The sequence below is a fragment of the Vulpes vulpes genome, chromosome 5, assembly GCF_048418805.1.
Source record: "Vulpes vulpes isolate BD-2025 chromosome 5, VulVul3, whole genome shotgun sequence".
NCBI classification, from domain to species: domain Eukaryota; kingdom Metazoa; phylum Chordata; class Mammalia; order Carnivora; family Canidae; genus Vulpes; species Vulpes vulpes.
Genome location: NC_132784.1, coordinates 114,380,831 through 114,525,009, shown reverse-complemented (window position 1 = coordinate 114,525,009; position 144,179 = coordinate 114,380,831). Strand labels below are relative to the sequence as shown.

The following is a 144,179-nucleotide window of genomic DNA, read 5'->3' as shown; positions in this document are numbered from 1 at the left end:
AGAATAAGGATACCTAAAGTAGGGATATAAAATGACTAGGATATACCAAATATGTAGCTATAAAATATATAAGGATATAATATAATCAATGTAATATAATATATAAGGATAAAATAAAAATGTGGAAGATTTTAGCAATACTCTTAACCAATATGATCTAATTGATATTTTTGGCGTGTTCCATCCCAAAAAACAATGCACATTCTTTTAAAATGTGCAAGGAATAGTTACCAAGATAGACCACATACATAGCCATGAACAAGTCTCGGAATATTTTGTAAGATTTAATTAGTATGTAAAGATATGTTCTCTGGTTACAATTAAGTTAAAACTAAAAAACACAAAGATATCTAGAACATATCAATCAGATTATTTACACTTAAATTACTCCTAAATAGCTGATAGGCCAAAGAGGGGAAAATCACAAAAGAAATTAGAATTATTTTAAACTGAATAAAATGAAAACATGACATATCGAAATTATTTTGGGGCAATTAGAACAGGGTTTAGGGGGAAATGTATAGCATTAAATGCTTATAATACAAAAGAAGAGATCCAAATATATAGGCTAAACTTCTGTCTTAAGAAACAAGAAAAAAGAACTAATTCTAGTAAGTCAAGCAAAAGAAAGGATATTATGTATGTTCTTCACATGATAAAATAGTAAATAGAAAATCAACAAAACCAATAAAATCAAAGAAATTTAATTGAAAAAAAAATTAAAAATTGATAAATCTCTAGGGAAACTGATTAAGATAAAAGAGAGAAGACACAAATTATCAATATTAAGCAATAAGCAAAAGCTACCTTACATGCACTGTAGATATTTATTTATTTATATTTTTATTTATTTATTCATGAGAGACACAGAGAGACAGAGACACGGACAGAGGGAGAAGCAGGCTCCCTGCAGGGAGCTCGATGTGGTACTCGATCCCAGGACCTCAGGGTCATGCCCTGGGCTGAAGGCAGAGGCTCAACCACTGAGCCCCCCAGGCCTCCCTACTGTAGACATTTAAAGAAATATCATGGATAACTTTATGCTAATAAATCTGACAAAATAAATGTCATATTACATGAAAAACATAGTTTCAAAGCTCAGTCAAGAATAAACCAATAACCTGAATATTCCTAAATCTTATTAATAACAGGTTTTATAGTTTAAAACTTTTTACAAATGAATGTCCCAGTCGAGATTAGTTCAGCAGTTAATTTTAACTAAATATTTAAGGAGAAAGTGGTATGAATACACACTTTCTGCACACTTTCTTATGGACTGTTTGTGGTCCCTCAAACTCCTATGTGGAAGCCCCTGACATGTATCTGGACATGGCCCTTCATGCAGATCAGTAAGGCTGAAGGTGGTTATGTTCTCTCTCCACCATGTGAGCACACAAGAGGGAGCCCATCTGCAAACCTGGATGAGTCCTCATCAGGAACTGGATTAGCAGGGATCTGGATCTGGGGCTTTGAGCCTCCAAAACGATGAAAAACCAAAAGGCTCTTCAAAACACCCTTTTAAGAAAATGAAAGGCCAGCCACCAAGTGGGAAAATGTATTAGCAAAACATGTATCTGAGAAATAGTTGCATCTGAGTATAAGAAATAATTGCATCAGGGGATCCCTGGGTGGCTCAGTAGTTTAGTGCCTGCCTTTGGCCCAGGGCATGATCCCAGAGTCCCGGGATCGAATCCCAGTTGGGCTCCCAGCATGGAGCCTGCTTCTCCCTCTGCCTGTGTCTCTGCCTCTCTCTCCTCTCTCTCTGACTGTCATGAATAAATAATAAAAAATAAAAATAAAAAAATAAAAATAAAAATAAAGAAATAATTGCATCTTAAAGGTTATATATAATAACAAGACAAAAAAAAAAAAACCCACCTAGTTTAAAAGTTGAGGGAACTATTTGATCAGACACTTCCACAAGGAAGTTTTCAAAATTTCAAATAATTAAATGAAAAGGTGTTCAACATTAAGGCAATAGAAGTTATAGCCCACGTGAGACCATCATATACCCTCCTAGATGACCACGTGAAAAGTTTGGCATTACCAACCATCGAAGAGGCTGTGAACATCTAGAATTCTCACACATTATGTAGGAATATAGAAGAGTTGGGGTACTTTGGGATATTTGACAATCTTCGTGAACTTAAGCAGAAACTTGTCCTACTGTGTGGTGACAATACCGTAACAACCTCATCTCCTGAAGAGACATTAAAGTCGACGGTCAGAACAAAACTGATTTTAAACAAGCACAGTAGCTTTATTGATAATAGATTAGAAACAGCCTAAATGCCCATCAACTGGTGCATAGAGAAACAAAGTGTGCTCTGTCCATACAGTAGACTAGCACTCACCAGGGCCAGGTAACCCATATGCACAACAACATGGAAGGATCTTCAAGGCATGGGTGGGCTTGTAGCTGGGTGGGTCAGCAGTGGGGCCAGATGCCTGTCCTCAGGCCCTCTATGGGGCTGCAGTCTCACAGATGGCAGGGGGCTCTCTTGGCGCTGCCCCAAGGGTTTTTTTTGGTGGGTTTTGATGGTGGGGGTGCCCTGAGGGGTTTTTGTTGGTGGGTTTTGTTGGTGGCAACAGCACGGGTGGAGCTAGAGGGTACACTGCTACACGGAATAAGCCAGACAGAGAGAGACAGATAACATCTGTGGGGTTGAGGGTCATAGAGAAAGGGGATTAAGAGTCCACTTATTATGATGAGCACTGAGAAATGTAGATAATATGTTAAATAATTATGTTGTGCACCTGAAAATGACATAACACTGAATGTTAATTATACTTCAATAAAAAAAATTTGGGGATCCCTGGGATCGAATCCCACGTCGGGCTCCCGGTGCATGGGGCCTGCTTCTCCCTCTGCCTGTGTCTCTGCCTCTCTCTCTCTCTCTGTATGACTATCATAAAAAAAATTAAAATAAAAAAATAAAAAATAAAAAAAATTTTAAGAAACTTAAAGGCATTATGATAAATGAGCCTGACACAAGACTACAGATTGTGTGATTCTGTTTATATGAATTTCTAGAAAAGGCAAAGCTACAGTGACAAAAAGCCTATCTCTAGCCAGTGGCTAGGTCTAGGGGTATGAGTAAGAGATTTAATGAAAAAAGGCACAAAGAAACTTTTGAGGTTGATGGAAATGTTCTACGTAGTGTTGGTTGTTGTTTGACAACTATACACTTCACTTTTCCAAAATTCAGTACACTTTAAAAAGGTGAAAGTTGTTGAATGGAATTATACTTTACAAAGCTAATTTTAAAAAGCCTAACTGCAATATAAGAAGTGAAAAGTAATTGTTAATAAAATCTATGGTAGGGAAATATAGAAAAGCTTCTTTTTTCATGCTTAACATTTTGAAAACACACGATATGCTTGGGCCACTCATTGGCTTTGAACTTTTGAATCCACAAACAAGTCACTTAAGATAAGGTGATGAGTTTATTTGGATGAACACATGCCAGTGTCTCTGGAAAAATAGACAGATGGAAGTGAGGAGGGAAGGAGGGGGGCAGGGAGAGAGCGAGCAAATCTCCAAGTCTGTAAGAGGAAAGATGAAACCGAGTTAGCAGAGAAGAAGGAAAAAGAGGTAGAACAGAAACAGAAGGGAGAGAGAGAAGAACTGGAAGGGCCAAAATGTCAAAATGGGTTCACAATTGCCATCTTCATCTTCTGTGTTCAAAACGTGTATTTAGTCAACCATCCTTTCAACAAATGTGTATTAAGCACCTACTGTGTGACAGACACAGCTGAATGCACAGATGACACGTTGGTAAAACAGACACAAATCTGTGCTCTCATGGACTTTGTATTTTAGTGGAAGAAAAAAAATCTGTCCTCATTTCAAATAATTTTTGGAAAATGTTTAGAACTTATCTGCTGAGCTAGAAGAGGCTGCCTCTTGGGGATATGGTTCTATAGCTGCGTTCATGCATGCATGCACACACAGGGGATCGGTACTGGAGGCCGATAGATAAGCAAAGGGCTGAGTGTGGACTGTGGGGCATAGAGTCATCTCCGCACCCAGGCCTGAAGGGACTCTATAAAGTTTTTAATTCCTCAAAGCCACGTCTTCCCCGGGCCCACCTCCTTTGCAAAGTATGGTCTTCTTGAGGGCTGCCTTTACTTCACGGTTCCTCAGACAGTAGATAATGGGGTTGAGCAGGGGGACGATGACAGTGTAGAGCACAGACACCGCTTTGTTGGAGTTATAGGCGTACATGAGCTTGGGGCGGGCATAGGTGAAAAGGGTTGTAGAGTAGAAGAGGATTACAACCGTCAGGTGAGAGGCACAGGTGGAAAACGCCTTTTGGCGGCCCTGTGTAGAATGGATCCTGAGGATGGCGCTGAGAATGGTGGCGTAAGATGCCACCACTACACAAAGGGGGACGGCAATGACCATGAGGGCCAAGAAGAAGTCCACTAGCTCAGCCTGTGAGGAGTCCTCACAGGAGACATTGAGGAGCGGAGAAATATCACAAAAGTAGTGATTGATGTGGGGGGTGCCACAGTAGTGGAGTCGGGCTATGAAAACCATCTTAATCATGGCAGTCACGAGCCCACAGAGCCAGCATCCCGCAGCCAATGTACCACACAGCTGGTTGGTCATGATGACTGGATAGCGTAGAGGATTACAAATGGCTACATGGCGGTCAAAGGCCATAACAGCAAGGAGGATGTACTCCGTGCAGACAAAGGTCACAAAGAAGTACAGTTGAGTCATGCAGCCATTGAAAGAGATGGTCTTGTCATGGCTGAGGAAGTCGACCAGCATTTTGGGGCTGATGACCGTGACATACCACATCTCCAGGAAGGAGAGATTGCTCAGGAAGAAGTACATGGGTTTGTGCAACTGTCCATCACTGCGAATGGCCAGGATGATGAGAGCGTTCTCCAGCAGGGTCAGCAGGTAAGCTGCCAGGAACACAAAAAAGAGGAACAGCTGGAAGGCTGGCCGTGTTGGAAATCCCAGGAGAATGAAACGGATGGTCGCTGTATCGTTATCCACTTCCAGAACCTTGGTGATCGTCACTGGCTGTGGGCACAGACAAAATCAGTTTTGTCCAGGGCCTGAGCACCAGCCCGTGGTTACTGACATCGATAGAGCACGTGCCCAGAAAACTCAGCACAATAGAAGTTCTCCTGCCTTTTGACCTTACTTCCTTCGTTGGTGATCAGAACCATAGCTTTTGAGCAAAAAATGTACTTTAGGGAGGTTATATTTTAATTTTGTTTTTTTTTTTTTTCAAATTAAGCCAAGAGAGAGAGAACACATTCAAGGTCCTACAGAAGTGAAATTGGAAACTTGTGACTCCCAGTTAGTTCTGTGCCTTTCTAGAACATCTCTGTCGGGCATAGGAGGATGGCCTTCAAACCACCCTTTCGCTATAAGCAAGAAACCCAATCTACTACATAGGGAAAGGAGGCAGGCGATTCAGGTGTCCATCCCCCAGGGATAATCTGTATGATTCTGGAGAAGTCTTATAAGCCCACTTACCTTTAAGGAAAGAATTCTGCTATTTTGCTTTGTTTCTTTTTTTTTTTTTCCTATGTAATAAGATCAGAAAGCTTGAATGAGACAATATTTGAGCAAACACACAGGGTTCATAGCACATTTGATATGAATATTCACCAGGTTCTTGGAAAGCAAAACCAAACAGATAACTTAAAAGGTAATGTTTTCTTTGATCCAATCCATTGTATGGAGTCTTGATTAGGAGTTTGGAAAAAAAACACATCAAATCACACCTTGGTCTCATTCCAACAAAATGAGCATATAATTTCATTTTCAGAATACTAGTTCTTCTATTTTCAAGGTGGGTATAATATAATTTCATTACATCTGTAAACATCAAATGAGCTTTCGAGTTTAAATAATAGTGAAAGGGAATATAAGGGAAGGGAGAAGAAATGGGTAGGAAATATCAGAAAGGGAGACAGAACATAAAGACTCCTAACTCTGGAAAACGAACTAGGGGTGGTGGAAGGGGAGGAGGGGGGGGTGGGGGTGAATGGGTGACGGGCACTGAGGAGGGCACTTGACGGGATGAGCACCGGGTATTATTCTGTATGTCAGCAAATTGAACACCAATAAAAAATGAATTTATTATTAAAATAAATAAATAAATAAATAAATAAATAAATAAATAAATAAAATCCTGTAGACATTTGCTGTGGCCTTTCCAGGATACCCGGCTAATTCTCCCAACAGTCTGCTCCCCCCAAAAACAAAACAAAACAAAACAAAACCCAGAAAAACAAAAAAACCAACGCAGGTCTACGTGGTGGAAACCACAGCCATGGTTAATGAGAAGGGAGGGGACTGTAGGTCCTTCCCAGGGGTATTAGATTAAAGGACACACAAGTTGCTTGAAAATAGTATCAGAAAAAAACGGAGAACTCCAGTGCCTTACGCGTTCAGTGCATTCAGTCCTGCATTCCCCTCGCCCCCCGCCCCAGGGTACAGTCTCCTTCCAGGCCAGCTGAGCATCACCCTGCACCTCCCATGCTGCATGTTTCACCCTCCCCAGACTCTCCCTGGGTCCTCTGGCCTGATTCCCCCCTCCCACACTTCTCCAGAACTGGCCTCTCTTGTTCTCTGTTTCCCAACAACCCTGCTGTGTGCAGGACACGTGGGGCACACCGGGGAAAGCGGTCTGTTTTTCCTGACCTGGACAATGGCTTCCCATGCCATGCTCTGGCCTCTTGCTACGGACACCTCGCACTAGGACCCTACAGAAAGGCATAACGGTCACCTAGTAGTTATCCATGTTCGAGAGGAAAACAGACATGGATAAACCAAAACCACACAATGTCTAATAGTGCAAATTCAACTAATTTGTTTTCTGTTGGAACTCAGCCTTTAATTCACACCCCCCCACACACACCCCAGAATGGCCCCTGCTTGCCATGGCCTAGCATTCACGAGGCAGAGTGGGGATGGTGGAGCTCACAAACAAGGCAAGGTCTGTGAACCCCGAGCTTCTCTCAGCTATTTTCTTGTCTTCTCTGAGTCCGAGAGTCCAACCAGCCTGAAGCCTATTAATGAATAGTTGAGGCCCACCCTCCAGCCAGGCTTTTCCTCAGCACACCTCTGTCCTGGAAAATAAACACTTGGAATCAACCTGTTTCCAGCTACTGGGGGTGGGGGACAGGGGGGCGACATTTCTGTTTGGGAGGCACGTCTTTGATTCACCATAATAGGACACCGGTCTCCAGAACCATGTCCCTGGGCTCCTTCCCACTTGCATTTTTATATTCCAGCTAAGGGTAGGGAGGGCATTATACCCAGAAGTCCTGTCTCCCTGGAACCCATCCCAGTGTCCCCTGCAAATGGGACAATGCAATGTACTATTGTCAGGACTTTAGCAACAGGCACTGTCATTCTCAGAGGAGATGCCTCAGACCTGAAGCTGGAAATGAAGGCAGCGCATGGAATTTAAGACTAAGAATTAGCACATACAGTGAGCGGGGGATGTTCTTACAGCTGCTGTGATCTCCTTCTTGTACTCCCCACAGGAATGTAAGTGTCCAGAGGCAGTACTGCTGGGTACATGAGCACAAGATGAGGATAGGGGGAAAAGGGAAAAGAGGAAGTATATCGAATCATATCAAAACCATTGGACCGAGCAAGTTTTATCATTTAAGCATGAATTAGCTTTGTTTTCCAACAGTCAAATAAAAGAGGAAAGGTCAAATTAAGTCCAATAAAAGAGGAAAAGTCAGGGCAGCCCCGGTGGCTCAGCAGTTTAGCGCTGCCTTCTGCCGGGGGTGTGATCCTGGAGACCCGGGATCGAGTCGCGCGTCGGGCTCCCTGCATGGAGCCTGCTTCTCCCTCAGTTTCTCTCTCTCTGTCTCTCTCTCTCTCTCTCTGTCTCTCATGAGTAAATAAATAAAATCTTTAAAAAAGAGGAAAAGTCAAACAAAAGAGGGAAAGAATTTGAGGTACAGTATGATCATATTTGAGCCTCGAAACCCTCCATATACATAACACGTATATATGTGTATGTATATATACGTAGACATATAGAGGTGAATATGTAGTATGCTTTGCCAATAGTCCCACGCAATGTAAATGTAGTGAGGGGTCTAGGCCTCAAATCTCCAGAACTAGGTCATCTTAGTCTCCCATCTTGTGGCTTCCAAGGTCCTTTATTGGGTCTGTCTGACAGATAGAGGAGGAAGAGAGCAAGGCTCAGAGAGTTACAGCCTTTGCTCCAGCAGAAGTTAGGCAGCAGGTGCATCCCTGAGGATAATGTGCTGACTCTATGGCAGCATTTTCACAGCCAGTTGAGGCCTCACGTTTGCATATCACTGTACAGTATCTGAAGGAGCATTGATCCGCACGTGATCCGCACCATAGGGCATTAGCCAGGACAAACATCATGGTGCCCAGTTAACCCGGAGATGACTGTCACCAACTTCCTCTTATGGAACCACGCATGAAGAGAAGTGAAATCTTCTAAGGAGTTGTAAGTCACCAAACCTGCAGGCACCATCACCTTTGCCAGACCCTGTCCTCATTTAATGGAGAAACACACACACATACTCACATACCTGTCTTCCACTCCCCACCCCTCCACAACACACATACTTTTTCATGTTCTCTCATTATCATTCTATTTTCTCTCTGTCTGTTCCCTAGGTCACAGTACACGTGAACTCTGCACTTTGCAAGGCATACAGGTAGGCTGATGCATTAAAGGGAGGTATCTTCAGGAGCACACATCCCTGGACAACTGTTCAGACTCAGGCTTATTTTATCTAGCGTGGGTTATTACAGTAGAGTCTTAAAATGACACGACAACCTCTATTACACAATACCTCTTCCTGTGGCTTAGTATACACAGGCGATAGACAGATATTGTTGAAGTGGAATGAATGCAGATGTGTACTAAGTTCATTCCCCAGCTATACCCTGTAGCTACGTCCCGCGATAAGCTCAAAGAAGACAACTAGTTTTAAATATCAATAAAACGAAAGCTCCTGAGAATCAGTGATTGACATAAAAATGATTGTCTGTCATCCCCTGGAAATACCTGAGAGTCTTTTTTCAACCCACCATTTTCCCAGGGATGTAACTTAGGGCTCTTCTCCCAGCCTCGTCAGGCATGGCCACTTTGGACTGAGAAAAGAGGAGAGACCATGTAGGACCAAGAGGAAGAAGACAATATCCCCAAGCTCAAGAGGTGCTGGTTGTGTCTCTGCTCAGCTTGAAGAAGGCACAGAATGAGCTATTTGTGCTCTGCCTGCCTCCAAGCTACTGGAGGAGCACACACCAACCCCCTCCCACCCACAGGGGACCTCTCTGCAGACATAGCCCTCAGGAAAGTATTTGGCCTTTCGCCTCGCCTCCCCGAGGGGACCTGGGTGGAATACTAAGGGAAGAGTTGGCAAGCTAAATGGCTCAAGAGAGATCTTAGGCTTGACGCACATGGCCTTCCTCCCCGCCAGACTCTGGGGCAGAGGAAGGTAAGGGGAAGCCTGTGTGTGCATGTGTGTGCATGTGTGTGCACGTGTATTCTCTTTCCGGAGAATGGACTCACAAGTAACAGGATCCTTTATACTTACACATTCTTATACTAGCAGATAGCGCTATAACCAAAGTCATTCAGCAGAAAGTCAGAATGGCATCCATGGACTCTTATTTGGGGGCCCAAGTATACACACACACACATACAAACTCCAAACACCTTAGGTGTTATGCACACGAGTATCAGCTCTACACACCTACGCGACTCTCATGCATCAGGAACTCAATAGCTAAAGGGACACGTACACATTTCAAAGAGACATACGCATCCCCACGTTCATTATTACAGCATTATTCACAGTAGCCAAGACGCGTAGCCAAGAAATCAACCTAAATGCCCATCAGTGGATGAATAGATGAAAAAAGACGTGCCATGAGAATTTGGCCATGAGAAAGGAGAGAATCCTGCCTTTTGAGACAACACGGATGAACCTTGAGAACATTATGCTCAGTGAGTTAAGTCAGATAAAGACAAGTACTAAACGGTATCGCTAACGTGTGGAACCTTGAAAGAAAAAGTCAAACTCATACAAAACAGATGTCAGGATGCGATTACCGGGGAGCGGGGGTGTGGAGGTAGTAAGACTCACAGTGTTTAGGGTACACGCTTGAACGGAGAGCAAACAAGCCATAGTTTTCAATGCACAGTATAAGTATAGACAACAATGTGGGACTATAATTATGTAATGTGATGAATATAGCTACGAAGACAATCATATTACAATATGTAAACATTATCAAATTTTAACACGTTGTACACACTTAAATCCACACAATGTCATGTCAAATCAAATGTAGTCAATAAAAAAAGAAAAACATGAGTTTTCATTGCTCTCTGTTAGCTCTGTGAGGCAAATTCCCAAGCCTCTCCAAGCACCACGTTCCTCATCTTTAAAAGGCAGTGCTAACATTAACCCAAAAGTTAATAAAACAAAATAGCATCTTTTCTTGTTATGACTGTTTACAGTCATTCGTTGGTACAAAGAAAAAAGCTGCAGTTAGAACTCTGAGTGCTTAAGGCAAAAAAGGAATTCTAAGTAGCTCTTTATTGTTTCTTGTCACAGAAGAAAAAAGTTAATTATCATATTTAAAAATATAGAGACTAAGCTTTCAGTTGAGCAAGAAAAAGCACAGAGGTTATATATTGTGATATGTCTGACTCTGGAAGCATATTCAGGATCAATAAGGCATTTAGCTTTGGAAAGGAGAAATAGAGGGATTTTTAAATGTAAAAGTTGAAGTTTACTGGAAAAATCCATATTTTTCCTTGCATTTTATCATCTTTTCTGAAAATCGTATGTTTTCTATTTCCTCTCATTATAAAAATTTTGAGGCAAATAACCACATTTTGTGTTTTCTATGCATTGTTTTAAGAATGAAAAATCACGCAGCTTATGGTTTCTTCTTAAGTGTATGAGCATTTTTAGTTAATTGTGATGAATAGTGCCCCTGTTGTAAAATAAATTACATTTATTTAAAGATTCATAATGAACACAACGCCCTCCCTTGTTCCGTTTCTGTTATCCCTCTCCCGTGGAAAGTCGGCTCCAGTGAGCACGTTCATAACCTAAAGAGAAAGAAATAGATCTTGGAAACTAGCTCTTTCTCTGATACGTCATTTGCAGGCAAAGTGAACACCAATAAAAAATAAATTTATTATAAAAAAAAAGAAAGAAAGAAAACAAAATGAAATAAAATAAAGTGTGGTAAAATAAAAGAATATAAAACTGACTTGTAGTAGCGCCTGGGACTGTGGGTGTAGCGTCGGGGAAATGGCCAACCTCTCTCAGGCTAACCTGTGAATTACAACTTTGAAGAGACAGTAAATCTCACGTTTCATGGAATGATGAGAGAGGAGGTGTGGGGGGAGACATCATGAGCTTAATCTGGCAACTTAGAAAAATACATTTCATTTGAATTTTTTTAAAAAACCCTAAAACAAAAAATCAATTGAAAAATTCTAAAAGAACACAAGGCAAAAATTAGATGAATATGTTATATCTGGTATATTAGGGTGAAAATAAAAGAAAGCACACATTACAGTGACTCCAACAAATGAGAATTAATTTTTATCATTTAATTAAAAAAAAATACTTGAGGGGCTCCTGGGTGGCTCTGTCAGTTAAGTGTCCAACTCTTGATTTCATCTCAGGTCATGATCTCGGGGCCTTGGGATCAAGCCCCGCCTCGGGCTCTGGGTTCAGCAAGATTCCCTCTCCCTCTCCCCCGGCCCCTCTGCCCACTTGCACGCACGCTCTCTCGGCATCAGCTTCCCTTAAAATAAAACAGGACAGTGACACAGCAGGCAGGCAGGGCGACACCCGGGATTTCTTTTCCGGGGAAGGAGTGCTGGAATCCGACTCGGGAAGTAGTCTCTGGAATTCAAAGTCACAGGGCAGGGGTGAGGCCATGAGGTTCTCACACAGGGACACCTGATCCACCTTGACTTAGAGCCCTCAAGGCCCAAAGAGCCGTCGTCTCTCCTAACAGTTCTGTGATGTCCCCGGTGTCCAGGGCTCCCAACGAAAGGCACCCCAAGTCTCAAAAGTAGCCTGAAGCTGTGACTGACCCCAGAAGCTTTTAATACTGTCATTATTTTCCCAGTCCAGAGGACTTTTACTCATCGGGGCTCATTTGTACCCTAGACAATGCTGCTTAGTAGCATTTACCAGGCTTCCAAGGGCCCTGAGCTAGAAAGGTAATGGAAGGTGAATTTTTTCGCAGTGTGTATGAATGTCAAGTCGTCGCATTATACGCTTTCAATTTTATTTGTCAGCTGTGTTTCGATAAAGCTGGGGGAAGAAAAGAAAGCTAATTCAAGGTGAAATTTACCTACAGAGAGAAGAGATTTTTAACACTTCACTCCCACATACATTATTTGATATTTGCAGCAAGCGTATGAGGTAGGTGATAATATTTTGATTGTAACAGGGACTTATCAGAAGTAAAACTAGGATCAAAGCGACATTTCTTGGTTTTAGGAGCAGAATTCTTCCATAAAACGCCGTGCCTTCCATAACTCTATGAAAGGAAAAGAGAACATAATGAGGGGAAGGTACACGGAGCCAATCCCAGAGATGATTCTTTAAAAGGCTATTTAGAAATTTCATGGAAATAAAGCAACTTACACTTTTAAAAGTGTCAGATTTCTTTGTTTCTGTTGTTGTTATTTCATTTTAGATTCTGGAAAACCTAAAATGATTGTTGAGCAAGTAGATTCTTTAATAAACAATCATCTTTTTCTCCCCCCAAGCCTAGTGCAGAATGAGCAGAGCATCAATTAGGACAATTTGTATTTATGAATATTTGTTCAATATTGCTATTTTTTTTACTCTTCTACATATCCCACAACTAAAGAAACATTGGCTATGGTTCAAATGTACAGAATGTAACTCTGAGTCAGGATGTGAAAATCTCTGTAAGCAATTCAAGCAAGTTTCCAAAAATCAAAGGGACTTGGAAGAATGCCTATAATTCAGGCTTTGAGTTTGAGGCATGTCACTCACTCTACAGATGGATATCTGCATCCCGCCCCTCACTCCTTCATTCTGTCTCTTATTAAGACATTTTCTGTTATTTTGCCCCAGGAGAAAAACTTAAAATATTTAGCAAATGCTATAATCCAGGTCCCAACTAATTAAGGCAAAAGCTGCCCATATTGCTGGAGAAGATTCTGAGACCAACCTACATAAAAGCTTTCTACTGCATTTTACCTACTACTGAATCAACACTCATTATTAGGTCAACCAGCTTGGTGTCCCACTGGGAGTCAAAGAAGGAAGATGCAGATGGATATTTATCCATGTTCATTGGTAGACACACCGTTGAATATCAACACTACATCTTCTTCCTCCTTGACTTGCAGTGGGTGTGAGACTTGTACAGAATATCGATTAGGTGACATGAGTTTCAGTTCTTGGGGTATAATAATTGTGCTTCTGTGATTTCTCATGGAAATGGGATTTGAGAATTTGGACCTTGAAAACTGCTGCAATAAAGCCTATATCACTTTGACATATCGACCAGTAAATCCCCTTTCTTATATTTTCTCATTTATGAAATAAGAAGTTGGTCTAGAGTAGGGAATTTCAAACGGGCTATGAAACGAGAGTTGCTAAGACGTTGGAATTGTACATGGTGGAGTTGCAACCTAGAGGTTCTCTACCAGACTCTCTACAATTTGAGGGCAGCAGGGTGGGGGGTTGAATTTGTGTCTTACTAAACCCCCAGGAGAGTCTTATGCAGCTAATTCAACCATAGTTGGAAACCCTGTACAAGACTAATGATTCGTAAACTTTTGTATCAGGAGATTCCCAGATACTATCTAACAAAACTGCATACTAATTGATCAGTGTTCTCTCTGAGCCTATTTTATGATTCCTCGAGGTGGCACTATTAGGACCCTGTTCCTTCCTTAAGACCCTGAACCCTGCTAGGTTCTGCTGTACATCAGTCTGGGACATCACTAGGATAGTGGCATCTGCCCAGAACCAACTTCCTGAGAGCATCCTTCACCTCCTTGTTCCTCAGGCAGTAGATGGCTGGATTGAGGAATGGTACAATGACCGTATAGAGCACAGAAATGATCTTGTTGTGGTTGAAGGTGTACATGGCCCGGGGCCTTGCGTAGGTGAAGAGGGTGGAGGAGTAATAGATGACAACCACTGCCAGGTGAGAGGTACAGGTGGAAAAGGCTTTGTGACGTCCCTGGGCAGTAGGGATCCTCAGGATGGTGGCAATGATGGCAGCATATGATGAAGCCACAGCCAGTAGAGGAAGCAGGATCATCACCAGGGCCAACAGGAAGTCTACTAGTTCTGCTTGCTCCTTGTCAGAGCAGGTAAGGTTGAGTAGCGGGGAGATATCACAGAAAAAATGGTTGATGATGTTGGGCCCACAGTAGGACAGTCGGGAAATGAAAAGAAGCTTCATCATGGAGCTGAAGAAGCCACCACCCCAAGAGGAAGCAGCAAGGCGAATGGCCAGGCTGGACGGCATGAGACTAGGATAACGGAGGGGCTCACAGATGGCCAGGTAGCGGTCATAGGCCATGACTGCCAGCAGGACACATTCGGTGCAGGCTAGGGCAATGAAGAAGTAGAGCTGGGTCATGCAGCCTACATAGGAGACTCTACGGTCCTGGGTAAGAAATGCTCCCAAAAGACGAGGAACTGTGACATTGATGTACCACAGCTCCAGGAAGGACAGATGGCCAAGGAAAAAGTACATCGGGCGGTGAAGGCTTGGAGTGAGCCAGATTGTAGAAACGATGAGCGCATTCTCCAACAGTGTCAACAGGTAAATTGCAAAGAAGAGGACAAAGAGAAGTAACTGGAGGGGTGGAGAGGTTGGGAAGCCCACCAAAATAAACTCTGCTATGTGGCCTCCACTCAAATTTCCCATCATCTCCGTCCACCTGCCTACCTGAAAGGAAAGGAAGAACAAGATGCTGAGAGACAGGGGGTCCAAACTGCTAACCTCCCCACAACCCCAGGTTACAACCCTCTGAAGATGCTCCATAGTATGCTATTGATTATTAGTACATCATTTAGCTCCTTCACTTTGCCGTTTCATCTCCCACCTCAAGGGAAGAGACTTGAGGATTGTGCTCAACGATTTAGTGATCTTAACTACAGTGGACATTTGGTAAGTGCTTGCTGGGTGACTTCAGAACAGGTCTTAATATTTCAGTTCTTGTTTTCTTAACCATAACATGCTCTTCCTTCATTTCCTGCAAAGCCGTAACCCCATAGTACCTGGATTCAATATTTGTTGAGTGAATGAATAAAAGAATGAGGGATAGCAAGCTGGAGCCTGAGGGCTTTTCTCTCCAGGGAACGGGGAAGTAGTAGCTCAAAGACATAACTGAGCTGTAGGCTAGGAGCATGGGATAAAGAAGGGTTGGTTTGGGAAATATCCACTCACAGTTGGAGAGATAATTCAGTACAGATGAGCTAAAAAAGTTATTTTAAAAAAAATTATTATTATTTTTAGAACGAGTGAGGGAGAGTGCAAGTAGGGGAGTAGGGGAGAGGAAGAGAGAGAGAGAGAGAATCCTAAGCAGGCCCCACACTCAGTTTGGAGCCCCAGTGTGGGGCTGATCTCACAACGCTGAGATCATGAACTGAACTGAAATCAAGAGTCAGATGTTCAACCTACTGAGTCACCCAGGTGCCCTATTTTTAAATGAATTAATCGATTAATTAATTATTTTGAGAGAGGCAGGATGTGTGAGGGCTAAAAGAGTCCTGCTCCAAAAAAAAAAAAAAAAAGAATTATTTTCCCATTCATTTTATAGCTGTTTTGGAGCACATTTTCTGTGCCAGGATTGTCTCATGCCAGGGTTGGTGCTGTAGGTTGAAACATGGACCCCTAAACGCGCCCACACCCTGATCTCCAGAACCTGTACACTTTACATCGTCTGACAAAGTCTTTGCGGGTGTGATTAAGTTAAGGCTATGGAGATGGTAGTCTATCCTGTGTTATTCAGTTGGACCTTAAGTGTGATTGCTTGTAATTTCCTTACAAGAAAGAGGCAGAGAGCAACGTGAAGTAGACACACAGAGAAGAAGGCCCCATGGAGGTGGCACAGAGGTTGGAAGACGCCGGCCTTGAGGACTGGAAGTGGTGTGACTCTAATCTGAAGAAAGCCCGCAGCCCCCAGAGACGAGGAGCGGGTTCTCCCCAGGAGCCTCCAGAGGACGTGCAGCCTGGCGACGTCTTCACGTTGATTCCACACTGCTGCCCTCCAGAACCCACAGACAGAGTAGATCTCAACTGCTGTGCCACCAAGTGTGTGGAATTTGTGTGCAACGGTAACAGAAAGCTGATACGCCATTGAGGCACCAGCTTGGAAGAGAGCATCGCACGCCTCCCGACCTCCCTTCTGAGCCTGGCCAGCCTCCTCCTCTCACTACTGCCAGCGAGGGGCCCCTGACAAACACGGACATCTGACTTGAGATCGGGTCACGTGCCACGTATCATCAAGCTTTCTCATTTTTGGCGAAACTTAACATTTGTTTTTCTTTATGCAAACATGAAAAAACAATACACCATCGTAATGGCTGTGTGGTGACAGATGGCAGGTGCATTCGGGGTGGCCCGGCACGACCTGTAGAGAAGCTGAATCAGGGTGTTGTGCACCCAGAACTCATGCAACCCTGTGGCTCAACTCTATTCAGGTTGAAAAAAAAAATTAAGACAAAAACAACCACAACAAACCCATTCCCAATCACAAACACAAAATAAGATGATAATATATCAGCTTGCATATTGTGAACTAGACATCAATTTTTTTTGGTCATACATTTAAATAATTGCACAAAACCTAATGTCCACCACATGTGAGTAATCATATTTTAAGTGAAATTATTATTTTTTAATTTTTATTTGTATTTATTTATTTTTAAGTGAAATTATTATGTTGGTCCTTTATCGGTCAGTGAAATCCTTTTTTCTTTAAATTTTTTTTTTTTTTGGTCAGTGAAATCTTAACATTGGTGCCACGAATACTTGTTTCAAAAATTACATGAGTGCATGAGTCATTTTAAGAAATTTTACATTATTTTTCTCACTGAACTCATAATTCAGGATATTGTAATATATTTTTATAATTACAAGCCTTTTGTCGATTTCTCTATATCCATCTGCATGTTGTTGGTTTGTTTGTTTCTTGTACTCCGGAGGCTATAAATGTTTTGAAAAGATTTACTATTAGCTTTTATTCTGTAATCAGCATACATTTCACCAAAACAATAAAAATATATGACATACTTCAAAAATGTTTTTTTTTTTTTTACTGGCGTATCATTTTATAATAACGCGGACTGCACTTTTTCTCAGTTCTCGTGCGCATCCGTGAAGACGACTTATCATCAGAATGAGAGCAGTTTCCCAATCCATTCCATTCTTATTTTTCATTTTGGAGATATAAACACTGAGGAAAGCAGTTCGCGGAAATAAATGACATTGATACACCACAGCTCGGGGAATGGAAGTCGTTTTGTTATAGTAATAACACTAAATTATTTGAACTTTCTATTAGTTATGTGCCAGAAATTGCAGAGTCATCTATCATGAAAATGGCTTTTATTGATCTATTAGCTGACAACTCCATCAGCTTCCCTTCAATTGTGTTGAAAGAAATAGACTGGAAACGGCAGACTTGAGAAAGGACGGGCTGCCGGCATTGGTCCTTCTGTCCCCCAGCGCCCAGCTGGCACCGCACCGACGTCCCCCCGCGTCCCTTGCGCACACTGGGTCGGTTGTGCCTTCCCTTGCCCGAGGGACAACAGGTTTTGAAAAGCAAAGGGGGAAGGAGAAGGGATACTTCGTCTAGCGGATCAGTTCTAAGAAGAGCTGATCAGACATTTGCAGCCCAGCAAATGATTCCCTGGGGTGCCCCATCCCTGCATCTCTGAGAGCCCTTTGCACCCACCAAGAGCCCTTTTGCACCCGCCAGGACCTCTTTTGCACCCCCCAGGACCCCTTTTGCACCCACCAAGAGCCCTTTTGCACCCACCAGCAGCCCTTTTGCACCCACCAGGAACCCTTTTGCACCCGCCAGGAACACTTTTGCATCCACCAGGAGCCCTTTTGCACCTGCCAAGAGCCCTTTGCACCCACCAAGAGCCCTTTTGCAGCCACCAAGAGCCCTTTGCACCCTCCAAGAGCCCTTTGCACCTTCCAAGAGCCCTTTGCACTGATCCAAGCCCTTTTGCACCTGCCAAGAGCCCTTTTGCACCCACCAGGAGCCCTTTTGCAGGTGCCAGGAGCCCTTTTGCACCCACCAAGAGCCTTGTGCACCCACCAGGAGCCCTTTTGCAGCCTCCAGGAGCACTTTTGCAGCCGCCAGGAGCACTTTTGCATCTGCCAAGAGCTCTTTTGCACCTGCCAAGAGCCCTTTTGCAGCCGCCAGGAGCACTTTTGCAGCCGCCAGGAGCACTTTTGCATCTGCCAAGAGCTCTTTTGCACCCGCCAAGAGCCCTTTTGCACCTGCCAGGAGCCCTTTTGCACCCTCCAGGAGCCCTTTTGCACACGCCAAGAGCCCTTTGCACCTGCCAAGAGCCCTTTGTACCCTCCAAGAGCCCTTTGCACCGATCAAGAGCCCTTTTGCACCTGCCAAGAGCCCTTTTGCACCCACCAGGAGCCCTTTTGCAGCTGCCAGGAGCCCTTTTGCAGCCGCCAGGAGCACTTTTACATCTGCCAAGAGCTCTTTTACATCTGCCAAGAGCCCTTTTGCACCCACCAGGAGCCCTTTTGCAGCCGCCAGGAGCACTTTGGCAGGCACCAGGAGCCCTTTTGCACCCACCAAGAGCCTTTTGCACCCACCAAGAGCCCTTTTGCACACACCAGGAGCCCTTTTGCAGGCGCCAGGAGCCCTTTTGCACCCACCAAGAGCCTTTTGCACCCACCAGGAGCCCTTTTGCACCCGCCAGCGCCCGTAAGCCTGGGTCCGGGAAGTGGATTTAAGGCATCAGATGCTCTGCAGAGAGCAGGGCTGGAGGTGAGGGCCGGGGGGCCCGGGCGCTGCAAGGCCCGGCACCCGGGCACAGCCTGGGTCTGCGTAGCCCCGATCCTACCCTTTCGGATGCTCAGCTTGTCACTGAGCACAACCAGAGAGGTTTGCGGCTGCGGCACCACGAGGTTGGCTCGGGAGATAGGACATGGGTCATGCACCGGGGTGGGGCGGGTGCGGATCCCGAGGTGCTGAGACAGGTCCCCACGCGCCCCCACCACCTCTGCTTGCACAGGCCCTTCCACACGCGGTCTCCTGTCCTCCCCGACACACACGTCCAGCCCAGGCTCGGGTGCAGCTGAGCACGTGCCTCATGCTTGCGAGCCCGCTGATGTGCTGCTCAGCATCTGCTCCCGGCCATACACATGTGACTGCCAGTAAAATAGCTGGGCTCTCAGGATGAGACGTCGGCATCACTGAGCTTTTTCTTTTTTATTTATTTATTTTTTATGTCAAGCCAATTGAACATCTGGAGAAATTCAAGAGATCTTCAGGATTATGAGCGCTCTGGGCTCCGTAGTGGGTGAGCGAGGCCCTCGCACCTGACCTGAGTGAGGCGAGAGCTTCTCGGGCAGGTTTGCTTACCTCTTGGCTTGCCTCACCTCTGCGCTCACCACCCACTCACCCTGCCTTTGGGCTTTGTCCCCGGGCTGCTTTCCTCTCCTTCTGGGCAGGTGCAGTCAGACCCAGCGGCTCTTCAAGAAAGCTGATTCTTCATGATTTTTCAAGCTGAGTCGTCCGTCCGTGGCGTGATGGCACAGAGGTGCAGCAGGTGAACCGTGAAGCAGACAGGGGCAGCAGTAGCCGGCTCTTATGCCTTCATCCTCAGGGACAGGGCCCCTCAGGACACATTGTCATGGTGACCCACCTTCCCCCCACTAGGCTGGGCCAAGCCACACGGGCCATGCTCGGCCCGGTACAACGGAAAGGCCAAGCCTGGGGGGACACGGCCCTGGAGGGAAGCAAACTGACGTCGTCGACTCCACCGCCCGAGTCTTCCCACTCCGTGTCTACGTCCACAGACATAATGATGATTCAAGTTTAAGGTCCCTTTGGGGAAGGAGAACAAGAAAATAAGAAAGTTACAGATGAATTAATTGGTGTTTCAGATCGTTAAATTTTTTTGAGAAAATACTCATCAAACCTGGACCGTCTGTATTATTTGTCTGCTTCCAGGTGAGAAGAGGTGCTTCCTCTCCTGTCCATACATCAGGGGGATCCAACAGGGGAGGCGTCTTTCCCCGCTCACCCCTTTTCATGTCCCTTTGTGAATAGCCCTGGGCTAGGAGGGGGCGCAGGGGAGGCCGGGGACCAAGGGTGGGCAAGGGGGTCATTTCAGACTCCAGATTCCTGGCTCAGATCGGAGTCTGCTTCTGAAAATGAGGGGTTTTCCTCGTCGCACGGCTCTGGGTTCCTGCCTGCCTTGCAGGCCCAGGGAGCTCCCAGGGCTCTCGGCCTCCTGGAGCTGCCACAGATGGGTCAGTTACCTCCCGTGCTAGGTGGTGATGTCCCCATCCCTGGCAGTGTCCAAGCAGAGGTCAGGTTGATGCAGGAAGCTAAGGTAGAAGGAAGTGTAGACGCAGTTAAAGGTCCTTATAACCTGCAGCCCTCTGACACATACTTGAGGAGGGCGGAGTACGAGTCCCTCCAGGAAACTCCCAGCTGCCTTTTTTTTTTTTTTTACATTTTTAAATTTAAATTCAATTTACCAACATATAGAATAACACCCAGTGCTCATCCCGCCAAGTGCCCCCCTCAGTGCCCATCATCCAGTCACCCCCACCACCTGCCCACCTCCCCTTCCACCACACTTAGTTCATTTCCCAGAGTCAGGAGTCTCTCATGTTCTGTCTCCCTCTCTGATATTTCCCACTCATTTTTTCTCCTTTCCCCTTTATTCCCTTTCACTATTTTTTATATTCCCCAAATAAATGAGACCATACAATGTTTGTCCTTCTCCGATTGACTTACTTCACTCAGCATCATACCCTCCAGGTTCATCCATGTCGAAGCAAATGGTGGGTATTTGTCGTTTCTAAGGGCTAAGTATTCTTTAGCACATGAAAGTCCTATTGGAAACCCCTCTTTGTCTTTACTTCCTCCAACTCCCAGGTATGTCCTCCCTCCACATCCCCTCACCACCCCCGCAGCAGCTCTCTGCCCACAGGTCCTGTCCCTTGGCTTTCATAAAACCACCATTTTGCACCAAAGACACCTCAAGAATTCTTTCTCGGCCGTGGCTCTGGACCGAATGACCCCCTGTTTACGATGCGATACTGGGAAGGGGGCGCACTGCCCGAGGAATAATTCCCCGCTCCTCCCTGCGCAACAGTAGGGCTGCAAACAAGAGTATTTTGCAAAAGATGGGATGAAGCTACAAGGATCGGGAGAAGTCCAGCTACGTCTGCATGTGTCCAGCCTGAGCTGGGATCTTAGGTCTGTGTCCAGGCTGTAACTGTGGAAGTAATAAAGAGCAACCACAGGCGTGGCAGACATAGATGTGACAGACCTACCTGTGGACTGGAATCCAGGGGGACAGAGAAGATGAACGGGCTCAGTTGGGGAATGACCCTTGGCCTTTCCAAAGAAGGAAAAAGACCAGAAATCAGCCAAGAAAGGAATCGCGAGAGCACAGTTCTGGAGGGTGAGTTGGCCAGAGGGTTTCAGGAAGGGGAGGGAGGTGGGTGAGGTGGTATTTCCGTGTCACACGTGTGCCCCGAGCACCTGGCTTCGCAGGGTCCAGGCCGCACATGGGTGCACGGCCCTGTCACCCTCACAATGAGGCTCCCTCGGGGTCCAGGACCCCTCGCCGGGCCCTTTCCAGCTTCTGGCCTGCAGATGGTTCTGTTGTTTTCCACCTGCTGGGAGGCACACGGAGTCATCAGCACACATGCAGGTCCTCTGAGGGGGGGGTCCTGAAGGCAATAGCTCAGATTTGTTCTGACCCCCACGGCTCCGCCTGAGGTGCTTCTTATTCTTTTCTTTTCTTTTTCGTTTTAGATTTTATTTATTTATTTGAGAGGAAGCACGAGGAGGAGGGTCAGAGGGGGGAGAAGCAGACTCCCCAGTGAGTGGGGAGCCCACACAGGGCTGCATGGGGCTGTGGATCATGACCTGAGCCCAAGGCGGCGCTGCACCCAATGAGCCCCCCAGGCGCCCCTCTCCTGGGCTTCTTCCGAGATGTGGACACTGAGGCAGAGCAGTCTGGTCCGTGGACAAGGGCCCCGGGACGGAGGAACCATCTGGTCATCTCGCGTGGGTCTGTACTGGGTGCTCCCGTAGATCCCCAGGAAGCTCCGGTCCATGTGACTGCATCGTTGTCCGCATTCACCTGTTGTACCCCAAGTGAGAAGTCGATTGTCCATCCTCGAGGCTGTGTAGACCTGTGTCAGCGGGACCCGGGCACACACAAGAAGTTGGAGAGCCTCCGGAGTTTAAGGAACTTTCTTTTTTTTTTTTTTTTAAGATTTTATGTATTTGTTCATGAGACAGAGAGAGAGACAGAGGGAGGCAGAGACACAGACAGAGAGAGAAGCAGGCTCCCTGCAGGGAGCCCAACATGGGACTCGATCCTGGGACCCCAGGGTCACGCCTTGGGCCGGAGGCGGTGGCTGAACCGCTGAGCCCCCCAGGTATCCCTGGAACTTTCTTTTAATTCTTATTATACTAAAAGGTTTTATTCATTCCCTGAATGGATATTAGATTTTATCCAAAAATTTTTCTTCATCAATTAAAACAATTAACATAATTAATATCCTTTATTTTGATAACATGGTAAATTATATGGATGGACTTCGAATGTGTCAATCTTGCATTTCTGGACTAAATCCAGCTCGAGTTTTACTTAAGATTTCTGCTCCTGTGCTCCTGAGTGATATTTCAAGATCTAGTGTCTACGTCGTACTGGCCCAAAAAATGAGTTGGGAAGTAATTATCCTTTTCGGTCCCATGGGAGGTTTGGGGCAAGTTTGGCATAACTTCCACTTTGAAAGTCTGACAAAATCTACTAGTGAACCTTAAGGGACCCAGAGAGTTTTGTTTGTTTGTTTGTTTATAATGTGGACTATATTAATTAAAATGCAATTTATTGAGAATTACATATCTGTTTTCCCTGTGTCAGCTTTCATATGTGCTCTATAGAAATTTTCCTACTTCATGCAAGTTCTCAAATTTATGTTCATGAAGTCTCTCACAACATTCTTTCATCTTCTATGTGGGTGTGACCTGAGAAACGCCCCAATTTTCATTCCCATCATTGTTCATTTTTTTCGATTTTTAATTTTTTAAAAATATTTTTACTTACTTATTCATGAGAGACACAGTGAGAGAGGCAGAGACCCAGGCAGAGGGAGAAGCAGGCTCCATGCAGGGAGCCAGATGTGGGATTCGATCCCGGGACCCCAGGATCATGCCCTGAGCTGAAGGCAGATGCTCAACCATTGAGCCACCAGGCGCCCCCCATCATTGTCTATTTATATGTCCTGCCTTTATTCATCAATCCCACCAGGGAATAATAATATATTTCTAATATCAATAAATCATATTGATTTGACTTTTTAATATAAATTATAAATATATACATATATATTTATATTCATATAAGTCATATAAATTTTGACTTTTTAAGCCACTGTATTGTATATTTATCTAATTAATTTCTGCTCTTACCTACTCATTATTTTCTTTATAATTTTTTTTGTGTTCATATAGTTATTCCCTTCCCAAATTCTTTTTTTTTTTTTAAGATTTTATTTATTTATTCATGAGAGACACAGAGAGAGAAGCAGAGACACAAGCAGAAGGAGAAGCAGGCTCCATGCAGCGAGCCCGATGCGGGATTTGATCCGGGGACTCCAGGATTACGCCCTGGGCCAAAGGCAGGCACTAAACCATTGAGCCACCCAGGGATCCCCTCTCTTCCCAAATTATTTTTTTTTCCTTCCCAAATTCTTGAGATGAATGCTTATGCTATTAATCTTCAGCCTGTGACCCTTTTAAATATGCATTTTGTAGGCCATATATTTCCATCTGAACACTGGAAAGCTGTATCCCATGAACTTGTTGACCCGCAGTATTTCCATTTTCTCCAATTCAAATAATTTCTCTCGTATTCATAAGTTGTTTTTATTTGACTCATGATGTATTTAGAAGTGTGTTTCTTGACTTTTAAACATCTAAGTATTTTTCCAGTTCCCATTTAGTTACTTATTTCTATCTCAACACAGAATATTGAGCAGCAACTAGCGCTATCTGTCCCAGTCACTACCTTAGATATATGCAAGTTAATTAGTCCAAATTCAAGTTCAGGAACTTGAGCCTAGACTTCATCATATTATCTATACCTAGCAAGGGTGGGTAAATGGTTAGCATCGGTTTGCAAGATTTTCTGCCTTCCTTAGATTGGATAATCTGTTCTCAAGGGCAAAAGTAGAAGAAGCTCCAGTCACTGTGCCACCAGAATGGCCCCAGGGAAGAGAAGGGAGTCGCGGCAACAGGTAACCACAATGGTGCGTGTTTGTAAAATACCTCATCTGTTCTCTCATTTTCTTTATAACATCCCTGTGAGCAATATGTTCGATGTACATCAAACCCTAATACATGTCATGAGACATGTCATGTCTGTCAGTCATGAGAGGGCACAGATTTGGTTAACAATAGATGAACTTTGAGCAACGGATTCAGAAAATCCCCGAGGCTCCTGTGTTTGAATATTCCCTAAGATCACTTGCTACTTTTGTGTGAAATAACCTCCACAGTACTTCCAGCTTTTCCAGGTGATGTAAGGATTTGATGCTCTGTTTATCTGGCTTCTTTCTGCGTACATCATATGTCTGCAGAAATTATTCCAAAACACCTGTCATGGTGAAAACCTTCAATATCATGACTTTTTTTTTCTTTTTTAACATTGGCTTTGGAATTCCTTCATTGTAAAGACAACGGGGGTTATTTCCAGCCCTCATCCATGGATTTTTCCAGTCCTGGGATGTACAGGAGGTTGTACTGTTGTGTTTGTTTGTTGGATCAATGTTCCAAGATATTTAATATATTCAGAAGTGAGCATCTGTTACTTCTGACAATCATGAAGAGTGTTTTTAAATACGTTCAGTAATGAGGGGCTTCTAGGTGGCTCCGTCAGTTAAGCATCTGACTCTTGTTTTCAGCTCATGTCCTGATCTCAGGGTCATGAGGTTGAGCCTCAAATGGAGCTCTGTGCCCAGTGGGGAGTCTGCTTCAGATTCTCTCTCTGTCCCTCCCCAATTTGTGCTCATACTCTCTCTCTCTCTCTCTAATAAATAAATAAAATCTTAAAAAAAAACCCTTCAGTAATCAATATGTCATGGCACTTACCAAATACAGGTATCAATCCAGATATGCACAAATAGACAGTTGATGATTTCTACATTGTGTATCACCAATTAGAAAAGATTTATCTCATGGGAGGCACAGCCCAATGCCTCACATCTTGACCTAGAAAAATTCCTCAGCCATCTTATCTTTAGATATTTTTTAAGTGCCTCTCAGTGTTGTGGTCACAAGAGTTGTTTTCCCCTTCCACAGTGTTGCTTTTCCCCTTCCATGATGCAGGATGCCCAGAGCCTGACTACTGGCAGCCTAGTGTCTTCAGGAGCAGCCAGTAGAAGTACAAGTAGTTCAACAACTTTTTTAACAAACTGAGTAAATGTTTGTGATGGTTGAGTTCCCAGGCTCAGTCTCTGGATTCCTCTGTCCAACTTTGGAAAATGCAAATGGCACAGGCTTCTCCTGGCATCACAGGAGCAATGCCTACTGACATCAGGAGACAGTCAGTCATGCAGCAATAATCCAAAATTATTTATTCAAGAAACTTCTCTTTCCAAGCACCTTCCTAAAGGCATTCTTCATGTCCTTATTCCTGAGGCTGAAAATGAGGGGGCTGAGGAAAGGAGTAATGACTGTATAAGGGACAGACATGAGGGTATCATCTCCCCCCGAAGTTTCTGGCTTCATATAGACAATAGCGGCAAACCCAAAGTGGATAATGACCACTGTGAGATGCGAGGCGCAGGTAGAGAAGGCCTTCTGCTTGCCCTTGGCTGATGGGATCCTGAATACAGTGGAGAGAATGAACACGTAAGTGATGATGATGAGCAGGAAGGTGCCCATCAAGCCTGACACTGAGATCATCGTCACAATGGATTCAGTGAGGTCGCTGTCTATACAGGCCAGCCTCGCCACTGTCCGCATGTGGCAGAAGAAGTGTTTGACAAGGTTGGGGCTGCAGAAGGAGCCCCTGAATATCAGTGCAGTCTCTATCAGAGAGACGAGAAAGCCTCCCCCCCAAGCAGAGGCCACAAGCTGTCCACACACCCCATTGGTCATAAGCAGTGGATATCTGAGAGGGTTGCAGATGGCCAGAAAGCGATCATATCCCATCAAGGTGAGGATGATGCAATTTGTGCCACCGAGTCCCAAGAAGAAACACATCTGCAAGCCACACCCCATGACTGAGATGCTCTTGTTTTCAGTCAGCAGATCGGCCAGCATCTTGGGGATGATGGTCAGTGTGTAGCAGGTCTCGGAGAAAGAGAGGGCACCAAGGAAGAGGTACATAGGGGTATGGAGAGATCTGTCCACCCAAGTTAGACCCATGATAGCCAGGTTACCTGTGAGGGTGAGAAGGTAGAGGCAAAGGAAGACCACGAAGAGGAAAGCCTGCACATGGGGGTACACGGAAAAGCCAACAAGAATGAATTCCTTCAGGACTGTCTGGTTGACCTTCATTGTTTGCATGTCTGAAATTTGGAAGAAACAACAAATAATTATTCCATTCTCCGTTATTATTTGAAAATTACGGTGTGAATAAGACAGATGACCAGAGTTATAATTACTGACTGATTTTTCATTTGCTTTAGCAAAACACCAGCCATATGTAGGTTATGTGCTTTCTTAACTTTTAAGTTCTCTTGTTACCCCCTTATTGAGCAACCGCTGATCACTGATCACTTATTGGATGACAGAAGATGCTTTCTGGCTTATTTTTTAAGAAGACTTTATTGGCTGGTAATATAATGGTGGAAAAAAGATTCTGACTAATATCCAGATAAAGGAAATTAAGGTGCATTAGCTGAGCTAGATTTGGTCAAACTCTGAATACTAGAAACAACAACAACAACAACAACAAAACTACCAAGTAGTTCATACACAGAGTCAGGGTCTGACAAAGCAACTTCCATGTAAAATATTGTCTGTAAATATCTAATGAGTGAAGATTGATAATTGGTTTGTTAGTCAATTAGGGACCAAATTTGGACAATGGCCTATGATTGCAAAGAAGCCCAAAGTCACTATCTCTTCTTGGAGAAGACTGTTAGATCCTGAAATATTAAAAGAAAGTAAAGAATATGCTCCCTTCCCTCTATTCTCAGGAGAGTGAAAATAGGCTACTCCAGGACACTTCAGATTAATAGTGATTAATTAGAGTAAGTCGATGGTATTGATAAGCAGACTTTTTATGCAAACACAGTGCAGGTTGCAGGTGAAACTTTGCCCATTTTGTCAATGCCAAGCCTAGCATCTGAAAAAGATAAAATAACTAGAGATTCTGTGAATTCTTTGATAATTCTGCTTCTGATTTAATCTCAGCCTCCTCTAACTTCTACAACACCCTGCCTTTCCTTATATTTAACACATTCCCTCGGCTTTGTGCTATAGTGAGCTATGGTTATTCCTCTCCAACACGTCAACATATTTAATAACTAGCATTGACAGGATCTACATTTGGGCAAATTCCTTCTAAAGATTATTGGTTTTATTCTTGACAATGAAGATGTGAAGTGCATAGGACAGCCGTGGGATGCGTATGGCAGCTGTGATTGTTTTACTGATTTTAGAAATAAGATAGCTGTGTCTATGAAGTGGCATATTTGTAGCTGGAATCCAAGTGTTTTGACTTTAATTGTATATTCTTCCCATTTATCAATGTTTCTTGCCTCAAGGAAAGAGGCCGCCGGTCATAGATTTCTGCATTTCTCACAGTGCTAATACAGAGCGTATTAAGAAAGTAATGATTCCCTATACATGCTGCATGGATAGGTTGGTTATCAAAAAAGAGTGCTGAATCTATAAAGTTTCTCCTTTACTTTGTTATTCAGCGTTGCAGAGTGTGCTGAGCATGAAGAGAAATAGACTTTCCACTCTTAATTGGATTTGGTTCAGGCTGAGATTCAGGCTTCTGTCCGCCCAATTGAGCTGCTCACTGACAGTCAAGAGGCACTAGGAAAATGATCTAAATTATAATTATATAATTTTATCATATGTACATAAATGTAAATAAAATAAATATAGTTATATAATTATAAACCTTTTTTTATGAACGGCTGCCGAAATCACCCACGGCCATATGGGCTCTCCTTAGAGATCTCCTTGATTCTTTTGTCCTCTTCTTAGACCTGGCGAGACTCGTTCTTTCTTGGCCACACACAAAGCATGTGACTCCACTTCCCCACCACACCTTCTCCCTTCCCGTTCTCACTCTGTCTCAATGTTTGCACACCTGCTGTGTCTGATTGATTATCTCTCCAAAAGAAGAATTGAGCAGCTTTTGTCATCCTGCCTCCTGCTGTGTTAGGAGGGGCGGCGTCTGAACCATCCTGGGGCTCCCTTAGGAGGCATTTTAAGCGAGCCTCCTTCACGTCTAAATTTAGGTACCCACACCCACACTGGCAGCTCGTCCTTACGCTTCCCCCTGCAAACAGGCTTTGGAAGCACTCCGACCGTCTCAGACGACTTTCTCCCCTCCCAGAAATACTAGGTCCCAGATGCCCTCCTGCTTATTCCGGAGCCACCGTGAACAGTTCTTGCCTCAGGAAAGGACCTCACATGCTGAAGTTTTCTAGTTCTCTTGACTCTTCACAATAACTCTGTGGGAAGAGCAATTCAATGGGGTGCAGAACTAAAAGATGAACCAAATACCACAAAGCGAGGTGAAGGGGAGAGTAGACTGGCAACACAAGTTGTTTTTAGTACCTGGTGTCCTGCGTACAGAACTCAAGCTCGCTCTTTCTTTCTCTTTATCTATCTTTCTATCATCTATCTATCTATCATCTATTATCTATTATCTATCTATCTATCTATCTATCTATCTATCTATCTATCTATCTTCTATCTATTTATGTATTTATAGAATGGAAGACAGGGGTAAAGTCAGAAGGAGAGAAAAAGCCCTAAGCAGGCATCATGCTGAGTCTAGAGCCCAAGGTTGGGGGGGGGGGGGTTTGCTTGATCTCCTGACCCTGAGCTCAGGAGCTGAACCTGAGACTGTTGTAGGAATGAGCCAGGGGCAGATGGGGCTAGGCAGGGAAAGAGAAGGGAAAGGCCCAGGGTCAGGCTCCCATAAATCTGTGGGCTTCCCTAAATCCCAAGGACACCAAATGGCTCCGACTCAGGCTCCTACCCATCCCAAGGAAACAGAGATAAGACAGGAAAAACAGAGAAAAAAAGGAAATTAGGTTCTCTGGCTCCCAAGTGTTTGGGAGTATCTCCCTTTGATGGTTACCAGGCGATCCCAGAGACTCACCAGACCCCAAAACGGCCAAATGCCAATCCCCTGAGACAGCACAAGGAAATCTCCAGGCCGCGGGCTCCCTGGTTAGGTTCTCAATGAAAGGCCAGCCCAAAAGCCCTCGGTGGCAGTCCTGTCGGGACCCCTCTCACTTCTTCACTTAATACGCTTCTCTCGCTTCACTCGCTGTCTGGTGCCCGCGAGGCCCCAGGAGCAGGAACCACGCTGTCCTGTATCATCCGGTGTGGAAACCTGCGATCACGCCCAGAGAAGAGTAAGGCGGACTCTTGTCTTGTCGTTCCTGGGAGACCTCTTCTCGTAACAGACTGCAAAGTGGGGCACCTGTCGGCCAGTTAAAGGCAACTAGTGGGGCCGCGGGTCTTGACTCAGGGGACAGGCTTCTGGAGGAAGGGCTGCCCCCCCCACCCCCCCGCAAGGGACGGGACGCCGGCCTAACCCTGGTGGGCTCCGCTCTCAGTCTTTCCACTTTCCTGGTTGGCTTCTCTGCGCCCGGGGGCTTTACCGGTGGTGGCCTGTGCCTGCCCAAAGGGAACGCTCAGGGGACCTCAGGTGTTTGAACAGAAACGCTCGAAGATCCGACGAGGACGCTTAACTGAAACTGCGCTGGGCCGGCGGCTGCGGGCCACCGGCCTGGGATGCACCAGGGGCTGTGGCTCAGGCTGGGGCCCAGGCTCAGGTGGGGACAGGCAACCCCGTCTCTGGGCCTGCCCCTGGCTTGCAGCTGGTGGCCCTGGGGTGTTGCAGACGCGGGAAGGACAAGACGGCCGAGGGGTCCCAGCCCAGGGAGTCTCCCGGAGGCAGCACAGCCTCCCGCCAAGGCCCCGGTGACCCGCTTGCTTCCTTTGGCTTCTAAGGGGAGGATCACAGTGTAACTATTAACCTCACTAAACCCTATGAGGGGAGCCAGCTTCATGGGGAAACCCAAGGGGACAAGCAGGATTAGGGGCAGCTGGGCAAGAGTGGCCGCTCCCCTGGGGACGGCGAACCCGGGTCGCCTTGGTTTACAGGACAGAGCTGAGTGGCAGGGACACCTTCGCAGTCACCTCTGCGTAGCAGGTATGGGGTAAGTGGGTCCGACCCGGGTCGCAAGCCGGGAGACAGACCAGCCTCGGCAGAGACACCTTGGATGGCATTCTGCAAAATTGGGGAAACCTGGCCGGCTGACGCTTGAGGGAAAACATCTGAAGGTTTTCTGTTCCCGGGCGTGGCCTCAGCATCACCTGGAGGCTGCAGAGGCCTGGCCTCCGGAAGGCCCTACTCCCCTAGTTGGATCTGGACTGAAAGGGGGGGCTGATGGTCCGGGGCCCCTGTGCCCGAGCCTCCGAGCCTCAGGACAGCAGGCTGACTCCGTAGGTCTCATGAGCCCCTCCCTCGGGGCTCCGCAAACTATCACAAGGAGCAGGTGCCCAATGACCCGCCCCCGAAGCTTCTTCCCAGGAAACACCACCTGTTAAACCCTCTTGCCCACCTCATTCAGGGTTGCCTCACACCGAGAATCTCCCCCGTGAGAAAAAGGTGCACCTGCCGTACCCGTAGCTGAAATGCCCAGTGAACGTGGCCCAAGCAAGGTACACGTGCCACTGTCTCTCCAAGACTTCCAACACATCAACAGTGACCTGGGCAGGACGCAGGGAACCCTGACCAACATATCGGAGTCTTTCAAAGTATAACCCAAATGTTTGAATCAGGTTGGAGGGATGTAACGTTGATTCTTGATCAGACTTTGCTGCAGAAAGGCAAGCTGCCTTGCAGGCTGCCAAGAGCTCTGGGGACGAGCACGTGATGGCCTTGGAGGAACGACTACAGGTTGGGGAAGGGGCGTTCCCCACTGGTAACAGGCGGTCCTCCGGGCACCCCCAGATGGGACTATGCTTGTTCCTTGGGGGTCTGGAAACAGAAACATTTCCAGGCATGTGTTCTGGAAGGATTGAGGAGAACCAGGGCCAAGGCTTTCAACTATTCTAAGGTGGCCCAGGTAATTCAGGGGCCCCTAGAGCCCCCTTCTACCTTAGAGAGACTTCAATATTGCAGACCTGTCTGACCCCACATACTCCAGAGGAGGAAATAATATTAAAGGATAAGCTTGTAACTCAATCGGCTCCTGATATTTGGAGGAAATTACAAAAGATGGCGATAGGTCCCGACAACTCCCTGGATACCGCCCCCCACCCCCGAAGACGGCTTTTTCAGTAGAGATCAACAGGAGGGCCAGAGATATGAGAAGGAGAGATCAAATGAAAGCCATTTTTCTGGTGGCAGCCATCAAAAGGCCAAGACTTGTAGCCAACCCAAAAAACTCCTGACGCCTGTTGTAAATGTGGGCAGATTGGCCACTTCGAGGGAGAATGCCCCAAAGGCCAGCTTGGCGCTGTCCTCCATGCAAAGGAGACCACAGGGAGAGTGTCTGTCCTCACAGACGTAGGTCCAGGGCCCGCCCCCTTCTCAAGGGATCCAGCAGGATCCATGGGGCCCGGGGATCTATCTCTCTGCCCCCGTCGCACAGAAGATCATCACTACACAGGAGCCTCGGGTTATACTGGAGATAGAGGGAAACAAAATCAATTTCCTGGGTATGGGGCTGCGTGCTCTGTCCTCCCTTCCTATCCCGGTCGCCTCACTACTCCTAAGGTCACTGTCGGGGCGTCTCGGGAGAAGCCCTGACCAAATACTTTTCAGAGCCCCTCTGCTGTGTCTGGGGAGAGACAAGGTCCACACATTCCCTTCTAATCATGCCTGAGAGTCCAACTGCTTTGTTAGGAAGGGACATCTTAGCTCAAACGATGACCACGGCATTAGTGGCCCCGGGACAACCTTCCTGTCTCCCTCTAACAGAGAGGAGGGGCCACCCTCAGGTACAGCCTCTGAAGGAAAAATAGGACACTGTTAGACCGCCTCCCCAGTGGTGATCCGCCTAAAGGATCCCTCCACCTTTCCCTACCAAAAGCAATATCTTCTAAAATCTGGGACTAAAAAAAGATTAGAAAGTATCATAAATAATTTAAAGGCACAGGGACTTCTAAAGCCCTGCGACAGTCCCTGCAACTCCCCTATTTTGGGAATACAAAACCCAACGGTGAATGGAGGTTAGCTCAAGACCTCCGCCTGATGAAGGGAGCAGCCACCCCACTCCAGCCTGGGGTCCCCAACCCTTATACCCTGTGGGCACAGATACCCAGTGACACTCAGTGGTTTTCAGTCCTAGAGCTTAAGGATGCCTGTTTCTGTATCCCCGTACACCCTGACTTGCAGGATCTCTTTGCTTTCAAAGCTCCAACAGGACAAAATATACAGTTAACTTGGACTGGTTTGCCCCAGGGATTTCGGGATGGTCCACATTTATCTGGTCAGGCCTTAGCAAAAGATCTTTTTGGAGTTTATCCTCCCATTAAGGTTTTGCAATATATGGACATTCTTATTGGTGGTCCCACCAACCCAATCTCTCAAGAGGAAACAAGTGCTTTACTTAACGTTTTGGCCTCTCTTTTTTGTTGTTGTTGTGGTTTATTTTTTATTTTATTTTTTTTATAAATTTATTTTTTATTGGTGTTCAATTTACCAACATATAGACTAACACCCAGTGCTCATCCCATCAAGTGCCCCCCTCAGTGCCCATCACCCAGTCACCCCCACTCCCCACCCACCTCCCTTTCCACCACCCCTAATTCGTTTCCCAGAGTTAGGAGTCTCTCAAGTTCTGTCTCCCTTTCTGATATTTCCCACTCATTTTTTCTCCTTTCCCCTTTATTCCCTTTCACTATTTTTTATATTCCCCAAATGAATGAGAACATATAATGTTTGTCCTTCTCCGATTGACTTACTTCACTCAGCATAATACCCTCCAGTTCCATCCACGTTGAAGCAAATGGTGGGTATTTGTCATTTCTAATGGCTGAGGAATATTCCATTGTATACATAGACCACATCTTCTTTATCCATTCATCTGAAGGATAGAAGGTGTTAAGGAAAAAGACCCAACTGTGCCAACCTCTGTAAAATACTTATGCCTGATATTATCAGAAGGCACTAGGGCACTAGGAGAAAAAAGGACTAAGCCTATCTCGTCTCGTCTCTCCCTTTACCTCCACACCCTGAAACAGCTAGGTGGGTTTTGGGAATTGCAGGATACTGTAGGTTATTGATACCTGGGTTTGGAGAAATAGCTCGCCCGTTATATCACTTAATAAAGGAGTCTCAGTCTAGTGGAACCTCTATCCTACGACGGGAGCCAGAGGCCCAACAGGCCTTTTGTAAACTTAAATGAGTGTTATTAAAAGCTCCAGCTCTACATCTTCCGGTGGGAAAAGATTTTAACTTGTAAGTCACAGAAAGAAAAGGAATAGCTCTTGGAGTTGTGACCCAGACTAGGGGATCACAGCAACCGAGAGGATGCCTAAGCACGGGATTAGACATCGTGGCAAGGAGGCGGCTGGCATGTTTACGGGCTGCAGCAGCTGCTGCACATCTAATACCCGAAGCCACTAAGATAACCTTGGGGGCAGATATAACTGTTTACGCCCCTCACAATATAACAGGACAATTGGAATCGAAAGGAGGCTTCTGGCTAACTGATAGTCGCCTCTTAAAATTGGATTGGATTCTGTATACTGATGGCAGCTCCTTTGCAAAAGAGGGACCAAGGAAGGCCGGATATGCTGTAGTTATTTCTTCTGCAGTGATTGAAAGCAAGCCCCTGTCTCCAGGCTCTCGTGCTCAACTAGCTGAATGAATAGCCTCAGCCCGAGCATTCGAACTAAGCAAAAATAAGCGGTTAATATCTATACAGACTCTAGGGATCCCTGGGTGGCACAGCGGTTTGGCACCTGCCTTTGGCCCAGGGCACGATCCTGGAGACCCAGGATCGAATCCCACATCAGGCTCCCAGTGCATGGAGCCTGCTTCTCCCTCTGCCTATGTCTCTGCCTCTCTCTCTCTCTCTCTCTGTGACTATCATAAATAAATAAAAAATTTTAAAAAAAGATTTTAATATCTATACAGACTCTAAATATGCCTTCTTGGTCTTACAGGTCCAGGCTGCAATATGGAAAGGACGACATTTCCTGACAGCACATGGGTCCCCTAGAGATTATCACAAGGAGACAGATGACCTTTTAAAGTCTGTCTTGCTGCCCCTAGAGGTAGCAGTTGTACATTGTACGGGACATGAGAAAGGGACTAATCAAGCAGCTATGGGTGATGATTTTGCTGATATCACAGCTAAAGCTGCTGCAAAGCAACCCTTTCAAAAGGAGCCGCTACTGGACGGTCCCTTATCTGGGACAGTTCTCTTACTCCGTTTAGACCTACTTATTCTCCTGAAGAAATGGAAGGGGGAGTCTCCCATGGGCACAGTCTCCAGCCCTCAGGATGGTTACAGACCAATCTGGGGCAACTACTATCACCTGGCTCACAAGGTTGGAAGGTCATTAAATTGTTACATCAAGGTTTTCATTTGGGTAGGGACAAAACGTATCTGTTGGTCAAGAAAATGCTGGGGAAAAATGATCAAAAACAGTTCAACAAGTAACATCTGCCTGTGAAATTTGTCTCAAAAACAACCCCCTTGGCAGATGACTTGCACCTCCAGGGAACCAAAGGACTGGAGGCTAGCCTGGAAAGGATTGGCGATTAGACTTTATCCATATGCCAGAGTCAAAAGTTTTCTGGTATTTGTTGGTAGGAGTCGATACTTTTACCAACTGAGTAGAGGCCTACCCATACAAGACTGAAAAGGCTCAGGAAATAATAAGGGGTTTGCTTCATGAGCTAATATCTAGATTTGGCTTGCCCCAAAGTCTGCAGAGTCCAGATAATGGTCCCTCCATTAAGGCCACTATCACCCAGGGGATGTCATCCAGGGGAATAGATTACCACTTACATTGTGCTTAGAGGCCTCAGTCCTCAGGAAAGGTGGAAAAAATAAATGATATCCTTAAACAAAACAAAACAAAACAAAAAAAACCTAAGGTAAAAATCTCAAGAGACCCAGCTCTCCTGGACTTTGGCCCTTCCCATAGCATTAATTAGAATAAGAAACACTCCAGAAGTTCAAGGACTTAGTCCATTTGAGCTGCTATGTGGATGAGCTTTCCTAACCAATGATTTTCTATTTGACCCGGAGACAGATGCCCAGATTAAACATATAACATCTTTAGCTCAACTCCAACAACAACTCCAACAACTATCCAATAAGCAGCCACAGGAAAAAGGACCTCCTATATATCAACTGGGGGATCTGGTGTTGGTTAAAACTTTACACACTAATTCCCTGTCAATGAATGAAAGATGGGAAGGACCATATCCTGTCTTTCTCTCTATTCCAACTGCTGTTAAAGATTCAGGTCTTTTTTTGTTTAAGTATTTTATTTATTTATTCATGAGAGACACAGAAAGAGAGGCAGAGATGCAGGCAGAGGGAGGAGAAGCAGGCTCCAGGCAAGGAGACCCATGTGGGACTCGAGGCCAGGACTCTGGGATCAGGCCCTGAGCTGAACGCAGACACTCAATCACTGAGCCACCCAGGCGTCCCAAGATTCAGGTCTTGAATCCTGGATTCATCAGTCCCATATTAACGAGTGAACATCAGACCTCAATAGTCCTACAAGTGACCCTCCAGCCTATTCTTGTGAGCCCATAGAAGCCCTCCATTTACTACTCAAAAAACAAGGCAAGTAAACCTAAGAGCCATGATTTTGGAGTTACTTTTACTATGGAATAATATACATTTTAACATCCTGGGCTGTCAATATAACTATGGGGGGAAACTTAATTCTCCAAAGCTGGTCCAACTGTTCTTTGCCTTTTAGCCCCATAGTGTGGAAAGAAGAAAATACTGTTATTTATGAACAGAAAATGGCCAACACTTCCTGTTTCACCAACTTAACAGATCAGTCCCACAAAGAAAATAAAAATTATACCGTACAACTGGCTGCCAAGACATTAATGGATGCAGGAAAATACACCTGTGTAAAAATGCAAAAAAAAAAAAAAAAAAAAAAAAAAAAAAAGACCTCCCAATATTGACTATAAAAGTTCCTTTCCAACTAAGGTCACTATAAACCCTGACCCCAGGACACTGTTGGCTGCATCCAATTTTTGGATACATATGGCTCTTGGTGTCATGAATCAACCTTGTTTTTGTATTGCCAACAGTTACTCCCCACAAAGTTGGCTTTTCAATAGCCCAGTAGGTGTGGGGGCCTCCCAGGCTGAAATATTATGACTCAACAAGCATCTTACTACTCAGCTTCAAGCTTCCTCTCTGCAATTCAGGCCTCCAATATGTCTAAAACATATAGTTCAAGCCAATTTCATATGCATAGCCTGCAGTAAGCCTACTAATCAATGCAACTTTACCCTACACCTCCCATCCTCAACTAGTGACTTACACCTACCAAGAGGATGGGCCTTATTTTGTGTTGATATGGCCTATTATGTCATTCCTAAATGATTCTTGGGATTGTATACTGTAGGCATACTAGGACTATTATTTTTCCTACCTCCAGCATCCCTTTACCAATGAGGACTGCCTCATCTACTTCCCAATTGCAATGATAATGTGGTTCTTATATCGGATGGGGAAGGAGCAGCCTTAGCCCTCTCATTAGTAGGCCTCCCAGCACTAGGAAAAGTCATACATCATGAGATAAAGCAAACTGTTTGCTCAACAGAACCTTAAATGACACATCCCAAGCACTGGATGCTCTAAATTAAGAACTGAGTGAAATTAGGGCAGGATTTCTAGAAAGTCGGGCAACCATTGATTACTTACTATGTTAACAGCACTTAGGTTGTAAAGAGTTTCCAAACATGTGCTGTTTTAATATAACTGACAGTTCTTACAAGGCCTTGCGATTAATAAATGACATCTGAGCTCAACTGGACAAAATCAGAGTCTCTCCAGGATCGTTTGATTGGCTCGGAAACTGGGGTCAAAATTTCAGAGTTGCCATCTTACTCATAGAAATAATTGCTGGATTTTGTCTTTTTCTCTGTTTGTCGGTGCCTGTGTTGCCTCATGCCTTCCAACATCTCTTGGGATCCATACCATGAACCTCTTAACCGACCCCTGAGAATACTCTGACTGCCGTCCCCTCACACTGTCCCTTTTCAGCCTGAGGCAGCCAGAGCAGTCATCATCCATTCCCTAATGGCAGTGAGGGTTACTCTTCCAGGGGGAAGAATGATGCAGGTGGGGCTAGGCAGGGAAAGAGAAGGGAAAGGCCCAGAGTCAGGCTCCCATAGATCCCAAGGACACCAAATGGCTCCAACTCAGGCTCCTACCCATCCCAAGGAAACAGAGATAAGACAGGAAAAACAGAGAAAAAAAGGAAATTAGGTTCTCTGGCTCCCCAGTGTTCAGGAGTATCTCCCTTTGATGGTTACCAGGCGATCCCGGAGACTCACCAGACCCCAAAACGGCCGAATGCCAATCCCTTGAGACAGCATAAGGAAATCTCCAGGCCGCGGGCTCCCTGGTTAGGTTCTCAATGAAAGGCCAGCCCGAAAGCCCTCGGTGGCAGTCCTGTCGGGACCCCTGTCACTTTACTTAATACACTTCTATCACTTTACTCACTCTCCTGTGCCCGCGAGATTCAGTCTTCGACCCCATGAGCAGGAACCAAGCTCTCCTGTATCAAAACCAAGAATCAGAGGCTTAGCCAACTGTGCCACCCAGCTGCCCCTCAGGCTCCTTCTAACATACCATTTGCAGGACAGCCTGGTTTCACATAATATGCCATGTCCTCTCCTAAACAGCCCAGAAGGCTGGTGTTCAAATCCATCACTAAATTCAGAAGCATTTGAAAAATGCAAAGGATCAGCAATACATATTCCAAGAGAGGCCGTTCCTTATATAATTCTTACCAAATTGATGTGCTGAATACCTACTTGGTGAACCATCAGCAGTAGAGGAATTTCAGACCCTCCTCCTGCTTCTGACCTATTCTGAAAGTCGACGTGTGTAGGCAGGTGGGGGTGTTATGCCCCACCCTACCCTCACTCATCTCTGAAGTGATCCCTAAATCAACTTGTATTAAATTTAATTTGAGAAATGGAATCACTGATAAAAGAAATAAACACCCTTTCCAAACTCAGAGAGAAATGATCATTTGAAGAAAACGCAGGGACAATTAATTGTGAGGAAAACAGAGTCCGATCATCTTCAAGAGTTTCCTACCTTGTGTATTGTATCAGGGCCCTGGAGCCCAGTCACTGTTAGGGTTATATCCTCCCACGATGGTCTTCCCACTGTTGGAAGCGTGCTTTGCTCTTCACTCAGAAGAGACAGAGATCCCCTGAGTAAAAGTCATTGGTCTTCATCACTCCAAGTTTAGGGACCCTGGAAAGTCCATGCACCTTCTTGGTCTAAGTTTCTCTAGCTGGGGAGTGAGGAGAGGGCCCTGAGTTTGTGCAGGCTTCAGCTCCCTGTGGCCCCAGAGCTCCCGAGGTGAGCTGTGAGGCTGGGCCACACGCGATACGGTCTGTTTCTACCATGCACAAAATCACAGAGGCTACGCACCTTTTCTCCTACCAGCTTAGAGATATTGTCTGATTGTCATGAGGGCCTGAGGTTCCTCAGCTCGAGAGCTTTGGCTCTGGCTAGGAGACCCCCAGGGATTCCTCTCTCCTTTCATCAGAGGGAGCAAGAGAACTTTCTCACTCAACTTAGTAATTTTCTCTCATTAGTTACAGGGCCTTGTGTAACGCGTGGCAAGTACAACTCTGCTGGGGACTCTCTGGGGATCGAAGAGTTGCAGAGTTCCTATTCTGTGCGCTAATTCACAAGTTCTGTCTTGGCAGAGAGGGGAATGAGGCACGTCCCTAATGCTCCCTCCCCCACTCTCACCCTCCTGGGTATTTGGGGTGTTGGAAGACCTCACCCTGAGGAGCAACGGTCTCTTCTTGCTGGTGGAGGAAAGAAGACAGAGCCAATGATAAGTGAATAGCACTGTTGTGTGCTCAGGGCGGAAACTGCCCAGGCAAGAGGGGACAAGCTGGAGCAGAGCGGTCACAGGAGGAGGACTGCTGGGAAAGATGGAAAATGAGAAGGCTGGGCCTCCAGTTCCTGGTAGAATGTGATACGTTGTTGTAGTCCAGCGCTTGCAACCGTGAAATGACATAAAATTGATTAAATAAATATATTTCAAAAGAATCATATGCATGTATATGTAGGTGTGTATGCATATATATGATAATGAGATTTTTAAAAATTTCTATTTATTTATTTCAGAGAGAGAGAGAACACAAGTTGGGAGGAATGACCAAGGGAGAGGGAGGAGCAGACTCTCTGCTGAGCACGGAGCTAGATGTGGGTTGAATGAAAAAGTTCTCTCTCTCTCTCTCTCTCTCTTTTTAAAGATTTTGTGTATTTCTTCATGAGAGACAGAGAGAGAGAGAGAGACAGAGAGACCCAGGCAGAGGGAGAAGCAGGCTCCATGCAGGGAGCCTACGGTGGGACTCAATCCCGGGACACCGGGGTCACGCCCAGGGCTGAAGGCAGAAGCCCAACCGCTGAGCCCCCCAGGCATCCCAAGAAAGTTCTTTTGTCCCTCTGTTGAAAGGACAGAGGAATCCCTGAGGGTCTCCTAACCGGAGCCAAATGTTTTAAAACACTTGAAGAATATGTGCAGTTGGGGAATAAGCACTGGAAAAGGTGGTCAACTTACTAGTCAATGGGAAATGTAAGTTAAAAACACAGTTTGATTCCATTATACAACTATTAGAATGTCTTTGAAAAAAGAAAATTGGCCATACTAGTGTCGGTGAGGTTTGGAAGAAGTGTCACTCGTACACTATTGTCGGGAACGTAAAAACTACAAAATAGTTTAAAATTTTGGAAAGTAGTTCACCAATTTCTTACAAATTCCTATCTCTTCAAGTTGCAGGCAAAACAGTCTATAGTCACATTTCTCAGGACTCCCATCTCAATAAGGCTAACAAGTCTGGAATGAACTCAACAATTCTAAAATGACTCTGAAAGATGAAATGGAAGAGATGGATTGACCCAGGACCTCAGTCCTTGAAGAACACCACCACCGTGGGCTCCTAGCATTTCTTTTTATGCCCCGTGTATTCTGGGTCGGGGTGCGGAGAGCCCTGTGACCTGTAATCCGAAAATGTCCACGGGCAAAGGCAGAAACAAAGCAAAAATAAGTAAATAAATAAAAGCTAAGGCTGTTCTCTCAGGCAAAGAATCAAGAAAGGGGAAGCTCAGCAGGGACTTAGTGGGAGACCTATAGCCAGTGGCGGTGGCGACCCTAATCTGCCTGCACCTGCCAGCCAGGCCTCATCCCACAGCAGCATTGCCCGCAGAGCCTACGGGGTAACCTACCCACACCTCACACCAAGAAAAATCATATCCTGAGCCACAGGACAAACCACAAGAAACATTTTTTAAGTTTTTAGTTTAATTCCACTTTGCTAACATACAGTATTATATTAGTTCCAGGTGCACAATATAGTGATTCTCCGCTTCCACATGTCAGCCGATGCTCATCCCAGGTGCACACACGCCTTAATGGCCATCACCTATTTAACTGCAAGAAATTTAAAGGCCTGGAAATCATACAGAGGACGTGTGGTTCTCTAACCATAATGGAGTCAAGTTAGGAATCAAGAATAGAAAGACAATAGGAAAATCTATAAACACATGGATATTAAGCAATATCAAGCAATCCATGGTCATAAGCAATTGAGGTCTCAAAGGAAATAAAAATAATTCATAGAACTGAACCAAAATGAGATTGCGACATATCAAGATGTGTGGGATGCAGCTAAAGCATCTGTTAGAGAAGAGCAGAGATCTCTAATAATGATTTAAATTCCTTTTTTTTTTTTTTAATTTTTTTTTTTTTTTTTTTTTTTTTTTTTTATTTACGATAGGCACACAGTGAGAGAGAGAGAAGCAGAGACACAGGCAGAGGGAGAAGCAGGCTCCATGCACCGGGAGCCCGACGTGGGATTCGATCCCGGGTCTTCCAGGATCGCACCCCGGGCCAAAGACAGGCGCCAAACCGCTGCGCCACCCAGGGATCCCTGATTTAAATTCCTATCTCAAGAAACTAGAAAAAAAAATAACAACATTGATCTCCAAGGTGATTTATAGGCTTAATGCAATCCTTTCAAAATTCCAGAAAGGCGTTTATTTATTTTTATTTATCATTTATTTACTTTTTTATTTTTTTGGTAGAGAATGACAAACACGTTCTAATTCACGTGAAGAGGAACAGGTCCTGGAATACCCACCACACTCATGAAAAAAGAAGTATCAAGTGGAAAGCACCTCGCCCACGGAGCTACATAATCAGGACGGCGTGATGCTGACGGGCTCTCAAAGCCTGACTCAACTTTGTGGTTTCTGAGAGCCTCCCAGCCTGAACCTCCCTCGCCCTGACCTCCACCTCCCAGCCAGGCCCTGTCCTGCCTCCCCCTGTGGTCACTCCCTTGGGGTCAGTGCCCTGGCCCGAGAGCTGCCCCGTATTTCTTCAGGCGGGGAGATAAGTATATGCACACACACATGTAACACCCCCCTGCATATAAGACTCCGTATTGCATATATTGATATTTTAACTGCACTCTTATAGCTCATATTAAAAAAAAATGTATTCGATGGAATTTAGATGCAGCAGTAATTTGCTTGGAGCTTCCGCTTAAAAATATATCTTGCGTTTTTCTCTATGAACTTCTCTGATATATGTGTACATGCATATTTATTTATTTATCAGTTTTCGATCACCTTACCATACTTCCTGGCAAACAAAACATTTTTTTAATGTTTTTATCATATTTTATATCCAGGATTAAATGTGAAAATTCAAATTTTAATGTAGAATTATCCCTGAACGAAAGTAGTGCTTTAAAAATTACCTTATACATCAGTGAATAATATTTCTTCTTTGCTGAAATAAGACAGCTCAGGATCAATTTTATTCCCAAAAGAAATTTTTTTAAGAAAAGCAGTGCTACTCAATTTCTTAAAATTTTAAAAAATATTTATTTTTAAAAAAATAAAAATAAAAAAATAAAAATTATATAAATAAATAATAAATAAATAAATAAATAAATAAATAAATAAATAAATAAATTCTTTTTAAGTTCTCCAATAGCTGAACGGTCTATCATCAAAAGTTATTTTTAATAATTAGTTGGAGAATAATTTTATTCCACCGCATTACATGGGGCTTAAAAAGAAACCTTTTTTCTACTTTCTCAAAAACAACGATGTGCAATCTAAATTCCAACGATGTGGAATCTTTCAACGATGTGGAATCTAATTGACCTGAAAAAATATTCTTTGACTATCATTAACATTCAATTTTTCAGTTTCTGAAAAGTTTATCGTAATAGGGTTTCCAGTTACCACGAAACGATTGTCAGCTATGATTATCTCTTACTTAGAAACATGTTGCCTTTCTATATTCAGAAGTTTGAGGAAAATAAAAATATTCTGGATTTCAGCCACTTTGCTCAGCAGATTTTATTAAAATCCCCTCGGCCTGGAGCATGCCTTAGCCGCCTACCTATTCGCCTAACTTGGAAAAGGCTGGAGTTACAGACTTCGTTCCCTGGGTGCAGGAAACTGTGATAAAATCCAGCCGAGAGCAACCGGGCCGCGCGGAGACCCCTGCCTCATTCCTCCCACTCGGTGCAGCGGAGAACCCCGCGAATTACGGGAAAACCCACAGGAGAGGCCCTGGGAGCGCTGCGAGGGCCAGAGCGGCCAGGACTGGGGCCTGCAGCGCGGGCTGGGCCGTGACCCGGTTCCTGGGGGCCCTGACCTGCCCAGCCTGCCAGCTTCTGAGGTCACAAACCTGCACACCCCAACCAGACGCGCCCCTCCCTCCAAGACAAAGACACAAACAAGCAGCAAACGCCCCAGCTGCTGATATTATTGGGCTTTTCCGTGGTTTTTCTAGTCCTATTTCCTGCTTCCATCTTTGCTATTTCCCGCTTTCTGTCCTGGGGTTGGCGTGTTCTTTTTCTAGGGAAGTCAGGTGTGCAGGTAGGTCATTTGTTTGGGACCTTCCTTCTCCCGGGAGGTTACTTAGCAGTATCGACTTTCCTCTTACAGGTGCTTGTGAGCATCTCCTCGTTTCAGTGTGTCTACGTGGCAAGGTGATGTATATAGTTTTTGATTTCTCTTTTGGGTTCTTCCCTGACCCATTCGTTATGCAGGAGTGTGTTTTTCAGTTTGTATTTCCAAAACTAGTCAAGTCTGAGGTCAAGACCTAGAACATTTCCACCATTTCGGGAAGTTCCTTCCTGCTCCTATCCAATCAGAGCCACGGGGGCCAGGAGCGAAACCATTATAAGACTTTCTTGTTCTTGGGGGATCCCTGGGTGGCGCAGCGGTTTGGCGCCTGCCTTTGGCCCAGGGCCCGATCCTGGAGACCCGGGATCGAATCCCACGTCGGGCTCCCAGTGCATGGAGCCTGCTTATCCCTCTGCCTGTGTCTCTGCCTCTCTCTCTCTCTCTGTGACTATCATAAATAAATAAAAATTAAAAAAAAAAAAAAGACTTTCTTGTTCTTTAAAGTTCATAAATGGGGGGATGCCCGGGTGCTCAGTGGTTGAGTGTCTGCCTTCGGCCCGGGGCGTGATCCTGGGGTCCCAGGATCGAGTCCCGTATTGGGCTCCCTGCATGGAACCTGCTTCTCCCTCTGCCTGTGTCTCTGCCTCTCTCTGTGTCTCTCATGAATAAATAAATAAGATCTTTAAAAAAAATAAATAAATTCATAAATGGAAACAAATTGTGTGAACCATGTTGCTTGTGGCTTCTTTTACTCAATCTAATGCTTCTGAGACTTTCTACGGTGTTGTATGTTTATTCTCTTTTATTTCCGGGAATTGTTTCATTGTATGAATATTCCACAACTTGTTTATGTATTCATATGCTCCTGGTCATTTGGGCTGTTTCTGCATTTTCTATAGTTACAAATTATGTAACTAAAACATATTTATACAAGTCTTCGTGTGTCCGTATGCTTACTAGCTCTCTGTTCAGCTTTGTAGAAATTGGTTTTTCTTGTAAACTTATTCTGCAATTTTACTCTGTCACCTGCTCTTTGATAAGCAAAAGTTTAATTTTTGTGATTTAATAGATCAATTTTTTATGCCTATGCATTTTTGTCTCCTGCCTACCCCAAGGTAAAGAAGATATTCTCTTGTGTATTCTTTTAGTTGTTCTGTCCTTTTAGACGTTTAGGTCTGTACCTCATCTGGGATAATTTCTGTGCATGAAATGAAGTGAGGATTAAGGTTTTATTCATTTATTTTTTTTCGTTTTGTTTTTCTTATATTGAAATGCAGTCATTTCAGTACCATCGGTTGGAAAAACTTTCCTTTCCCCATTGATTTGCACAGGCAACCCTATGGAAATTGATGGAACTGTACATAGATATGACTATTTTGGGCTGTTATTTTTTTTTTTTATTGATCTATATACCTATCTTTTTGCCAGTGGCAGTGTTTTACGTATTGTTACTTTACAGTAATTTTAAGTTGAGATGTTTAATTCACCCAAATCTCTCATGATTGTTTAGATCTTTTTGTTTCCAGATAGATAATACTTAGAATTGGTTTGCCAGTTTCTACTCAAGTCCTGTTTGAGTTTTCAACTGAGGTGCATTTAATCTATAGATAACTTTGCGAAATCAAAATTACAATGCTGAATCTTTTTATCCATGACATTTTATATATCTTCATTTATTTAAATTTTCTTTAATTGTATGTAATTAATGTTTGTGGTTTTAAGTATAAAGTACTTCCTCATTTTGTCTTGAATTTAATTCTTAGTGCTGGTTTTAAGTATTTTTTTTTAAATTATTTATTTATTCATGAGAAACACACAGAGAGAGGCAGAGACACAGGGAGAGGGAGAAGCAGGCTCTCTGCAGGGAGCCTGACGTGGTACTCGATCCCAGGACCCCAGAATCATAACCTGAGCTGAAGGCAGACAATCAACCACTGAGCCACCCAGGTGTCCCAGCATCTATGTTTTGATGTTATTAAAATTGACATCTAAAAATATTATTTCTTGGACGCCTGGCTGGCTCAGTCGGTGAAGCATCTGCCCTCAGCTCAGATCCCGGGGTCCTGGGATAGAGCCCCACTTCAGTGGAGACTCTCTGCTCAGTGGGGAGTCTGCTTCTACCTCTTGTTCCCCCTCAACTCCTTCCCCCACTCATGCTCTCTCTCAAATAAATAAATAAAATCTTAAAAAAATAGAAATGTAATTTCTTATTTTTTGTATCTAATATAAAGGAAAACAATTGATTTGAGAAATTGTTTTGTTTTGTTTTAAACAGCTGTCAGAGGGCTTCTGGGGGGCTCAGTGGTTGAATGGCTGCCTTCGGCTTGGGGCGTGACCCCGGAGTCCTGGGATCGAGTCCCATGTTGGACTCCCTGCAAGGAGCCTGCTTCTCCCTCTGCCTGTGTCTCTGCCTCTCTCTGTGTCTCTCTCATGAGTAAATAAATAAAATATTAAAATAAATAAATAGATACAGAGCATTCAGGGTCCTCATCTAGGGAAGAGTTCAATGTTTCACAAAGAGGTAAGATAGTGGCTTTAGTTTTAAATAGAAGCAGAGTTTTTTTTTTTTAAATCAACAATGGATATTGATTTTTACAAATAATTTTTTTTAATTTTTTTTATTTATTTATGAGAGTCACAGAGAGAGAGAGAGAGAGAGAGAGAGAGAGGCAGAGGGAGAAGCAGGCTCCATGCACTGGGAGCCCGATGTGGGATTCGATCCCGGGTCTCCAGGATCGCGCCCTGGGCCAAAGGCAGGCGCCAAGCCATTGCGCCACCCAGGGATCCCCCACAAATAATTTTTGTATAAATATTGAGATGAGTAGCTTATCTTTTTCCATTTACTTGACTAATTTGGTAAATTACATTAACATTTTCAAATAGTAAATCAGTCCTGCATTCTTGAAATGAATCCCTTTTGTCATGAAATATTATTCTTTTTACATATTGCTGGAATACAACTTTTTCATGAAATAGGCTCAACAGCATTTTGGAGATGGTAGAAGAAAAGACCAATGAATTGGAAAATAAATCAATAGAAATACATTGATCTGAAGAAGAAAAAAAATAAAATTAAAATGAATAATTTCTGTGAGATTTTCAAGACGATAACAAGTAGTCCGGCCTTTGGAATATCGGAAGGAAATGAAAAAATAAAGAGAAAGAAAATATTTGAAGAAATAATAGCTGGAAACTTTCCAGATTTGGTGAAAGACAATAATGTACAAAGTCAAGATGTTCAACAAATCACAAGTAAGAAACACACAAAATCACGTGGAAACACTTCATTCCCAAACCAATGAAAGCCAAAGGTAAAGAGAACACGTTGAAACCACAAGAGGAATCCGACCTGTTACGTGGAGTAAAATGACGACGTCGTTAAGGGCCGCCTGGGCATCAGAAACTGGGGAGGCCAGAGACACTGCACATGGCATAAAGGAAGATGGAAACAAGCACCGTGTCAAGTAAGAATTTTTTATCTAGCAGAACTATATTTCACAAATAAAGGCGAAAAGGAAGAAATTTTCAGATGGAGAAACAAGAAGATAGATGCTAGCAAGCACTTAGTGTAAGAAATACTGTGGGAAGGCTGCCAGAAAACCGACCCACAGCGACTTTGACACACAGGAGACAATGAGGACGCCGAACACGTTGAATGTGAGGTTACATATAGAAGATCATATACACGCATGTAAGTGTTCTCTAAATTTCTCTAAAAAGGCATATACCTGGGGGTCCCTGGGTGGCTCAGCAGTTGGGCGCCTGTCTTGGGCCCAGGGTGTGACCCCTGGGTCCCGGGATCGAGTCCCACGACGGGCTCCCTGCATGGAGCCTGCTTCTCCCTCTGCCTGTGTCTCTGCCTCTTTCCCTCTCTGTGTGTCTCTCACGAATAAATAAATAAAATATTTTTTTAAAAAGCATATACCTGTTTAAAAATTGTAACAACATGTTAGCAGATTTAAATGAATGCAATCGTGTCATTGGAACTTCCTGATATTTTAACTGGAAATAATCCAATGTTAAGTTTAACTGGAGTGGGTTAAATTAAAAATGTCTGCTATCGTCTCTAGATCGACAGATAAAACAATAGCACGGGGAAAATTACCAGAAAGGCAATGGTTGTACTAATGTGATAGTAATTTCCGTCTCTGCTCATCTTCTGACTGATGCACATCACTAAGCTCGGTGGTTAAGAGAAGTGTCCCTGGACACTCTCCATACTGTGCTGCCACCTGGCTGTGTCATCTTCAGCAAGGGATTTAATTTTTCTGTGCCTTAGTCTTCTTATCTGAAAAGGGAGGACAAATAATAAAACTCTTTAAACATCCTGAGCGTTCGGTTCATCTAATGAGGTTAACAAAATGTCTAGCATTGAACGTGCATTGACAATTATCATTATCGTTTCTACTGAATCAGCAGACGGATGAAAATGTGTATTAGAGACGTGTGGTCACATGGCTGGTGTAGCAGGGGGGAAAATGCACGTTGGGTGAAGAGTTAGATGACATGATTGACTCTGGACTTTCTGAACATTTTCAAGTTTCAAGACAATCTGAGTGATGGATTGAAAACCCGATACAGCTACTGCAATATGGTGGAAAGAGGATAAAGGTAATGTTGCTTTTAAAAAGATGTGTCTGGGCCTCCTGGGTGGCTCTGTTGGTTGAGTGTCTGACCTTTGATTACAGCTCAGGTCGTGGTCTCAGGGTGGTGAGATGGAGCTTGGGCTCCGCACTCAGCAAGGAGTCTACTGGAGAGTCTCCCTCTGTCCTTCCCCCCTGGGCTCGCTCGCTCTCTCTCCAAAATAAATAAATAAATCTTTTTAAAAATTTGATAAAATGAAAAGATGTGTCTGAGAGAAGTGGACAGATGAGGATGTGGGAGGAAGGTAAGCCGGGGGAACGAGGGGGGTCTCAGTATAGGACCATGAGTGTGTGCGTGCTCCTTTGGACCTGGACACACCCTGGGAACGCTCCTCTCCCGCTCTTGAGACAACAGCAGGGGCAGGTGAATTCCTATGTTCTTACTATGCATCTTACAGGGAGACTTTAAGAGCATGAATCCGAGTTCTGAGATCCCGGATGGGTCACTGAAACTCTGGCGGGCTCGGTTTCTTCTTCTATAAAATGCAACTGTCAACCCTTTTCACCAGGTCATTTTAAGTGTTCAAAGAGACTTAACATATGAGAATGATAAATGTTATAGTTGGCACATAACGGAATTACTGTTTGAATCACGATCCTAGCGTCTCTTTGCTCACATTTCCTCTTCTGCTTTCCCCAAAAGAATATTCATGGCTAATGACAAGCACGGTTGAGGGTGCTTCCTGAAACAGCACCCAAGGGGGACTGGTGACCCTCAGAGGGAGAAGCTGTTTTGACAGAAGCGGAGATGACTCACCTCCTGGGGCCTCGGGAATGTCTTGGTACCACTTGGGAACGTCACCTGTTGCTCAGAGGAGGGGCGTCTGAGACGGGTCTCAGGTGTCCTGCAGGCAGGGCGGTGGGGAGGCATTTTGCTGCGAAGCAGGGGCCTCCTCACCCTGAGCCTCCGCGGATGAGCGGAGAGCCCTCTCTTGCCCAGGCACGACCCTGAGGGGCCCACCTCTTCCCTGAGCTCCGATGCTTCTTCCCTCGGTGCTCGGCCTGGCCTCACATGGGAGAGACTTGGGGGTGGGGGCAGCACAGAAGAGGCCTTGTCACGGAGCTCCGTGCTCACGGGGGCACACATCTCCCCGTGTCCGAGAAGAGTCAGCATCGTTTGGGGGAAGGAATGTTAGATTAGGACCCAGACTTTTTTTTTTCTAGTCTTGGCTGTGTCACCCGACCTACAAAATGATCCCCAACAAGGATCGCACGCCACGTTCTCAAGAGCAGCGACTACGTGCCCATATCTGTATTCTTATGTGTGTGTAGGATGTTGGTATAAATGAAGTGTGGTGCACGTCTACTTACTTCTGTGCTGTCTCAAAAGACAGGCATTTACAACGTGCCTGAAATATTTGTGAGTATGGCCATTCATGGCCAATCTGCACGGCATAGAGTAGTTGAAAGTGTGAAATGGGCATGCCTGTGTATGAGCGCTTTGTGTGTGGTAGGCAGGTATGTATGTAGAGTCGCGTGTGTCTTTGTACCTGTGCACGTATCTATATGCGTGTGAGAACGGATCCATATGTGTGTGGCTAATGCTATAAATTTCTGAGGTTTGGTTGTGGTCAAAATCAGAGCTTTCTTATTGAGTTACAACAGGCACAAGGATATGAGAATCCACCTCACCCGGCTTCCTAAAGAAGCGAGGCATCTGCCGGCGAGGTGGAAGGGAGCAGCACGTCTCCCTGGGTGCCACTCAGGATGGCACAGGCCAATGCAACCATCTGGAGGGGATTCGTCTTCCTGGGCTTCTCCAGCTTTGGGGAGCTGCAGCTCCTGCTCTTTGCACTATTCCTCTCCCTGTATCTTGTCACCCTGACCAGCAATGTCTTCATTATCGTAGTCATCCGGCTGGACAGCCACCTGCACAGCCCCATGTACTTCTTCCTTTCCTTCCTGTCTTTCTCTGAGACCTGTTATACACTGGGCATCATCCCTCGGATGCTCTCCAGCCTGGTCATGGGGAGCCAGGCCATCTCCTATGAGGGCTGTGCTGCCCAGATGTTCTTCTCCGCTTCGTGGGCCTGTACCAACTGCTTCCTTCTGGCTGTCATGGGCTTTGACAGATACGTGGCCATCTGTGCCCCACTGCACTATACCAGCCACATGAATCCTACCTTCTGTGCCCAGCTGGTTGGCACCTCCTTCTTGACTGGATATCTCTTTGGGCTGGGAATGACACTGGTCATTTTCCACCTCCCATTCTGTGGCTCTCACGAGATCCAGCACTTTTTCTGTGACACACCTCCAGTGCTGAGCCTGGCCTGTGGGGACACGGGCCCAAGTGAGCTGGGCATCCTCATCCTTAGCCTGCTGGTCCTCCTGGTCTCTTTCTGCTCCATTACCATCTCCTATGCCTACATTCTGACAGCAATCCTGCGGATCCCCTCCACCAAGGGGCGGAAGAAGGCCTTCTCCACCTGCGCCTCGCACCTCACCGTGGTCATTGTGCACTATGGCTGTGCCTCCTTCATGTACTTGAGGCCCAAAGCCAGTTACTCTCTGGAGCGAGATCAGCTTATTGCTGTCACCTACACCGTGGTGACTCCCCTCCTCAACCCCATTGTTTACAGTCTAAGGAATCGGGCTGTGCAGACAGCCCTGAAAAGTGCCTTCCGAGGTAGATTGCTGGGTAGAGGATGAAGGCTCCCCCAGAGGGACAGGCTCTTTTGTGTAGGGTGGACTGAGACCAGGAACCCAGGTCAGCAGGCCTGATACTCAGGGTCTCAGATCAAAGCTGTCCCACCCCCAACCCTGTGGGAGGGCCCCGTCCTGCTGCCTGCACTTTGGAATATGGAGCAGGGCTTCCCATTCTGTCCACCATGCTTAACTCACCCTGGGCTCAAAAATCTGAATTTCCACTTTCAGCCTCAGAGATGCCACCACCACAGAAGCTCCAATACAGTAAGTATTTTCCAGCTCTGCTGAACAAGACGGAGCAGTTTGGCATGTTCAATTTCAAAGTAGGGCTGGCTGGAGCCCTATCAGGGATACCATAGAGATGTTTTAAATTCCTGCAATTAGACTATCCTACCTATAACGCTCTTCTAAGGTCTGAAACTAGGTGAGAATCCATTTGACGGATGAGTTTGAATGCTCCATTAAATGAAAAGGCAGGTTGTTTTGTCTCCCTCATGGGGTGTCTTTCATCTTTTTTTATATATATTTTTTAATATTGTTGTCCTCTCTATCTCTGACTCATCGTCACGTTGTGCTCTTCGTTGTAATTGGATCTCCCAGTGTATGGATTGTATCTCAGGGAAGACACATGTTTCCCATTTTCCTTGATTATTGTCACTGCTCTATGACTGCCTCATGATCTTGGGTGTTGAGGACCTCCTCACTTGGCTCACTGTCTAGCATGGATAGCGTCCCGTGGAATCCGTGGCGGACACGCTCTCCTGTGTATCGCACTTTCCACCTGCAATATGTCATGCATGGGACAGACGTCCTTAGAGACAAGTAAAAGTGTAATGAATTTACACAGCTGTCATGTAGGAGTTTGAATATAGGCCCTGTAACTTACAGTGTGATGCTGGGTGAGTTAGCAGCCTGTCTCAGCCTCTATCTCCTCATCTGTAAAGTGGTTATCCCTGTAGTTTTGCACCGCTTTCTAAACAGGACCATAGGTGCAAAGAATTTAGCACAATACCTGGATCATAATGATCTTCCAATACATGTCAGCTGATTTTATTGATAACATGCTAAGCAAAGTGATATTGGCTTTTAGTTTAAGGAGAGGTTAATCTCAGTGGAGACTCCGAGGCTTTGTGTCTAAGGTACTTGAATTTGTTCCTAACAGATGGGTAAGTTTTGAATGCAGTAAATGGGGAGAAAGTATATTCTGAAAGAGGGAACAGAGTAACTGAAGCCTCAATGGCAAGGCAAGCTAAGCCTGTTTCAGAGTGTGGTGAGTTGTCCAGAGGTACTGAAAATGTCTCCCAAACGATGCCAGGTGAGCTTGGGGGAAGACTTCTTTGCAGACAGCAGCTTCAATACCTTGGTTCAGACTTGATCCCTTTGGCAGTGGGAGAGTAAACCTCTGAGCAGAGAGCAGAGTGGCATCAGGGACCTGATTTTGGAGGGTTGATCCAGCAGCAGAGAGGAGGACAGATCTCAGCAGAGAGAAAACAGAGGCAATGGGATCAGTAAGGAATCCATCACCATCGTCCTAAAAAGAAATATCTGCAGCCCAGAACATACGTAGTGGGACTGGAAGCTGAAGAAAATTACAAACAGAAGAGATTTTTGAAAATGCAGGATTCACATAATTCAGCAATGAGTGAGCAGCAGGGCATGATTTAAGAGAGGGAACTTATAGAGGAACTTACAGAGAATCCATATTTTTTCATGCTCTCAGGGAAGAAGCACAGCCTCTAGTTAGAGCTTCATGGAAACTAAATTTGGGAGGAAGGAAGCCAGATCCCAGAGAAGAGAACAGGTTGGAGAGAGGTAGGAAAGTTGGTCAGGTGGCCGCAAGGGAGTGGGTCTCAGAGAAAGGATCCTTTTCACCATTCAGGCTGGGAGTAATCTCCCCTTTGCCCTGAGGCTGTCTGAGCAGATTCATTTCCAGAATCCATTCAGTCCATCTAGCATAACATTCCTTAAATGCACACTGAGACCTGGTGGGTAACGATGTTCCAAGAATTGCTAAGCAATTCTCAAAGGTCCTTCTGACTTCCAAATGTAATAACAGTCTTATGTTTGGAAGGATGTAAAAATCACACTTGGGGGTGGGTTTCAGAGCAGGTGTTCCTGGGAGCCAACCCTACAGACCAAGCCACAAGTGATCTGGGGTGGGGACAGGCAGAAAGAGTTTACAAAATCTTTCTAAGTGATTCAAATTCCCTCCTTTGGTGGGAAGTGACCATGTGCTTGCAAGGACCAAACTATGCTTTCAGGGGTGCGTGTGCACACACACAGCAGAGGCCCCTCCAATGTGAACATGACCACATATGCCCAACTCCTGGCCCTCTGACAGCCTATTAACATTGGAGACTCTGGAGTTTGATTTCCTGAGGTCAAAGTCTTGCCACATTTTAGGCATGCGACCTAGAGTGAGCTTCTTGCCTTTCTGCGCCTCCATTTCTCAGCCGTAGAATGAAATGAGAGCGGCACCTGTTTCAAAGGGCTCTTTAGGTGAAGACTAATATAGAATCTCCAGAGCAGGGCACACAACATAGCCATTGAGGATTGTTCGAAGGTTCTAGACAGCAACGCTTGCAGCTGCCCTATTTGTTGCCCCTTTGATGTAGTTTTAACCAAAATTCATTTAAACGGCTCCTGGGACAGCATTTGTCCTTCCCTTTGTGGGAACGATAAGGCTGAGACCAGGTGGTAATATCCATGGGCTGGCGGCGGCGACCTCGCAGGATTCCCAACGTTGCCACACAAGGCGGAGATAGTGACTGCAGGATTCTTGCCGGCAAATGACACCATGGACTTTTTCCAAGTCCAGACAGATCATCAGCATTGGCCTGAACACTCTTTGGAGACAGCACCCCCTCTCCTTGTTTCTTCTTAATTCTTCATTTTTAAAATGATTCTGACTCTTAGTCTAAAAGGAGGCAGAAGTCAATCAAAACAAATATTCTTTTTATCATATTAAAATTTAAGAAAAAATATGGGGACATGGAAGACAAAAGGAAGCCGTGCCCTGCCAGAACCTTGGCATTCTGAGAGTAATGACATCCTCTCTGATGGAGAAGTATGGAGAAGAGACAGAATGAGAAGAACACAGGTCTTCTTCTTCTTCTTCTACAGACGAACTAAAATATTGGGGTTATCCAGAATGTCAAATACCTTCATTTTCAAATGTAAGGATTTGTCTGCATTCCAAAACTCAAGAGAAACTCTTTGTAACTCGTCTTGGACTTTATCCTTCCTGCCATGGCTCTCGTTTGCAGTGTAATTAGCTGCCCGTGTTTAGAGGACAGTACGGTTCTCAGAAATACAGTAACATTTGATTTCACGTTGCCCTATTAAAAAGAAATACTCAAACAAATGAACTTTTTTTAAAAGGAAATATTTTATTTCAAAATCAAAACAAAACAAAGTAATATAGATGCATAGAACCTGACAAATAAAAAATTGAGACTTTGGTCCCTGAGTAGGGGGTTGCATACAAAATAAGCCTGTGATGCTTTCTCTCCCCTAGCTTGGTGAATGCCTTATTATCCCCCAAACCTGAGACATTTCCAAATGCTCTAACACATACACACACACACACACACACACACACACATGCACACAACTATCTCCCCCTCCCCATACTTGCCTGTTTTCTTCTTCCCCCAGTACTTCCCACCACACCAAGAGTTTCTATGATTCGGGAAAAACTGCTTATCAGTTGCCAAAGAATGAATTGGTGAAACCCACATAGTCGTAGCCAGCGAGGTGGCTTCGGCCTCGTGGGTCCTCGTACTGCTGCATATGGGAGGCACAGAACTGCACTTGTTCTGGGGTTAGGGCCTGAAACAAAAAGGAAAGAGATAAAGATATAGGGATTAAAAATAGCTGGCTCCTTGGGGCTGGCCATAGGCCCCATACCCAGGACCCAGGGGGCAGAAAGACGGAGAAACAGGAGCCAGCCCTGTTCCTATCGTGGACCTTCTCAGGAATCTGTAATGTCTAATGAGTAAGACCAGCTCATCTTTTCAACTGAGCCCTTACCTTAGTAGTCTCATCTCATTTTGACTACACACTTTATCCCATTTCCTAAATTTGGGTTATTAAAGATATAGCCTTAAAAACTGAGTTTTGGGTTTGGAATTGACCCTTATAATCATTAGAGAATGACTGTAATTTTCATGCTGGGACAACATAAACTGAAGTGGTGAGCAAAGCAAGTGGTAACTAGTGCAGGACAATGTCTGAGCCAAAAACAACAACAAAAAAAAAAGTGGGTGGAGGAGGGTAGCCGTTAATGGTAGACTGTCAGGCCCAAGAGAAGCATGCTTGGATTGCCATGGGAGCAGAGTGACAGTGGACACAACCGGAATCTGACCTGCTTCAGGTCCTCTTTGGTAATATAGGCCTTGCCCTCTGCCAGGGCTTGGAAAGCATTCTCTATTTCATCGCTGGACTTGATGTTCTCTGACTCCTTGTCGATCAGGAACGAGGTGTAGTCCTCCAGTGAGACATAGCCCTTCCTGTGGGAGAAATGGGCTCCCCTCCTTGAGACTGTGGGCTGTGACCTCTATTTTGGCCCCAACGCCTCTCACCCTTGCAGCTAAGTAAACGCTGCCTCCCAAGCCCCAGCCTCCACACCCACGTGAGCCCTCCGGCTGGACTCTCCACACAGTCTGGGAGTCTCGATCAGCACCCCTTCCCAGGCACTTCAAGCTTTTCAAATTGAGTTGAAGACCTCTATTTCTGGTCTTCTCATCCTTGGCATTAGAAAGAATCAGTCCCCAACAGTGAAGGGATCCCTCCAAGACTGTACTCCACCCGACAAGCAAACAACCCCACCCCCACCGGTCGGCCTCCAAATCATCCAGGACCTTAGGACCTTAGACACATGGCAGGATTCTTCTATCGAGGTCCTTTTTCAGAATGAGCAGAGATTCAAAGATCAAACAGAAATCAGGAATTGGGCAGATTACTAGAGCCTGTGCCAGAGTTGGAACAGTGCCATGAGCTTCTGAGCTAATCCCATGAGGGCCCAATTCACATCTGCTGGTCTATCTTCCTGTTCTCAAGATGAGTTAGTTACCTGTTTCATGGATCATTTCAATCTCTGCTCATTTCTCTAGACCCCATTCCCTACTGTGGTCTCATGTTTGGTTTTCTTCCTACCTTCCTGGATCAACAGCATCCAGGAACTTCTCAAACTTGGGCTCAGGTTCATCTTCCTCCACCATAGGCAAGTAATAATTGAGCCCCCTCAGGCAGGACCGGAAGTCTTTGTGGCTCAAGCGGCCTGTCAGATTCTCATCAAAATGTCTGAAGAACAAAAATATTTTGTCAAGTTCAATAGAGAACCAGGTTAGAATAGAAAAGAACAGTTCTTTTTGGATCAGCTGAGACTTTAACATGTCCAAGGTCATCAGAAAACTGAGTGAGGAGCTTGCCTGTGTTTCTGAAAGATTTTTAACCCAGTGAATGGAGCAAAGGCAATAAAATGTTGAGCATTTTGCCAATAAATTGCCAATATATTGCCAATAAAATGAGAGCATGTATTTTCTGAAGTCCAGGCATCTCACAGACATAGTAAAAGTCATGACTTGAAGTTAATTAACACATCTAGATCTTCATTCAAGATCCTACCACACCAATAGTGAGGGGGAAAAATCAGTTATTTGGAGATTCATTCCAAATGGGTTGGAAAACAAGGAGCTGATCAACTATGAGGTTAAACTCACTTATAGGTTGTGCTAAACTCCTTCAGAGCCTCTTCACTCACACCTATGGTGTCTCTGAAAAGAAAAATATGAATTAGCTCATGAAATCAAACAGAAAAATAGCAGAAGACACACAATGTGGAATGTAAAGGGATGTTAGTGGTTATTATGCTACTCAGGTCATCCAGTTCAGGGGTTGGCAAACGATAGCCCATGGGCCAAATGTCATCTGCCATTGCTTTTGTACAGTTTAATGAGCTACCTCAAAAGAGGAAATGTTTCATTAAACATAAAAATTGCATGAAATTCAAGTTCCAGTGTCCATAAATAGAATTTTATTGAAACATAGACACGTTCGTGAATTTGTGGGCTGTCAACAGCCTGTTCTCTCTACGACAGTGGAGTGAATAGTTACAACAGAGACCACATGACTCAGCACACCTGACACATTAATGATCACTCTTTTTATAGGAAAAGTTTGCCAATCCCTGATGTAGACAATAATGCTGCCATTATTACTGAGACCTAAAGCTATTTTGATTTAATTAATTTATTTAGAAAAAAAAACAAACAAACAAGCGAGTTCTACTCTTCTGGCTCTACACTTTGAATATTTCTTGCAGTCTAGACATTTGAGAGGGACTTTTACAAAAGGGATTGCTCCCCAGAGAGATCATATAAGGTGGTGAAGGGACTCTGAATACTAGGTGAGGAGTAGCTTCAAGGGGATGGCAGCACGATCTCCTGTTTCAAAATAGACTCCCATATAAAAAAAAAATATTCTGTGGGACAGGAGAGAGAAAGAGAGTTTTGATTCTGGAGGTGATGATATCTCTGAAGCAGCTCTTTCATCTAATACCCCAAACTCTAGCCCCTGGGGCTAAGTTCTGACACCTGCTACCACCCACACCCTGCCCAGCCCTGGTCATGGGTCCACAGTACTTGGCTTGGATCTGTTGTTCCAGGTTGTGCTGCATCCGCATCCCCAGCTGGTGGAGTTGGTCCCACTGCTGGGCCAGCCCAATAGTGCTGTACTTGATGTCCAGGACCAGAGCCTCTTCCAAGCTGTCTCCCAGATCCTCAATTTTGGTCAGCTGGCGCTTCATGCCCTGGATCTCCTTCTGCTTCCGCTAGAAGAGACAAGAAGGAGAGAAGCAGTCACGCGGGGTGCCGGCTCCAAACCAAGGGATGGTAGAGGAGATTAGGAGCTGAGGAGGTTGGGTCTCTCCTAATTGCTCCTTTTAAATTATTCTCGGGACTCGTCCTGTCCTCTGGGTAAAAGGAACTGCTCAGGAAATCCGCTTCTGTATTCCTCGTTTATGTGATGGTGGGAAGGTTAGGTGATGTGACCCTTGCCATTCTGGTCATCTGTAATATATAAACCTAAGAGCTTGTAGTTTTATATATATATATCTCTGTAGATAGATATAGATATACATGATTTTATTTATTTATTCATGAGAGACACAGAGACAGGGACAGAGACACAGGCAGAGGGAGAAGCAGACTCCCTGCAGGGAGCCCAATGTAGGACTCAATCCCAGGACCCCGGGGTCACGCCCTGAGCCGAAGGCAGATGCTCAGCCACTGAGACTCCAGGTGCCCCAAGAGCTAGTAGTTATATGCTGCAGAAAGAGGGGAGGAGCATTCCCAGCATGCCTGCGTGGCCCACTCCCAGGGATCTGTGCCATAGGTTATCTGCTCTGGGGATTGTGGCTGAACTGCTGCCCACTCCCCTGCAGCCACGCAGACCGACTTCCCCAGGATGCACCTGTTGTCCAGGCACATCCGCTGCCCATCGCCTGCATGTAGGTCATGCTTTCTCGACAGGGAAGTATTTTTCCCCGAGTAGGGGAGGAGTGAATGGGTTCTGAGGAGGGGGATGGGTGGAAATACTAAATACCTTACATGGTACAATAGCTTGTGGCCCTCCAGAGATCGGTCCTACCTGACAACATCTTACTCTTTATTACTGAAGTTCTTTCATTAGGGAGGAATTGGATTTAATTAATTAAATGTTCTCGAGGTGGGACAATAGAAAATAAGGTTAAGAAACACTGTTCCAGCCCATTGCTACGCTCAGCTCTTGAGAGACCATCTGGATTTAATTATATTATGATGTCAAATGATGATAGCTTCTGCGTCTGTTTTCTTTCTTAGTGTCTTGCAGTGACTCTGCGATGCAGGGAATTAATGAACTCCATTGTAGAGACATGGAAATTAATGTGACTGAGCTACACTGATGTCCGTGCTGGTGAAGCGGCGGCCGATGGCTAGAATGCGAATTGCTGGCAGGGTTGGGACTAGACTCTTACGTTCTTGACCTCAAGGCCAAGGAGTTTGCCTAAAAAATACTCTTAGGGTTGCCTTTACGCGGTCTTCCTCGCACTCTTCGTAATTCTTACACCATCCTCAGCTAAGCAAACATCACTTACTTTATTTGCTTCCAACTGGGATTCCAGAGTTCCTGTTTCTTTGAGCAAAGACCTAGTTAAGAACGAGAGGGAAATGTTTTTCATAGCATCAGAGGTCAGTATTCCACCCAGATTCACCAATTCTGACACCCTACATTTCTCTACTTGTATGTCTATTATATGGCCTGTCTGAAATGAATTTTCAGACCGGATTTTCACGAGACCAAACCCTTCTGCCAATTGGCAGGTTGCTAGACAGATGAGAAGAGAAGGAAGGTCTGCCCTGGTCCTTCTGTGTCTGGCAGAAGGCTTCTACACCTTCCTCCGGGTTCTTCCTCTCAAACCTACCCGCCATCTAATGAGGACATGACTCCCTCTAGTGGGCTGAAGGCAGGCTGATACGGCCTGCGCTCCTCTTTCCACCCCGCACCATCCATTTGGGCACCATCTCAACCTGATGGTGAGGGAGATGATGATGAAAGATGCCTCGGTGCTAAACCCTCCTTATTATTCATCTTCGAGAACAATATAACAAAACAAACATGATAACGTAAAATACTGACCCGTCCAGAAAATAAGCCCTGGACACGGGAGTCCGGAACAGGAATCAGAAAAGAGGAAAAAAAAAAAAAAGAGAGAGAAAGCACAAGTTAACACAAATTCCTTCAATGATCTTCTTTCCTCAGATTTATGAAATATTCTAAATCTGACAGGAACGAGTTTTGCCCCTGCTCCCAGCATCCCTCCCTCCCTGAGAAGCTCTGTCTTAGGATGAGGAGCTCAGGAGTCATGTGACGTACTCAGTGCTGGGCATGCTGCCAGGGGATGGGGGACAAAACCCGGGGCAGAGGAGGATGAACTGTGCTTCCTCTGCTTTCTGCCGGATGACTTTTAGCTGTGACACATGATTTCCTCTTGCTCATCACCTGGTTTCTCCTTGTTGAGTTTGTAGAAACAGTATATGTATCACAGATGGTCTAAACCACCGCTTTCACTCTCAAAACTCCGCATTCCTGACCCACCTACTGGATGGGGCCTACCGGCTTTGACAGTTGTTCTAATGTATTACAACTCTCGACATCTCTTCTTTTCCAGGTCATTTGCCCCAGAAGATGCGACAAATGCTATTTTCACATATAAGACATTCCGCCTTTGATAAGAGCAACCAGCACGTAGTATCTCACTGATTCTCACCACAGTTGTATGTCAGGCAGCACCAGAGCTTCATAGCAGGTGCTCTCGGCAGGCTCTGCCCTTGGTCATGCCAATGAAATCCTATGTGACCCTGAGCAAGTCCGTTTGTCCACTGAACTTCCTTCCGCACTCGGAGGCAGAGCTAATCAGACCTGCTCTGTACACTTTTCAAGGTCGCTCTGGGGGTTAAGGGAGGTAGTGGGTGTGGAGGCACTTTGTAGAGTGTAGACATAAGGGACTGTATCATTTTAGACTTTAAATACAGTCAAAAGGAAAAAAATGAGAGTGTCTAGGAGAGAGTATGGAAGTATACACAATTGGCAGTGGCATCGCGTTCTTGTTTCTTGATTTTGCAAGGACTGATTTAGAAAAACATCAATTCCCAATGAAATGGACATATAGGATTTGGTGATTTTGGAACAGCATAACTGCTGCAGGACCCCCTCCCGCTCCCCTCAGATATGGATTTCATCCCTGTGGCGACACAGGGATGATGGCTTTAGAGGCAGCACTGCGCACCTGGTCTCCAAGATCCACTGAAGGAAGGCGCTGGCATTCTGCTCAAACTCCTGGCACATCTCAAAGTTCTTGACCTGTCTCTCCTCCTCCTTTTGTAGCTCCTGCTCCCGCTCCTAAAGCCCCACATCACAGACAGTGGCGTGAACATTGAAGACCTATCTTTGCAGTAAAATAGCTGGTTCCTAGGCTCAGCTGAACACCTGCCCTCCCCTCAGTCTAAGTGTCTTCCGGAAGCATGTGCTCCGTGCTCATGTTTCCTCCTGGCCTCAAAAGGGGAAGGAAGCTCCCTCACGCCCTGCCCCATGAGTACTTGCAGGTGTCTCTAAGACCAAGCCCAGTGGCAAATACGCTAATACTAAAGGCAAATCATCCCTCCTCTCATTTTTTTTTTTCTGGGTGAAAACTTCATTTAAGTGAACATAAAAGTGGCCATAAAGGGAAAAGTAGTAACAAGAGTTGCCATTTAAAATTGGCGATATTTTGGTAAAACTTTTCTTTGTTTTTTAATGTTTTCCATAGTTTCTATGATGAATATCTTTATAGACAGATGAAAATGATACACAAGCATATAAAAAAAGGCACTTTGGAGTTATGTATAAAATAAGGAGTGCCTGGGGTGGGGGGTAATCTATAGGCTGTGAACATACATATGAACCTCATGAACTTTCACATCCCATGTTTGGAAACACCTCCCGGAGCCTGTGTTTGCTTCCCCGGTTCACTGCTCACACCCAGAGGCAGGAGAGTGTCTGAACCCTGGGGCGTAGGGCTACACCCACTGTGAACGTATTTTCAAAATTTCCTTAGACGGTTCCCGTTCAGGACCACTGTCCTGGCGTCGTTATTAATTGTGTCGTTTCTTTCTCAAAAGTCCCCTCTCCCCCAACTTCTATAATAAATTAGGTGGTCACGCTCACCAGAGTGAAAGAAAGTCTCTGCCATGTGCCTTTACCTTGATGACTTCAGATAGGTGCTTCCAGAACTTCTCTAGCACCTCCATTGTTAACCAGGTATAAGGGCTGGAGGGCACATTTAAGTCCTTAATCTGCTGGTCTAGCTCCAGCAAATAGTTGAAGTCAGACTGTGCCTCGGCCAAGGAGGCCAGGAAGGCCTCGTGGTCCTTCTGCAGCTGCCGGACCTCGTTCAGGGAGACACAGTGCACAGGCTCCGACAGGTCCTCCTCGGCGTTCTCACACCAGTGGTTGAAAACGGAAGCCTTGTGTGCAAATTCCATGAACAGCTCCTCAGCCTGCAGAGAAAAAAGTCACCTCCATCTTTCCTGATAAAGCCCCTCCACAAAAGAGAAAACAGGATAAAACAACAAATACAAAATATGGCAATAACAAAAAGAAAACCCCTACACCCCCCCCCCCCACCACCACCACCACCAAAACCATACTCAAATACTTTCAGGGTCAGCTCTCCCAGACAGCAGAACTGAAACCACCGAGCACATGCACTCAGTGGGCAGGCAGGTGTATGTGAGGTGCCAGCCCGGGCCCTGGCCCTGGTGCGAAATGAGTCAAGTCCTCCGTTATCTACAAATAAGGAGGCTGAAGGAGTCCCAGAGTTGTTTTAGGACCAAGAATCCAAAACAAGCAAGAGCCGTTTTCGGTGATAAGCCCGCACGATTTCTTATTTATCTCAAAGTCTCTGCCCTGATTTTTCCTGACACGCGGCAAACATGCAACAGCAGGCGTTCAATGAATGAAGGCGTGAATCACTGACTACACGGATCATTGATGGGTTAGGCCCGTCTCTCTCATTCTCTGTTTGCTGCTTCTTTCCCTCCTCTGCTCTCCTGCAGACCAGGCCCCTCCGATGTCTCTTTGTCTCTGAGCTCTTTTCTTGCCTTCCTCCTAAGACATGTTCAGGCCTCAACCTAGTTCCCGACCTCTAATCTGTACCCTTAGCCATACATTACCATCTGGAGTTATCCAGATGCTCCAAATGACTGAATTGTCTGGATTTCTGAACAAGAGAAATGGTACAGATTGTTCCAAAGAGTAAGTGAGCAAGAGTAGTTGTAGATTTAAAACGTATCATAGATTTAGGGTCAGCAGCTTGTGTTTCCCAAGAGATTTATCTGAGGCAAATGTGAAAATGAGTTTTCATCCCCAAATTTGGAGGTTAAAGAGGAGAAAATTGGCCCAAATGGAAGAGGGATTACAAAGGTATTACACCATTACATCTTACCTTGTACTCACGTCAGCAATCTCTGCTAAAATAGACTAATACAGAGAAAGCTGAACTGGCCCCTACATGGGAAAGACACAAAAGCCTGTAAAGTACTTTACGTTGTTGGATCATCTGAGTATTTTACACAGATTTCACAATCAGGAACTCAAATAACAAACCTCGGGCAGGGGGTGGGGGTGACTAGGTGACGGGCCCTGAGGGGGGGCACTTGATGGGATGAGCACTGGGTGTTATGCTATATGTTGGCAAATTGAACTCCAATAAAAAAATAATAAATAAAAATAAAAATAAATCAAATAACAAACTCTTGTTAGTTTGAAAATTAGGACAAATGGAGTCAGAATGCCAGGTGTCTTTCTATGTTGAATGCATATATATATGTGTGTAAAGCTGCCCATAAATCGATTTAATTTTTCACTTATTTTTTTTTTTTATTTGTGTAAGTACCAAGCCCTTCAGTAGAGTAATTAGCTAAGGGTCCAGACTGACTAATTTTTATCTGTGTGTTTGTTTCCTAGTTCCCCTAACTGCTTACCTTTACTTGCTGCCCGGTACCACATTTCTTACAGTCTAGGAATGCTCAGTAATTTCACTGAGCATCCTGACTTCCTTCTATTAGTGATATTTTTTATGATCAACATCCAATACCTTAGCAGCCACGACTAAAAAGAACATTTTCATCACTTAAGCCTATATAGAGCTTAGTGGTTTGCACTGCATTTTCAGATCCATTATCTCTCTTAGTCATCATAACGCAGAAGCCAGTGGTAATGCGATCCTATTTCATTAATGGAGGAATCAAGGTTCAGAGATGTGAAGTGACAGGTACAAGGTCTCCCAGCTAGGAAAGGTGAACACAAGATGAGAATTCAAATTCTATTTGTCAAGTGCTCCTTCTATTTGGGTTAGAGAAAAGTGTAAGGAAAGCCTTGCCTCCTGCCTGCCAGCTTAGTTTTTCCATATGCTAGGACCATTTTTGTCCTTCTATGATGTGTCTGACTTTCATCTCAAGTCAGCTGGGTAACTGACAAATTCTCTAAAAAAAAACCCTTCTTATCAGTCTAAAAACACCCTGATTACTTCTTGTTCAATAAGAATCCCTTCCTGATCTTTTTCATGCACTCACTCAAATGTCTACAGACGATCCAAACAGTAGTTCCAGTACTATTTCTGGATTCCATGACTAATATACAGATAATTGAAGCCTGATCATGACTTTTTCGAAATTGTATTTTTTATTTTATTTTTTTTACCTTCTGTAGGGGCAGCTGCTTCTCTAGCAAGTTCTGTCTGTGTGCTGCAGAGGCCTCCAGCAGCTGTTGCCAGTGCCTCAGCAGAGCATCATGGCGCTCCTCAATGGCTTTGGTCTGGCTATGCTGAGCAGCCACCAGTTGGTCCTTTAGGTCAGTTATCTTTGACAGTCTGTCTTGCTGGAAACTCTGCAGACTGGCATCCAGTGTGTCCTGGGAAAGACCCAAAGAGAGGCTGTGAACAGAGAAACAGTGTAGATTCCCAGGGGCCATTCACACCTGGGTTCCACCAGATTTTTATTATGAACAAGGTAAGGTCTAGGAAAGAATCAGAGTGAGGACCAAGCAAAAGGAAACATAACTTAGAGATTTAAGTGAACATTTGTGGTTGGAATTATGGCTAAGTTCTGGTAGATGCATGTTTTGGAATCAGAGCATAGGTTAGGTATAAAATTAATACTAAGGGAATATTGGAGCACGATATGATCTCCTTTTTTTGAGTCAAAACTAAATGCTTCCTACACCTCACATCCTAAGACTCCTGTACATACCCTGTTAGATTTTGTGTTCTGATTAGAAGCAGTACACTACTAGAGATCTTGAAAGTACACACGCTGACATCAGACCTCTTACAGGGCCAGTTGCACAGTCATTTGCGTGTGTGTGGTGTCGATATCAAAATCACAAAATTCTGGGTACCACACTTCCAGCTTTAACAGGGTGGCTTGTATTTAGCCAGTTCTTCCTATGAGAACAACTTTAATTGCTGGATAAAAGTACAAAACATCAGCTGTTTGAAAGAGATCAGAATGCAACTCGGGAAACTATACCTCAAGGAATCAAAACTCTAGAGAGATGAAGTAGTAGTAAATTCAGAGTAATATTTTCTGGATATTACTTCCCTAGGACGTGTGGACCACACAGGCCAAGCAACTGAGGGAAAGGCAGCTGCTCAGAGCTCTTGATAATCTCATGAAACTAAAGAGAAAGTTTCTGGGGAACCAGGCAGCCAGGACTTGAGCAGCTATGGAATAAGCACCGCAGAAAAGCTGGTCCAACCTTCTGCCTGTTTTCCTTCATGGCATCTACAGCTCCCTAAACTGTAAAGGACAGGAGTCCCAGAAGCCAAGCAGAAAAACAGTAACGAAGAGTCAAATATGCTAAACAGCCTCCTCAATAGTCTTACAGCGCTGAGTTGAGGACACAAAGAGGACTAGCCTCAGTGAAAGGGATTCAGTTGGACCCGTAAAAGGCCCTAGTAGTAAGAGCTAATTGAAAAAGGCAAGTCAAAAAAAAAATTATGCCTTGAATTATTTCAGTCCCTGGCCAAGCAGTAGGGGTTGGATGAGGGATGGAAGTGTTAAATTATAACTCAATCAAAATTCATGAGTTATGCTACTTTAAATGTAAATGGACTCACTATTCCAGTAAAATGATCAAATTTGATAACTAAACAACACTCAACTCTGTGAGATTTTAGGAGACACATCTAAAATATAAAGACACTCCACACGTCCATGTTCATTGCAACATCATTCACATTAGCCTAGATATGGAAACAACCTGAGTGTCTATCAACAAATGACCAGATGACAAAAATGTGATGTGCGTGTGTATGTGTGTGTGTAAAATGGAACATTATTCAACCATGAGATGGGAGGAAATCCTGCCATTTGTGACAATTTGCATGAAATTTGAGAGCCTACATTAAATGAAGTAAGTCAGACAGAGAAAGACAAATGCTATTTGATATCACTCGCAATTGGAATCTGGAAGAGCCAAACTTAGAGAAACAGAGGAGACGGGTGGTTGCCAAGGGCTGGAGGGTGGGGGAAAGGAGGAGATATTGGTCAAAGGATAGAAACTTCCGACTAAAAGAATGGCTAGTTCTGAGAATCTAATATACGGCTAATAGAACAGTAAGTATTATATACTTGAAACTTGTTAAGAGAATAGATTTGAAATGTTCTCACCACAAAAAAAGAAGTATTAATTACGTGATGGAATGGAGGTGTCAGCTAGTGCTACAATGGTAATAATTTTGCAGCATATAAGTGTATCAAATCAGCAACAAAGAAATAAAATATAAAGACATAAATGTAAAAAAAGAAAAAAAACAACAACCAAAGGATGGAAATAGATATACACTTCAAACACAAAACAAAACAAAAAGCCTAGTTCTCTAGTACATGAAAAAGAAAACTTTAAACCAAGGTAATCCTTGGTTTATTAGAAAAAAAATTTCATGATTAAAAGTATCAATTCATCAAGGTGATTTATAATTGTAAATGTTAACACAACTTTAAACCTAGTTTCAAAATATATAAAAATAATAAAGTATTTAAATAACATGATTAACAACCAATATCTGGCAGGTAATATAAACCACTGTAAAATACACATCCTTTTCAACTATACATAGACTATTTACCAAAATGGACCATTTGGTGGATGTAAATCAAGCTTCTAGAATAATATAGAATGTGTTTTTAAAACAAAGTGGAATTAAACTAGCTATAAATGCCAAAAAAAGATAATAAGAAAATTCCCAAACATTTAGAAATTTAGCAAAATACACTATGGAATAACCAGTGGGTTAAAGCAGAAATTAGAAATAACAGAAACATTTTAACTGAGTGATAATAGCAGAAGTCACATATGAAATTATGAGGTGCAGGTAAAGCTCTGCTTAGGGGGAAATTTATATCCTTACATGAAGATGCTAGAAAAGCAGAATGGCCAAATATTTGGCGATCTAAATAACCACCTCAAGAAATGTTTTAAAAAGATAAGTTAACCCCAGAGAGAGTAAAATAAAATGATAAAGATATAAAAAGGTATTAATGGAATATAATATAAAGATATAATAAAGAAAAATTTTTAAAAAATGAAAGTGATACATTAGAGCCTACAGATAATAACCACAGAATCGGGGAATGGGATAATCCTAATGTTCAGCTTCCATGAATGTGGGCCAGGAGCTGCCCTGTTCTCACCTGCTTTGCCAGGAGGGTGAGGGAGGCGGCGAGGTCTGTACTATTGCCGTTGGTCTTCAGGCTTGCTTCCTTTTCAGCTAGAGAGCAAAGGGGATTTATTAGAGGGGATGGTAGTTGCTCTTGATTTGGCCTTGCTGAGGAGAAAAGAAATATTTACTCTAAGTCCTACGAGAGTGTCCTGACTCTGGGAATGGATCATTTATTGGAATATGGGAGCAGCGGGGATGGATGGATGGTTTCTCTGGACTTTGCAGCATAGCAGTGGCGGGAACAGAGCTAGGGCCAAGGGAACCTCTGTGTGTTTTGAAAACCGAAGGGAAAGTGCAGATTAGACATAAATTGCGAGTGATCAAACACACTGTATTTTAGAATGTTTTGCCATGGCTCTGTCCTTCTGAATACTAAACACAAAATCACCAATTCCTCAAAATTGTGTTTTCTGGAATTCTGGTCCTCAGTCACCCATCAGCAAGCTTTCTGGGGCAGGTGTGCACATGAGAGTATAATTGTGTCTAGAAAAGGTAGGAGTGGGTGAGGACGGAGTATCTCTTTTCCCATGGGAATTGAGAAAAGCCCAGAGCCTTTCTATCCATGGAATTTACCAGCATTTCTGACACCCAAGGACCCTGGCCCTCACATGTCATACCTATCCAGGCCTCCACCACGTCAGCCTTCCAGTTAAACTGCTGAAAGGCGTAATCATCTTCCAGTTGCAACTTCCAAGCATCTATTGCCCTGGACAGAGAAGGGATCTTTTCTTTCAGAGACTCTATCTTGGCAGAAATCTTCTCCTTCTGCTGACTTTTCTCCTGCGACATCAAGGTGGAGAGGAGAGGAGGGACAGATACGTGGGTGGATGTCTAGGGCTAGAAGCTGGAATTCTTTAGCATGATAAAAAGGTGCCATGTCTCTCATTCCAAATACATAACTACTGTCCTCTGGGTCTAGTGCACTTACCATATTTTTCCTCCATGTCCAGGATGGTTATTTCCACTCTAGCATTTGGGAGATCTACTTGTGTTTGTCCACATTATTGTGGCCTTTTTAGTTGGAGTCCCCTCTGTCCAAGGTTCTTGGTATAGCACTTAGACCAGTGAGGGTTTGTAAAAACAAGCATTTAAATTAAAAAAATGATTCTCAAGTCACAAAGAAGTTTCAGTCTGGTCCTCTCCCTACAGGCATATGAAGAAACTTCTTCACATTTTTGCAACACTCTACAATCAAAGCATGTCATAAGACCTTTATAAATGCCATGTCCTGCATACAATGAGTAGGAGGGTCAAGAAAGGATTGAAGGACATCTGAGAGGTATCCCTACAAGAACTTGAAAAAAATAATTTTCAAAAAGCAGCGACTGAATAGGTAATTACTTGCTCAGAGCAAAACAAGGCAGCTTAGGCAGAAATTATTAAAATTCAGTGTGATTTAGCACTGCTCATTATTCTGTATTTGGACCAATCCCTTTTGGAAAATGAGCTTGGCCTGGAATCCCCGAGTTGCTCACCTCATTCAAGATGTCTTCTCCTTGAGCACATATACCTTGCACTCGGGTCTCATGGACAGCAAAGTCGTTTTCCAACGCTTCATGCTTCTTTAGCAAGCTCTGTATGAATGAGTCAGTGAGAATCAACACATCCAAGCCTGGACAATCTATCCCATCCACATTCTGACTCCCATTGACACTACTACCCACAGGGATGATTCAGCTATGCTGCTGGAGTAGAGGCGTGTCCACCTCCTGCATAATGCCACTCAATGCCTCTCCCAAGGCTCTTTACTCGCCAAAAAGGGCAATCTTACCAGAAAAGAAGGAGGCAAAGGAATACAGTGATAGTCTTTCTAACTTACTCTGTGAACTTAGGCGTTTTTGGACTTTGGAATGAGAGTGTTTGGTCAAGGTAATATATAAGGATTCCTCTATTTCGAAATTTATATAATTCCATCGAACGTTATGCCTAATGGAAAGATAATAAGTATTATCTTACACTAAGAATTGAGCTAGGGGCACCTGGGTGGCTCAGTCGGTTAAGTGTCTGCCTCCCAGAGTTCTGGGACCGAATCCTGAGTCCTGTTCCCTGCTCAGCAGGGAGTCTGCTTCTCCCTCTGTCCCTGCCCTCCTGCTCATGCTCTTTCTCTCTCTCTCTTGCTTTCTCTCAAATAAATAAAATCTTAAAAACAAAACAAACAAACAAACCAAAAGAACTGACCCAAAGGCAGCTAAAGAGAACATTGAGCTGTCTTGAATCTCGCTCTCAACTTTCTCTGTGTCTACCTGCTGCTGGAAGGATGGAGAATGGAGTCAAGACGAAGTCCGGGAGTTTTGTGTCTCCTCCTTCTCTGTATTCTCCTGAGTGTTATCCAGACCAGCCAGCTCTGCCCATCACCCCCCATCCTCAAGGGCCTGGGCTTTCTCTGCTGCCTTTGCCTCACCTTGTCACAAAGGCACCCCATCCACTTTTCCTTCTACATCACATACTAACCAGGCCAAAGGAAGAAACAGGTTTCATGTGACTACCAGACTTTTAACCACTACATTTTGAAAATAAAAGAATTTCTGATACATGGTTTCCATACATGATTTCTTGGGCATTAAAATAAGATGGTTGTTTCTTTAAAATACAAGGTGAGCTACATGATCTTGTATGACTGTGTCATATTTCATCATTTTTTAAAGATTTTGTTTATTTATTCATGACAGACACACAGAGAGAGGCAAAGACACAGGCAGAGGGAGAAGCAGGCTCCATGCAGGGAGTCGATCCCATGACCTGAGCCAAACGCAGAAGCTCAACCACTGAGCCACCCAGGTGCCCTGTTCTATTTTATCCTGATGCAGAAACTGTACATGGAGACTGGAACATGATCCACTATATAAAATAGACTGACTCAGCCATCTTTTCACATACTCATAATGCATGAAATAAAGTCTTTTCAACACTGTCACCTTCTGTTTCCAATCTCTTTTCTATGCTTCTCCTTGGACACCTCAGAAGCTCAGGTACCACACATCAAACACAAGTTTCCTTTAAGTAAAATCCAGATGTCTCTCTTTAAAATACATTCTTAACTAGCCTCCTTAATGTTGTTTTAAAAGTTGATAAGGCCAAAAGCTTAAAACGTGGTTTAAATATATCTATAATACATCTCATAACTGCAAGAAGTTGATCGGAAATATCTTCTCTTCTTCTTAGATGTTAAACGAAGGGAGACGATGAGATCATGGGAAGGAAATTGAAATTCAACAATAGGTAAACAACTCTCTTTTCTTATATTAGCCAATCTTTATGGGCCCAGGAAACCAAAAACTCAGAAGGTCAATTTTTTCTTCATGAAAGATGACATAGAATGGCTATGTGGATAAATATCTTAAGGTAATAGTGAGGAGTATTAGCAATAAAACTCATTAAATCTTTTCCTGGAATTTTTATGTTAGTGCAAAAACTCATTAAGACGACCCTTTGAATGTGATGGCTTAAATACACGTATTGAAAGATCAAGATTAGCAGAATGGGCTTAAAAATCTGACCCAACTGTATGTTGTCTACAAAAATCACACATCAGATGTAGTGGTGTGGGCAGGTATGAAAGTGGCACATTCACACCTGTAAAAAGATGAGCCATGCCCTGGCTCTCATCTCAGACAACAGTGAGCTCTAAACAGATTGTGGACTTAAAATTAAAATGTAACTCTCTAAACTTTTGGAAGAAGACATAAGAGAAGATCTCATGATCTAGGGCTAGGCAAAAAGTTTTAAAATTTGACGCAAAGCACAGAAGTTCAACAGTTAAAGCAAACAAACATTCCAATCAGAAAATGGGCAAAAGAGGCAAAGAGACATTTCAATGGAGAAAAGAGATAAGCAGCAAAAAAATCACATAAAAAATTAGCCGTCAGGGAAATACAGATTAAAACCACAATGAGCTATCTTGCACTCCTATCAGATGGCCTAAAATAAAGACGATGACGGCACTAGATCCTGGCAAGGAAGGGGAGAAAGTTGGGATCACTCATACCCAGCTGGTGAGTGTGTAGAATGGTACAACCACTCTAGAAACAGCTTTGTGCTTTTACATTTTTATGTATTTATTAATTTATTTTAGAAAACAAAATATGCAGTTATCCTATGTCCCAGAAATTGGACTCCTGGACATTTATTTCTGAGAAATGAAGACTCAGGTTTACATGGAAGCTTCTTCATGAATACTGAATGCAACTTTACTCATAACAGCTTGAATGTGGAGACAAATCCAGATAGTCTTCAACATCCAAGTGATTAAATGGGTACATCCATACCATGAAATACTACCCAGCATGAGTGGACTATTGTTGCACACAACCTGAATGAATCGCCGGACAACTACGCTGAATGAGAAGCTGATCCCCAAAAGTGACATACTCTATGAGTTCATTTATACAATATGCTTGAAATGTCAAAAATTATTGACAAAGGATTGGTGGTTGCCCAGGAATAAGGAAGGGGGTGGAGACAGGAGGGAAGAGGGTGACAGTGATGTCCTGCATCCTGACCACATAGGGGCCAGTGTCCTGGTAAGTGTCACCTCTGGACGAACCTGGGTAAATGGTACCTGGGGCCTCCCTATAATTCTATATTCTATAGAATTCTATATTCTATAATCTATAGATTATAGATCTATTCTATATTCTATAATCCTCCCTAAGAATTCTATATTCTTACAACTGCATGTGTATCCACAATTCTCAAGACAAAAGATTTCATTTATAAAAGAGAAGCCTTTGGGAGTGTGTGATATGAAAACTTAAACCACTTAAATGTGTGGCATGTGTGCACATGTCCCAAATGACTTTTCAAAGGAAAGGGGTTGGCAGTGCGAATTTTATGCTATGCAGGTTTTAAGCTTTCTCTTGCCAGTGTAAGGCTTTCCTTATGTCATCACATAAGAGCAAATTAAACTCCACAGAGAATTCTTGGTAAATCCCTAAGTTTTAAGGCTATTAGGTACAGATCTCAAGGTCCCAAGAACATTATTTTCTTAAGATCACTCAAAAGCTCTAGAACTCCATATTAACTCAAGGCCACACAGATTCATTTCTTTATTGGGAAATTCTATACCATATTTACAAATATGTCTCTAAATTGTGAAAGTAGTCTACCTGCCAAGTAGCCCTTCTAAAATTATATTTTCTAAAAAAAAAATAAAAAATAAAAATAAAATTATATTTTCTAGAAACTGCAACCAATGCCCAGGCATAAGAATCTTTCCAAGTCAGTGTAACGTTAGTATCTGAGGGAATTTTTAGGAAACCTCACCCTATGAGGGAAGGTCTGTCACTATGATGACAAAATCCCAAATCATGGGATTGAGCTTTGAGTCCTGCCTTCACACCTGATATATTCCAGGATTGTATCTTTGGGTCTTGATTTTTCATATTTAAAACTGACAGGAGTATCCATATTTGCATCATCTTTTTCTCCCACCAGGGGAAAGATTCTTTTCATAGAGGAAAACATCTACTACTTAAGAAAAGATTCAAACCAAAGGGAAGATATTAGTTATTCGACTTGTTGCTCACCTGAGTAGTGGCCAGTGTGTCTCCAGAAGCCCCTCCGGTGACCATAGCTTCCTTTTCACTGATCCAAGCCTCCTCCTCTTCGGCATTCTGCATGAATTCCAGGTACTCTAAGGATTCCTCTAGCTGACGCCCTCTGTAGCAGGGTGGTGAGCCCAGGGAGGACGAGAAGAAACCAGTACTCAGGGGAGCACAGAGAGCAGCACAGCCACCACTGCACTAGGCCACAGAACGATCGAATCTGAGGTCCTGTGAACCAGCGGAGGCCCTGGCCCCGGACAGTCAGTTTTGTGGCATAATCTGCTCTCTGGGAATCTTTGCTGGGGGAGGGGAGCCTTGTCCAAACATGGGGGCCCAAACATCAGAGCTGGAGAAGAGCATCAGTGAAGTAGTATCTCTTTATACTCTAAGCACCACCACTCCTCTTATCCAATGAAGGCACCACGTGATGCTAGAAGTTTCCTTGTTTTCCCCAGGAAGACATACCTATCATAGGCAGAAATTATTCTGTTTGGATATATGGCTATATGGTTCTCATTGGCTGTATGGTATCAGGAAGAAAATATACCTCTTTGTTCTTTTACTCCTAGGAGCTGCACACAGCACTAAGCCTGGGGCGGGGGGGGGGTCATACACAGTAAAAGAAACCCAAGGGGCAGGCCCTGGTGTGAAGGATTGGCATATGAGGCCAACAATGATAAATGACAATAAATGACAATTGCAAGTAAGCATGGGAGCAGACGTGTGTTCAGGCCGCAGAGGAGACAACCTCCCCGCGTCCTCCTGGGGTAAGTAGGGCAAGCTGCATGGAAGATTGCCGTCTGAGCAGGGACTTTGATGATAAAGAGAGATGGGGAGTGGAGGGGAGCAGCCAATGCTAAGCCCAACACCAACAACCCAGGAAGACAGTGGGGCCTCTTATCGCCAACTCACCGCGTGGCAGCCAACTCTTTGAGCTTCTCCCAGTGTTGGAAAAACTGAGCCAGCCGCTCCTGGATCTCCTCTTGCCCCACAGCAGCCTTGTCTTGCAGCCTCTGTGCTGCATCCAGCACATTCTGAAGAACACACACCCCCATGGCACATTGCCCCACAGACTCTCCTCATTGACTCATAGCTCCCTGGCCAGGTGTCCAGCCCTTCCCACACTCCATGTCATTTATAAACTTCATGGTACTTGGGGGTGTCTTGAAAATCATGGGAGAATGAAGATGCCTGCAATGAAGCCCACCATGCTAAAGGTCGCCTCGTGCAACTTCAGTGCTTGCACTAGGCTGCACTCCATGATCATGGATTATTCATGGTGGCACTGCTGCCGAGCCAGACCCAGAGAGGTCTTCTTCCCCTGTGGCTCGGCTCAAGAACAGCTCTTCCAGATATCCCAGCCCACGTCCTAGTCAGCAGCCACAGTGACTGGGGTGTTGAAAGCGCCCTTTGCAAGGAAAAGCACAGATCCCTGTGCAGAGTCCTTCTACTTATGGGCAACATGAGAGGAGGGAAGAATGCCTGTGAGCTCTGTGCCTAGCTCCCGGGACCCTGCGTGCCACCTCCATATTGTGTACCATCACCCCACTTCCCATAGTACGGGGACTGCTATTAGAATACAACTCCTCCTACCTGGATGGTGGGTTCGTGGGCCACCAGCTCCCCCTCGAGGCGCTTGTGCTTCTTCAGCAAGTTCTGAACCCCCTGAAGGTCCCTCCCGTAGTCCTGGGAGCTCACTTTTAACAATTTTTCCCTGGGACCAAGGAAGGAAATGGAAAACATAGTTTAGACACGTGAGACTATCCTAAAGCAAGAGTGTTCTAAGAGTGGGTGTGTGGCTGGGGGTGGGGAGGTGGTAAATTCTGGAACACTTGGGTGTCAGTAACCACAAAGATAATTAGTACCCAAGGCTTTCTGCAAAACTTCTGACAATATAAATGAAAATAACATATGGGTTCCCACTATATCATGGCTGTCCCAGCCTTCCCGTTCGTTCCCTTGCCTATCTGTTCATTTTTTCTTCTTTGCTCAAAACGACACACTAATGTTTCTCTTTCAAAAAAAATGTAAAAACTGTATGCTCACAAATGAATGACCCTATGTACATATATGACCTTCATGGCCTTTATTACTTTTGCCTATTAATATCAATAACGAATTTGGGTAGAATGGGTATAGATAGCTGATACTGTAGGTATCATGACAGTTGGATTAGTTCCAAGTATAAAATATTTGAACAGCACCACAAAGGACAGTAAAAAGACTACAGACAAGAATATATTATCTCATTGTTTCTAGAAGTTCCTACAGTGTCTTACTTGCTGCCCTATGTATGTATCAGGCTTCCCCCTAATTCATTGGTTACCAGCAAGAATCATCAGATTTGTAGAAGAGGAATGCGATGAGGCAGGTTAAATGGGAATTTGATTTACTAAGATTTTCCCAATAGTACTTTTTACAACAAAAGCAGAATTAGTAATGAAACCATGGCAGGTACTGGGTAATATTGTCTTGTGTCCAGTTCGGTGATACCTACTATACACAGGATACACAAGGCATAACATGGATGCAACTAGAGGGTATTAAGCAAAGCAAAACATGTCAGATAGAAAAAAGCAAATACCATATGATTTCATTCATGTGTAGAATTTAAGAAACAAAACAGGTCAACATAATGGAAGAGGAAAAGAAAGATAGAAAAAGCAGGAAGCAAACCATAAGAGAACAAACTGAGGGTTTATGGAGGGAGGTGGATGCGGGATGGGCTAGGTGTGTGATGAGGGTTAAAGAGGGCACCTGTTGTGACAAGCACTCGGTATTATCCCTAAACCAATATTACGCTGTACGTCAACTAACTAGAATCTAAATAATAAAAAAAAATGACAAAGATCTCATCAGTTGAGTCAGTTGTGAAGGCCCAGCTGTCTCATTCAGATATTACACATTCTATGAACCATCTAGAACAAGTGCACATGGCTTAATTTTGTTCCCCGACTGTATGTGAATTGTTCCCCACTTCTCCAAGCCTGTCTCCTTGTGCCTGCATACAATGAAGTAATCTGATAAAAAAAAAAAAATAAAACCAATGTTAACTTGAGGCTAAGGCAAACATGGTTAAGAAGTAATACCAGCTGTAAGAAGCAATTAGATATTTCACTTCAGTACCAAATAGGAAGGAACACGTTTGGCAGATGGTCTCTGCTCTTCGGTTACTTAAGCAGCCTGCGTTGGCGGTACATACTCTATCCACGACTCCTCATCATCTAAGTCCTGGAAGAACTGGAACAAGTCATAGGCCTCCTTTAGTTTCTCGTGGTGTGCTGCTGCCAAGTTCTGGACGTTCAGGAAACGCTCGTTGACATTATCCCTTTCCTCCACAATCTGGTCAACATTGAAAGTCCCGCTGGAGAGCAGGTCAGTGGCCAACTCATTCAGGTCTTTGAGTGCATCCTAAAAAGCCCAGGTGTATTCAGTGAACAGAATGGTACAGGTATGAGGTAGACCCTGGGGGTAGCCCAGGTGGATCAGCGGTTTAGTGCCGCCTTCAGCCCAGGGCATGATCCTGGAGACCCAGGATATAGTCCCATGTTGGGCCCCCTGCTTGGAGCCTGCTTCTTCCTCTGCCTATGTCTCTGCCTCTCTCTCTGTGTGTCTCTCATGAATAAATAAATAAAATATTTTTTAAAAAAAGTAGACTTTGGACTTTAACCACTAGTGCAAGTTCAAAGACTGGGTTTAATAGGTTATTTTTGAAGATAGTCAATTTGATAAATATGCTCTTTTAACTCGGCTCCGATAAGGGCCAGATCAGAGGGCAGTATGAGGGATGTGACTGTGATGCTCAACCTGTCCGTTCGCCTTCTGGTATTCCCTCCCATCCCCAACTGGAAAATGAGCGTGAATAAGTGTGTGTCTCCAACCAGGATCGTCTTCCTCATTGTACTGAATTTGATGCAGATTAGCTGTTAGAAGCTTTCAACAAAAGCTTCTCTATCCTACCATCCCGAGGCTGGCCACGTCCAGGACACACCCAGCCCCTTCTGTCTGTTTTCACGCTCACGCTGCCCTTCTAGTGATGTCGGGGGGAATGTCATCAAGTCCTAAAGCTCTGAACTTAGAAAGACTTTGACTTCTTGTCCTTTCTGCTCATATCTCTGCCACCAAATAAAATTGGTAAGATAAAATTCTCCAAGATGAAATTAATACCTGCCAACGTGTTTATCATTGCTCCCAAGATACATTTCTGCTTGATATTGGAATGCAACTGAAATTCTCCACAGAATTTCCAGAGTGTATACATAATTCAACTTCACTGCACATGACAGCCCCCTCTGATAGTTTTGCTCTCTATAATTATGTAAAATAAACTTCCATTTTCTTTCAAAGGCCAGATCAAATATGAGCTTTGGTAGATAGTGAATTTATGTGCATCCATCATTAAAAGGCAGACAAGATAGCTTTAGGATCCTCTTCCTTTGAATCTGCAGCTTCATGATAATTGCTTAGCAGTGACCATTGCAGCAGCTCAGCAGCTTATGGATTTGACCTGGTTATAATGATCACTGGCTGAGAACACAGCCGGTTTGCAAGACAGTGTTCTCAAATGGCCTTCTAAGATGAGAGAAGAGGGTCAGAAGCATTTCCATTCTGCCCAGAGCAATGAGATTCTAACACTGCTTACCTCTCGGGCCAGCATTTCTGTTTCCAAAAGCTGATGTTTCTTGAGCAAGTTTCCTGCTGAAGCCAAGTCCCTGGCCTGATCTTTCATGGCCAGCAGTGTCTCTGCCTGGGAATAAAGGAATATGCAATGAAGACGCCAGATGCAAACTGTTTTTAAGGACAACATTAGCAACCGTGTCCCCCAACATTTCCCAATAAAGTTAAGGAAATTGTTCATGCATAAAGCCATTTAACGGGCAAGTATTTATTAAGTTCCCATGTCCCCACCATTCTGGGTGTGATTACCTCTGAAAGCCAGAACTTGAAGTCCTGGATGCCTGTGTTGAACCTCTGTTGGCGACTTGCCTCATTGAGCTTCTGTCCTTTGTCAATTGTTTTCTCAAGCAAGTAGTTCCAGTGTCCCTCCAGCTCTTCCAGTTGAGTCTAACCCAAAGAAACTCGGGGATCACTATGGTCTTTAGGATCCTGAGTCCTATGACAACTTGAAAAGACACTGTAGACCTGGGAGTTCATAACTAGCCAAAATCCACGAGTACTTGAATGCTGTACATTTTAAACCAGTTATGCTTAATCTGGGAAAACAACAGGAGGTGTTGGAAGAAAGTTTGAGGAAAGGGCCCTGGCTGCTTACAAAGACTCGTGCCTAAATGCCCAAACTCTTGGCATCAGGGATAGAAAATGTCGAACAAGCAAGACGACACTTGGGATGTAGGTCTAAAGCTTTCTCAGAATCCTAGATACTGAGTTTGACGTAAGTGATAAGGTCTGAGCATCGTGGTTTCCCACCTTCTTTGTGGACGGTCAGAGGGAAGACTGTTAACCACAGAACACACTCCGCATCCCCACCTGTGGAAACGCTGAAGGAGGAAGAGGCTTCTCCGAATGTGCATTTAGCCCAAACCAGCCAAACCCTGAGCAGAACCCCTACCTTCATGGTTTCTTCATTGCCCTCACATGCATCTCGCTCAATCAGAGAGTTCCCCAAATCGAGGACTTCCTTCACCTCCTCGGCTCGGCCTTGGACCTCATTTTCAAAGGTCTGGTGCTTCAGGTATTTTCTCTGAAGGGAAAGCAGAAGCCAAATTACCCTATAATCTAAGGAAGCAAGTTAGATAAACTCTGTTTCTAAGAAAGAGTCAATGTTCTGTTATAACTAATGGTGCCTTCTGAAAGACCCGCCCCTTCACATTAGACTTGGAAGCTCCTGAGGGCAGGGCAGTGGTCTCAACAGTGAGGAAGCGTTCTGTGTAGGGAGCTGACCTTTCACCCCACAACCTGGGTTTGTCAGAGTTTTCCAAAATTCCTATTTTGAACTTGCCTGGATGTTGGTGGGATCTTTGTAGGATTCTTCGCAGGCTATAGGCAGCATCTCGCTGATCCATTCCTCCAGGTCCTCAAGGTCATGGTAGAACTTTTTAAGGTCAGTATAGTTGCCGAGTTTTGTTCGCTCAGCAACCAGCAGTTCTTTAAGAGCATTCCATCTGGGGGAGGAGGCTGGATCACTCTCTGCCCTTGACCCTCCCACCAAGCTTTGATGCCATATCTGCAATCTTCCCGTTTGCCAACCTGTCCTTTCTCTTCTCACTATTTATAAATTTTTATACTACATATAACATAGCTATATATTATTTAGTTGTATATTATAATATTACATTTTATATGCATGCATATATTACATATAATAGTGCATATTATATTGATAGATCTAGTTGTTGCATAGTCTCATTATTTTCAAATATAAAATATAGAGGCTAAGTCAGTAATTTTTAAGTTATTTTCCATGCCTTTCATTCTGTTGAGCCTGGATCAGAAATGTTCGCAAGTCACAAGATAGTTTTAGGCATTTAGAAATGAAAAGAACTCAGAGTGTGACCCCCATCCTCCATGCTAGCAAAGAGATTGCTCTGCTATGTCTTCCTTAGCTCACAAAACACTTGCTCAGGCCTGACCTGTCAAGCACCCGTTGGAAGCGAGCAGCAATCTCATCCTTGGCATAGTGGTCATCAGCTACGAGCCGCTCTGTCTCATGTTCTAGCTCAGTGATCTTATTTTCCTAGATAGAGGAAAAGAAAAAAAATCCAGATCCCTGGGGATTAGGCTTTCAGTGCAATCTCAGACTCCCTCTGAGAAAAGAACAGAGATACCCTTTGTGGCTTCACAAGGGGGAACAAAACCCGGGCCAAAAGGTAAATGCCATGAAAGTGGCTTTTAACTCAACAGGAAGAGAAATATTAATAATGACACTAAGATGGTTCTGAGCTCCTGGGGTACTGAGTTCCTGGTAGGGACTCCTGTTGTACTGACTCCTATGGTACTCAGCTCCCTAAAGAACAGACTCCTCCCATGACCATGGCAGAGGGTGACTCCTGCACTGGGTGGGATTTTGGAATAACCAGCATATAAAGTCACTTCCAATTCTAAAAGGTTGTTCGGTTGTAAAAAGCTGGGCTGCAGTAAGGTGGTCTGATGCCATGAGTGAACTTGGGTAAGACTAAGCCACGGTGTCAAGCTGCCCTGTCTGCTCAGAGCTCTCTGTAAAAAGCAAATTAAGATACTTGTGAATCACAAAACTACATACATGTATAGAATTTCTGTTATTATTATTCATATTCATTATTGGAATTCTTATATTAGTTATTACCTGCGCAGTGATTGCCTTGTCCAAGTCATCCCGTTTCTTCAACAAGGCCTCCAGACTGTCTAAGGAACTCTCTCCCTCTGACCTCAGGGAGTTCTCACGTGCCAGCATCCAGCCCTCAGCCTGATCACATTTCCCGTGGAACAACTATGAGGAATGAAGGAAGAGGTTATATCCAATCCAAGGGACAGAGGAAATGACTGATCCCTCTCCTATGGCACTGACATAAGGGGTCCCGTAAGGGTTGCTTATGTTCTTCAAAGAAACATTCATACCATGAATCTTACCTATACTGGACCTTTTACTCTTCCCTAAAGACACATTTTATGTTTTTATATAAGCTATATTTCCATTCCCAGGGTGCATTTCCCGTATGTTGCACAAGGCAGATGCTGGCTGGTTATTTCTTTAGGACTCTCATAAACACTACCTTCAGGATGTTCATCCTTTCCCTCCCTGGCACTAATCACTCCCTCTTCTTTAGCCTCAAAACTTTCATACATTTTGTTTTATAAATAATCCCTCTGTATTAGAATGGCCTGTCTACATGTGTAATGTCACTACTTAAGAAAAAGGGTGTTATTTTACTAATCTTTGTATTTCCAGGGCTCTGCACATGGCAGGTTCTCAAAAAGAACCAATCAGCCAAACTGTCAATCAATAAATACATTATAATCACCTCATCTCATGCCAATAGTTGATCCCCACTTTGTTTGGCTCTCCTTGCAGGGATAAGAGCAAAGAACATCACAATAATGAGAGCACAATGGCAGATAGCCAAGACATGCCCGTGTGCCCACAGGAGGGCAAGCGCAGTGAAAGGAGCACCTGTAGTGACTGCAAATTTGCACAGAAGGAACAGACTAAGGCCAATCCTTCTCAATGGGGTGAATTTAGCTTTACCTGCAACTCCAGACACTGATCCAGCATCCTCTTGCGTTGTTCCCAAGCTTTCTCCAAGTCACCTTTCTTTACCCTGATCTCTTCAAGTTTTTCTTCAATTTCAGGGCTGGCACGGTGCTCACTCCTTATAAGTTCTGCACCAAAGTCTTCTAAGGCCTGGAAGGTGGGACCCTCTGCCTCCATGTCAGCACGACGCTCCTATGTTGGAAAAAGGGAGAGATTGGTAGTACCAGTGGCATCTCAACAATGTCATAAAATGAGGGAAGTTTGGGAAGTCATGTGACTAGTGGCTGTGGATTTTGTAGCCATACCTGGTGTCGCTCCAGCAGGATCTCCGTGCCAATTAAATCATCAGCCAGCTCCTGTGATGATACTATGCCTCTAATGCTACTGATCCAGTTGTCCAGGTCTCTAGAGAAATAGACGTATTGGGATTGACAAGAAAGTCTTGTAGCTCGAGACAGGGCTGTCCGTCCTTGACTTTTCCTCTCTAGAAAATACATCTAGATTAACACCTTGCATCTGGCTTTATATGCTTCTCAGATCTTAGGTTTGTTGTTCACACTGGTTTTTGTTTGTTTGTTTATTTTAAAGATTTTTATTTACTTATTTGACAAAAAGAAAACACAAGCAGGGAAAGCGTGAGAGGGAGAAGCAGGCTCCCCACTGAGCAGAGAGCCCAATGTGGGGCTCGATCCCAGGACACCAGGATCATGACCTGAGCTGAAGGCAGATGCTCAACCACTGAGCCCCCCAAGGCATCCTGTTTGTTTTAAAAGGCAAATTTATTATTGTAAATTTGTTATGCATTACTATGCTTGTGTATAAAGAATGAAAATAATCTTTTAAAAGGAAAGAGATCTAAAATATAAAGTTACAGAGATGAAGACAGATCGACACTTTCTAGAATATGGTAACAATGCCTAAGAAAAATTCCAAGTAAAAGGAAAAAACATGGAAAAGACATAAGTGTGATAAAGATGATTTACTAGAAACCAATTGGAAGTGTGTTTTTTTCAAATTTTGCTAATATTTTTTTTTCAGAATTTTACTTAAATTCTAGTTAGTTAATATTTGAAGGGGTACATGTTCCCCGATGTTTACAGCAGCATTATCTACAATAGTCAAACTATGGAGAGAGCCCAAGTGTCCATCAACTGATGAATGGATAAAGAAGATGTGCGACATACATTTATACCCAATGGAATATTACTCAGTCATCAAAAAGAATGAAATCTTGCCATTTGCCATAATGTGGATGGAGCTCAGTGTATTATGCTAAATAAGTCAGAGAAAGACAAATACCATGATTTCACTCATATGTGGAATTTGAGAAACAAAACAGATGAACATTGTGGGGGGAGGGGAGAAAAAAGAGAGAGAGAAGCAAACCATAAGACTCATGATGATAAAGAACAAACTGAGGGTTGATTGAAGGAAGTGGGAGGGGGATGGGCTAGATGGGCGATGGGCATTAGGAGGGCCCTTGTGATGGGCACTGGGTGTCGGATGTAAGTGATGAATCACTACATCCGCCTGTTGTTTACACTGTTTAACTTAATAATGTCAGTCCCTTATGCTTGAACATATCTTCATCCACGTTATCTCTTTCAGTTCTTGCAATAATCCTCTACGGAATCCTGGGAACTCTTTTGCTTTTGGTTTGGAGATGAGGAGGTCAGCCTAGAGAATGCCAGTGATTTGCCCATGTAATCAATACAAGTAAAACCAGGCATCTGGACTAGAACCCAGACACTTACATCCTGAACCAATACATATTCCATTGCTCTTAATAATTCTTGCTCCTAAAAAGTAGATTCTTGGGTTTGAAGATCTATCTTATATGGAATCTCAGGGAAGGTATGTCTTCATTCTTACTTTTATTCCCAGCACACATACACCGCCCCCCCCCCCCCCATTCATTCCATGCTGTTGATGAGACGAGGGCCCACCTCTCCCTGTTAGCAGTCAAGGGGAATGAGGAGGAGAGCGAAGGTCCAGGTCCCAGAAGGTGAATGTTAAGCTAACAGTGCCCTCATCTGCAATTCTGTATGATGCCCAAATTGAGCATCACATACAGAGAGTCCTTCCTCTGGCTGGAGAAACCACAAACATCCACTCAAGGGCAGAAAGGCCTTTTCTTTTCTTTTTTTTCCCCTATTTTATTTTATTTTATTTTATTTTATTTTATTTTATTTTATTATTTTATTTTATTTTATTTTATTTTATTTTATTATTTTATTTTATTTTATTTTATATATTTTTTTAGTTGATTATAGTGGGTGCATGCATTTTATTTCTTTTTTAAATAATAAATTTATTTTTAATGGTGTTCAATTTGCCAACATATAGAATAACACCCAGTGCTCATCCCATCAAGTGCCCCACTCAGTGCCCGTCACCCAGTCACTCCCACCCCCCCGCCCACCTCCCCTTCCACCACCCCTAGTTCGTTTCCCAGAGTTAGGAGTCTTTATGTTCTGTCTCCCTTTCTGATATTTCCTACCCATTTCTTCTCCCTTCCCTTCTATTCCCTTTCACTACTATTTATATTCCCCAAATGAATGAGAACATATAATGTTTGTTCTTCTCCTCCGATTGACTTATTTCACTCAGCATCATACCCTCCAGTTCCATCCACGTAGAAACAAATGGTGGGTATTTGTCGTTCCTAATGGCTGAGTAATATTCCATTGTATACATAGACCAGAGCTTCTCTCATAAACTCCTGTATTCACTTCGTCAAACAACTAAGTCTCCTTGGCTGCTTACTAAGCACCAAACCCTGCAGAAGAGCAGTTCACACCTTAGATTAAAAGGAAACAAAACACAAGGGGCAAATACCTATTTCTTTCAAAAACAGCGTGAAAAGCAGGAGAGTCGCAAAGAGGTGAAGGTAGGAGTCAGAGTTGCTCAGAGAGGGGGAGTATTACTTCTGCGTCAAGACGAGTGAGATCTCGGAAAGGAAAGGAGTCAGCATCTGACTTGGAACCTGAAGTCCGAGCGGAGCCCGAGCGCACGGAGAGCCGGGAGCACCAACATGATCTGGGGATGGTTCTGGCTGCTGCTTACTTACGTTGTATTAAAAGCTATGGTCTTCCAGACGTAACTGGGGTGGGAGTTGCCAAGAGCAGCTGCAGTTATTTACCAAAAGTCCTTTCCCCCCCAAAAAAAGTATTACATCGCGAGCCCCTACTTCCCGGATCCTCAATTCCAACGCTCCTCCTGGCAGACGGCCCGGTGGTGCAGAGGTGGGACTGGCCTCACAAGATGGGGTGTCTGCTTGCTCTACTGTGGCAATAATGTCTGGACTCTCCAGAAAGGCAACGGGAGAGCTCTAGGATTTGACCCCAACGCATGTGCGCTCCTGGCCTGGTACCCGGCCTGAGCTTCTGACATGCTCACCGAGCTCTGACCGCACCTTCCTCAACGAGCCGGTGCACCTGGCACGGCGTGTGTCTGCGCCGGTCGTGCTCTGCCACGGTTGCCCGTGCTCCTCCCGCCTTCCCGCTGCAGAGGATGTGCCCGCACGACCGGCCCCCTGGCACAGGTGCCCCCGCCGTGGAGCATCGAGGTGCGGCCTGCCCCCGGAGATTGCCCAGCCTACGCCATGGGGCCGCCCTGGGAGCTCTACCTGGCTTTCGTGAGGAACGTGTAGAACTTGCGGGCCTCATCCAGGCTGTCCCTCCGATCCTGCGTGCCCCTGAGCAGGCCCTGCCAGGCCTCCGTCAGGTCTGTGGCCTGGCTCTGCAGGTGGCCCGCGGCATCCGGGTGAGACTCGCAGAGCCGCTCAGCTGTGTCTGCCAGCAGGGTCACCTGCAGAGGTGCGAGGGCTCTGAGGAGGGGCCGCTCCTGCAGAGGCTGCTCCCGACCCCCCGACGCTGCCCCCGCAGATGGAGGCAGGCCGCAGGCACCCCGTCCCCACCAGGGGACCAGCCCCTCCGGTCGGCGCGGCACCTGCCAGGGTGCGCCACCCTGACGCCTTGCCACCTTCTTCTCAAGATGGGGGGGCGGCGGCAGGGTGCTGAAGCGGCTGCTGACCAGGGGCAACCCAGCGGTGAACCCCGGGGCCCCGACTTTCAACATGAGGGGCTTTTCACTGTAGACATCTGCTGTGCCCTTTCCGCCCCGCGCGGTAATGCCAAGCTTGCGACTTGGCCCAGAGCGCAGCTGGCGGCTTGCAGAGGCCCTTGGAGGTGGAGCAGGAGTACGGGCGGTCAGGTGCCCAGGAAGGAGACCCCTGCGCCGGCCCGGGCTGTCCTGGCTGTGGCCCCCCCCGACGGTCCACACACTGGGAAGCCACTAGAAGGCCACCTGGGCAGCCCGGGTCGTTTCCTACGGCTTCCCTCCGTGGTCATGGTCCTGGGTGTCCCTCCGGTGCACTTGTCTGAGGGACCGGTGCGAGGGCAAGTGAGGGGAATGGGAGGAAGGGGCCTGGGAGGGACAGGAGCCCATGGGAGGCCTAGGGCAGGCAGAGCGGCCGAGGGCTCAGGCCCGCACAGGCCCGCACAGCCCGGAGCACACGTCTCACCTTTTCCCCCAGGGGCAGGAGGTCTCTCTCGAAGGCCTCGTGCTGCCGCTGCAGGGCCTGCACGCTGAACAGGTCGGAGCCGGGATCGGCAGCGCCGAGGGCCTGCAGCTTCTTCTCCATCTGCTCCTTCGTGTCGTCCGCCTCCCTGGCTCACGAGAGTAAGGGACCTGGAGTGACGGTGCGCTCCGCAGCTGGCCCAGCTGGCCCCTGGGACTGGGCCTTGGGGGAGCATTTGCTCAAGGCTCGGCCACGCCGCCCGCCGGAGCCTCCGGCCCAGGGCCTGTGTGTGGCTGCTTCTCTGCCCCCAGTACTCACAGCCACGTGCATACCGGCGAAGCGGTCCGGTTACAGCTAGGCTGTTTGCTTGCCCATGTGTGTGCGGACACGGATGTGGAATCACACACAGACGTGGGACCAGACATAAAAAATGGCCAAAGGATCAGTGAGGGCCAATGTGGCCCGTGGCTCGCCACTCCCTACTGCAGCTCACAAAGCTGATTACCCTCACTGGTTGTCTCCGCTCCAAGTCTCGCTACCTTTTGTGAAAACTGCTGATCATGCACCGGGGTCCCCGAGCACCCAGGCTCGGGGATTAGAGCAGGTCCCCTGCAAGGACGCCGTGGGCCGGGGAAGGAACCTGCTCCGGCATTCCCTGCCCTGCTCCGATCTCCGCCTCGGCCTTGTCCCGCCAATGGCCCTGCCTCCCCTGCAGCAGGCCGACTCGGGGCTTCGATGCTTTCTAGGGCGGCACTGCCGCTCAGGGTTACCTGCTCACCTTTGAAACACCTGGACAGCGTGGGCACTGCCCAGCAGCTGGCGCTGCTCCTCCGCAAGCCTCTGCAAGGAGTCCCAGCGGGTATTCAACTCCTAAAAGACGCAGACACAACAGGCGGTAGCTGAGGAGCTAACTCTGCTCCCTCCCAGCCTTGGGCTGCCCAAGAGAGACCCCGTGAGGCCTGAGTCATGCTGTGTTGTCACGTCATCTCCTTCGGAAGCTGCACAGGTTTCCTCCATTCCCAGAGCACCTGCGCTTGGCCCTCATCCATGCTGTTGAGAAGGGGGTGAGCGTCCGTCCCAGCCTGATGTTTCAGTGTGGGGGGGCCCCCCTAGGGAGCCATTGGTGCTCGCCGCTACAGAGACCACAGCCCAGCCTCCAGGAGACCAGCGGGCGTGCTACCCTGGGAGTCAGCTGCTATCATACCCCACATCCTGAACCCACCACACCAAACAGCCACTTAGAGCTCTACTTTCTGTAGGAGTAGCTGAGTTGTTCCTACGCACACCCCATCTTCCCTGGCTTAGGACAACCCAGGGAGCTAGACTGGGCATCCCACTCATGTTCACTCGATCTTTTATAGGTCTCAATCTTTTTTTTTTTTTAAGATTTTATTTATTTTTTTTAAGATTTTATTTATTTTTAAGATTTTATTTGTCCCCATAGCCACCAGTCTGCCCAGGACCCTCTAGTAACACCACCTCTCTTCCCACAGGCGGTTTGAGGGGCTCAGGTGAAGGGTAAGGGACAGATGACAGCATGGAAGTGGTATAGGATTGGGGGCCTTTGTCCTAAGAACAATGGGAAAATGAGGGGATGGGGGTATCATGATCAGATCTGCATCTTGAAAACACAGACCCTGGCCACCAGAGGAGAAATTGGAGGAGTGTTAAGTCAGCCCTGGCCCTGGCACATGCCCCTCGTTGCTCATGGGTTTGAGCTCCTAGGTCTGGAGCCCTCATACCAACACTCTTTCTGGGTGAATTGCTGGGGATTTTTTTTTTTTTAAGATTTTATTTTTTTATTCATGAGAGACACAGACAGAGAGAGAGAGGCAGAGACACAGGCAGAGGGAAAAGCAGGCTCCATGCAGGGAGCCCGACGTGGGACTCGATCCTGGGACTCCAGGGTCATGCCCTGGGATGAAGGCGGCACCAAACCCCTGAGCCTCCCGGGCTGCCCCAATCTTAATCAGGTCTAGGATGCCCCACCTCCCGTCTGTACCGACTTATGTTTTTCTCCTTTCATCAGATTTTATCAGTGCCTGTCTCTTGCAGTCTGCTCTCCTGACTAACCCCTTTCCACCCTCACAGCTTCTTACCTACATTTTCTTTGCATTCGTGTATCTGAGCATGAACTTTCTGTGTCTGCAAGTGAAGATGGGGGGAGGAGGGAGGCATGTGTCGCAGTTTATAGATTTGAGGTCAATTTAAATATATACATGGCTGGACTGTTTGAACTATCACCTTTGACCTTTCCTGAAGCCAGCTTTATACCTTTGGCCTGTCCTAGCTGACCTGTGAAATATGAAGTTGAGTGTATTTAAGTGAGGTGTGGACCCTCCGCCCTTCCTGGAGCTCAGCCTGGCAGCGAGGGTCCCAGAAGGAGCTTTACTTACCTGTCGTATTTGAGCTCCTTCCGGTGTTAGAAGCTTTTCAAATAGAAGATCATCTGCCACCTTGTTGATATCCCTCAGCCGAGGCTCATTGGCCCTCAAATCCTGGGTGGGAAAATTTGTCCAAAGTGATATAAATCCTCTCCTTAGGGGTTTTCATACCTGCCTGCTCATCTCTGCCCCGATTTGGCTAAATATCAATATCACTAATGTCGCTTGAGATGCACAAGAAGCTGCCCCACTCCCCCGCCACAGATAAAAGTCCCTTTACACCCCCTTACTAGCAAGAACTTGGCAAGAGAGCCGCCATTTTTCTGGAGTGTGGAGCATGTCCAATGTTGGAGAGTCCTTAATAATCTCTCCTGCATTAAATGATGCCATCAGTTTCTAGCAGCAATGTCCACAATAGCCACGCTGTGGAAGGAGCCTCGGTGTCCATCGAAAGATGATGGATAGAGAAGCTATGGTCTAAGGATACAATGGGATATTCCTCAGCCATTAGAAATGACAAATACCCACCATTTGCTTCGACGTGGATGGAACTGGAGGGTATTATGCTGAGTGAAGTAAGTCAATCAGAGAAGGACAAACATTATATGGTCTCATTCATTTGGGGAATATAAAAAATAGTGAAAGGGAATAAAGGGGAAAGGAGAAAAAATGAGTGGGAAATATCAGAAAGGGAGACAGGACATGAGAGACTCCTAACTCTGGCAAACGAACTAGGGGTGGTGGAAGGGGAGGAAGGCGGGGGGTGGGGGTGAAAGGGTGACGGGCACTGAGGGGGGCACTTGATGGGATGAGCACTGGGTGTTATTCTATATGTTGGCAAATTGAACACCAATAAAAAATAAATTTATATTAAAAAAAATGATGCCGTCAGAGGGCTCTCTACCTGAACCGTGTCCTGTGCATTCCTGCCAACACAAACTCCTCTGCCTTCTAGAGAATTTCACGGAATACGTTGCAATCTGCTTGTGTTAAGGGGTGTTGTAAGAAATAGCTCTGGGTAGCTCATCACAATGCCTATGGGGATGATATTGTCCGTTTCATGGTACAAAGACCTCTGTATGAGCTTCTTCATGGGAGTGTCATTCTTGGAGTTCTTTTATAATTTTGTCCTTGCTTCCCTTTCTTTCACTTTCCTTCTTCCTTAAATATTCCATATGTGTATATATGATCCCTATCTATTTATTTATCTATCATTATCTATCCATCCATCCATCATCTATCATCTATTATCCATTTATCTATCTGTCTATTGTCTATTATCCATCTATCCATGTATCATCTTTCTATCTACCATCTATCTACTTATCTATGCATCATCTATGTGTCGCCTTGAATTCTATGTGGAAGGCATCACAAGAAAAAGAAAGCAAGGAAGAGGTTTATATTCACTGCTAGATAACACATGGAATGAATCTGTGAGAACAAAAAATGGAAGGTTTTAGGCAGGCAGAAACTTAGGAACTCTCCAGCTGTAAAATTGGGTTGTTCTTTCCACCTTCCCACTTCAGCTTCTGCCTCATAGAGCTTCTGAAGAGTTCTGCAGCTCCCACCTCAACCTGGGATCCCAGAATTCAGTACCGCATGGGGCAAGTGCTGAAGGACTCAGGGAGATCAGCACCCCCCGGGGGTTCAGGAATTGCAGGCTGCAGAGCCAGGGCCACTAGTCTCCTCTGTATTTTCCTTCCACCTCTGCGGCCCAGAGGGAGATTTGAGACATGGAACTCTCAACAGCTCTGGGAAGGATGTTTAGCAAATGCAACTAATGCGTTTGAGGAGCATTGGTTGAGGAGCCACTTGGGAGGAGATGTGGAATAAAAGGAAGCAGTGGTCACTGTCAGAAAGCCACCTGGAAGGGAAGGTTGCTTGCTCTCACCTTTTGGAACTCGTCAAACTTTTTCTGCAGCTCCCAGACATCATCGAGTTCCACCCCAGTGTTCTCCGCCTTCTTCTCTTGGATCCACTCCAGCATGTCGCCTGCCTCGTAGGCCAGCAGAAACTCGTTGTAGCGTTGCAGTAAATGACGCCTGCGCTCTTCTGCTCTGTCAAGGAGGGAGCGGTACCTGTGCACAGGAACAGAGAGTGGGAACAGTCTCCTGAAACATGGGGGAAGCACAGAAGAGTGGGAGCAGGGAGGGTGCAGGGAACAAGAAGGAGAGAGAGGGGAAATCAAAAGAAGACCAGAGGGGAGGAGGAAATAAATCTGGGGAGGAAAGAAGCATTGAGAGCGGAGAGACGAATACACTGGATTCCATTAAAAATAATACAAAATTCCAATGTTCCAATAGCGTGACTGGCATCACCCCTTCCCTGTTCTAGGTGTGAGATTTTCACACGCCTGCCGACAGCTGGATGAGAAGCAGCCTTGTACGGTAAACAAAGTTCACACGGACGTCAGACGGCCTCCCATAACCCTCAGAGGTCCTGCCAAGTGCCCGACCTCAGGCAATTGACTTAAGCTTCTCAAACAAAATCCGAAGTATTTCAAAGACCTGAAGTTTACTTTTAGCTCCTAAAATCTGTGACATTACAACGGCATCGCTAATCTTAACAGCTGCAGAGTCATGAGAAGTGTCTCTGCCAGTAGTGCCTCTACAACTTACTGGTTCTCGATGTCTTCCTGGCGCTGGGCGATGGTGCTTAGTTCTTCTTGCTGCTGCTGGGGGGGCATGGGAAACTCATCTTGAGCCAGTTTCTTGACATAGACAGCAGGCACAAAGCCTTGGTGGTCGCCAGCTTCCACCTTCCACCAGTCCTGAAGGGAGAGAGAGCCCCATTCCTTCCTTAGTTCTTGGAAAACCACAGATAGGAGGGGCTCCAACTCTCAGAACTAAGTCCATAGGCCCGGGAGCATACTGAAGGCACAAGAAACAAACCATTGCTGCTGATGGCCGGCATGGGCATCTCCTCTTCACCCCTCTCCCAGAGCACCTAAAACTTGTGCATGGATGGCCCTGGAACTCACTTATGTGGATGTTTGGTGTTAAAGTATCACCCTGGGCCCCACAGAGCAGTTTGGGGTGTCACTGAACTAATACTCTGGAGTCAATGTCCTCGGAGCACAACAGGATGACAGGGAAAAATCTGAGCAAAGACAAAGCGGGACTGGCACACGGCTTATTTCATCATGGAACACCCATCCTCCCTCTCAAAAATTTGCTCACTCTCGGGGCAACAACATCCCAAACTCTCTTCTTTTCTCCCCAATAATTTTGGGAAATTATTAGGATGTGAAAAGTCCTTTGAGCTTTCACGAAAAGAGTCATATTTTGTTCCTTTTCTCACAGGCTCTTTCACAGATCTGTTCCTCACACATTAAAGAAAACCAGTTGACATGAGACTTCTCTTTCTTCAGGTTGCTCCTCATCCAGCCCATTGTGGTTCTAGCACTAGGAGCACTGGGACAGGAGAGGGACAAACAGGTGACAAGAAAGGGGTAGTTTAGTATTAGGGAACTGTCATTCAACACTTCTATGTCTTTGGGCTTCCGACTTATGCTCTTTGAGTCTTCATTTTATTAAGTGTAATTGGTCTTATAACCCCAAAGGATATATACAGGATCTTATGCAGTATCTTGAGGAAAGATACTACTTAATAAATTATAGCTATTTAAGAGAGGCAGCAACAGGAAAATGTTGTTTGGCTAAAATACGGCTACCTGCAGGGCCGGGAGAGCTGACTACTGAAGAGCTGTCTTGCCAATGGGAAGCAGGTTAGAAGGGAAAGTCACCTTGTTGATGGAACTGAGCAGAGTTAAGACATCATCTTTCTTCATGGTGACTTCTCGGTTGCTGCGGGCCTCGAAGTCATATAAGGCCACCACCCTCTGTTCTCGAGCCACTCCTTCCACTGGCGCAGGCTGTTGTTGCTGAACAAAAGAGGGAGAGGATCACGTCCGTCACCTGCTGGCAACACGTCCTCTACAGCCTCTACATTGTCCCTGGAGCTGGAGCCTCCCACGCAGCTACCAGCAAGACAGAGATTGCGACATGTTCGTGGAGACACAGCTCCACCCTGACGCTTGAAGGGCGCGCAGGCTGGGAAGTACGAACACAGAATGAGCAAGTGGACATGTAGTTTGTCAGAAACAAATTAAGCGCTCTAGGTCTCCGGTTCGTAAAGCAGGTAATAAAGGATTATATGCATCAACATTTCAGAAGATTATTTGAGAAAGTGAAAGACCCACTATCTCTCATCACCTTCTGCATTTCCTGGGCCTCCACTGACAACACTCCCAACCGCTTCTTCATCTTTAAATTATTGTGTCAAGAAAATGTGGACTCTTTTTTTTTTTTTTTTTTTTTTTGAGAGGTGGGTGACCTACAGCACAGGAAAGGCCACAGAATTATAAAAACAGACACCTGGCCTGAGATCAAAGATCTTGGATCTCTCTCTAGCAGACAGCCTGCTCTCCGAAGTATAGCCTTCTCTGACTGACACTTTCTGCAAATTTACCTCTGAGAGGATGAACAAGAATACCACACCTCTTTGTAAGCGATGGCCCACCCCGGCATCAGGTTAGAGCAGAAGATGTGTGCCTCCCCTTACAGACTCAGCTGACTTACATCCCTTGAGTATCGTGTTTCCTCAGCACACACAATGCACACATCCATCTGTTCTTGCTTAGGCTTCACCATGCAGGTAGAGGGAGACACAGCACGCAGGCTCTAAACACACATGGTGGCCTGGAATGCGGTGCCTATGTCTGTTGTCTACTCCTAGTGTGTGAGCGCAGAGCCTCTCCTTAGAAAGATGGTATCAGGTGTCTCTCTTTTTCCTTCTGCTACCCCAAGGAGGTGCCCCCGTCACTCAGTGGGTCCCAGCTTTGCCACTCTCCAGGACAAGCTCTCACCACGGGCTGGGGCATCCTCACACTTGCCAGCATTTGCATGGCCCATTTCCGAAATACACCTGATTATTCTGTGCTTTGGTGTCTTTGCTTTCATTGTTTAATGAGTAGAAAAGCCCTTCTTCTCTTCATCTGCACAGTAAACCAACTTAAAAAAATCCAGAAAATCAAACTTAAAAAAAAAATTCAGGGGCCCCTGAGCCCCATGGCTCAGTTGGTTAAGCATCTGCCTTCAGCACAGGTCATGATCTCATGGTCCTGGGGTCAAGCTCCACATCAGGGTCCCTGCTCGGTGGAGAGTCTGCTCCTTCCTCTCTCTCTTCCTCTGCTCATGATCTGTCTCTCTCTCTTTCTCCCCCTTTCTCTCTCTCTCTCAAATTAATAAATAAAAAAGAAAAAATAACTCAGATAAAGTGGTTCACCTCAGCTATAAAGATCTTCCTACTTTCCAACATTCTTATTTTGAGAGAGGAGAACACTCCTTCCTCTGAGACTCTTTCTCATGTACATATATCTGTCATATGCACTTACTTGCTGAACTTTCTGATCTCCTAATAGACAGCAATTTTCCTGGGGTCAGAATTGTTTTTTATTCAAGCTTGAGGATAGTCGACATTTAATAAGTGTATAAAACAACCAAGAAGAAAGACAAGGAATCAGGAAGGACTATAAGAAGGAAAGGTGTATATAAAGGAGGCAGGTAAGAAACAGGGATGGAAATATAAAAGGTAGGAAGATGGAAAGCGAGAGTACATCTATGAGCACGTGATCGCACTCACCCACCGAGAACCCCTTATGGACTGAATCTCTGTACATGCTACAAAGAGGCTACAATTCCTGCTTATAAGGAACAGAGAGATTAGTCCTTTGCATTGCTTCCTGGGCTATTAGAAGTAAAAGATGGTAATAAAGAGAATCCCATTTAGTCTGGGGGGAGTATGATGCTTGGCATGTCTACGCCTTCTCACCTGGCAGGCCACTGCCTGGTCCCGCAGGGCTTGCATGCTGTTGCCAAATGCACTCAGGTCCACCAGGAAGGCCTCATGCTTCTTTAGGAGAGCCTAGATTTGTTGATGAGAGATGATTAGAAGTGAAGGCTGGAGGAGCACTAAGCATTCCTGGGGGTCATTCAGCTATTAATTTGGGTTCCCTCAATTGTCCTAATTCCTAATAAGAGATACTTTCCATCTATAATAAAGAGGTTATTTTTTAACTCTAAATTTGCAGATATCAGAAAAATAGGAGTTAAAAAATCAACAATTTCAATATATTCAATACGTTTGCTTCAAAGTGAAGTCAAAATGGCACAAATGTGAGACACACATCATAGCTAGGAGAGGGTGCTGCTGCTGATGTTATTTTGTGGGATTAAACACTAGCATAGCTTTGGGTGCCCACTGCAATTATTTCTAGTGCTGAAGGTTTGTTAAAAACTATACTGATTTACTACAAGACAGTGAATAAAATGAGAAGTTGACACAGAGGGTAACTATGACCTTTGAGATTCTTCTTGCTCCAGCATGTCTGTCTGATTTTATTTCAATAAAATAAATAGTGTATTTATCTTAGAACCATGGTTGGTTTATGAAATTCCATGATTATACCGGGAAATTTAGGATTGGACCAAGGTAAGCATGGATCCCTAGTCACACTTTTTCAGGTTTAGACAATCTTTAAGGAATCTATAAATCTCTGTGGGATCAGGAAAATGTAGTGTACCTTTCAGGATTTGTGTCAATTCTGAGGTTATCCCAACTGGTGAAGGCCAAAAGTTACCCCTCCGGAAACCCCAAAATAATCTCACAGAACCTGTAGCTGTCTCATAATCTAATTTGGTACTATTTGGTGAGTACTAGACAATGTCCACCCCCATGCCCACCTTACCCTAGCTGCTTCTTCATCAGCCCCATAGTTAGTGTTGTCTACAATAGGTTCCTTCTCTTGAATCCATGCTTCTGCTTCATGCAGGTCAGCCAGGTACTGCTGGAACTGGACATTGGCTTCAAGATTATTCTGTCGTCTAGCAGCCCGAGCCTGCAGAGACTCCATATTGTCATTCAAACTCTTGATCCTAGAGGCCACTTCATCTGCAGCAAAGTGCCCTATGGAGTAGTTATAGAAAGGGTAAGGATTAGCCTCATTAACATCACTATACTTTAATCCTCTTGGTGACCTGAGAGAGAGAAAGGGAGGCATGAGGTTCTGGCTACCTGCAGTCAGTGTGGTAATTTACCTAAATTCCTGGAAGTTAGAATGACCTGAGACTGGGCATGAGTAGGTGCTCCTGGAGGATGGGTGTGCATGGGTGGTGATGAAGGGGGTGGTATAGTCTGTGATACACAGACCTGAAAACAGAGAACCTAGGTGTGAGTCCTGCTCCAAAAACATGTATTCTCTGGAGCAAATAGGAAATCCAGCAGATTGTCCCAAAGGGATTTCCCACAGGACCTGTTCTCCCACCTTAACTAGAGAACAGGACAGACCACAAGATCCGATGATATTCAGACCACAGGCAGAAAATTGTGACTCCTCAGAGAAGGGAAAGAAATGAGGTGTGCCCTCAGGCGCAGGGTGGTCTCTGGGCTGTAGTGCTGGGGGTCAACACCTGGTAGACCTGGCTGTCATGCTGAGCTGAGGGGCAGAGGGAGTCGGGGCGGGTGGGATGGCCCAGAAGGAGCCTGCCTCACACAGATGGAGCCTCAGAAGCTGCAGGGGGTGCCCTCGCCTGTCTGACTGATTGATGACTCCTAACACACATGTGTCACGAGACTCCTCAAAGTGAGGACAGGGGGACTGAAAAGCAAGAGGCCAAAATCCCCGAGGCTCACATAGGGCTGTGGGTAGTTAACATCAGCTCCCACCAAAGCGGACTGAATTATGTTCTGTGGTGGACTCATCACGAAATCAGTTCCAGGTTAGAGTGTTCCCTGGAGGCTCCAAGAGGCTCAGTGATCGCCAAATCCAAAAAACAAAGAAAACCACACCAAGTTATACTGTAATCAAATTTCTGAAAACCAGTGATAAAAAGCTTAAAAGAATAACAGAGGAAAGAGACACATTACACACAGGAGCAGAGATTGGGAGAGCAGACTTTGCATCAGAAACCCCGAGTGTAAGAAAACAATGCAGTAGCATCTTTAAAGTCTGGAAAGAGAGAAACTGTCAACAAGAATTTATGAAGTCTTTTAGACCAACAAAAGCTTAGAGGATTTATGGCTAGCAGACATGCACTACAAGAGCTATTGGGGAAAGCTCTTCATGTAGAAGAAAAGTTATAAGGTAAAAATATCAATGTCTTCAATGGAATGAAGAACACAAATATGTGAATAAATATAAAACGCTTTTTTTTCTCCATTCTTAATCTCAAAGTTAATTGATTGGTAGAGCAAAATTAGAAACAGTGCATGGTGGGTTTATAACATGTAAAATTAAGATGTGTGACCTCAATATACAAAGGAGAAAATAAGAGAAATGGAAACATACTGCCTAAGGATCTCAGCCTGCACATGAAATAGTATGACATTATATAAAGTTAGAATGTGATGCTTTAAAGATCTATATTTTAAATCCTAGGTCAGTGGCTCTTAAATATTTGCTCCCAGAATCCTTTTATATATTTTTTTTATTTCAAGTTTTTATTTAAATTTCAGTTAGGTAACATATATGATAAAATTGGTTTCTGGTGTAGAATTTGATAGTTCAACATAAAATTTCAAGACAAAAGAACATACAGCTATATATTCTATTAACCATTATACCAAAGGCATCATCAAACATTGTGCAGAAAATTTCAGGGTGCACTTACAAAAGAATGAATATGAAAAAAGCAAATAAGGTCTTAACATCATTATGAAGCCCACAAAACCACAATTGGAGAGTCCCTACTCTACAATAAACATACATACACACATCCCCCCCACACACACATGCCTCACAGAACTATGGCTAATAAACAAATATGGAGATAAAATGGAATCATAAAAAATACATAATTAATCCAAAGAAAGTGGAAACTGATAGACAAAGAAAAAAATAGCAAGAGGCTAGATTTAAGCTTAACCATATTGATAATTGTTTTAAAAGCAAATGGTCTAAATAATCCTATTAAAAAGAAGAGATTACCAAATTGCGTAACATAAAAGCAAAGCCTAGCTCTATCCTGTCTATAAGAAATCTGCTTTAAACATAAGGAAACAGAGTACAAGCAAAACCATGGAGAAACATAATGTGCAAACATGAATTGAAGGCAGCTGATGTGGCTGTAATAAAGTTGCACCAAGTAGTCTTCAGGATGTAACCAGGGATAAAGAGAGCTGTATATCATAATATTAAAGATTTAAATTAATCAAGAAGACATGAGTCTAAATATATATGCACACAATAACATAGTTTCAAAATACATAAAACAAAAATTGATAGAACTGAAAGAAACAGGTGAAATCCACAATTGCAACTGGAGATTTCAAGAAAAAAAAATAAAATGAGTCATAGTAAAATAGCAACCATAAATAAACATTTTTAGGTTTGAATCACTCAGTTGAGATCTTAATTTTTTCTCAACAATATGAATTTTAAGCTATACTTTGATAGCTGGATGCTGGCTGGCAACTATTTCTTTATTGGCCACAATCTATTCTTGAATCAAGGGAGGAAGGATCCCAGTGTAATCTACCTTGCTTACAGCACATCTGGAACGTCATATTTAAGCAGTTTCTGAAGGCGGGAAACCAGGAGGAGGAGAGATACTGAGACTACATAAAGGAAAGAATTTAAAGAAATGGTGTTTTTAACTATCAAGACTATAAGATATTGGCAACCCAAGGCAAGTCATCACAGACCTGGAAGTTCCATGCAGGAAAAGGACCTGATTTGTTTTGGGGCTTTATAATTTAAATTCTAAATTCTGTAACTTCGAGACCCCTGGATGGCTCAGTGATTGAGTGTCTGCCCTCGGCTCAGGGCATGATCCTGGGGTCCTGGGATCAAGTCCAACATCGGGCTTTCCCGCAGGGAGCCTGCTTTTCTCCCTCTGCCTGTGTCTCTGTGTCTCTCATGAATAAATAAATAAAGTACCCAAAAATAATAATAAATTCTGTAACTTCTACAGAAGAGCAAATTGATTATTATCATAAAATATTTTATTTAATAATTTTGGCTTAACTGAAAAACACAAATGACTGGTTTGTGAGGCAGGGAGGTTCCTGTTATTGGAATCTATAAGCAATACTGTAACATCATTGTATCGGTCAGAGGTGCCCAACTGGGGGTTTCTGCATTGGGAAGGTGAATTGAATATCTTTAAATTCCCATGAAGCCCTAAAATTGAACAAACTTCTTCCCTGATGTTTAGCATAGCGATGACTGACCAATTCAACCTGAACCATACCTACCTTCCTCTACCATTTTATTTCCCCTCTGCGTTATCATTTGGATGCGTGGCTCATGGCTGGCAATGTTATCCTGGATGACTTGGTGTCTGTTCAGAAGCTTCTTGGAGACAATCAGGTCCTTGCCTACAGAGAAAGATAATTTCAAGGGCTGGTGTTGTTCTATTGTATGGAATAAGAAGAGGCTGTTCTACTTCTTTACAACTCATGGAGCTACACGTTTTTCCCTTTGAGGCTGTAATCACTGAGTGGGCTTCCTGAAATTCATACTACTTTGTCCGAATAACTCTGTCCAGCATTATTCTTTCCCTTGCCTCTTTGTACTAGGAAAGTTCAACTCACTATTTTACAAAAGATAATAAGTCACTGTATAGAAAGGCAAGTAACTCTTCAGCTAAAATTCCAATGCCATGCAATCCATCTTCTTTCAGAATTTTACATCATGGTGTAAAAAGCAGGATCTTTTACTTGCTGATTCCTATGGGTAGCAGAAAGTTATTAAACCCGCTAGGCTAGGTTTTTTTCGCTGTGAAAATGGCATGCTATGTGTTTTGAAGTTTTCTTTGTGAAGATTAGAAATAACTTATAAATCATGCCTCCCTTGCTGCTCACACTAACAAGCACTGGCTAAATGCTGTGCATTGCTAATTTCCTCCACCCTCAAAGCCCCCCAGTTCCAGATGTCACCTTCATCCTCTCTATCTCCCATCCCTTCAAAATTCCCTTCCCTATGCTTCTGACTAAATGACTTTCCGGGAACTCTTCATCCCCATCCACCCTTCAAAGAGGTCTTTTCTCTTCTAGAAGTTTTCCCAGACAGGCCTCTCCACTGCCACCATCATCAGCTCCTCATAGATGTCTCCAGTACACATGTACTGAGTTTGCATTCCACTTGTGTCCTGGCACTGGTAGTGATGAACTGACGGCTCCCAAAGGAAAAGAAAGTATGGACTTTCTCTGCCGTCCCTTCCCTTTTCTCCTTGTAGTGGCCGAGATCTTTGTAAATGGGAGGTGCTGACACTACAGACACAGTCACTTGGTACCTCCAGGACCAGCCATGACTGCTCAGCCAAGAGCCTTGGCAGGAGCATAAGTTAGAGCAAGGAGCAAAAAGCTGGCCACTCCAGCTTTCCCCGAGGTCTTCCATTCATGGCACAGTTCATGCCTTATTTTGGGTGGTAAAGTTTTCAGTATGAATCTAAAAAAAAATCTTCTATGGAAGACAGGAAAATTGTTCCTGAGTGTGAGAGGGAAGAGCAGGAGTAAACGCTCCAGGCGCCCACTAGCATGTCCCAGATCTCCCCAACAGCCTGCAGCCCCTGGTCTTCTGTGGCTCAGCCCGCTCATGCTCAGGGACTAACCAAGGTAGGTGGAAGCCACTGAGGGCTCAGTCTCTTGGATCCAGGCTTCCTCATCTTCTGTGTCCCTGCAGATCTGATGCAGGTGGAGAAAATCAATGAGCTTCTTTTTCCGGATGCCCATTGGCTCCTTCAGAGCTTCAAACCGGGACACCAAGGACTCTTGCCTTGCTTTTATGTCCCCAGCATCAGGATGGTCTCTTTCTTCAAAATATGCTGCCAGGTCTCTGAGGATGTCCATCTGATCCTGAGGGAGAGGCAGAGTACGGGTCAGGAGGTGCTGTCAGTCTAGTAGGAAGGGGGGTGGTGGCTTCCGCATGCCACAGGTACTGTGTAACAACTTCTAATCACAACTGTGAGACAGTGGCAGGGGATGCCAAAGTCAGGACTAAGAGCTATTTATGGGAAAGTGATTCTTAAACCTCATTTCAGAAAGAATATATAGAGAGGGTGCCAAGGAAGTTAGGGAAACCACAGAGCCTTGGAGTGTTAACCATAGCCCCAAGGGAAACAGAAGGAGCCTTTCTGTCTCCTTCCCCACCCTACCCCCGCCCTCCTCCCTTACACAGGAGCTGCAGGTATAGCTAATACCGAAACTCCCCAGGCTGAAAAGTCTGTGGCATCCCGGGAACAATGCCCCAGAGATGAAATGTGGAGCTTCAAAAAGGAATCTTACTATTTTGTTACCTTATTTCAACCTCCATCAAGCCATCCTTGGAGCTATCTAAGACTGAGTTTGTTTCGTGTTTTCTGTGTCCTGTATATTATTTATCTTTCCCATTTAACAGAGGAGCAGACATCCTAAAAGTGTATTTTAACAAGACAGACCAGTAGGACTTTCTAGGGAACAGCTCTGTTCCCTAAAACAGAAGGATCAAGCTAGGACCCCTCCAATAAGAAAGTGAGTCAACTAGACATGAGTTCTCCAGAAAATCCCCCAGGGTCCACACTCTAACAACTCACTGGATAAATTCGAGTGACAGTCTGGTGGGATGTCAGAGGAATAACCCTGACACTAGGAGCCTACCCATCCACATCCTAGTCCTCACCCTGATGCCAATTTTTTTCTGTGACCTTGTGGAAATCACTTCAATGCTACATCCTTCAATGTTCTGAACTAACAAAGCAGTAGGATTAAAGATTTTTTTCAAGCTTTGAATCGTGGAGTGCCAGAACAGGAAGAGGTAATGCTGACCATTGTACAGAGGAGCATATGGAGATGTGAGAAGGTGAAAAGATGCACCAAAGATCGCATAACCAGTGAGCAATGAGCTGGACTACGAGGCCCACGTTTCTGCAGTGGGGGTGTGATGCCATAAAGAGGAGAGCCCATGAAGTCCCACCAGCCTTGGGGTCCCAACAGAGATGACCGCCCCCAGAAAATGGCTACACTAGACAAGATTTAGAAAGGGGCAACTGACCGACTACAATGCTGGAATTTTACCTCTGGCTTCTTGCTCTTTCTCTTTTGAGAGTGACTTACTACCTGTGTGCTCAGCGCATGCATGGCCGTTCTGGCCTGTTCTGGCCAAGATCCGGCAACGGACCTGATGACTGCCCACAGCGGACTCCAGGAAGCCGTGTTTCCTGAGTAGGTTTTGCACATCTGCCAGACTTTTTCCGTAGTCCTCGGCGGCGGCCTGCTGCTCTGCCTCCCCCAGCCAGTGCTCCAGGTCTTCCGCAGTATTCTTGAATTGCAGCTCCTGGTTGGCTTCATACAGCTGGGTCCCTGGAATGAGGCATTACGTCTGAGACAGGGACCATGACTCTTCCCCCATCACATAGTCATGTACCTTCCATCGAGCTTAAGGAGAAATATAATACTTTGATAATCTATTTAGAAAAAAAGCATATCCATCTCTCATGTGATTATGCAAAAAAATCACCTTAAATTTGTAGAATTTGGATGGTAATTGATTTAAAATTTAGTAGCATTCGTTCTCAAAACAAAGATAAACAATCAGTTTATTCCGCGGTGAGGAGGTACAATCTTGTTGTATCAGGTCCTAACCATCTTGAATATTTTTGTACGTCATGTGTTACTCTTTATTGAGACCTCCTTTTCAAAGGGATTCTAACCCAAACTCCATATTTCCCAAGAGAAGTATAAAATTGGAGGACACCTGGGTGGCTCTCCAGTTGAGCACCTGCCTTCAGCCCAGGGCGTGATCCTGAGGCCCCCGGGATGGAGTCCCGCATTGGGTTCCCTGCAGGGAGTCTGCTTCTCCCTCTGCCTGTGTCTCTGCCTCTTTCTCTCTCTCTCTCATGAATAAATAAATAAAATCTTTGTGGAAAAAAAGAAGTATAAAATTGGACTGCTTCTGTTTGAAAGTTTGAACTGTCTTTTTATAAATGTCTTTCTCAGAACATTGCCAGCCTTTCATGATGCCTGTCCTTCATCATGAGCCATGCCTCACAATTTTCTCTTCCAGAAAATGTCTTGATTATCCACAACATTCTCAGCTAAATTCTTTATTCTTTGACCTTACAACAATTATTTGCATTATTTCTGTGAAGCAATTACTAATTTCTCCTGATGGTGAGGAATAGTAGTAACATCTTATGGCTACTATCAGGTTGGATTTTTTTCCCAAACCAAAAATTACGTTAGGATGATATCTAAAAGAACCAACATCGTATATCTCTTCCATAACCACGGCAGAGTCATGTCCATGATGGAGTCTGTGTCTAACAAGCAGAATATTGACAGGAAAACCTCATTATTTGTTAGTCACAACTGCATGAATTTTTGAGAGAGGTGAGGTTAAATGTAAGAAATTATTCAACCAGATGTGTGGGATACTTTTTTTAAAGACCTTACAACAGAGTCTGAACACTTTCAGTTGGTGAAAAACGCAAGTCATCAAGCCCCATTTATAAGAGTAAAATATTGTAGGAACATCACATGTGGTACTGGCAACCTTTTAATGTCAACTTTAATAACCTGGGTCATAATATCATCTTATCTATAGAACCCAAGATGTAGAACCTAATTTAAGGACACTAGTTTCAGATGTGTAGCCAATACTGGATTCATGGCTCAAGAATATTTATTCGGGAGAAAGAAAAAAATTGGCAGGACCAAAGTGAAGAAAACAGAAGTAATTTCACTTGAGGGTGCATGCATGGAGAAAACATAAAATTGTACGTATGTAATGTGTTAAATTTAGGTTGGGTTATAAAAACTTCTTGGTCGACACAAGAAAGAAATGAGTGGCATCCCTTCTCATGGCAGTCACCAGGCAAATTCAAAGCAATAGAGATTAAGATGGTAGATTCCAGGATTTAGGAGGTAATTTTTTACCAAAACCTCTGCTTCTCACCTTTCTGCTCGGTAACTTCCAGCAACTCCTTCCAGAGGCCGACAACCTCACTTACACGAACCTTCACCTTGTCCGAGGCATAGTGATCAGCCTCGATCATCTCCTGGCCAGTTTTCTCTAGCGTATCAAGCAGGCGTTGATTTTCTTCCAGTTCCATTTTAAATTCTTTTTGCTTTTGAATCTGGCTCTTCAAGTTCTGTATATCCTAAATTCAAAAATAAAGGAAACTATTATCTGAAGAATCAGGAGCAGAAATTTTGAGGATAGGGGTTACCTTTCACTATAAATACAACTACATGAAGGAGAGGAAAGAAGAGAATTGTCATAGTCCAAGTACTGAGCCAGATTATGTGAGCAAACTCATGTGGCCAATCCCTCCTTCTAGCCACATGGCACACATGGCTAATCATGCGTGCCTTTCTACAGAGCCTAGATATCTCCTGAAGATCATTTTAGATACAGCACCCCATGCAAATTTTAACCATCAATCAGACATTATCAACAATAACTAAACTAAGGACAGAACCCAAATGTCCATTGACTGATAGATACATATGTATATGGGTTCTGTCCATAGTTTAGTTATTGTTGATAATATATATATAAATATATATATATTTATGTATAAATATATATTTATATATATAATATTATAATATATAATATATAAATATATATTTATATATTATATATATTTATATATATATTTATAAATATATATTATATATATATATTTTTATATATAAATATATATATATATATTTGCAATGACATGGATGGGTCTAGAGTATATCATACTAAGAGAAATAAGTCAGCCAGAGAAAGACATATACCATAAGACCTCACCCAAATGTGGAATTCAAGAAACAAAACAGATGAACAAGAGCAGTCATGAAAGATGACAATTTTTTCCCATTTCCATCCTCATGCATGAGCCATCCATCCATTTGCCTCATTTGGAGAAGAACTGTTTACTCTGTATACCCTGGAACCACACCTCCTCCAGAGAACACAAGCATATTATTTCCAAGTTTCACAAAGTGAAAGGTACAGATAAGATGTTCATAGTTCTATAAAGATATAGAAATAAAAGGATTGAGGTATACATTTGAAATGGAATTATGTTTAGAAAAGTAAATATTGGGAATAGATATTGGCCTAGAAATAAGGAGACTAATTCTAGCCTTGATTGTAAATGTGAAAGTTTATAAGTACATATATTTGTGTCTAATAGTTTATATTGCATGACACTTATGAGTAAAAACTATATCTTTTACACAACCCCAAGGTAGAGAAATCTATAGCTCAGAAATAAGTCAAGAATTTCCCCAAATCACATAAACTGAGACAGAACAGGGAGGGAATTCAAGTCTAGGATCACCTTCCCCAGAATTCATGCATCTAATGCGTATGTTAAAATGCTTTCTAAATAACTGGATAACTTTGGGCAAGTCACTTTCCAATTCAAATCCTTTGTTTCCTCATCAGTAAAAATAAGGAGTTGTTCCACTCTAACTACAAAACTGTGTAACTCTGCATTATGCCCAACCTTGAGGTTATCTTTGGGCTCTTGGTGGCTTTTAGTAAATTTGAGTGTACATGAGGATCAAACACAATGTTTTTGTACTATAAGGGTGCAGAAGGGAGCAACAGAGGTGGCCAAGGGACAAAAAGCAGCGAAATAAGGAGCAATCCCTCCCTACCCCCATTCTGTTACAGAACATTAGAAGTTGTGCTGGAGCAAGCAAAGAAGTGAGAGGCAGGAAGACACAGGAAATCCAGAAACCAGGGTCTTGGTTGGCCTTTAATGAAATATCTTGCCTTAAGGGGCTTATGGCCCTTCTCTGTAAAGGAGGCTCATCTGCTGAACTCTGGCATCCTTTCAGCTCTAAAACTCCAGTCCCACGAAGCTAAGTCCTGATGAGTATGCCCAGGGTCTGAAAACCTTGCTTACCTTATAATCTTCATCATCTGCCAACTTTTTCTTCTTGGTGATCCAATTCTTTAGGTAATCTGAGTCCTCATACAGTTTTTGCAGAAGCCTCGAATCCTCTAAGAGTTTGCGCCGGGTGGCAGCCTTCATACGCAGGGCATCCCGTCGGGCCAAGAGCTGAAAAACCCATGATAACACCCATGGTCAGCAAAGCTAAATATGGACACATGAGATTCACTGCCCAGCTTGGTCCCAGGGGCCCCAACACTCCTCGGGCCCCAGGGCACAGACAGGCAGACACATTTGGGGCTTCTGACATACTTTATCTCGAAGATCAGCAATGTTCTCCGAGTCATAATGGCCACCATCAATCAGCTTCTTTGCATTATTGTCTAAGATCTGAAAAACAAAAACAATAAAAACCAACGTGGCTTTTCCTCAGTGGCCCCCGGGTAAGTAGTCACCGTTTGGCTAGTAGCTGTTTAAAGAAGAAATGTGGGAAATATGGGAAAAGAACAACTTTCAGGATCAAAGATCTAGGTCCTAGTTCTGATTTCTATTACAAATTCTCTCTTAAAACGTGTATTTGATAAATTAATTAACCTCTTTTATGTCACAATATTTTTAATATCTAGATTATAGTAAATGAATTTTGATGTCACTTGAAGGTGATATTTGATCTATTCTTAATTTTTTAAGATTGCATTTATTTATTTGTTGATAGATAGATGATTGATAGATAGATGATAGATGATAGATAGATAGATAGATAGATAGATAGATAGATAGATAGATGATAGAATATGTATAAGTAGGGAAAGGGGCAGAGGAGGAGGGAGAGGGAAAGAATCCCAAGCAGACTCCATACTAAGCATGGAGCCCAACTTGGGGCTTGATCTCATGACCAGAAAATCATGACCTGAGCAAAAACTGAGAGTCAAAGACTTAACCAACTGAGACACCCATGTACTCTTATTCTTGAATTTTCAAGAGGAAGCACTTTGGATATGGTTATATCCAGTGGCCAGCCCCTTTCTCTCTTTCTCCCTTTCCCTTCCTCCTCCTTCTCTCTCTTGACCTATCTGTCATACATATTTATATGTACATCTCTGGCCTCATAGGCATAAGGGTCAGAAATTTTTTCATATTCATTCATGAGCTCCTCAAATTGTTAGAATTTACGATGGATTGAGTGATTGGGGATAGGAAAATAATCTAAAATTAATGATAGCATTTTATAAGCAATAACTTATCTTGTACCAATGAAATCTTTTACCAATGAAAATAAACAGAGCAAACATATGGATGGATAAGGGACCATATTAATCACCATACTGACTATAGATTAACATAACTTGGAATTTTATTGTCATGGTGTGGCTGCTGCCAGTGGTGGTAGTATATGTGCATGTGCGTGAATTAAAAGCCAACATCAGTCAAGGGTACAGCCAAAGACATACAGTACATTGGACCAATAAAATCCTCCCACGCTTGTCTGAGCCCTGCTTCTACATTGACCAGTTTCTAGGACATTGTAACGAAGGGTTCACAGGAAAACTGTGGTCTCAGTAGATGAGAAATGCAAAGCTGAAGATATATAGGAAAAGAATAGATGTCGCTTAGACATCTAAATTTTACTAAAGAAAACTAAATGGAGACATTACTGAAGAGGAAAAAAACCTAAAAAATGTAAACAATACATTTCAAATTTCCGAGTAATAATTCCGTATCAGATATGGATCCAATAATATCTATTTACACTAGGAAAAAAAACCAAAACAATCATGCACTTTGTCAGAAAATGTAAATGGCTAAAAAAAAATCTTTAAAAACTTTCTAAGTATGCTTTGTAGAGTAAGAAATGTGATCACAAAAATGGGTATAATTCCTTTTCTGGGTGTTTCCTCTTTTAAGAACCCTCATGTTACGTGTGACCCTCATATTGTATGAGGTGGCCATAGAGCCAGCACCAGGGCCCACTGCTTACTATGATCTTCTCCTCCTGGGCGGTGAAGGCCTCCTCAAAGTCATCATGCTTCTGAAGAAGGGCTTCCACGCTGCCTAGAGAGTTCCCCAAGTCCTCGTTCTCCAAGAAGGCCTATAGAAGGTAGAGAGATACATCTCAGCTCTTCGTCATTGGTGAGAAACATTGCTATTGGAAGATATGTGAGACAAAGACTTAGGATGGTGAGAAGATGGTGGAAGAGCAAGGTGGGATTAGCACATGGTGGGATGGTGGGTAGGGACTAACCTCAAGCAGCAGGAACCTCAGAATCCTCCCCTGTCCTCCCACACAACTTCACCATCTTTGTCTCTGGTTCTGTCCATGTAGAATTGTCCTCACTAATCCAAGCACCATTCCAATCTCCCAATGCTGCCTCAAGAGGACCACTCACCTCCTCCAGGAAATTTCTGGTTAATTTGGCCTGACTTGTCACAACTTTCTATTCCTGACCCCTTAGCATTTTGATATTCATTCAGCCCTATGTTCAGTTGAAGTTAACACAGCCTCTCTGCTGTGTATTTAGGTATTGTTTTAGGCATCTGTTCACGAGGGAATTGTAATAGTCTCTTGTCCTTGTAGGTCACCCTCCACTTCCTAGGACAATCTCCAGCCTACAGAAGTGGTTGTGATGGTGCTGATGGTAGTCATGTGATAAATGAGGGGTAGGAGAAATGGCTTCTGAACACTTGCTGAGCCCCTCCTTTTACCTCTTGTCTGCTCATCCAGCTGTCCACTTGCTCACTGTCACGATAGAAGAGGTGCAAGAGCATGCACTGCACATACTGATGCTGTCGCTGCTTCCACAGTCCCAGCAGGGCAGCCCAGTCACTGGCAAGTGTTGTCATCTTTGGAAAGGAAGAGAAAATGTGAGTCTCTAATAAATGCAAGGGCTTTAGAAGGATGCACAAAAGGCTCTTCTCCAATGACTTCAATGTGTGAGTAACTATAGCAGGGCAAAATGAGATAAATGCATTGCAGAGGTATAACAACATACTTAATATATATAAATGAGGAAGAAAAGATGAATTCTAATTGGAAGAAGCAGGGAGTAGAAGTGTGGGAAGTATTGTACCAAACAGAGGTTTAAAGGATGAGGTTTAAAGGAGATCAGGATTGCAGGACATACCAGGAGCGCACCATTACTCCAAGGACTTGTTAGATTAGAGTGCTCCAGAGAAAAGTGCAATGTCTAAAAAAGGTGGATACTTGATGAAGTTGAACTTTATAGAGCACTTAAGTGATTAGACTGAGAGGTTCACATTCTCTTCTGAAAGTAAATAAGAACTACCAAGGAAAGAGAAAGGCCACATTCTCAAACCCATAAGAGCCTTTGTTCCTGCCCACACATCTGCCTGAGAAATTCCAATTTATTAGCACCACTGTTAACTCCATCAAAAAGGCAGCACCGATTCTCAGAATCCCAGGATAACCGGTATGTTTGCAAGGATGTAGGTTTCCTCTGGCAGAAAATTGTTAAAAATTAAAAATCCATGCTTGAGTTTTTCCATAGAGTTCTGGGTGAACTCAAAATATGGCGAATCTCAACCTCATCCATCAAAATATGGCCATCTCAACCTCATCCATCTGCCAGCACTAGAGGCTGTGCTTGAAGTCTAATGAAATGCAAAGAGCCTACAAATCCTATTTTAATGATCATCCCAAGGATTTCCTGTGACCCTGTGACTGAAACAAAATCTCTCAGGGGTCAGGGGTTGAGGCGAGTCCTTGTGATTCGGGAGATTAAGAGGATGGCAAACCTGATTGTTCAATCAGTGGGATTCTGACTATTTAAAGCTTTCCTCTATTTAATGTAGATCTGAGAAACACAGATACAGGAAAATCAGTGTGATTTGAGGTTTTATAGAGGAGAGAGGAAAGCAAGGCATGTGCCAGGCATCTTAGGGAATCCAAAGATGAATAGGTGCAGTCCTCAAATAATTCACAGTCCAGAGGTGAACATAGAAAAGCGATAAAGCAGAGCATGTATGGCAAAGCAAGGTGGTATGGAGATTTCAAATTAGGAGAAGGCAAATTGATGAAATAAGGTGAGTTCAGGAAATAGGGGATCACAGGTGAGGAAGCACACATCACATCCTGAGAAATGCAGATAACTCAACTTAGCTAAGGCAATATGTGAAAGAAGCAGTGTGAAATTTGGGTCAATATTAAGACGTTGATATGACTTCTCTTCCTATTCAGAGATGATCATATTCTGATGGGATTAAGTGGGGCTAAATATGTATCAACATTTCACACACTGTTACACTGGATTACCTTTTCCTGAACTTCATCAGCAGCATCATGACTGGCATCCAGCAGTTCCTGACCAGTCTCATTAGCATATTGAAATCGGTCCTCGTAAGAGTCGATCTCGTGCTATGGCCACAAGGCAAAAATGTCTTAAAATGCAGCAAGAAACTCTCTGGCACTCTTGGCCCCCCCCTTCCTCCCACGGGGCGGAGGGCGGTGGAAGTGGGGGCTCTTGCCTACCTTGTGCTGCCGGTGCCTGTCCAGCAGGGCCTCCCCACCAGCCACATCTTTGGGCAGCTCATCAGCATTGATCAGGTCTGTCTTCTCCTTCATCCAGCCTGTGAGCTCCTCATAGTCAGATAAGAACCTCTGGTACCTGCAGGGAAGGGAAGAAGGGAAGGGAATCCCAGGAGAAACCAGGTATAAGTGGACTTTGAGCTAAGACTCCGGGTTGGGTTGAGCTGAGACGTGCAATGTACTCCTCACCCTAATTCTACCCCTTCCATTCCCCTGATGTGCTTCAGGTCCTTTAGTGAAGCAGATTGTCCTTCCCTCGGGGCTGCTGACTCCTGGGATGACTGTGCCATCCTGCGGTGAGGTATGTGGGCATTGCTTTGCCAACATCACAAGGTCTCATCTACCCCACAGACACTTGAAGTGCAGCAAAGTACTCCCAAGGAGGCCACTAAATAAGACATGGCATATAAATAACAGGAAACACCTGGTAGGAAAAGGGATCTTTCAGGTTAGGAATTCAGGTTAGGAGCCTCTGTGCACCCTAGCTCACCCTTAACCCTATTAATAAAAATGAAACCACTAAAACCATTACCTATTCAAATAATTAAATGCTTGCCAGTTAATTTGGAATTGTAAAAGGAAGATAAACGCTGTTTTCTGGGGTTTTAGTGACTACCTATAGATACTAACTATTGAAACGATTACTCAGCTTTTTGGCAAGCTAACCCACATTCCGGAAATAATTCTAGATTTATTTTTAAACCCTTCAGCTTGGAAATTTATTTCAGTTCCTAAGCTAGGGCCAGGATTTTGATATCTCTTCAGCTGCTTTTCCAGGTCCTTGGACCACGGGCCACTTCATTTAGCATCCGACAACTATGCAGGTAGAGGAAGACCGAAGGGGTTCAGTGAGGGAAGGTGTCATGTGGGTGTCATGTCAGCTGTCAGAGGACTCCTCTTAACAAGTAAACCTTTCTCTTCTACCACCAAGTAGACTCCCTCATTATTTGATTCTTTTCATTCTTAATTTCTGCTTTTGATGTTATATCTGTAGAGATAGTGCAACAGGGAGGAGGGATTTCTCACCCGTAGGAAGCCTGCAGCTTCACATATCTGGTGGTAGCCAAGGCTCGAATGTGCTCCCAGTTGGAGATCAGATCCTCTTTCATCTGTTGAATCCCAGGTGCCTCTGGAGGATGGGAAAGCATGAGCTTGTCTGCTTTGGCGCATAACTCCTTCACCTTTGGGATGAAACAGAAACCTAGTGGGAAATCCAAGCACTCTGATTCATCCTGACAAAGTTTTGTGGGCGAGATCTCACACAACAGTCATACGAATACTAATAATTTAATATACTTACATTGGTAATTTTATATTAATATGCTAATGTCCTATGTCAGCAATAATGATCTACTGACCACTTTTGTCTCTTGTTGAGTGCTTATTGTTCAGCACTTCACATGCATGTCCTTGTCCTTTTAAAATAATACTCAGAGGGGGAAACTGAGTGAGGAAAAATTAGAGAGGAAGACAAACCATGAGAGAGACTCCTGACTCTGGGAAGCAAAGGGTTGCAGAAGAGGAGGTGGGTGGAAGGATAGGGTAATTGGGTGACAGGCATTAAGGAGAGCATGTGATGTGATGGGCACTGGGTGTTATACTATGTGTTGGCAAATTATTTAGATTTTAAAATGTTAAAAAATAATAAAGTAAATAAAATAAAATATTCAGAGGTAGAAACTCTTCTTATGCCCCTTTTATATGAAAACTGAGAGGTAGGGTATTTTATTTACACAAGGTCCTTTAGCTCCCAAGTGTCAGAAACAAGGTTTAGACCTCAGACTGTCCTTCACCACCCTCTCTACTGTTTCCATAAATACTATTGTGGAAATCAGAGAGACACTTCTGCCCAGGAGAATTTCTGCCAAGAATTTCAGCAATGCCAGACCATTCTGAGAACAATGCCTAAGGAGGAGAGCCACTGGGGCAAAAATGTGGGTTTGGATGACTTTCCATATGTTACCATTAGTGCTTTCATTATATTTAACTATAATTAGGTGTTGTCTGGAATTTGAAATTTCATTATCATTATGCAACAAGTTATGAAATTTTATTATTCATTATTAGGGGGAAAAAGACTAAATGCAAAAATGGAGCAAGAATGAAAGAAATCAAATAATAGGATAGTTTTCAGAAACTGGCTCCAGGGACAAAGCTATGGTCAGGGAGCAGCAGGTAGAGACCTCCAGTGGGCTGATTCCACTGTATGCACTCCAGAGGAGTTAGCTGAGGTTATAGGTGATGTTGTAAGGGAAGAGTGAGGATGGGAGGGCGTCAGGAGTCGGAGCTTGCTCCAAGCTCAAGCATGCCTATGTCTAGTCATCTAGGGATAAGGACTGGAGTCTTCCAGCTTTCAGAAGAGAACCCAAGGGTGATTAAGTAAGGTGCCCTAGGTGTCTCTAAGTCTATTTAGAAGGAAGAGGAAGAAAAAGAGGAGAAGGAGAAATTTCTTCCCTTATCACTGAGTCAAGGACAAAAAGAAACAGGATTCAGCTGGTTTGACAAAAGGAAAGATTCTCTGACTGCAGGTTCTGGGTAAGATTAGAAAACCATTCTTGGAGGTATCTTTTTTGTTTTTAAGTCATGAAGCACATTACAAAACCACAAGAGTATATGAAACATGTACGTATATGTAAATAAAAATAAAGGACATCCAATATCCATGTACAAGTTATGAACTACAACAAGGAAGTATATTCAGGGCCAAGGAATTTCTCCTTCGTCAAACTAGTGAATTTACTATGTCCTCTGGAGGCAGAGTGGCCACCATATGCCTCTTCCAGCCCAAGAGGCCACCTATGCTTCCAACAGTGGCTTACCTTGTCCTCCATGACTGCAAGATTCCTCTCAAGGATCTTGTGATTATGAAGTAGGTCCTCAGAGCCAATGAGGTCTTTGCCATAGTCCTCAGAGGTGACTTGAGGCTCCTTCTCCTTGATCCACTGGATGGCTTCAGTCACATCCCTGCCAGACAACATGAGCCCCAACAAAGAAAATGGCAGGTGCACAGCAAAGACCACCCTGGTTCACTCAGCTAGCAATTACCTTGAACTCCTACTCACTAGCAAAAAGTAATGTAAAGGATTCTTGCTTTGAATGATTTGAGTTGAGTTACAGAGGCCTGGGCAATATCTGGTCATTGGAAGTAGATATACTTCCCACATCTGGGTCAGCTCTTACTGTCTTTTTTCTTCCCAACTCAACCGTCCACCCTCATCCAGTTCCTAATATACTTCCCTTGTCTCTGCAGCGTTTCCATCACTAATTCACCGTGCCAGTTTTACTGCTTTGGGCTCTGGTCATCACACACTTGGCTACAGGGTGGGTCACAGTTGCCTCAACTACACTCTCCATTGCTGCCTTAAGTGCAAGCACATGACTTACTTTGGTTTGAGATATTGGCCACTGATTGCTAACAGTAGTCAGAGGCTAGCACAAGTACAAACACGTGCTGTTGCAGAGTTTCCCATGATGTGTTGGCCAAATTCACACCTTTTGAATCGCTGGAGATCTGCAGCACTGGACAGTGTTTCCTTTCGCTGCAGAGCCAGGTCATAGAGACGCTCCCAGGCAACATTCACCTCATCCTGCTTCTGCTTGATCAAGGGCAGCTCAGGGTGGTTCTCCTGTGGGAAGAACCAGTACTGGCATTAGACAAAGGTGAGAATATTCCAAAAATCATTGAATACTTCTCATTTCACACGGGTTCCTACTTTGCCAGGAATGGAGAATGACCTTGCAGCCAGGCCCTGATCTTTGCCTTAGCCCCGCGCCCTAGCTTTAACCCAACCGAATATTACCAAAATCTAGAGGCCAAACCACCAGATACTGTCTGTATCTTTTTCTCACAGCACTGAGACAGCCTATTAACAGGGATTGCCCAGCCCCTGTGTTATTTTCAGAATTCCACCCTGATGCTTGCTAAGTCCCTTGAGAATCAGGAAGAAAAAGTTCCCTCTGTGAAATAGGACTTTATTTTCCACAACTCGGCTACTGTGGTTCTTAACTCCTTTGGGGTCCTGACACCTTTGAGAATCTAAGAAGAGTTGTTTCCCTCTTCCCAGAATTATACACACATGCACACACATTCAATTTCTCAGAAAATTCCATACATCATTGCACACCATCTGAAGCACTGAGATTTGTGAATACTAGATTAAATTAATGGCATCAGCTTATTTTGACACTTGTGATTTTGAGCAGTTCCTATACTCCTTCTGTCCTTGTCTCTTGGAATGTCCATTCCCATTCTGAAGCCTCTCCACACAGAATTTTCTACATTCTCCTTCCTGAATGTATAGCCCTTTCTATTTATAGCTGTGTGGGTCCCACTCTTCAAGAGCGGAGGACACATTCTTTTCTGGATTAATCCTTCCTAAAGTTGCTTAGATAAAATGGCCATATTACTTTGCCATGAAGACCTCCTTGCAAGAGGGGAGGTCCGTTTCCTCAGGCTTTGGATCTGGGTTGGCCTATGATTGGCTTAGTATAGAATGTGGCAGAAATGATATGAGCTCCTGCCCTTCAGCCACAGAGGCCCTTCGGCTTCTGTTCTTACCTTTGGAACACCGACACATAAAAAATATGCTCTGCTGGGAAGTGAGAACCAAGGCCCCAGACATGGAAGCAAGGTGTTTTTAGACCCTCCACCCCAACTGAGCCACCAGATAATTGCAGCCACTCAAGAAAACCAGGTGCGGTCAGGAGAATTGCCTAGCTGAGCAGCTGAATCACTGAATTTGGAAGAAAGAAAATGTTTGTTTTTCTAAGTTTTGTGGTGGCGTGTTAGATAGTCCTGAATAACCAAGGAACTTCCACAATGAGACAAAAGGGGTAGAGAGAGAAAGTTTAGAGATGGCTGGTAATGTGGCCTGGGAAAAAATTGAGACGCAGGCTATTTCCCCCAACCCATGCATCCTGAAGTCTGGGTTCTGTTAATACAGAAGGATTGTTCCCATCCTGGAGCTTCAGTGATGGTGAAACCAAATGGGAAACACACGATCAATGGTTAGAGTTTCTAATTCCCTTGTATCATGTAAAAACTAGGCTGGCTCCCCAGTTTTCCTGCATATTCCACGGTTGTTTATTCTCACTCTGAATAGTTTGCTCAGACATTGAAAACTTATTTAAACGTTTTCTTAAATGAATGAAAGTAAAACTGTCTCTCTTCTTTCCCCCACTGACAATAAATCATGCATAATGACGTCATATACATTATGATAGCCAATCATTATTTTATATTCTTTGCTACTTTATGCTGGTTCTTCTTCATGAGGAAAGGGTGCAGCTTAAACACAAGTGGCAGGTGTTCTGCACAAGAGTTACATCGTTGTGGGTCTAGTTCTTCTGCACACATGCATGTGCACACACATGTGTGCACACATACACTGTCTTTCCTTCTCACACCTCTATGTCCATGGACTGGCAAGAGATGGACCCGGATAGGAGACGACACTGCCCTGGGCATATTTTTTAAGCTTATTTATTTATTTATTTATTTATTTATTTATTTATGAGAGACACAGAGAGAGAGTCAGAGACACAGGCAGAGGGAGAAGCAGGCTCGCTGCAGGGAGCCCGATGCGGGACTCGATCCTGGGACCCTGGGGTCACGCCCTGAGCTAAAGGCAGGTGCTCAACCACTGAGCCACCCAAGTATCCCTCCCCTGGGCGTGTGACCACAGGGACATGCATCTCTGTTTTCTCACAATGTCTCATGTCCTTCATGTCCCACCCACTGATGGCCGGGAGGTTCTGGATGCCAGAACCTTTGCCTTGCACTGACCCTTTGCTCCTCACCTCGGCACACTCGTTGGCATACTGGTTTATTCCATCCACTTTCTCCTGCCGGGCTTCCAGCTCCACTTGGAACTCCTCAAACTTCTTATGTAGAACCTCTGTACGTTCCCAGTCCTCACCCAGCTCCACTGATGTGACTATAGCCTCCTGTGGACAATAAAAGTCTGCTGAGTTCCCAGCAAACAGTTTCTGTAATTCTAATGCCCCAAACCATTGCCTGCACACCCAGGAGAGTTCAGAAGGGGAGGCTGGTAGAGCTTGGGGGCAGCCCTTTAGAAAAGGTCCTGAAGCAGGAACATATTTCCTGAGGGAGAACATTGTTGGCCAAAGCTCCTGGAAGCACCCTTTTTTGTTCTAGAACATGAAAAATAAATTCATCCTGGTTCTACTCAAGTCAGCACATGGAGTATCTACAAACACGTTGCGGCAAACACCGTGTATCTTCCGTTCTAACTACGGGATTATTCCTTAAGTGTTTAGCAAAATAGAAACCTCCATACTTACAGCTCCTGAGAGGCAACCCTTACGAAAAGAGCTGGCAACGCTCAGCTTGGACTGAGAGTAAGGGCAAATATTTAGGAGAAGGAGCTCTAAGGTCACGGCAGGCAGGCAGGGACAAGCCTAGAGCACTTTTTCCCATGCACAATATCAATAATCTCCAGGATACCTCCAAATCTTTGCCAAAATTCCTTCCTTCAGGGAACAAAGGCCAGGAACAGACACCCTGACTGCTTTACGAATAGCCTGTATTAGAATGCCTGGGATGGGGATGGGAAGTCCTGTTCGTGGCCTGCGTGACCCCGTACCTTGTCTCCGATCCACTCCAAGATGTCAGCACACTGCTGCAGGTACTGCTGGAGCTTCAGGGCCCGCAGCAGCAGGGCACCCCTCTCCTGAGTCAGCTCTACCAGCAGGTTCCATATTTTGTGCAGCTCTTCCAGATGGGTCTTTGGGAGAAGATGCAAAACTGCTCAGACTCCGTATCCACTGTGGAGCAGGTACAGATGCAGAGACGTGTGCAGAGAGGGGCCTGGATAAAAACCTCATTCACTCGTGCATTAATTGCTTAACAAATGTTTAAAGGAGGAAATCAGTAAGTGCTCAGGAGTAGCTATTAAACCAAGCTGCATATGATCTGCCATAAGAGAAGAAGATGCTTAGAGCTTTTAGAGGATGAAATGATTACAAACAGTAAGACAGGGTGGAATAAGGATTCACGTAATGGCGCTCGGTGTGAATTGAAGCTTGAGGAACAGATAGGATTTTGATAGGTAGATGACGGGCAGAGGGTGATCTAAGTACTGGGAAGAAATTCAGCATGAACTATCTGCCAGAAAGAATAAGAGCTGCAATGTTGCCAGTTTATAAGGGAAATTAGTGGCACCAAAGCAATAAGAGAATTTTGAGGCTATATATTTGCAGGCTTTGATGCCAGGTGAGCTTAGAAGATCATGTATTACATGACTTGTAAAATTGAAGGTACTATCTACGTCATGTCCTCAAGAATCTTGTATTTTCAACCACTCCACTGCTAGACCACATTTCTCTCTGAATCCTACAGTTCTGTGGTCTGATAGAGCACAGGGAGTCTGACAGTTGTGAAGATGTCTCAAACATTTCTCAACTATTTTAATTGATTAGGGGATTGGTGGCACACAAAGCTGTGAATAATACAAGAATAATTTCTATTTTATATCAATAAATAACTTGCTGAGATTTTTTCTTGTTACGTTCTCTTCAGTTAGGTTCTCTTCTGATTAAAGTCTGTGTCCTCAGACTATATTTTTCTTGACAGTAAAATGGACTAGAATTTGTATGCTAAATGTGGAAAGACTAGACCCAATTTTTAAATATGTCACATAAATTTGGCTTGGTGGTTTCAAAAATACTTAAGCAGTAAAAACAAACAAACGGAAAAAAAAAATCTACTAGCGTAGAAGAGATCCTGAATTGACTCTATCAACAGAAACCATTATATGGTCTCATTCATTTGGGGAATATAAAAAATAGTGAAAGAGAATAAAGGGGAAAGGAGAAAAAATGAGTGGGAAATATCAGAAAGGGAGACAGAACATGGAAGACTCCTAACTCTGGGAAACGAACTAGGGGTGGTGGATGGGGAGGAAGGCGGGGGGTGGGGGTGATTGGGTGATGGGCACTGAGGGGGGCACTTGATGGGATGAGCACTGGGTGTTATTCTATATGTTGGCAAATTGAACACTAATAAAAAATAAATTTATATATATAAAAAAAACCCGGTTGGAAGAGTGTGGAAATTAAGTCAGAGGAGAGTTGATACATCAGTAATGAATTCCAAATTGGTGACAGTCCTCAGTCCTCAGTATTTAGGGGAGATTTTCTGAAGACAAGGAATTTTAGGAGCTTTTTTAAATGAATGGAAGAGTGGGTTTTGAGAACTATAATATTTGTCATAGCATATGGGCGAAGAGAAGGAGGCATCACAGGCAAGGGAGGGATATATCAAAGAAGATTCACTTCGCAGAGCATCCTTTGTTTGAAAAGTCTAAAGGACGAGGACTCTGAGAGCAGAAGAAATCATTAGAAATGACATTTGGGAAAGCCAATCGTCTGGGACACACAGAACTGGGTTGAAGAGGACTGGATTTTGCAGTGGCCAAGGAGGAATGTGGTGCTCTCCCAGGATAGCTTTTGTATCGTAGCTCTTCCCCACTGCCTCAGGGGACATGGAGACGTCTGTCATCTTTCCTGTCCCACCCCGGTGGAAGATAAGAGGCAAGAACCCCAGTTTCAAGCCACCTACATTATACCTGGCATTGTCAATGAAAACTCTGATAACGTGATCAACCCCTGGAAACGTGTCTTACAGAGCCCTACTGTACACTTACTGTGGTTTCCTCGTAGGCAAAATGCCCCTCAACAAAGCGAGTTTCCTTGAGTTCTCTCAGTTCAGGAATGACCCTTGATTTTGCTTGCACTTCTGCTTCAAAGGATTGGTGCTTCCGGTACTTGCCCTGAAGTTTAGAAATCAGAAGTTATGGCTAACGAAGCCTAGTGTCCCTGGGCCACAAAGGGGTTCTTCTGTTCCTTTTCCTACTTTTGGGCAGAACTACTTGTTTCACAACCTAGATACAGTGATAACCCATGACCAGAGCTGGAGAAGTCATATCCTAATAGAAATGGTCACTTCAGGTCCACCCAGGCTCAAAGTCATGGGTCACAGAGAAATATTTTGCCCTGTCCCCATTGCCTTTGGGGAGTTTCCAGTAAATATCCTGTTACTTTTAGGTCTCAGTTGCCATTGGTGGGAATGAAAAGATGTCCCACATTTGTTCCCCTTCAGAAAAGAGGAAGCAAGTGCTATGAAAAACTGAAGGCAATGAGGAAGTTGATAATTACAATAATGGCTTTTTTTTTTAATTGAGAGGTTTCTGCTTATCAGATAATACTCTTATTGTCCTGTATTTATTGATCCTTTAATAGATATCACTTTGTTATTAATGCAGGTGCTGTCTCTCCTACATCAATGACCCCTTTTAGGCAGGTAACCCTTTCTTCTGGTCATGACTCTGTCATATGCTGCAATACAAGGAGGAGAGGAGCTTCCACCCAAGCTCTCCTCCTGACACCTGTCATGTGGACCGAGCTAGGGCATGGAGAGCCCCTTGGAGAAACCCAGGAAAAGTTCCACCAACTCCTATCGCAAGCAGAGTGAAAGCACTGACGTTTCTTCACCTCAAAACATGGAAATTGCCTGATGCATCATAAATTCTTCAACATCTCACTCACTATTATGGCCACAGCTTGACTTCAGATTAAGACTACATGCAAAGAGAGTTTCTTCTGTAAAGAAGACACTGAGGCTTTAAGAAGTTAAAGACACGGGCCATTTAGAGGCAGAATTATGGTCCGTGACAGGTAGTCTGAACTTTCTGTGACATTACTCCCTTACAGATAACTAAATATGCACTTATATTACAAGACTGTTTCCCTCCCTGGAGATCTTAGAGTCTGGCCTGAAGTCACAGGAACGGAGTACCTGTATGTTACTTGGGTCTTCATAGCTCTTATCATCTGCGATCTTGAGTTTCTCCAGGATCCACTTCTCTAGGTCATCTGCATCCCGTCTGAAAACCTGGTAGTAATAGGATTCTTCAAGCTTCTGACCCCTCTCAGCAACCAGCTCCTTGAATCTCTGGTAGCGAGTCAACACCTCCTGACGCCTCTTCTGGATCTCCTCCGCTGTTTCCAGCACTTTTGGTCCGCCACTCTCCATAGCCTGAAAGTTAAAAATTTTCTATCTCTTTCTGGTTCTCAAATCTCTGGGATGTCCCTTTTATATGTCCCAAGACATCTACTCATGTTGAACTTATATTTGGATGTCTTGAACCCTGTAAAATCCTATTGTTACAAGGGCTCTAGTATATTTACATAATTTCAACCATACACAGCTAATCTTTAGGCTAATAATTCTTTATCATTCAGAACATTTTTCTAACTTTTCACATAAATGTGTGCTGACATTTATTAAGTTCTATAAATAGAATTAATTTGGATGAATGATGAAAGACAAGTATAAATTAACGAAATCACACATTTCAGAGGCATAAAAGAGAGATCAACTTTTGTTTTCTTTTCAAAGGCTAAAAAACTATTGACATGTACTGATCATTCTGAATTTACTTTAATGAATAATTAAACAAGGCTTGCAATAAACTTAATAAACGACATGCACAAACATTTGGAAATGTTTGTTTTTATATATAAAATATATCTCATACATTGTGTACCCCTTTTATTGGCTTTATTCGCAAATCCTACAAATAAAAAGTTTAGATATCCTTCATCCAGTTATCACAAAATTAGCTTCTCAAATTATAATTGTCTTTTGCAATATAAAACATTATACCATTAAACAATATAACTAGGATCTGACCTATTTGGGGCAATGTCCTACAAAATTTCCATAGGGTTTACCTTCATTCATCCAGATATGGGCAGTTTCCCCTAGCTTATCTCAGCCAGATCACTGAACATCAAATTCAAATTTTAATCTTCTTCCTCCCAAAATATAATTGCTCCTTTGTCTATGGTCTTTACTATTTTGGCTACAGAATTGAATCATTCTATGGAGACCAAAATCTTCCTTGCACATTATTTTGCTCCAAGTTACCTGCTTGTTCTCTATGGGTCATTGCTAGATTTGGGGTACAGATAAATGCTAGATTTTGCATTTAGATTTTGATGCTAAATGCAAAGATTGCTAGATTTTGATACTGTATAGTCACAAGCTCAAGGTCATTGTTTAAAGTGATATATTCACCAAAAGACCATTAAAATTAAACTTCTCTACTTCTTAAAAGCCAAGAAACCATTCTTATAGATTCTGTCAAATACAGGACAGGAAGTTCAAAAAGAGACAGCTTTCCTAATTATGTCAATGAGAAATTGTACTACAAAGAATTTTGTACTCACGGTTTCCTTTGGAAGGTGTTTCACTTTTCGTAAAGGTCAAGAACGTGGCAAGGTAAAATGTACCCGAAAGAGAGAGGAAGATGATAAAGAGGGAGAAAGAGAGACAATTCTCATGAAATTGTCTAGCCTTCTTCAGATAAAGATGAAAGAAACGTTATATATGTGGAAGAGTCAAAAAAAAAAAAAAAAAAACCTTGAGCCCTGCACCTTGCCAGCTACAGTCCACATTATCTTCAGGAGACAGGTTCATCTGAGGGAGCCACTAACTTGCACAGACGCTGGGTGACTCAGCGGTTCAGAGACTGTGGCTCCATAAGTTCCTCAATAGGACTTCATAAAACATAAAAGTTAGGTTTTTAAATGAAAAATTAGAAAGAAAAAAACCCACAATTATAGACATAAAATAAAGAGGCTGTGTTAAAATTCTGTTGGGTTTCTTTGATCAGTCTCAGATTCCATGTCTGAGCATGGTCAATTAGGATGGAACTCTGGATCATCCAACCTTTGGACCCTGCAGAACTAGAGGAACTCGGGGCATGCCTAGGTTCTTGTTCCAACCCATCTCTAGGAAATACAACTCAACAACTTCATCAAACCCAGCCACAGATTTTTAACAGCCTTTAAATCAACAAGATATCCTAATTCTCTCTGTAGAGCCTTTGCCAAAATTGGAAGAAAATTTTATTTCTGGCTTCACAGATTGGGCTTTTAAAAACCTGATTTATCTGTACCCTTAATCATTTAAATGGAAGGAATCAAGGAAGTAAGATATATGTGTGTTTATTTGTATTTCGTGAAGCAAAAATTAGGATACCTTATTTGACAAACTAATGAAATCGCAAGATATTTGAAAACGGGATAGAGTTCTAAAAATGTGGGAAAAAAAAAGCCATCCTATTTTAGGAATTATTTTTAATGGAGAGAAGAGGAAGCAGAAATTCTCCAAGGCATACTTCTTTTTAGCAACTACATAAATGAAACAAATAAACAAAAAGAAAATAGTAGGATGGCTTCAAACCCTCCCACAAAAGGAAACTAGCTGAGCTAGGTGTGCTACTCACGCATCATTCCAGGGTGATTCCAGCTTAAATATCCTAGCTTCATATTCTACTAGAGTAGAGAGAGGTTCTACACTTCTGATTCCCCTCTTCCCTCTCCTTCAACTGACACAGCTTAAATACTCTTCTTGAAAGTCTAGTATTACTTGACCTTCCATATAGTTTCATTATATTCGAATATACTGGAGCATTACAGGCTGGAACACAAGTCTAAGAGAATGAATTATATCACATGCACCAAGGAACCTCTGATGGAGTTGGGGTGAGGAGAAGACATTTTAAAATCTTTATCTAAGAGATAAGAACCACCATCAATTATCTTAATGTACATAAAATTTATAAATTGACATGATTGATTCGCATTAATTTCTAATCTTTAGAAGATTCTGTGAAGCAAGTATTACCATCCCTATTTTTATATGAGAACAGAAATAGTGTCTGAGAGGCATTCCATCCCCCGGCTTTTGGTTTGTATATATGCAAACAATGAGCCATGTCCCTGTGAGTATGACCATCATGCCACCCTGATTTTCATCTATTCTAGTTAAACTTTTCTTATCCATCAATATCTCTGGTGGACCCATTCCAGAATTTTCTCACCAACGGTGCCAACCCTGTGATAACCTTGTGACCAAAGAAATAACAAGGCCAATCAGAAGGATTGGTCACCATGAAATATAAAATAAAGGTGGGTAGGAACAATAGTTTTTAGAGCAGGTAGTGATGTGGAAGTGTGCAAGGGTCCAGGAAGAGGTTTTATGCATCATAACTCAGCGTTCTCTGAGGTTTTAGCCATAGTGGGCAGCTGGGAGAGACTCATGGTACAAGCTTCTCTGATAGCACTCTGGCTGCTACTCTGATAGCAGCTGCCCACTAGCCTCAGGCCTCAGTCCCACCCCATCTTCTCAGTCCCTGTGGTGGCCAAGTCGAGTTACTGCAGTCCCTAAGCACTACCAGATAGGCAAGGATCAGGGTACCCTTGGGATTGATGGAGAGACATAATAAGAAAATCTTAAGTCCCAATGGCTTAACTCTTAGACTCCTGACCTTCTGGCCATTTTCACAGTTTTCCAAGAATGCTCATTGGCTCTGACGACATAGACTCTGATTCAAATACAGTGAGGTTTAGAGCCCTGTATATCTTTATTTTTTTTATTTTAATTTTTTAAAATTGCAAGTTGTTCCGCTGTAAATGAGTGAGTGCTGAGCAGCTGCAGAGGAAGCTGGAGTGCATCCCAGACAGCTTCATTAGAGAGGAGTCTTACCTTCAGTTTTTTATGGGCGGGAGTAATTTGCAGGGTCCTTGTATGGGTCGTGGTTATCTGCTCTAGGCAGATCTGTGCTTCACATACCGGTTTAATCAGCTCTGTCCAGCTTGTCTGGGGCCTCCCCTCAGTTATCAGATCTTTTCTTGGGCCTGGAAACTCCAAGAGATGCTTTACACCCCAAATTCTGGAGTATTCCCAACTTGCATCACTACCATTCGTATCATGTTTACTGGATAAACAAGGATTTTCTGGAGTCCAACTTCCTCAGCTCATTTACCAACAAGAAAAATAATGTTAATTTTAATGTAAAATAATTTTTTCCCCACGGGATAAAGATCATTATTATTTTATTATTTTAACATTTTTAATTTTTGTTTCTCCAGAATTAGTTCTCATTTTTAAATATCTCTAATTTTTGCCTCTTAAATGGGTTAGAATATTAGATAATATAATTCAAAACCATAAACTGATCTTTTTGCAGTTAACTGTATCCACATTAATTCTTATCACTCGAGATCCTCTAAAGTTATTTATTTGTGTCTTAACTCTATTCAGAATATATATTTTTCAAGTTTGCGATTCTATCATCAAAGAAATAGAACTCTTGTGCTCCCTACTATAATCATCTGTGGGTCTCTCTTATTTTTTTTTAATTTTTTTTACTTAGTGTCACTGCACTGAATAGAAAAAACAAGACCCATGACATTTGCTTTATACAATGGACCATGTGATCGAGGAGAGAGGAGAGCTGGGGATAATGGTAAGTACAATGGATTTGAGACTGAACCATCTAATTTGAAGGCTTGATTCCTCCATTTAATAACCAGATGAGCATTGGAAATTTGCTTTAATTTTGTTAAGTATATAATGGGGGTGGTAATGACTAACCTACCTCTTTCAGAGAATTGTTATGTGACTCACTTTATATCTTAGTTATAAGTCATACATTTTATACTGAATCATTAATTTTGAGAATCAGAATGTAAAGGGCAGGGATCTGCTATGAGATAATTCCTCATAAAGCTAAGGTTGAACCTTTTAAAGAATGATTTGCAACGCATCATTTAAAAATCTCACATAAAATTGCTTGATGTTCCCATCCACTAATAATTTTCTTTGAGTACAGCAATAAACCCAAGTCCTTATAAACCTTATAAAAATAGCAGGTTTGGTGCCATGGCCCCACTCAGGGAAAAAAGAGCTCAACTAAAACATATTATTTCTCATTAAAATAAAAGAAAGTAGGAGCCAAATGCCAGGAATGAACATACTATCTCCTTCACAGCCTTAATTAAACTATGAAGTTTAGTTCTTATATTTAAGGGACTGGAGTCCCATGATATCAATGAAAGTTCTATTTAACATCTAAATATATGCCAGTCATAGAAATTTTAGTGGATTATCTGTGACATGGCTTCATTTCACTATTAAAAATTGCTGCATGTGCAACTGCAAATAGACCAGATAACTTGCCTTTGCCCATTATCTCCCCTCCCCTGTCATTCTCTGGTGAATGTAGCAAAAGCCTGAGTATTTTCTATAACTTAATTTTTTTTTATCAATTGTAATTTGTCAAGAAACATAGACTGCCTCTATTCTAAAACTTTACTCTTTGAATGAATCATTATCAAGCATTTCTATGGATAAGAGTTTCTAACAGGCATTGGGAACATAGAGGTGAACAAAGCAAGATGTCTATTCTCGAGGGGTTTACAAAACAGAGGGCCCACTTTTCACATTACATATGTAATGAGAATATGCTAATGGCTCCCGTGCTTACAGTTGGCTTCATTCAAAATGCATAAATATAGGGGCAGCCCCGGTGGCTCAGTGGTTTAGTGCAGCCTTCACCCCGGGGCCGGATACTGGAGACCCCTGATCAAGTCCCACGTCGGGCTCCCTGCATGGAGCCTGCTTCTCCCTCTGCCTGTGCCTCTGCCTCTCTCTCCCTCTCTGTCTGTCATAAATAAATAAAATCTTTTAAAAAATGCATAAATGTGTATATGTATATATATAGATATGCATTTACCACTTTCCTCTGCATGTGTGTGTGTATATATATATATATATATATATATATATATATATATATATACTACAAGCAAAGTGATGTCAGTAACATTTGATTTTCATGAAAACAATGATTTTAAAAAACTGGAAGAATAGTTTGTTATTGCAAATATAGGTGACTTGAACCGGGACATTTGTAAATCAATCACTGAAAGAAAAGACATTTTTAAGTTTACATCGAAGGTTCCATTATATCATCTTTTCCCTTTTTCTGAAACAAATTAAAAGCCCCCCAAAGAGGCAGGCCACTCCAGGATGGTAGGTGGCAGGTTTAATAAGCAAAGGGAACTTACGTACAAGGTTTGTCTTGGGCAACCATGGGATGGGCTTATCCTCTCACTCACTAGAGTCTTAAAAGTTTATTTAGAGGCATTAACGGGATTCAGTCATGTATACTGGCCAGATGCTGTCAGCAGCACATCACTATGTCAAGGCTGGGTTCTTGGAACAAGGAGCCTCTTAGGAGGGAAAGGCAAGTAGAACCCACGTTCCAAGGACCAGGGAGGGGGTGTGGACCTCCCATTACCCAGATCCAGCTCATGGGTCAACCGACATCACATCATCTTGATGACCTTCCCAAATTCTATGTACTTCTTTTCACTCATCATTTTGGACAACATCTTTGATTTTATTGTAGCTATTTTTCCAAGAATGAAAAAGCACTGGTCTAAAGGTATATGAGGTAAAGAGACAGAAATTTAGTCTCAAGAGAATGAAAGTCATTAGGTTTTCAGCAACAATTAATAATACAAAACTGGGAATTATTATCCTGTTTATTTTTTATTCTCCACCACCTTAATCATATCCTCCTGAATATAAACAGATATTTATAATCTTGTACTAAGTTAAATGGCTGAACTCCATCCTGCATACAATGAGAACATATGTGAAGTCAGCTCCATATTTTAATAAAAGTATTTCATTCTATCCTACCATGAATGGGAGACCCTCATTAATCTTATGCAAACTGATTTTTTAAAATGTGGACCAAATAGAATGGTTGCTTTCCAGATCAGGAAAAGTAAAAGAAATATTTCAGCTTCTTTCATTTCTTAAACTCTGGTCCCAAATTGTGAGCCTCTGTGCATCAGAGAATGTGCCTTGTACCAGTATCATTCCAACACTTACCACTTTCCTCTGCATGTAGTGACACATTTTAAAAGTTTCTTGGAAAAATGGATGAACTATTTCAATAGCACTAACAAGAACCTCAGGGATGCTCTATGCTGTGTAGCTGCTGAGAAGCGAGTCCTCTTCTGTTTTCTCAAGAATATCAACATGATATTCTGAATATAGCATGGCGGTGAAGAGCAAGGCTTTTGAAATAAAATAGAATGTGGTTCAAATCACAGCACAACGTCTTACTAAAGATATGTCTTTAGACAAACTATTTAACCCTTGAAAGTCACAGTTTTCTCACTTATATAATAAGAATGATAATAATACCTATTGCTTAGGATTGTTATCAAGTAATATATATATACTGGAGACATTTATTACAATGTCTTATTATATAGTGCATGCCCAATAAGTAGAAAATTGTATTTTTGCTATTATCAATAAATATAATTGCCACTGTGAACATAAAAAGGAAAACTATGATTAATAAATGCAGTGAAGTTGTTGATAAAAGAAATATATCTAAAATTAAGAAGAATGAATTAGCTGCTCTTGTGCTCACCAAGTCAGAAGCCACACATTTCCTTAATCCTGTGAATTTACGAAGGGCATTATAATGAAATAATGCATGAATGTCAACACACCCTGAGCTTTCTTTTTCTGTTTCCTATGCTTTTGTTTTTCCCTCAGCTTGGAATTTTCTTTGTTTAACACACACACACACACACACACACACACACACACACACACACACAGAGGTTACCTACTAAAATTTCATTGATAATCTAGAGTAGAGTGGGTTTAATCATAGGCTTTTAAGCAAAGTAATAAAGTGATCAAATCTAGATTTTGCCAAATAGCTCAGCCTCAGTTGGGAGAGCAGCTTGAAGCAAGAGATAGTTTTAGCCATATCAAGGTTTAGGGACACTAATAATATCTAGGCAAGGATTAAATAATACAAAAAGTGGAGAGAACAGACAAGAAAACTATGTAACCCTTTCCCCTGCTGGAGACTTGTACATATCACTTCTCTAACAATATTGTACTTGGGAAAGTACAATTAACCCTCAAAAGAGATCGAAAAGAGTAGAATCATTCAATACTGTTGACCAGCTGACTGGAACATTCAGAACGCAGCATGGCCATATTGGTTTACTCATCCGAGGAGGATTTATTGATGTTGTTGCTTAATTCACACAATATGTTTAATTACATTGAGAACAAAGAGGAGGCTATTTTTTTTAATTATGAAAAAAAAATACTGATTCATTAATGAAGTGATATTGCTTTACTTTTTTTTAAGGCCAAGTTTTAAATTTTGTTTTTTGCATTGCAGTATTATTCAATGATCTTCTTGGCCTAAGATTCTTTGCCATAGTCTTTAACCACCTCACAATTGTAGCCAACTACTTTGTTAGGTTTCCTCCCCTGTCAATTTTACAGAAGTCCAGCCATTCTCCTAGTTTCTTATGGTCACCAAATTAATAAGGTTGATTTGGTCTTGAGCCCAGTGGCCTCCACTCATTTCACATATTACTGATGATTGCAAGCACACAAAGATGGCCTTGGCCCGTTACTGACCCAGACATGGAATTCCAGTTGCATAGCACTGCTAAGGTACAAACAGAGCAGGTGAGTCATAAGAGAACCTGTTGAAATAGGTCTATACAGCTATTTATCAACAATGAACATTCAATTTAGGAATAGTGTTATTTTTAACTATATCCATTGGTAGTACCAAGGAAAGAACGGAATCTTAAAGATGAATTTTCAATTATTATATCTTACAAATACTTTGACTACATTAAAATTAAATGTTGACCCAGATCATTTCCACAGAATGAATTTATATTGACCACACTGAATGGCAGAAAGCTGAACTAACAAAGTCAGATCCAACAATGTGTCAAGTTGGATAAAGAGTGAAAGAAACTATTGAATTCAGTTATTAGTGAATTTTGTTTCTTGGTGACCTCTGGAAGACCAGTTTGAGTAAAAGGATGATGGGAAAAGGCAGATCACAGAGAGTTGAGAATGAAAAGTCACCAACACCTGTGTAGACTTCCAATAATTAGATCTTACTTGAGGTCCTTGGTCTTATAAAAAAAGGTTTTAGTTTGACCCCAGTGTTTTTTTATCACTTCCTTTATCTCTTTATTCCTCAGGCTATAGATGATGGGGTTGAAGAAGGGAGACAAAACTGCAAAGGCCAGAGCAATGACTGTATCCCAGAATAAGGAGTAGGTGGCAGAGAAGCGTAGGTACATGAGGGCCACATTGCCAAAAAAAAGCAAAAAAACAGTGAGGTGGGAGACGCACGTGGAAAACGCCTTGCGTCGGCCTTCAGCTGACCTAATATGTAGAATTACAGCCACAATACCAACATAGGACATGAAAATGAGCATTATAGCTGTAATAATCTCCACTGCATGGACAATATCTACTACCTGAATCATGACGATGGCTTGTGTGTCTGTGCAGGCCAAGCGTAGCACGGGGAGGAAGTCACAGAAGATGTGCTCAAGATGATTAGAGCCACAAAATGGCAGTGTGGAGATCCAGGCAATCTCAGGGAGAGGCGTGATAAAGCCGCAAACACAGCAACTTAAAGTCAGTTGGGCACACAGCCTGGGGGTCATGGTAGTGGGATAATGAAGAGGGCTGCAGATGGCCAGGTAGCGGTCAAAGGCCATTGCTGTCAACAGACAAACCTCACTGATGCCAGTGGAATGGAAGAAGTACATCTGCAGGAGACAACCATTTAAGGAAATGCTCTTCCTCTCACTCAGCAGGCTGGCAAGCATCTTTGGGATGGTCGCTGTCGTGTACCAGATTTCCAGGAAAGAAAGGGCGCTGATGAAGAAGTACATGGGCTTGTGGAGGTGAGCATTCAGCTGGACCACTGTGATGATGACCAGGTTGCCGAAGACAATGAAAGTGTAAATGAAGAGCAGGGGAACAAAACAGGAGACAGAGCTTCCCCAGGAACGAGGGAAGGCGGAGAAGATGAACTCCTGAGTGGTGCTTTGATTGGGGCTCTCCATTTTCTAGTTGAAAACAAGGACTTCCAACTCCCAGTGCACTCAACTTTGTAGGAGATGCCTACTAGTGGTCCAGAGGGAATGTGCTTACCAAATGCCAGCTCAGCTCTATGAGGATCCCTGCACTGGGGATGCAGAGGAAGACAAAGGACGAAGGAAGCAGCCCGTACTCTGTAGATGTTTACAACTAAAGTTATGGTGTGGGAAAATATCCAGTCAGAAAGTAGAGGCAGTATTTTAGACAAATGAGTCTCTAATTTTAGGATCCTTCAGAACCATATGGAGGGCTTGTTAAAGCTCAGATTGCTGGTCCCTACCCTGAGAGTTTCTAATTCAGTAGATCCTGGAAAAGGCAAAATAATTCACATGTCTAACACATTTCTGGGTGATTCTAATCCTACTGGTTAGGGGGACATCATTTGAAAATCATTATATTTAGACAAAGAACTAGACAAGGCAGTGAAGGAACAAGAAGGTGATTTTTTTCCCCCTGTATTCAAGTCACACTGATTCCCTGACAACTTCCCCACAATGGTTTCAGGATTCTTTCTTCAAGCTCCCAGGTCCTCCTCTGATTCTTTACATATGATTTAATTGAGTATTTTGATGGCAAAGACAAACCGTCACTGGTGAATTTCACCCCCTTCCTTCCCTTTCTTCTCTAACACATCCCCTTTCTCTATCTCCATATATACGTATAATATCATAATATGTATATGTGACAATTGTTCAGACAATATTCAGGGGAGACAAATAATAGCAATTTTTACATGTTATTCTTCTTTTCTTTTCTTTTCTTTTCTTTTTTTTTAAGGTAGGCCATACTACCTTCATTTCCTTCCCTTCTCCCCTTTCTAGGAAATGGATCTCAAATATGTTTTATACCAGAAGGCTTTGGTCAAATGCCATAACTAATGGAAAGTAACTATGTGAAGCCAAAAATGCAGAGAGGTGCTCTAGTGGGATTGCAGGGGGTGCTGGGGTGGAGAGAGAAGCTGCAGGCTCTGTGGAACACGATGTAAACAACACATCGCAGGATATGGTCTTATTAATTTATTCCCTTTTCAGAATCATTTGTTTTATTTTCTTCACTGATTCTCTCTTCTTTTTTTATTTTTTATTTTCATTTATTTTTTGATTCTCTCTTCTGCTATCAGATGTGCACAGATCTTATCTTGAGGGAGAAGTACTGTCTCTACACAGACAGTTCCTCTCCTTTGTACCAACATCATTTCCCCCTAATAAGTGGATATATATTTACTGTCTTCATTCCCTCCTGAATCCCTTTAAATCAATGATCTGCTCTCAATGCTCCATATCTCTTTTCTTAAAGTGTATTAGTGGCTTTCTGATTAAAAACTCAATGGCCTCCATCTCTCCTCATTGCCACTGACCTCCAAAGGTCAATCAGGTGATTGACCTGATTCTTGAAAATCTTTTCTTTTTTGCCTTTTGACACCACACTATCCTGATTTGTCTCAGTGGCTATTTTGTCTTCCACACACCCCCCAATTTCTATCTTTGTTCTTTTATTTCTAACTCCATTTTTTTTTACACAGAGATCTTATTTACTCAAAACTGTTGATCAACTTCTATTGGCTTCCTACTCTCATACTGATGTGACTCCAGGATTCCTTATTTTGGATCTCTCTCTGAACCCTCACATTTTCTTCAGAACCTTCCCACTCAGAGGCCTCACCTTGACCCAAACATGCAGACTCCACCTGTTACAGGCTGAACTATGTCCTCCCAAAGTTCACATGTTGAAGTTCTAACCCCTGGTACCTCAGAATGTGACTCTATTTGGAGAAAGAGTCTTTAAGGATATAATTAAATCAAATGAGAACAGTAGCATAGGCCCCAATCTGATATGACCAGGGATCATCTAAGAAGAGAAACTGTAGACTCAGTTTCAGTGGCAGGACCATAGAAAGACTCAGGGAGAAGGCGGTCTCATACAAAACATAGAGAAAGGCCTCAGAAGAAAGCAACTCTGCCCAAACATAGATCTCAGACTTCCAGCTTCCAGAATTGTAAGAAAATAAATTCCTATTGCTTGAGCCACTCAGTCTGTGATGCTTTTTTACTAAAACCCCAGCAGGCTAGTGCACCATCCTCACCTGAGTGTGCCCCCATTGTCCCTTGCTGAATTTCTTATTTTTATTTATCTAGATACCAGCATCACTCATTTTATATCGACTGTGCCCTCATTTCTCAAACCCAATTAATCATCACTCTCTGCTTAACTTTTTTCTTGTTCCATCATCAATATCTTTTATTTCCATTGCCGTCACCCAAATTTGATGCCTACTCATAATGCTTCGACCTTTGTAACAGGTTTCCAGAGGTCTTACATCTCATACAAGCTTCCATCCCCTCAAAATTTGTCTGGGTAGAACATCAGTTTGCTCGTGTGACTTCCTTCCATCTTCCAATTGAGTTTCACATTCTCACTATTCTCTTCTTCCAAGATGGCTCAGCTTTAAAAAGGTATCAAGTCCTCTAGGAAGACACTTTCCTAATCACTGAAATAGGAGATCATAAACTGCCTTTGCTATATATATATATATATATATATATATTCATATATATATGTGAGTGACAATATACTAATATATATATAGTTGACACACACACACAAACATATATATATATGCCTATCGATGATCATATCTATCATATATCTATCTATGCCTTTTAAAATATTTTTCCTTAGGTGCTTTGATTTTTCATATGCATATCTATCTTTTCCATGAGTTTTGATGTCCCCAGTGGTCATCACCACCACATCTTCTAACTGTGGCCCTCAGGGCAGGGTTGTACGGACTGAACCAAGCTACTAGTTCAAGAAGGTGCCTCTGAGCAGACGCAGACCTAATTCTCTAATCTCCTGAAAAGATATGGTCAAGCCAAAAAAGGGATAAGGAAAATCTAAACCTGAAAGGAAAACCATTAGACTTTCCCCCACTGAACTCTCCTCTATCTAAAACTAGTAATTGTAAATCCAGTGCAAATGTTAATGGTGTTTGTGCTGAACAGCTGACTGTAAATCTCACTTCATTCCAGAAACATTGACTCTTGAAACATTTCAGAAATCAATCACAATGCTCATTTGTGGTTTTAAAGCAACCACTTGAGCCTTGACCCCATTTCCTGGGGGACTTTAATATTTAAAATTTTGTCCTTTACACTAACTTGCCCTATAATATTTTTCGTGCTAATTCCTCCTTGCTCAAAATCTTCTCAGCAGTTATTCACAGTGTCTGCATGCACACTAGGGTTATCTATTCTTATGCAGTGGATTATTCTTTCTCTAGATATCTTCAATTCCCCCAGATTAGTTAATTCACTGACCTCACTGCTGTTGGCTTCCAAAGTCGGACAAACATAGATGAAGACTCTATCTTTCCCTGCCCTGATGTGGCCATCAACCTCCCTTGCTCTCCTGCTATGTCCCTACTCTGAGTCTTCCATCTAAACTGTATTTCCTTCACCAGTCAGTGATATATATAGACCTGATGCTCCCTAGTGTTTCTCCCTACCCTCCCATTTGTGTGTATATGTGTATCTTTTCCTGATCATAACTAGAATGGGAAGATAGACTCTCTTGAGGATTTTACATAAACTAATTAAGATAAGAAAACAATTGTTCCCATGATGGCTCCAATTAGGAAAAACAATTCAGCCTGGCAGTTAGGAGAATCCCAGTTCTGGGGACAAATGAGAGAGTCTGGGAGCCTGATGCATTGGAATAAATGTATTTTTAAAAACTTCCTTTTTCTGTAGTAATTCTGGTTAGATTGGCTGTTAATTGAATCAAAATGCTGAAAATCCAAGACTCAGATTTGAAAGAAGTTGATACAGCAGAAAGCAGGGCATTTGTGGAACAGTGAAAAGTGAGATCTGAACTCCTGATTACTTATATCCAGGCCAAACTTAGGAAACAGCAGCCCTGCTTTTAAGCCATAAGATATTCCATTCTCTCTTTGAACTTCTCCTTCCTCGTGTCATGGGATAAGCTCTTCTTTAAAAAGTTCTAGTTTTGAGATGCCTGGGTGGCTCAGTGGTTGAGCGTCTGCCTTGCATGATCCTGGGATCCGGGATCAAGTCTCACGTTGGGCTCCTTTGCAGGGAGCCTGCCTCTCCCTCTGCCTGTGCCTCTGCCTCTGTGTGTGTGTGTGTGTGTGTGTGTGTGTGTGTCTCATGAATAAATAAATAAAAGAAAAAAAGTTCTAGTTTTGTTATTGAAAACAACTATTGGAAACCCAAATCTGAATTTTAGGAAATTATATTTTCTTTTGGAATATTTCACGTGGGAATTAGCAGCTAAAAATATATTTTCCTAAAAATTCCATGTTCACATTGACAAGTTCAACTTGATGCTAACACTGTACTTCAAAAGATGACTGCTTACTGATTCTTACTTTATAATTAAACTACAATTTATACTTGTGTCAGGAATGTTCTTTGCTTATCTGATCCCAAATTGACAAGTCATTCTCTTGGACTTTTCCTTATGGTTGCAAAATAGATCTCTAAATATCAAGCATCATTTGCATGTTCAGGGCAGAAAATTTTGTGACTGAGAGTCTATCAACAAAAGCTCTCGCAGAAATCCTAGCTAATTATTGCCAACATCTTGATGGTGAGAACCCCTTAACAGAGGTCCGCAAAGAATAATAAGCTTAGCAATGAGTCTTGCATTAAACAACTGAGTCAACAGTATCTGCTATATCCTTTCTCACCTTAAAATATTACTCTGAAAATTAAATTGTAATTTAAAATCCTACACAATTTTAAGCATTGTATTTATTTATAAGACTCCATGAAAGACATTGGTTATTACATAGAAACACTTTTACACTTGAAAACCAACAATGACATTTAATTCTGTTTCATCAGTTCCAAACTCAGGTAATGATTACCTTCAAATAGTATATGAAGTCATGTCTAAGAAACTTATATAGTTGCAGTCATTTGAGATTTATTGAAAAAAACCTCACTATTTTTGTAAATTATATGAAATTATAATATGAAAGTATATCTCATTTTTTAATATTTTGAAACATTACAACAACACTGAAATATGTAGTTACTTATTTAATGGTTGAAATTTTATAAAACACAGGGCTCAATAGAAAAACTGTTGACACATAATATTTAAGAGTTAAAAAGACCTGCTCTGGTTATTAAATATTAATAAATTATTAAACAAATTATTTCAGTGATTCTCAAATAAATGTATGTCTGCATTTTGTTTTGTTTTGTCTGCTTAGACTGACAAAGAATACAATGAGTGATATACATTGCATGGAGTAATGTGTTGAAATATAAACCCTCAATATTGCTGGCTGTATAAATTTTTACAATATTTAGAATGGTGATTTGGAATTATCTATTTCATTTTAAACCATGAATACCATCAAATATTGCATCTATATTTCAGGAATTAATCTTACAATAATATTGCAATGTGCAAACTTGTATGTAGTTTTTCACTGTGGCCTTTTGTATGATTAAAAGTGATTGAAATAAACTCAAATTTGCAGCAAATAGACATTAAATAAGTAACAGATGGGACAACTACAAAACATGCTGCAGTTATTATATGTGGAAATAATAGATCTCTGTGCTGTGACTTGGAGAGACATAAATGTGTTATTAACTCAGAAAATGTAACACTAATGGCTGTGATCTGCTTTTGTAAAAGAAAAGGGATTATATCTAAATTTATATTGAAATTTATTTTTAATTTCCTTTGTTTTCATTCTTCCTCTATTTTTTCCTATACAGCTATTTTGTTTTGTTTAGCTTTAAGATATCTTTTGTATGTATGTTTTCTTGAAAGACATACATTTGTATTTTATGTACATGTACTTTTTGTTTATATCAATTGTTTTGAATTGATTTCATTGCATTGCTGTTTTCTTTAGTCAGCATTATTTTTTTAGTTATTTATGTTTCTTTGTGTTCATTAAGTTTATAGTACCTAACACATATATGACCCTCTGAAGTATTCACTCATCATATTTTAAGTATTTCTTTTCCCATAGTAGGTCACAGATTGCTACCAACTTCCCAAAACCCAAACAACATCTTCACATATATTAATTTCTTTGGGACATATTCCTAGGGACAGGATTACTAGGACAAAATACACTTGAATTTAAGTTCTACCAGATTTTTCTGCAAAATGTCTACACCAGTTTACATTCACAGCTGGGTATGTGTGTTTTTTGTCTCTGCATCCCCTCCAACTCTGACCCTTAACAAAGAATTTAAGCATCACTTCATGTACTCAGGAGCCTTTTGCATTTATCATCTTTTAAATTACTTGTCTAGATCAGTTGCTGATTTTCTTTAAGTTCTTTTTCTATTTTCTTGGTTTTTTAAAGAAGTCTTTTTATTTAAGTATAAGGATTTTTCTCACTGAAAACAAACTAAATAATTATGCAATAAGGAATGATATTATGGCTTCAGACAAAGGCACACCAGATTACCTAACATAGCAGTTTCTAGTTAGAAAGCATCGTAGAGAGTTCATATGAATTTTGTATTATGTTTGTACTAACACAAAACATTTTGCTTATGTACATACAGCAAGTAATAAGAATAAAAAAGGAGGATTTCTACAATGCCTCAATATGTTGTGCATATTTCTTATTTTCACATGGCTTGAAGAGCTTTTCTATTGAACTTTTATTCTACCTTAAAATATTTTTAATGTTCTAACTTTATTTTCAAGCACTGACCAAGTGCTAGGTGACTATAAGCCACAAAAATGATGAAGACAATGGTATAGAAAAGAGAATGTAACTTCCAAAGAATGGCTCTCCATATCTCTTCACCTCCCCTTCAGCACCTAAATAATGTTTCTAAATAATCAAAAATTTCCTTAATGTGTAAAATTTCTTTTTTACACACACAGACACATTCACACACACATACAATCAGGTAGCATGGTTAAGTAACCACACATTTGGTGCAAGTAATCTTTCTGAAAATGATAGAATTAAAAAAAATTAAGAATACAATTCTAAAATACTTACAACCTAAAAGAAGATCTTAAGATTCAAATAATAAGCACCAGTTACTAAATTTCTGCCATCCCAGGCTGGTGCAATGACAAAATGCCCACAAGGCAGACATTAAAACAATAATCATTTAGTCTCATACTCATAAGTCTGTTCATCTGCTGCAACAAGATGAGTTAGGTTGGACTCCTGGCTCTCGGTTCTGGACTCTAGACACCAGGCTTCGGGCAGGTTGGGTTCAGGTCTGCTCCACATGTCTCTCATTCTCTGAACCAGGGACTCTCAGTGACATGGCCTCATGTGTCCAATGCTGCAAGGGAAGCAGCTACTGAGGACAAATCCAACTATAAAGGCACAGATTTGATCTTAAGAATGTCCATTGGCATCCCAATCATCAAATAAAGAAAAAGGCTGATCCAGTGTTGTGGGGCAGGGAAGTATACGGTACCCACCATGAATCCACTCATTGCAAATTTGTGGAGTTATAATTCTGTTACAGGGGTGTGAAGAACCAGGACCAACTCAATTTACCATGGAGATTTATCACTCTATTATGGTGCAATTTCAACTTGTCAGTGATAGAATTGACAGCTCCACAGAATAAGAAGATTTATTATTTAATCTATATCAACTACTATTAGAGTTGTATTGAAAGTGCCACATTAATGCATTACCAGTGCAAACTTTATAAAAACAGTATCTTTACCAACAGCTATAAATATATCTGCACATTTTACTTTAATAAGTCAGGTTCTTGAAATTTATCTTGAAAAAAAAGTTCTTGAAAATGAAAAGAACTTTATGTGAAAAAATGACAGTTGCCATATTTATAAGAATGGTGATAGTCAGGAAGCAATATAGAGGGTCAAAATAGAGAAATAACTTGTACATCCAATCAGTAAAATATTTTGTCATATTTAAACTGATTGATATAAGTACTTTGTAGTAACATGGATAAATTTCAGCATATAATTTTGAGTTCTAAAATATTTATTACCAAGTCACATAGGTATTATATTAAAACCACTACATAAATTATATATTTTAGCTCTGATATGGTAGGGAAGATAGACGATTTCTTAGAGAGATGAATTAAATCATCAATAAATTTCATTGACTATAAATGTAGATAAATGCATTTATTATAGTAAGTCTTAACACTCTTGCACTGATCCTACATAAGATGGTAAGTTCCCACAGGTAGGGATCTGATCTTCTCAACTGCTCTTTATTGTAGTTAACATAATACCAAATGCAGTCCATGATGCTCCCGTTCGTGACAGCATCACATGCAGAGCACACACGTACACAGATCTCAGAATACCAGCAAGCCTGACAAGAAAGGAAACAAAGGTAGGGGATCAAGTCTACAATCTGGGTGCTGGGAACTCTCGTTTATGCTTAATGTCCAGTAACTGCCTAAAAGAACTTGGACAAGTCATCTTAATGTCATGGGGAGTGAGCTACATGGGCTCCATCAGGTCACTGGGAGCTTTGTAAAGAGATGGCGTTAAAACGTAATACCTGTATGACTAATATTGATAAAATTAATCATTTTAAAGTAAAAGAGTAAATTAAAATCAATTAAAATCAAACAAAATGGGGTGCCTTGAGTGGCTTAGTCATTTAAGCATCCTACTCTTGGTTTTAGCTGGGGTCATGATCTCGGGGTTGTGAGATTGAGCCCTGCATGGAGCAGGGAGCCTGCTTCTCTCCCCTTCTGTCTCCCCTGCTCTCTCTCTAAAAATATAAATAAACAATACATAAAATCTTAAGCATCAAATAAGATGGGAATACAAGAAAACAGTCCACTGATCCTAAAAAGTAAGGAGTGGAATTGGTATGTTTGTCATCTCTGTGAGTTCTCAGAGAACTTCATCAGTCTACCTACCAGCTCGTGGAGAAGAAATTTGGACTAATTGTGTAATTACTTTAAGTTCTACTGTCTGTGGGGCTGATATTTCATGAAAGCTCCATTTGTGTAGAGGACGCGTGCCTAAGTCACCTACCAGGTACATTAAACACCTTTTGAGGGCAAAGGAGTTTCTTAATAGCATCTTTCATATCCTTATTTCTCAGGCTGTATATAATGGGATTGAAAAAGGGGGCGAGGACAGAGAAGGTCAGAGCAATGGCAGCATCCCAGAATGGTGTATATGTGGCAGAGAATCTAAGATACATGAGGGCCACGCTGCCGAAAAATAGCAGGAAGACAGCAATGTGGGCGGCACAGGTGGAGAAGGCCTTTTTACGACCCTCTGCAGAAGGGATGCCCAGGATCATGGTGACAATTCTGATGTAGGAAAGAGAAATGATCAGACCTGTTATCAGAATGGCCAGAGCATGAATCACATCTTGCACCAGAATCACAGAGGCATCAGTACAGGCTAAACGTAATAACGGTGTGAAGTCACAGAAGATCTGACGGATTTGGTTGGGGCCACAGAAGGGCAGAGTAGAAATCCACACAATCTCAGGTAGAAGGATGAGGAGACCAAAGATACAAGAGCCTGCAGAGAGCTGAGCACACAGCCGAGGGGTCATGATGGTCAGGTAGCGGAGTGGGTTGCAGATGGCCACGTACCTGTCAATGGCCATGACAGTCAGCAGGGCTCCTTCAGTGTTCCCAAGGGAATGGAAGAAGTACATCTGCAGGAGGCAGCCGGTCATGGAGATGGTCCTCTTCTCACTGACCAGGTTGGAGAGCATCTTGGGGATGGTGGCTGTGGTGTACCAGACCTCCAGGAAGGAGAAGGTGCTGATGAAGTTGTACATGGGGTTGTGGAGGCGGGCGTCCATCCTGACCGCAAAGAAGATCAATAGATTCCCAACGACAACAAAGGCATAGATGAAGAGTAAGGGGAAGAAGTACAAGAGGCCACCATCCTGGAGCTGGGGGAATCCAGTGAAGACAAATTCCGTCACTACTGACAGGTTTGCACCCTCCATGTGCCCAGCAGAGCTCCCTGTGAATGCAGGAGAGGTTATGCCCAACTAACAGAGAAGGGAATCAATACAGTATAACCCTAAATATTATTTTGGTGCCTGGTGCTTTGTGTTCCAACATTTCCCAGGTTCAAAATAACCAGTGACTTGCCTGTATCTGTGATCTTTTTATTTAGGACTCAGCATAGCATAATGATTAACGAATAGCAGGGGTTCCAATCAAACATATGAGCCTGAATTCTCATCCTGCCACATATTATTTGGATGATAATGGGCCGGTTACACAATGTCTCCGAGGCTCAGCATCTCCTTCGGTAGCTGAAAACATATTAGTGCAACCAGAGTTGTGAGTATTAAATGAGTTAATGTCTCAAAGTCCCTGGCATTGATGCTTAATATCTGTTATCATTTCCTTCCTAGATCAGCTTTCTTAATATTAGCACCATTTTGTTCAGATCTTGTTCACTCCTCAACCATTTGCTGTGTGAATCCCCTCTTTACTGGCGCTTACAAAAGCCATTCTGTCCTGTGTGTCAGGGACATGATAATTGTAAAGCACTGGAGAGTTTAAGTTATTATATTATGTCCATACTTTTGTGCCAGAAACTCCTGATTACTGCTCTTTGAAGATTTTCTCCCTTGGCTCTCATGAAACCCCACTCCAGCTGTGCCCTGTTCCTAGACAGTAGCCTCCTCTCAGCTGTGTATTATATCATTGTTTCCTAATTTTATGTATTATGGACCAATCTTCTCTGCTCATTCAGTACATGGCTATATACTGCAAGGTCCTGCTATGGCCCCTAAGATCATGTTCCTCTACACTCCGTTGATGAACACATAGTTGTCAAACCTCTGTCTCCAGCACAGGTGTGTTTCCCAGACTTCAGACCTACATATCCGCCCCCACCCCCGCCACCTGCCTGCCACTCTCTCCCACACTATGGTGGTTTTCATGGTTCTCTGCCACCTCCCTGGGATCGTTGGCTTTGTGAATGGCAACCCTCTTCTTGGAAGGCCTTCAGACTCACTTTTCTTCACTGGGAAACTCTTGGGATTCCTTCAGGTTTCGGCTCAGCCACTGTCTCCTATCAGAAGCCTCACGATTGTTGCTGTGTTCTCATCTCCTTCCTGACATTGATACACGTGTGCACACACATGCACACACACACATCTGGGTTCTACTCATGTGTCCTTCACGGGGCCCCTGCCATAAACCTTACCATGTTTCATTGCAATTCTTGTATCTGTTTCAATTCACCGTATTGTGAACTTCTATCAGGGCAGGATCAGCTTTTTGTCTTTCATGCCCCCTAAGATGTATTAAGTACTTGAGAGTAGCTTCTTTTATAATGAATAGGTTTGGATAAGATTTGAAACCATCATTAAAGCCAGAAAAATCCAGAAGCAAGGCAGGTGGGAAGGAAAGCATAAACATTCATATCTTAGAGCATCACACAGTCTAAATAACTGGTTATAATTTCTGATTGAAAATATGCAGAGCCCATAGCTCCAATGATGGAACTTTCTCAGAAGCCCTAGTGTAGGGCCCAAATTCAAGCCTTCTCAAATCTTCACTGAGTCTTTAGCGTGTGTTTCATCCAAATATGGGAGGAATTGGATGTTTTCTCCCCCAGACCTCAGTGACGCTAGGCTTACCTCTGACAGATACAGAAGGGCTCTTCCTTCTCCCTGGGTCTCTGCATTTCCAAATGTCCTTTCACCCTCTCTGAGGACTTGTTATAGCCATCCTACAGAGGACACTAGAGGGGAAATGAGCTCCACTGAGGATGTATCCCCTGGTAAATAAGTAGAAAGCAATCTTTTCTCTCATGGGGTCAATTATCAGAGCACCTCTGCACTATCTTCTCATTAGATCTCCAGGTCAAAGGGGATTCAGTGCTTCATGGAAGATTCACAGATCCTGGTGACCATTGCTACTGCCTTTTTCTTGTCATCATTATGATTTTACCGGTCAGTCTCCATCTTGGTATGGAATTGGGAGGGTTCCATACAAAGAACAGTTTGGGCAGACCTCATCCTTACAAAAACACAGATCACATAGGGTAGTGTTGAGGGTGATTTATTGGCATGGTAAGTATAGTGAATAAGTGAGTGAAGAAAAAGAAGAACAATTTTTGTGAAACCATGTCATTTGGGAAAATGAGCCAGTTCTAAAGAAGACGATGAAAGAATGCCCACTTTTTCCTTCCAATAACGTACATGGGGCTCTCCTTCAAATTATTCCTATTGATTTTGATGAACTCTTTAAATTTCCTATTTTTCTCCACAAAACATATGAAAGATTGGTGCATAGTTCTTGTATACCATTTTGTTTACTGGGTGTTGCAAAAGTTATAAAATAAAACAACATAGATTAACTTTTTTTTTTCTATTCATCATTCTTATAGAAAATATCTTAGAGGGACACCTGGGTGGCTCAGTGGTTGACCGTCTGCCTTTGGCTCAGGGTGTGATGCTGGAGTCCCAGGATTGAGTCCCACATCGGGCTCTCTGCATGGAGCCTGCTTCTCCCTCTGTCTGTGTCTCTGCCTCTTTCTCCATGTCTCTCATAAATAAATAAATAAAATCTTAAAAAAAAAAAAAGAAAGAAAATATCTTAGAAGTTTCTTGATACAGTAGCATAACATTGGGGTTGTGTCCTTCATACGAATGTGGGCAGTGAGCATGACTCAAGGGTGTACGGTGTTAGGAAAAAGGACCTCTCTCCTCATCCCTATCTAGTCATGGAATTTGAGACTTAAAATACTATATAAAAACAAATTTATATTAACTACCATTATGTAAGTCACATTTATTTTTAACCATGGAAAATAATCAGGGGAAAAAAATAATCAGGGAAGATCTTTTTCCTTCGTGTTTCTCTCCCAAGTGTAGTACTACTACAGGATTTCATCGCTAAGCAATATTTTATATGCTCCTTTGAATATGCAAATTCATTTAATTTATCTATTTTCCCCCCATGGAAACTAATCTGTTTTTAGTATCAGTAACATTTGGTAAGTTTACTTTTCATATATAATCTGTGGTTCATCTGCTCACTGTTTCTAGAAATAAAATTATTTCTATGAGGAGATGCATAAATTGACAAGAAAGAAGAGTGACTTAATTTGCTTTAAGAAAAAGAAATACTTAATTGGTCTGTATTTGCCCTCATCCAGGTGTTAGGAAGCCTAGAGATTGAAAGGGCTGAATGACAATAATGCCCTCTTTTTAACCTAGCAGACCTGCCATCACTGAATCCTAGAGTTGCCCTAGTGTAATTCAAGTAAGCATCTCATTGGCAGATGGGCACCAGTGGCAGCATTACAGAAGGACATATTTGCACAGTCTCTTTATTCCCTAATTCCAATAAGTTTGTTGCTTTTAGAACATTCTTCCTCCCCACTCTTGTTTTAAATGCACCACAGGAAAAGTGTAAATCATTGAGCTATATAAACACTAAGTGACACTTGGAGAAATCAATACCCTTTTATTTTGTATTTTTTTTATTTTTTTATCAATACCCTTTTAGATTAACAGAATCATTTCTAAATCTTTTGGTTTGTTTTCTTTCGGTATGGGAAGTTATATATTACTCAATCGACAACAGCGAGTGTCCGAATGTGGGAGCATAGCTTGAATACGTTACGCATCCTCCACGGTCTTTCTGTAGATTCTCCAGCTCCTGTGGTACATTGGTCTCCCCAACACCTGCTGCAGACTTAGGAATGCTGACCTAATGATGTGAATGCTGGTTGCCATGGAGCAGGAATACAAATTTTCTGGAGAGGCTACCATGAAACCATGAAGTGCAAGCCTTAGTCTATGTAGAGGTCTTGCTGGATAATTTTTTGTTTCCTTATCGACCTTTGTTTGTTTTCTTTACTTTTGATGATTATGACTCATGTTCAAAGTCACTGCTTAGGGTGCCGTGTAGGAATGAATTTTCTCTGTTGCTTGTGGAATCCTAAACTCAGACTCTGGAAGCAAAGATGTTCCAGCTTTACTTAACATCCCATCCACCAAAAGACAGGGATGAATAGGTAAACCCATCATTTGATGAACAGAAACATTCTAGGGATCTGTTAAGGAACCTGTATTTACAGGCCCCAAAATACATTTAACAAAATCCAGGTTTTGGTTGGAAATCCAAGTTAAATTCAACAGTTTTATCAAAAAGATTACTTCAAAATATTTCCTAAATAGGCCCTTCCCTTGCCTGTATTGAACTCCCTTAAATTTTGCTTTGTGTGTATTATGACTTTAAGAGAGTATTTACATTTTGTCTATTGAAATCACCTTTCCTTCTTTCTCACGACTTACATAGCTGTTGGGTTTGTGTTTTTTTTTTTTTTGTTTGTTTTTTATGGGTTTTTTGGTTTTTTTGTTTTTTTTTTGTTTGTTTCTTTTTGTTGTTGCTATTGTTGTTTTTTCCAGAAGAATGAGTGTGATGTATGCTGGGAGGATGGTTTTGTGTTCTGTGTGTCTTTTGGGTTTAGAGAAATTAATACGAACTTGGTTTTGGTTGTTTTGTTGGACTATTGAGGAAGACAATTTAAACATGTAGGATAAAATTCCTATTTTCATACCAAAATTTGTACCTGTGTTTTATAAAGATAATTATAATGGGCATGCATAAATGATGATGGAAACTTAAGGCAATAGTATTGGATATAGCAAAAAGAGGAAAATTTTTAGAACTTTTGGTTAAGAAGTCAAATGAATTGTTTGTTATTTAAAACTGCCATTTGATGGATGAAAGACTTTTCTGCTAAAGGAAATAAAGATGCTTAGCCCTGGGAGGCAAGCAATGATGAAGATCCCTATCTGTGTGTATCTGTGTGCACTGAAGTGTTTTGGTGCAAATAATGTCCCACAAAGGACTTTTCTTATGAACAAGTCTGGCAATAATTTAGTCTTACTAAATGTAGATGCCTATTATTCTAATGAAAAGCTAATTACACAACTAAAAATATAGTTTTCTTCCTTAACTATTATTTTCCCTTTTTTAAACAAGGCATCTGCTTCCCAACAAACCTAATCAGATCACTCATGATCTGCAATGAAATAGAAAACTTTCTTGAGGTGTAATACCT

The 144,179-nt window shown here is 43.1% G+C and overlaps 7 protein-coding genes across 7 annotated transcripts; 1 reads left to right on the top strand and 6 right to left on the bottom strand.

Moving 5' to 3' along the window:
• Positions 1-4,057: 4,057 nt before the first annotated feature.
• Positions 4,058-9,118, bottom strand: LOC112910115 (olfactory receptor 6Y1). Its single transcript, XM_072760172.1, has 2 exons — positions 9,068-9,118; positions 4,058-5,041 (listed from the first exon to the last, which is right to left on the bottom strand). Exons 1-2 carry the CDS (start codon positions 9,116-9,118, stop codon positions 4,058-4,060), a joined length of 1,035 nt encoding a protein of 344 aa, XP_072616273.1.
• Positions 9,119-13,987: 4,869 nt separating this feature from the next.
• OR6P1 (olfactory receptor family 6 subfamily P member 1) lies at positions 13,988-14,944 on the bottom strand. Its single transcript, XM_025986269.2, has one exon. The coding sequence runs from the start codon at positions 14,942-14,944 to the stop codon at positions 13,988-13,990; it is 957 nt and encodes a 318-aa protein (XP_025842054.2).
• Positions 14,945-25,883: 10,939 nt separating this feature from the next.
• OR10X1 (olfactory receptor family 10 subfamily X member 1) lies at positions 25,884-26,825 on the bottom strand. Its single transcript, XM_025986370.2, has one exon. It carries the CDS (start codon positions 26,823-26,825, stop codon positions 25,884-25,886), a length of 942 nt encoding a protein of 313 aa, XP_025842155.2.
• Positions 26,826-49,995: 23,170 nt separating this feature from the next.
• Positions 49,996-50,937, top strand: OR10Z1 (olfactory receptor family 10 subfamily Z member 1). Its single transcript, XM_025986326.2, has one exon. The coding sequence runs from the start codon at positions 49,996-49,998 to the stop codon at positions 50,935-50,937; it is 942 nt and encodes a 313-aa protein (XP_025842111.2).
• Positions 50,938-54,526: 3,589 nt separating this feature from the next.
• On the bottom strand, positions 54,527-119,348 carry SPTA1 (spectrin alpha, erythrocytic 1). Its single transcript, XM_025986323.2, has 51 exons — positions 119,112-119,348; positions 117,961-118,086; positions 115,900-116,040; positions 115,094-115,240; positions 112,787-112,920; positions 112,114-112,258; positions 110,321-110,475; positions 109,238-109,373; positions 109,022-109,123; positions 107,455-107,592; positions 106,730-106,840; positions 105,064-105,141; positions 104,764-104,919; positions 102,810-103,014; positions 101,034-101,215; positions 99,490-99,733; positions 98,132-98,254; positions 94,626-94,843; positions 93,710-93,802; positions 91,623-91,760; positions 90,496-90,647; positions 89,769-89,955; positions 87,887-87,988; positions 86,269-86,360; positions 85,494-85,638; positions 84,597-84,778; positions 81,274-81,373; positions 80,963-81,160; positions 80,063-80,206; positions 79,371-79,474; positions 78,740-78,902; positions 78,350-78,481; positions 77,707-77,844; positions 77,423-77,527; positions 75,983-76,191; positions 74,374-74,494; positions 73,693-73,814; positions 72,763-72,895; positions 68,709-68,811; positions 67,855-68,022; positions 67,209-67,285; positions 64,216-64,425; positions 61,716-62,012; positions 60,764-60,876; positions 59,614-59,631; positions 59,072-59,123; positions 57,579-57,766; positions 56,658-56,711; positions 56,092-56,238; positions 55,301-55,445; positions 54,527-54,765 (listed from the first exon to the last, which is right to left on the bottom strand). Exons 1-51 carry the CDS (start codon positions 119,346-119,348, stop codon positions 54,640-54,642), a joined length of 7,236 nt encoding a protein of 2,411 aa, XP_025842108.2. The 3' UTR covers positions 54,527-54,639.
• Positions 119,349-128,140: 8,792 nt separating this feature from the next.
• OR6K2 (olfactory receptor family 6 subfamily K member 2) lies at positions 128,141-129,106 on the bottom strand. The gene has a single exon (XM_025986388.2). It carries the CDS (start codon positions 129,104-129,106, stop codon positions 128,141-128,143), a length of 966 nt encoding a protein of 321 aa, XP_025842173.2.
• Positions 129,107-138,138: 9,032 nt separating this feature from the next.
• LOC112910133 (olfactory receptor 6K3-like) lies at positions 138,139-139,125 on the bottom strand. Its single transcript, XM_025986389.2, has one exon. The coding sequence runs from the start codon at positions 139,084-139,086 to the stop codon at positions 138,139-138,141; it is 948 nt and encodes a 315-aa protein (XP_025842174.2). The 5' UTR covers positions 139,087-139,125.
• Positions 139,126-144,179: the final 5,054 nt, after the last annotated feature.

What these genes read in the sequence shown, in the direction of transcription:
- LOC112910115 (XM_072760172.1), bottom strand. Translation starts at nt 9,118, where the DNA reads ATGCCTGACGAGGCTGGGAGAAGAGCCCTAAGTTACATCCCTGGGAAA. An exon ending in GTTACATCCCTGGGAAAATG is followed by an intron (nt 5,042 to 9,067) that starts GTGGGTTGAAAA and finishes CTGTGCCCACAG; the next exon opens with CCAGTGACGATCACCAAGGT.
- OR6P1 (XM_025986269.2), bottom strand. Translation starts at nt 14,944, where the DNA reads ATGATGGGAAATTTGAGTGGAGGCCACATAGCAGAGTTTATTTTGGTG.
- OR10X1 (XM_025986370.2), bottom strand. Translation starts at nt 26,825, where the DNA reads ATGCAAACAATGAAGGTCAACCAGACAGTCCTGAAGGAATTCATTCTT.
- OR10Z1 (XM_025986326.2), top strand. Translation starts at nt 49,996, where the DNA reads ATGGCACAGGCCAATGCAACCATCTGGAGGGGATTCGTCTTCCTGGGC.
- SPTA1 (XM_025986323.2), bottom strand. Translation starts at nt 119,348, where the DNA reads ATGGAGAGTGGCGGACCAAAAGTGCTGGAAACAGCGGAGGAGATCCAG. An exon ending in CTGATGAAGTTCAGGAAAAG is followed by an intron (nt 107,593 to 109,021) that starts GTAATCCAGTGT and finishes TCCTTTCCAAAG; the next exon opens with ATGACAACACTTGCCAGTGA. An exon ending in AGACATCTTGAATGAGGTGA is followed by an intron (nt 68,023 to 68,708) that starts GCAACTCGGGGA and finishes CCACCTTGATGT; the next exon opens with CGCAGGAGAAAAGTCAGCAG.
- OR6K2 (XM_025986388.2), bottom strand. Translation starts at nt 129,106, where the DNA reads ATGGAGAGCCCCAATCAAAGCACCACTCAGGAGTTCATCTTCTCCGCC.
- LOC112910133 (XM_025986389.2), bottom strand. Translation starts at nt 139,086, where the DNA reads ATGGAGGGTGCAAACCTGTCAGTAGTGACGGAATTTGTCTTCACTGGA.